General features: G+C 41.8%; 5 protein-coding genes and 1 pseudogene across 7 annotated transcripts in view; 5 read left to right on the top strand and 1 right to left on the bottom strand.

Annotated features, from left to right (window-relative positions):
• LOC311020456 (glycerophosphodiester phosphodiesterase domain-containing protein 5-like) overlaps positions 1-21,796 on the top strand; it is a gene marked incomplete at its 5' end in the record, with an annotated part of 26,559 nt that extends 4,763 nt beyond the window's left edge. Inside the window, 16 exons of the mRNA XM_084020486.1 lie at positions 11,016-11,070; positions 11,522-11,627; positions 11,962-12,065; positions 12,761-12,854; positions 13,180-13,239; positions 13,322-13,420; positions 13,603-13,696; positions 15,486-15,631; positions 15,734-15,816; positions 16,141-16,291; positions 16,394-16,612; positions 16,792-16,949; positions 17,952-18,099; positions 18,538-18,620; positions 19,123-19,202; positions 20,384-21,796. Coding sequence (XP_083876612.1) covers positions 11,016-11,070; positions 11,522-11,627; positions 11,962-12,065; positions 12,761-12,854; positions 13,180-13,239; positions 13,322-13,420; positions 13,603-13,696; positions 15,486-15,631; positions 15,734-15,816; positions 16,141-16,291; positions 16,394-16,612; positions 16,792-16,949; positions 17,952-18,099; positions 18,538-18,620; positions 19,123-19,202; positions 20,384-20,490 — 1,787 coding nt within the window. The 3' untranslated portion in view covers positions 20,491-21,796. The remainder of the gene's footprint in view (positions 1-11,015; positions 11,071-11,521; positions 11,628-11,961; positions 12,066-12,760; positions 12,855-13,179; positions 13,240-13,321; positions 13,421-13,602; positions 13,697-15,485; positions 15,632-15,733; positions 15,817-16,140; positions 16,292-16,393; positions 16,613-16,791; positions 16,950-17,951; positions 18,100-18,537; positions 18,621-19,122; positions 19,203-20,383) is intronic.
• Positions 21,797-25,657: 3,861 nt separating this feature from the next.
• myo7aa (myosin VIIAa) lies at positions 25,658-54,134 on the bottom strand. Its single transcript, XM_084018778.1, has 48 exons — positions 54,022-54,134; positions 53,734-53,886; positions 52,120-52,304; positions 51,823-51,944; positions 51,527-51,669; positions 51,082-51,195; positions 49,961-50,029; positions 49,754-49,838; positions 49,601-49,677; positions 48,680-48,799; positions 48,253-48,395; positions 47,833-48,043; positions 47,614-47,749; positions 47,351-47,457; positions 46,495-46,632; positions 45,263-45,421; positions 44,347-44,439; positions 43,049-43,143; positions 42,858-42,942; positions 42,486-42,704; positions 41,754-41,861; positions 41,441-41,650; positions 41,043-41,249; positions 40,562-40,738; positions 39,653-39,742; positions 39,399-39,526; positions 39,001-39,127; positions 38,321-38,440; positions 37,319-37,492; positions 36,403-36,630; positions 35,891-36,058; positions 35,410-35,527; positions 34,938-35,064; positions 34,538-34,707; positions 34,019-34,209; positions 33,797-33,921; positions 33,474-33,631; positions 31,705-31,858; positions 31,071-31,226; positions 30,540-30,645; positions 30,280-30,393; positions 29,881-29,968; positions 29,424-29,530; positions 28,997-29,182; positions 28,748-28,864; positions 28,377-28,460; positions 28,039-28,158; positions 25,658-27,678 (listed from the first exon to the last, which is right to left on the bottom strand). The coding sequence occupies exons 2-48, from the start codon at positions 53,842-53,844 to the stop codon at positions 27,586-27,588; spliced, it is 6,363 nt and encodes a 2,120-aa protein (XP_083874904.1). The 5' UTR covers positions 53,845-53,886; positions 54,022-54,134; the 3' UTR covers positions 25,658-27,585.
• Positions 54,135-67,979: 13,845 nt separating this feature from the next.
• Positions 67,980-71,353, top strand: eif3k (eukaryotic translation initiation factor 3, subunit K). 2 transcript variants are annotated; one of them, XM_084018850.1, is made up of 8 exons: positions 67,980-68,172; positions 68,854-68,952; positions 69,295-69,415; positions 69,827-69,901; positions 70,402-70,468; positions 70,618-70,695; positions 70,808-70,933; positions 71,222-71,353. In XM_084018850.1, the coding sequence occupies exons 1-8, from the start codon at positions 68,111-68,113 to the stop codon at positions 71,251-71,253; spliced, it is 660 nt and encodes a 219-aa protein (XP_083874976.1). In that variant the 5' UTR covers positions 67,980-68,110; the 3' UTR covers positions 71,254-71,353. The 2 variants fall into 2 exon arrangements, with proteins under 2 accessions (XP_083874976.1, XP_083874975.1); XM_084018849.1 differs by having other exon boundaries at positions 67,981-68,172; positions 69,824-69,901.
• Positions 71,354-72,738: 1,385 nt separating this feature from the next.
• Positions 72,739-93,549, top strand: LOC311020413 (calpain-9). Its single transcript, XM_084020439.1, has 20 exons — positions 72,739-73,022; positions 76,743-76,812; positions 77,173-77,291; positions 77,673-77,806; positions 78,438-78,609; positions 78,759-78,830; positions 79,018-79,109; positions 79,767-79,841; positions 80,465-80,625; positions 82,062-82,219; positions 82,545-82,753; positions 83,228-83,270; positions 86,297-86,371; positions 87,476-87,536; positions 88,023-88,087; positions 88,518-88,586; positions 89,160-89,238; positions 90,076-90,192; positions 90,650-90,708; positions 92,744-93,549. The coding sequence occupies exons 1-20, from the start codon at positions 72,780-72,782 to the stop codon at positions 92,768-92,770; spliced, it is 2,100 nt and encodes a 699-aa protein (XP_083876565.1). The 5' UTR covers positions 72,739-72,779; the 3' UTR covers positions 92,771-93,549.
• A 2,250-nt stretch (positions 93,550-95,799) lies between these two features.
• Positions 95,800-133,799, top strand: LOC311020318 (alpha-actinin-4-like; annotated as a pseudogene). Its single transcript, XR_014599302.1, has 8 exons — positions 95,800-96,205; positions 127,020-127,134; positions 127,950-128,069; positions 129,774-129,860; positions 130,875-130,962; positions 132,526-132,604; positions 132,733-132,814; positions 133,722-133,799. The product of XR_014599302.1 is annotated as an alpha-actinin-4-like (transcript).
• On the top strand, positions 131,832-143,244 carry LOC311020454 (alpha-actinin-4-like; the record flags this gene model as incomplete). Its single annotated transcript, XM_084020476.1, has 17 exons — positions 131,832-131,840; positions 132,329-132,384; positions 132,526-132,604; positions 132,733-132,814; positions 133,722-133,807; positions 136,437-136,529; positions 136,637-136,762; positions 137,106-137,210; positions 137,447-137,594; positions 137,806-137,956; positions 138,550-138,658; positions 139,259-139,399; positions 139,518-139,700; positions 140,120-140,254; positions 141,009-141,188; positions 141,498-141,644; positions 143,035-143,244. The coding sequence occupies 17 exons, from the start codon at positions 131,832-131,834 to the stop codon at positions 143,242-143,244; spliced, it is 2,040 nt and encodes a 679-aa protein (XP_083876602.1).
• Positions 143,245-144,179: the final 935 nt, after the last annotated feature.

Raw genomic sequence — 144,179 nt, 5'->3', positions numbered from 1 at the left:
TTTTATCGATCTACACTGCTTAAATAAGGGAACACTTAAATCACAGGTCAGATTTTGATAAATGATTTATTCAAGTTGTAAAATCTTTACTGATGTACATTTTAGAATATGTTAAGAACCAAACGATGTAACCACCGTCAATGGAATGTAAAAGCCATCAACCCACTGAGGTCTGGATTCAATTTGTGTAAATTTCATCACAGCAACTCATGCTGTGACTCAGTAGTGTGTTTGGCCCATGGCCCAGGGCATCATTGAATACGGACAATAACAGCAGTCAGGGTACCATTGGCTATGACACGGAGGTCTGTGGGACCCTCCAAGTATGTGCCTTCCCAGACCATCACTGACCCAACACCAAACCGGTCCTGCTGGATGATGTTAGAGGATCATGTTCTCCACGGAGTCTTTCACCCAGGTTACACTGCTCTGATGTAAATCTGAAATTGGCTATATATTTAATTGAATCTCTTTTACATCTGCCCTGAAATTAAGGTTAGAGTCTAGAATGACCCCTTGCTACACTAATTACAGTCATGAAGAAATCAGCCCTAGCTTTCCTCAGCCCCATTATCACCTTATTTCTTAATATTTGTCATCTTTAATTGGATTTATCCAATGTATTTCCATTAAGATTATCGTTTACAAATATATTTAACATGGTTTGACATATTTCCTTCTCGGCACCGACCTGCTACACAATCATATCCTAACGCTCAAGGGGGATCATTAACGCTTAATCTAATCTTATGTGCATAATCACATCCTGAAACAACAGTCGTGGAGCTCCACAGGAGCAGCAGAGAATAGGAGCCTGGTTTAATGGGCAACTCCACAAAGTCTCTGTGGATTCAAACCAGTAACAAGCGGCTCCCGTCACTGTTGAAGGAAAACCTCGTTTGCAAACGGAGGTTGTTGAAGTGCCAGTTAGCTAATGAACCGCATCGTGTTTATCAGACATTCTCAGCCAGACCGCTGCCAAGTGTTGTTATTTTTCCCTTCTTGTCCTGAGATAACTTTAGTGGGAGTGAGGCTGAGGCAATCACAGTAGAAACAGTATTTTTTATCAAATTAATAACATACAAACACACGTTACTGAAGACACACAGTGTCATTGTCAGGTACTGTCATTTATTCCACATGGGCCAATGAAATAGACACACACACACACAGCATAATGTGTCTGGCACCCTTAATAACTAACCTGGAATAGAACTGAAATATACAGTGTTTTCATTTTTTTATTAATTAATATCTACCTGTATTGTGACACATTTACGCTCTTCTTACTTTGATTTAGAGAAATGTGGATTGGTTTGTTTATTTCAAACAGAGCTACAATGTTTTGTGCTGTCATGCCCTCACCAGCTGCCAGCTTGCATTATACAGCATGCTGCCGGTGTTCATATTGTGTCCCGTACCTGGGATCAGTGCTAAAACATATTTCAATGAACACCTCCACAACGGTGTTAAAAGAAAGAGAACTCAACATTCTAGGCGCAGGCTCTACTGCAGACCAACTGCAATGGACTGTACAGGTGTAATAAAGTCTTTGGATTTCTTTGAAAAGAAAAGAAAACATGTAGACATGATGCTGTGAGACTAGGATTAAGATTGTAAAGATTACATAATCTGACCTTGCATTAGGCTCTCGGCTCCCTGGTTGCAATAAGAGAACAGTTCATGTAAATATAAAAGTAATAATAATAATAGATTTGTACTATATAAATATAAATACTATATAAATGCTAGATATTAGATAATAAATATATAAGACAATAAGCGTTCTGAGGTGGTGTCGATTTTTTTTTTTTTTGATTTCCCTTAGTGTTCTGAAAATGATGAACTAGAATATGCAAATAGTATTATCCAGTATTTATTTCATTCTGTCCCTTGTTGTGGACGATGACCTTATCTTGTATTCATATTGTGTTCTATTATATTATATAACAATTCTGCATGATGTTAAAGACCAGAGTGTGGAGCTTGCGTTCACTTGAAAATAAGATCCTGTTTCAAAAGCAATTTAGATTTGTCCTTTCAGTGAAGAGTTAAAATGATTCATATGATTGAAAAAATACATTTTGATTGACTATAAAAATAATTTCCTATTGACTTTCTGCTGACTGACTAAATAAGGGTCCGCACACTTGATGCTTGTTGTTTAAATGTGACTTTGACTTGGCTCACTGACTAAGACAAATGTAGAATAAAGCTACTAGCTAGTGAAATATTGGACTGAGAAGCAAAACCCTCTTTGTGCTGGTGGGTGGGGGTGCACAGTACAGGCGGTCTGAATATCAACACTCACCCTTTAATCCCTCCTTATAACACATGAAGTAAAGCCTTATGGGCTCCAGAAGTGTTTTAAGGGCGGCATGATGACAACCATGTTGCTTTGTTTGATGTTTGTGCATAAGAAGTATGATGGTTTTCAGGTGTGTGTGTCTGTGGATGTGAGCTTGTTTCGAGGTGCACACAGAAAGAGGCTTCCCTCCTCTCCATCTGTCGGTTTCCCTGACGATGTCACGTACCAGAGGACATCCTGGGATCAGAGCAGCTCTGCCTCCGTGTCTAACGCTGCCTCCTGCCTGCGTCATGTCGCTCCCTTGGTGCCGCAGTGGTTCAGAGCTTACAGCTGCTGGCTCACAACTTCAAGGACCGGATGGGGCTCTTCTGTTTCTTGTGCTGCGTGCTGTAGTGGTTTCTAGGCAGGGTTCCCCTTAGCTTTGGGATTGTGCACCAGCACCGTATTGTGGCTCCACCTGCCACTGCGATGATACTCAACGTTGACTGCTTTCTGTTCTACGGCGACATGCTGGAGGCCGAACCATGGAGACGTAGCTGTGCCTGCTAGCAGGAGGAGATTGTGTACAGTACATGTTGTTTTCTTGCCGTCTTGTTGTTGCGTCATGAGTTAGGAAAATGAAATATCTGAGCTTTGAAACATGGTTAGGTAATCCATCACAATGTACGCTTGTGTTCATCCTGTCTAAAGTGATTTTTGTCATTTCTTTTGTCAAGATTTGACCGAGACTATCAACATACCGTTTGCATGCTTGTGTATGACCTTTTGTGTAAATAAACTGTTTTAGCTATAACCACGGGATGTTTTACCATGTCCTTTATAAATACACACATGTATAATAATAGACAAGTGTGTTGACACCTGATCGTAGCTGACTTGGCTCACTCTCTCACAGAGAGTTGGCTGAATGAAGTGCTGTCCAGTCATGTCAAGCTGTTAACGTCCTGGCTGGCTTCCAGAGAGAAAGAGAAACACTGACAGATGGCTCGAAGATGGGAGATAGACTGAGGCTGAGAATGACGGGGTAAAAAGACCCAAAATAAAGATAGAGGAACATTAGTGTATGAAATTGCCACCTTCTCTTGTCTTCAAACTTCCTCTGCCTAATTGAAGAAATAGCCTTTTACTTTCCCCATCAGCTCAGAGTCCTGAAAGTGTGTCACCGCTCCCCTGTTCCATCCTGACTCGCCGCTGACCCACTTTGGGTCCAGACTCATACTTTTTAAAGCAGTGAAAATGAAGATTTTCATTACTATTGACAGGAAAAAGAGAAACACTCATCTGTCAGAAGTGGTGGTGCTGGTCGTGGCTCGAGAGACACTTAGTGGTAAAACACATAAAGCTTGTGTTGTATAAGCCCCTTATGAAACTGACTGCAGTGTGAAGGGACGTTTATTATTGTTATTATTATTACCTGGAACAACGGACAGAAATAACTGTCTGACATCACTTTCAGGGCTAAAATCCATACATTCAGAAGTTAATTTCAGCTATTTTATAACATTATGTAAAGGCTACGTAATTGTTGTATATCAGTGTGAGGAGGTGAGCATTAACAGATGTGGTGGTGGACCAAGGCCACGTATCTGCTTTAGGTTTAGAAAATAATGATCTCATGGGATGGGATGATCCCATTGAGAGAGGACCCAAATGTTTTGAATTCTGAAGATTATTTGATTCTGATTCAGATTGAGGAGATGTCAAACAAGCAAGTGAAATGTTGTATTCAGCATGTTGCATTTTATAATCCGTGGTTGTTTTAAAACCTTCAGGAGCCACACGTCTTATATTATCATATTTGAGTTGATTACATAAATAATAATACCTTGTTTTGAGGCATTTGTCCAGGTCTGGCAGCGATCTTCCAAGCACTCTATTGGATGATCACTACAAATACTTCATACATGTCGGACCCCAAAGGTAGCTGCCGGCTCACTTTGCCAGAAAGAGCAACTTGGACAAAGTTGCCGATATCAAAACGTGTAAAAAGTATGAGTGGCAACATTTTAGAACTGCTTGTTAAGAAAACATGGCTGCCTTCCTCGATAGGGAAGGTCTAAATACGCAGAATTACTCAAAGGAATCGATCGAGTAGACTTTTATATTCTGTGTATAGCTTCCTTCACACAGTACAATAGAGGAAGCTTGTTTGCAGCTAAAACACAATTACAGATACACACAGTTATCAACCCTTTGACTTGAATAAGAGTCCTGTGCATCATGAATGAGAATAGAAATAAAAGAGGTGACATCTTGTTAACAGTCAACCCAGACAGTCCCTTTCTATCAAGTCATGACTGAATAATACATTGAAACTTCATCGGTTTGTTTCTTCTTTTGTTTTTCTTTTGTCTCTTGTTAAACCTGAAATCCTTCCGTATGACCTTTCCACTCTCAATCTGCTTTTATCAACATTTCCTCTCTCACCTGCTTCTTTTCCTAGTTATTCCTCCCGTTTTCATTCGTCTCTTTCACAGTCATAGATTAGATGTCTGATAGCTGACATCGTTTCCCACTATCGCCTTTTAACTTAAATGTCAGTATGCGTTTAGCATTTTCGTTTTCTCTCGTTCTGCGTTTTTCTCTCTGCATCTCATTTGACCTCCTGCTGCTGTATGCTCACTCTAAAATAATTGATTCGGGTTGTGTGTGCAAGGAAAGACTCCGTGTCTTACTCTGCAGAACATGTGTGTTTTAGTGCAGAACAGCGTTTATGACTCCTGATGGTAATGTCTCACTCAGTCTCCCTTTATTACTCCATCTGGCTCTTTCTTTTTTTTATTACCCCACACATCCCTTCATCCTTCTCACAGCAGTAATAACAGATCTGATGTCATAGTAACCATGGCAGCCGTGTGATGACTCACCTGGTTGAATCTGTCTGCTCGTCGACGTCAGTCACAGACTTAAAACTAAACAGGATTAAAGTGAATAGTACAGGATACATTAGATACACTTAATTTGAATTACATAGTTAAGAAATTACGAAAAACTTAATTGTATATCCCATAATGACAGAACATTGGGCCTCATTCACCAAGTGTTCTTAGGAAGAAATTTGTTCTTAAACCCCACTTACACAAGTTTCACAAAGATTCTGGCATCCACCAATGTTTTCTTATGTGGGATTTTGGATTTTATGTGGGTAAGAACAGACCTTACGAACATTTAAGTGCATTTACGCACATTTAAGTGCAGACGAGTGTGCAAAATAATTGCTTATTGCGTTTTCTCTCTACAGTTGCATAATACTGGATTGAAATTCCAATCAGCGGTATGCGTGTACTCGCTCCAGAGCGCACAATCGGCATCTTGAAAAGACGCTGGATGTGTTTGGAGAAAGCAGGTGGCGCTCTGCTTTACAAACCGCAGAAGGTCTCTATAAATACAACGGCTGAAAATGGTTTTATTCTTGCAAAAACATTACAGCCTATAGATATGTATGATATGTATGAAAACTGTACAAATTCTCAACAAAAATGAGAATAAAATAATAAAAACCATTGAAAAACATCTTGGTTTTTGTAAAAAGAAAAGAAAAAAAAGGGACTGTGATCAGAACCCGAGTGGGGTTCTGTTATTGGACTTCTGTGCTGGTCACGGTTTGTCCATAACGAACACCATGTTCAAACATATGGGTGTCCATCAGTGCACATGGCACCAGGACACCCTAGGCCGGAGGTCAATGATCGACTTCGTGGTTGTGTCATCTGACCTCCGGCCGTATGTTTTGGACACTCGGGTGAAGAGAGGGGCGGAGCTGTCAACTGATCACCACCTGGTGGTGAGTTGGATCCGCTGGCAGGGGAGGAAGCTGGACAGACTTGGCAGACCTAAACGCGTTGTGAGGGTCTGCTGGGAACGTCTGGTGGAACCCTCTGTCAGGGAGGTCTTCAACTCCCACCTCCGGGAGAGCTTTGACCAGATCCCGAGGGAAGCTGGGGACGTTGAGTCTGAATGGACCTTGTTCTCTGCTTCCATTGTTGACGCGGCTGTTCGAAGCTGTGGCCGTAAGGTCTCCGGTGCCTGTCGTGGCGGCAATCCCCGAACCCGGTGGTGGACACCGGAAGTAAGGGATGCTGTCAAGCTGAAGAAGGAGTCCTACCGAGCCTGGTTGGCTCGGGGGACTCCCGAGGCAGCTGACGGGTACCGGCAGGCCAAGCGTGCTGCAGCACGGACGGTCGCTGAAGCAAAGGTTCGGGTCTGGGAAGAGTTCGGGGAGGCCATGGAGGAGGACTATCGGTCAGCCTCGAGGAAATTCTGGCAAAACATCTGGCGCCTTAGGAAGGGGAAGCAGCCCTCCACCAACACTGTTTACGGTGGAGGTGGGGAGCTGCTGACTTCGACTGGGGATATCGTCGGGCGGTGGAAGGAATACTTCGAGGATCTCCTCAACCCCACTGTCACGTCTCCCATTGGGGAAGCAGAGGCTGGAGACTCAGAGGCTCATCCACCCATTACCCGGGCTGAAGTCACCGAGGTAGTTAAGAAGCTCCCCGGTGGCAAGGCACCGGGGGTGGATGAGATCCGCCCTGAGTACCTCAAGTCTCTGGATGTTGTGGGGCTGTCTTGGTTGACACGTCTCTGCAACATCGCGTGGCGGTCGGGGACAGTGCCTCTGGACTGGCAGACCGGGGTGGTGGTCCCTCTATTCAAAAAGGGAGACCGGAGGGTGTGTTCCAACTATCGGGGGATCACACTTCTCAGCCTCCCCGGGAAAGTCTATTCCAGGGTGCTGGAGAGGAGAATTCGGCCGATAGTCGAACCTCGGATTCAGGAGGAACAATGCGGTTTTCGTCCTGGCCGTGGAACACTGGACCAGCTCTATACCCTCCGCAGGGTGCTCGAGGGTTCATGGGAGTTTGCCCAACCAGTCCACATGTGTTTTGTGGACTTGGAGAAGGCATTCGACTGTGTCCCTCGTGGCATTCTGTGGGAGGTACTTCGGGAGTACGGGGTCGGGGGCCCTCTGCTAAGGGCTGTTCGGTCCCTGTATGACCGGGGCAGGAGCTTGGTTCGCATTGCCGGCAGTAAGTCAGACCTGTTCCAGGTGCATGTTGGACTCCGGCAGGGCTGCCCTTTGTCACCGGTCCTGTTCATTATTTTTATGGACAGGATTTCTAGGCGCAGCCGTGGGCCGGAGGGGATCTGGTTCGGGAGCCACTGGATTTCATCCCTGCTTTTTGCGGACGATGTGGTCTTGTTGGCTCCTTCGAGCCAGGACCTCCAGCATGTCCTGGGGCGGTTTGCAGCCGAGTGTGAAGCAGCCGGGATGAGGATTAGCACCTCCAAATCTGAGGCCATGGTTCTCGACCGGAAAAAGGTGGCTTGCTCCCTCCAGGTCGGGGGGGAGTTCCTGCCTCAAGTGGAGGAGTTTAAGTATCTTGGGGTCTTGTTCACGAGTGGCTGCAGTAATGCGGTCGCTGTATCGGTCCGTCGTGGTAAAGAGAGAGCTGAGCCGAAAGGCGAAGCTCTCGGTTTACCGGTCAATCTACGTTCCTACCCTCACCTATGGTCATGAACTTTGGGTCATGACCGAAAGAATAAGATCCCGGATACAAGCGGCCGAAATGAGCTTCCTCCGGTGGCGGGGCGCTCCCTTAGAGATAGGGTGAGGAGCTCCGTCACACGGGGGGAGCTCGGAGTAGAGCCGCTGCTCCTCCACATCGAGAGGAGCCAGTTGAGGTGGCTCGGGCATCTGCATCGGATGCCCCCTGGACGCTTCCCTCGGGAGGTGTTCCAGGCATGCCCCACCGGGAGGAGACCCCGAGGAAGACCCAGGACACGCTGGAGTGACTATGTCACCCGGCTGGCCTGGGAACGTCTTGGGGTCCTCCCGGAGGAGCTGGGGGAAGTGTCTGGGGAGAGGGAAGTCTGGGCGTCCCTGCTCAGGCAGCTGCCCCCGCGACCCGGTCCCGGATAAGCGGAGGAAAATGGATGGATGGATGGATGGATGGATATGTATGATATCTTGTTTTAGTGTTATTTTATATCCACAGTTTGTTTGCTGTTCACTTCCTGTCTTTAGCTTTTCGCATTCTTTACTTCCGTCTCAACTTTTCCTCTGTGTGCCAGTTCTATGTTTGCACACGGCCACTGCTTCATGCCCCTTACATGGGCATTTGCGGGGCGTTTACATATGCTAATTAGTTAGAACTGGCACAAGCTTTCAATTTACGAAGAAGTGGGAATCATCAAGATAAGAACACAGATGCGAACATGAACATGAATTCGGTGAAGGTTTTTCTTCTGAACCTTCTTAATAACAATTTTAAGTAAAACAGATATCTACACCAATTAAAGACTCACATAAAGTTACATTAAAACACAAACATTTCCACAAATACATCAGAGCCAGTTGTTTAAATTGGATATTTCACAGGAGGACAGATTTTCTGTCAGAGCGAGGCCAGGCCTCGCTCTGAAGTGGCTGCTTGATGGAAGCAGCTGAAAGGACTGGTGAAGGCTAATGATGAAGTCAGCCTTTCTTTTAATTGCATCACTCTAGCGGTCTGAGAGATGGTATGAGGGGTGCCGGTGATTTCGGCTGCATGCTTGATGATTCCTGAGAGGTTTTCTCCAGCTTTTCTCACACACACACACGGTTCACGATAAGTTAAATAACATCACTGTTACCACTAATCTGCTTCTCTGTTTGGAAACCACACAACTTTTTATCTTATGACCGAACCAGTTCACAGTCCAGACTATTAATGATGGAGAGTGTGTTAAGCCGATAAGCTGGCGTCCTTGTTCTGAACTCAGACACACAGTAAGCAGATTTAGGGCAGCTCCCTGGGCCTGTACCACATCAGGGTCCTCTCTTTTATATATTCACACCTCCACCAAAGAGTTCATGTTTTCAGTTCGGTTTGCTTGTTTGTCAGCAGGATTATAGAAAACTCCTGGTCCACTTTCATGTAACTTGGGCCGATGAAGAACCCATTACCCTCCAGAGTGGATCAGAATCACAGATACACTCATTATTATTTCACTTTCACTTACATTGCAGGTAGGGGTTTGGCCTTGAAGGAGAGCTGAGCTCTTCCAGTGTCCTTCTAGTGTTAAATAGAATATATTTTATTGGAATATCTCTATTCATTATTCGTTGTATTTGTTGAGAAATGAGTGAAATCTTTTCACAGCTTAGTGGCATATTGAGATAGCCAAGTTGGTTTGTACATGATACAAACCGACTGTTGGTCCTTGACGGGCTGTTACACTGATTGATTGGCTGATTGATTGGCTGATTGATTGTCTGATTGATTGACCTGCTCCAATGATGATTGCTGTGTGGCTCAGGGGAACAGTGGATGTAGTGCTGTTGCCTTTTCTCAACACACTGCTGATGTTGTTGTTTGTGTTGAGCTGTTAAAGGGACATCCTGAGGAAAACAACATTTTTTGGGGGAAATATTAATGCATTATAATAAATATATTTTTTTGTGACAGAAATGAATGCTATAACATCTCAGTTTAAGCCTGAAAATATCAGTGTCATCAAAAAACATCAACATTTTACGTTTTCATTATCAATTAATCCGGTAGTTATTTTCTCAGTAAGACGATTATTTATTTGGTGTATAAAATATCAAATAATAGTAAAAAAATCCTAAACCATGTGCATTTCAGTTTACAATTAAAGCTTAGCATTTTTTTAAATGAAAATACCTTTGTCATAACTGTCACCACATATTGACTGTAGTAGATGAGACAAAAATCAGGCTGGGAATGATGAAGATTGTGAGGGACTCTAACGCAGCTGTCAGTCACTGCTGGTGAAGCTGATGAACTCAGATCAAACTGTCAAACTTTCCAGTGCTGAGCGTAGTATGAATTCAAATTGTATTACTGCATTGTTTCTCACCTTTAATTAGGAACATATTTAAGTGTAAAATCTAAAATAAGAACGTCTGCTGCAGACTGTGGGCGGCTTTGGCTCGACTGTTGGGTCACAAGCTTTCAGCTCTGATTGTTGTTGGGTTTTATTTTGGGACACAGTGGAGTCTTGCTAATTAGGGAGCATTAAAAGGTTTTACAGATGATCCGTCTCGTATACTATTGTCGACTCCAGATATAGTGACAGTTTGATGAAATATAACAAAAGTTATTTCGATGAAAGTTACCAACAGCAACTTTAAATATGTATATCAAGTATTAAAATAAATAACTGAAATGATGAATACATTGTTACAACATAATTGTTGCTGATTTTATGAGGACATGGTGTGTGTGTGTGTGTGTGTGTGTGTGTGTGTGTGTGTGTGTGTGTGTGTGTGTGTGTGTGTGTGTGTGTGTGTCATAAATCACCTGAGACACATGTTATGTAGGATCACACAACTTGTACTCACAATTATACCAGATATAGGTCAATATGTATTTCTGGGTTAGTTTAAGCAGGTCACAGTAGTAAAACCAGGGCTGGCTACACACACACACACACACACACACACGTGCTGCTGAGCTTTCCTATAAATACACTTTAAATTGATTGAAACGTTCTTCTCTCCCTCTAGGTGAAGCTGGCCAACAGTCCTGCATTTTGTTCCCTCCATCTTCTCTTCTGTCCCTCCTTCCTCCTCCTCCTTCTTCCTCCTCCTCCTCCCTCCCTCTCGCTCTCTCTCTTGCTCTCTCTCTCTCTCTGTCTCTCTCTCTCTCTCTCTGTCTGTCTGATCTGTGATGCCGGGCTGTGGGTGAGTGTTTGCCAGTGACCAGACTGAAGCTGGGGAAGCTAAAGGTGGTGCGGCGGCAGCTGCTGCAAAGGTACAGAGCAACATGACACTTTATGCCTTAATGTGATTGAGACGGGCGGATGGTCATCAGGTTTTATATGCGGTCACACTGCACTTATATTAGTCACTGTTCGTTAGAATGGACTGCAATTTGTAGTAATGTGTGGAATGACCGTCCCTAAAAAAACAGTCGTTATGTTCCTTATTGGGGTGTCAGCCTGGCGGAGAGTTTACAGTGGTGCTTTGGAGCTACTGCCTTCTATGAGGTCATTCTGCCTCAGAGCTCAGTGTATCTTATCAGGGTATTTTATCAACCCGGGAACTACATCCAAAAATGTATGGTTTTGTCAAATGTCTTTTTTTATAATACGCAACATTAAGTTATAGATGTTACATATTTTATGTGTTTTCAATAATGTGGGAATGTCTGAATGCTCTAATCAAGTAACTGATAAATACTATTTCCTAATTGACTGTATCAGGTATGAACACCAGCCGTTTGTCTCCTGTCTGGCCGGCCTCTATGGTTGCCAATGGAGACGATACCAAAGAGCCCGGGTGCAGCCAGGAGAGTGCTGCTGCAGCAAGGTAAACACACACACACACACACACACACACACACACACACACACACGGCACCGTCTTTAAGCAGTGAGTTGAGTTTGGTTGTTTTGCTGAATGTGCAGAGTATTGATTCCCCAGACGGTTTCCATCCGTCCACTCTGCTGACTCCAACAGTCAGTTACTGCTTTTCTCTGAAAAAATATCAGCACATATTTATGCTGTCAGCTTGTATCAAAATATATCGCTACCACATGCACTCTGTAATATGATCAACCTCCTCTGTGTCTACTTTGCGTAGCATCAGCGAGTTCAATTACGACTAGAAATCTACTAAAAACTATCTGTGCGTGTGTTACAGGTGGAGTGTGGCAGTTTTGGCCTCCTGATCCTCACCTTCTTCCTGAGTTTTTTATTCCTCTATTTCTGGAGTGAAGCTCAGAATGACTACATTGACTTTGACTGGTGGGTAACACTTATTTGGGTTGATTGTAGTATTATTTGTAGGGCTTTTTTAATCATCGTGATGGGGATAACCTCATTTATCCCAAGGGAAATCGCTTTGCAGTTGTTGCAAAAACAGTGGGAAAAGAATAAGATAATGTTGATGATAATGGTGCAAAAATACAAAAAGACGAGATAACACCTAAGGTCCAAATAAGGTGTAAACTAAAATATATTTACAAAATAAACAATGCCAAAATCAGGTAACAGTGTACATCATAAAATATTGTGGAGTTGCATATAGATAGAAAGATGTGTGTATACATTCTCAGCATCAAACCTGAGGTAATAGTTTAGGAGTGCAAGATTAATGCAGAATTAATCATTATAATGTCAATGATGTGGTCAGGTTGAGTTTTGTGGGACTTAAAGGGATGAGTGAATGGAGTGATGCAGGAATGTCAGCCCTTCTGCCTTTCTGCTTCCCTCGAGTCATAGTCGATGGGTTTTTTAAAGTGTGATTTTGTTCAGATGCCTGAAATGAGGTCTGTGGTGAACACAAGCTCATTGGCTTTCTGTCAAGGGAACCACGTTGGCCTACAAACACCTGTCATCCCGGCAGCACTCTATTGCTCATCCTAATAATGAATGCATGAAAGGAACAACCCATCATTCAAACTTGATTCACAACAGCTGTTGTTCTTTTGCCTCTTCAGGTTTAACTTTGGGACTCTGGGCTTCTGGTTCCCCTGGTCTCTGGTACTGCTGGTTGTTGCTGCTGCTCTCTTCACATACATCGCCCTACTATTGGTACGAACACTGGTGTGATTTCAATCCGTCCAGATGAAGCATTTCTGTTTCTGTTCTAACCAGAGATTAACAATAGTGTTACTTTATTTATTTTTTCCTCACTAAACCAGAGGACTTGAAACAATGTGTTTAGGCACCAGTACTTTGTTTGGACAAAGATCCCTCTCAGTATGAAAATAGGAATTGTGAACTCTCAAATTAATTTAAATAGTTAAAAGTGCTTTGTCAATTCACTTTCTGCTTTAAATAAAGAAGCAAATTATTTGTAGGAGACGTGAAGTAGCTTCATGCAACCGTTTTTAATGAATATCTAAACATTATTCAGGTGCTGGCAGTGTGTCTTCTCACTGAGGGTCAGAGGCTGTACCTGCACTGGAGCCACAAGGTAAGAATAATAATCATGTTGATAATAATAATAATCTCTATAAATAAGCACATTCTCACAGGCTGTCATGTGTTTTTATCAGACTGGCATCGTGGTGGCGTTGGTGTTCTCCGTCACAGCCACGGCCATCTTATCTGACCTCTGGAGCAAAGAGTGGAATACTCTCCTTCTCTCCCTGCAGGTTAGTCAAGCAGATGGGAAAGAACTTTATTAACTCATCAATCTTGACACACCAACCAATCACAGCAGAGAATTTCAGATGTTGTTGTGTTTATACTTAAACTATAATTTGTGCGTTATGTTTTTGACATTCTCAATCCCTTGTCTTTCTGTCCATCATTCTCTTCCTCGTTCCATCCCCAGGTGACAGCACCTTTCCTCCATGTGGCTGCCGTCTCACTCATGGCTATTATCTCCTGGCCAATAGCTTTGCACTTCTTCCGCATGAACAAGAAAGGTAAGCAAGCTGTTTCTCTGAGGAAGAGAGGTGGGTTTTTTGGCTCTCGAAATGTCCGGTTGCAGCATTTGTAGATATATCTAGTATATTTAATCTACATTAGAACATGTAGTTGAGTCGGGCTGCTCCCTCTGAATCGATTAGTAGATTAATGGGGCGATTAAATCAACTAATCAATTAGTCGACAAAATCGTTTGTGAGTGTTGTTCAACTAAGATTTTTTTTGGTCAAGGACAGGAAAACTGCTCTTAGTTGTGATATCCTGAAACAAGGTGAATAAGTGTTGCAATGTGCAGCAACTGCAAATATGTATGGAAACGAAACAGGGACCAGTATTCATATCCTATTTTCCATTTTTAGAGTATGTATTGTGACATAAAGTAGCTTTTAAAACCATCACTGTGTAATTTTCATTCTTTGTAAATTCTTGATTTTTGGGAACATTAAATAGAAAGAGAGACAGGAGAATAGAAATCCAATCCAAGCACAACCAACAGCAGTAACTGGAGGGAAGAAAGGACTAAAGGACCTTGTTGAGCTGACGTTGTCTGATTGCTGGTCAGGGAAGGGTTTCAGCTTTAAAAACTACAGTTGTGGCACCAGGCTGGCCGCTCGCTGGGAATAATGCTATTCTGAAGTGTAACAAAGCACTCAGCAGTGTGACACACACCTGCATGGATTATACAGCTGTAGACCTCCCTGTCATCCTTCTTTCAGTCTCTCCACTTCCTCCTAACAGAAAATCAATGTCTCATTTCCTACTCGCTCTCTTCTCTTTGTCTCTGATACTTTCTGTCTTTTTTCCATTCATTTTGGGTTTTTTTCCCCACACGTCTTCATCATTCTGACCTCCTTCCTTCTATCTGACAGTTTTTCTGCTGCCGACTGTCTTTTCCTCTCCACTGAATTGGCTTGGACCTGTATGTCTCTCTGCGTCCCTCCCCTCTCTTTGGTCTCCATGGGTACCGTCCACTGGTTGCCATGCGATTCAGCAGGCTAGAGTGATGCTGAGTCATGTCGGGGGTCTCTCCTGGCAGGAGATAAGGGAGAGAGAGATTTGCCAAAGCACAGTAATATAGCTCAACTCTGTTCTGCTGTATTGACATGAACGCCCAGCCAAGTCTGGATGGGACACTGGCTTAAGCTGGAAGTAGACCTTTTAAAGGGATAGTTCGGCTGCTGGATCCTAATGAAGTGGGGTTGTATGAGGTACTAAGGAGTATATTGTTTTTCTTCCATGCTGGTACTCCTGTCTCTGACTAATGCTGGGCTCCCGCTACAGGATTTAAAATCCTAACAGACTTTAAATCTAAATCGAGAGAGTAAAAAATACATAACCGTAACAGGGTTAAATCATCCCCATTCATCTTAACTATCTACTGTAGGTAATACACTTACTATGGATAAGTACCTCATCTATCAACCCAACTACCAACACATTCTCTCATGTTTTTGGCTAAAAATGGACCCAAAATGACTTAAAATGATATTAAACCATTTTACATTGTATCAATATTAAATAATATTGCCCATTTATGTATGTTACAATGACATTCTGCAACTGTCATGCATTAGCAGCAGCATATTTTACGTTTTTAACACTGTGATTTTGATATCCATGATTTTTCCCATGTTGATATGTTTGATAATGTTACATAAAAATAGTTGATGTATAGGGTTATTTTTTAACGTGGGGAAAACAAATCTGTGTTTTAAAAGACGGTGAGAACCAGATACATTTTCAGTGTAGTCAATGTCCATCCCAGTATCTCTGTGTTGTGTTCTTCAGTGCATCAGGTGGCCGTCCTGGGTCTCTACCTGTCCGTGCTGTTCTCTCTCTACCTGGTTCCTCTGGGAATGTACTCGCCCTGCATTAAAGAGGCAGGAACGCTGGGACCCGCCCCGACACTCATCGGACACAGAGGAGCTCCGATGGTGAGAATGAACCCATCCCTGACTGGACCTGTATTAATCCTGTTTTACTGACCATCATGTCTCTGGGTTATGGTATTTATTATTTCTGTTTCGTGTCTGTAGCTCGCTCCAGAGAATACTGTGATGTCGTTTGAGAAGGGAGTGGAATCTGGAGGAGAAGGACTGGAGACTGATGTCACCATCAGGTATTAATTGTACAGATCAGATGCTAGGTGCTAGGTGATTACCGTCAAGCTAATCCAGTTAGCCGCTGGCCCTCCCATTAGCCCGCGGCTGCTGGTTTAGCACACTATGTTACAGTCTGAAAACGGGGGGATTAGCCACCTAGCATTCCTCAGTGTGAGCGGGTTAGCTTAATGCCATCCTGCTGGAGTCCCTGGAGACACTGCTTCTTCCTGCATGTGTGTTTGTGGTCTGCGTGGTAGATACTTCCTGTGTACTTCATCTCTGAGTGCTGCCCTTTCCTCATCTGTCACAAGTGTTTTTAATATATCCACCTCTGTCTGTAGTTATGATGGCGTCCCCTTCCTGATGCACGACGCCACCCTGAAGAGAACCACCGATGTTGCTGAGGTTTTCCCAAATCGAACCCACCTCGATGCCTCCATGTTCACCTGGGCCGAGCTGCAGCAGCTGAACGCAGGCGACTGGTTCTTTTCGGTGAGGCTCGTAGTTTAAGATGATGTTTTTGTCCTCTACGAGTTCCCAGTATGACTAAGCGTCTTCTCTTCAACATCACCCTGCTACAATCATACTGTTCAGAGGGATCCATTTTGGACTGTGTCGTCCCTGTCTGAGGCAGACTACTTCCTGGCCCAGAACCAGTCCGTCCCCTCACTGGCCCAGTTTCTGGATTTGGCATCCCGTAGTGGCAGACTAGTGCTGTTTGACCTGCGCAGGCCACCGTACGGACATCCCTATAGCCAGTCATACATCAACACCACTCTGCAGGTGGTGCAGGCCCACATCAACTCCTCACAGGTAACTGTGGGTGGATGTTGGTGAAACGCTTCCACATTCGGATAAAAGCGTACAAAGAATTGTGTTATATTCCTCTGTTATTTACCCGTGTGTGTGTGTGTGTGTGTGTGTGTGTGTGTGTGTGTGTGTGTGTGTGTGTGTGTGTGTGTGTGTGTGTGTGTGTGTGTGTGTTTGTGTAGGTGCTGTGGCTGCCTTCTGAGGACAGGGATTTGATCCGGGCTGTTGATCCAGATCTGCAACAGACCTCTGGAGAAAAAGCTTCGATTCAGGAACTGACAGACGGCCACATCTCCAGACTGAACCTGCACTACAGCACCATGTCACAACAACAGTTCAGGTAAGGACACGAGCATTTAGACAAACAAGCACTATCATGGATAAAAAAAATAAATCATTTAAGGCATTTAAGCAAAACACAGCTATTGACAGATTTAAACCTAAAAAATACCCAGATGGGATTGAAATGATTTCCACCCAAATGATGTGACCTTGCACACAAGTTACAATGTGTCTCCACTGATCAACACATTGCACAGAAAAGGTTTTCTCACGCAGAAATGAGACAATACATATGCGCTAGACAAATACATGAAGTAATACCTTACACAAAAGGTACAAAAGGTACTTCTTAAACACTCTGTTTATCCTTTTTTGTATAAACGACACTCCCCAAATGATTGTTGGTGTGAAATAAGGACACATGGATGTTCATGGCAGTTGATAAATAAATACATAAGAAACATATTTTGCAGTTACAAGAGGCTGGTGAGTGGGAGGTACAGAACTTGTACAGAACCAGCAGCTGTGGGAGAACAATCTGGAAAGAACAAGGCTAGAGAGTTGGTTGAGTGACTCACACATAGACAGTTTTTCAGATACTGACCAGTATTTAATGTGGATTGGCCACGACATAATCAATCCATATTAAATACTGTTTCTTTGTCAATGTCATGGTGTTACTCAATGTTTTTACTATCAGTTACAAGGTGCCATCGCCCAGTCTGCCTTTTATTACCTTACATAAAAACGAATCACTATAAGTTCCACACAGTGAAGTTTATAGCTTTCAAATATGGATAAAAGAAAACACTATCAAGCAGCTACTCAGTGTCATAGTTAAAGTGTTATTATCAGATCATAATTTAGAAAGAAAATTAGATTACATGTTAACTAAGTGTATGGAATGTTTTCGCTTCATTGTGAAGTCGGCAGGGTAAAAGATGTTTGTAGTACTTCAGCTTTATGAGTACCGGTCCAATATAAATAAACACAATTCTACGTATGCTTTTATACAAATGTGGAAATTAATGAGTTTTACATCTCTCCTCTCTCTCTACAGTAAGTACCAGTCTGTGAACATCAGCATCAACCTGTATGTGATCAACCAGCCGTGGCTCTACACTCTGGCCTGGTGTGCTGGAGCTCAATCTGTCACCACCAACTCTGTCCACATCCTGTCCAAAATCAGCAGGCCGCTCTTCCTCATGGTGATTGGACTCTTTTGGCCCCACATTTTTCTAACTGATAAGAAGATAATTTAAATGTACATGTTCTGTTATGTATTATTCTTACTTTTCCTGCTGTTTTAGGTTTCTCCCCTGGTATCATTTGGTATCGAGATATTTAGGCAGGTTGTAATCTTAAAGTTAGGACTGTCTGTTTCTCCATGAGGACTAATAACATTACAGTACACGTATATTTTAGACATCTTAAATCTCCTCAGCAGGTATCGTGGGTGTTTTTAGTCTGTGACCTTTTGGTTGCATAAACATCCTGCGTAACTTCAAATGACTTTGATTCGGTATTTAAAGTGGTCAAGTCTTAAATCCAATCATTTCTGGACACTGAATTTAATAATGATATTCATGTTCACACTGTTTCAGCGAATGTAATCAACCCTCTCTCTTCTCCGTCCTTCTCTCCAGACTCCAGAGGAATATAGTTTGATGTGGGTTCTGACTGATGCTGTGTCGGCCTTTCTCATCGTTGCAGTTTTCATATTCCACTGGTGTGTAGACACACACACACACATGAGAACACACACTTTTTGTGTTTGGTTAACACGGTGAGTTTCTTCCTGTCAGCCAGATGAGGCTCTTCACCACAAAGGGCTGGATATTCTTTTTCATGGCCTCCTCTGTGGAGTTATTTTTACTTTATGTGTTATCATCGCATCCCCTCTTTCATCATCTGACACTCTCCTCTCCCTTTAATACTTGGGCTTTAATCCCCCCCCCCCCCCCCCCCCCCCCACCACACACACACACACACGCACACACACACACACGTCCTCATGCATGCTCAGCGTTAGCATCAAAGCGGTTACAGTGGTACATGTGGTGGTCTCAAAGCACTTTGGTAAACACAGAAACACACCTGGTTATTCTCTGATCTCTCTTTGGTGTGTGTGTGTGTGTGTGTGTGTGTGTGTGTGTGTGTGTGTGTGTGTGTGTGTGTGTATGTGTGTCTGTGTGTGTGTGTGTGTGTGTCTGTGTGTCTGTGTGTCACAGGTGGAGAGAGAGAGGCTTGCCCTTCTGGTCCGGTAGCCGTCAGACTCACGAGAACGGCCCGTACAGCAAGTTCAGGACGGGTATGTATGTCTTTCCACGCTGTTTTGTTGTAAAGATATTCGTGTAATTTACTGTCATTTGGTGTTCTCACTGATGAGGTCAGAGATTAGGTCTTAGATGTCTCTTCTTACTGCAAAAGTCATATTAACCATTAATAATTAGACAATCCATGAACATGGGGGAAAAAATGGGAAATGCTCTTTTTTGTGGACTTTCTGGGAGTTAGATGAGAACATCATTATCAATGTCATCTCTGTTGATCAGTACAGAGTACAGGGGTTATAGCTAGTTTTCCTTAAAAGAGAAAAAATAACCTCTTCAACAGGTTTGAAGTCTCAATAACGTATTATATGTATATATGTATCTAGCTTACTAACCACCAACACACCTCAACATCTTAGAGTCACATCTAAGAGTTTTATTCAGAGGAGCTGAAAACGTAATAAATGCTGCTAGCGTTGATTTATGATCTTGATCTTATACAAACAGATCCCTTAGCTAAACCTCACCCTCTGCACTGAACACACGGAGATGTGATTGATATTAATCTTGGCAAACGATCATATTTCCCAAAATGTCAGAGACATTATTATATGATGCTGTCTTTGCATGCAGTGATCTCCTACTGTGTGTTGTTTTATGTGTGTGTCAGACTCTTCGGAGGTCATCTGTGTTCGTTGGAGCCCTCTCCACTCTGACCCCCCCGTTGGAGCCCTCATCTCCCTACCCTTGGTCTTCAACCCATGACACCCCTGCATGTTGGCCCTGCATGCCTGCCCCGCATGTCGGCCCTGCATGTCGGCCCTTCAGGAACCTTGTATGAATCCTGAACCCTGCTTGAGCTGTACAACCTAATATGTTTCCTGTAGAAAACTAGCACGAAACCTTGATGAAGCACATGTGTGTGACCTAAACAACTGTGGGGATTAAGCTTCACAAGGCGACCCACAGCAAAACACTTGTACATAAACAGGCGTCACAAACTCCAAATATTGTGACGACCACAAATGACGTCCACTTGAGAACGACAGTCTATGCAGCCTGGAAATAAGTGGTTAATGCAGTGTATCTGTCTTTGCATCATTCACCACCCCCTCATGTGTCTCTCCTCCATCCTGGCCTCTATATAACCACAATGATCCGTGGCACATCAAAGTATGAACTCTAAACTGTATGACCTTTGACCCCACCCACCTTGCAGAGCTGAGTGATGTGTGGTCCATTTCCAGCGTCAATGTGCGGCCTGACCTACAGAGCACGCCCAGTTCACCCAGTAACCCTCACCTGCCCACCATCGCAGAGGAGTGAGAGAGAGCGAGGAGAAAGAGAGAGAAGAGAGAGAGATTTGCCAATAACATTAAATATTCATGAGTATATAAGCAACAATCAAATAGGATTAAAACGTTCTTGGTTGTTAATTATTAAGAGTTTAACACTGAAAAACTAGAAGTGATATGATTGGATTTGACCGACTGCTGGCAACGTATAGTTTGCTTAATTTACAACTGTCATCACCATTCTGATTCAAAGTTAGTTAAATTTGTGACGACAACTAAGAAAACCTCTGAGAAATACAGAAATATCCAGAGCTGTGGCAGGAAACTGCATTAAGAAGCTGGTTGACAAAGTGTGTTTATATGAAAGAGGAAAGATAACGGTCTTCAAATATGACACCGACATTACAGCCGTTTTATTTAGCTGATGCTTTTATCCAAAGCTATAAGTGCATTCATTCATATGGGAACCCCAAACATAGTCAAAAATCAGAACAAAGACCCAGAACAGAAGAGATAAACATGTTTAGGTAAAGTGAGAAACAGCAGACTCCCTCCTCCTCTCTCGGTCTGTGGGCCGAACTGAACTCCTGGACCAAACCTCATCCTCCAGGGGCGGAGCAAAGAGACTCTGGACACGGGCCCCGGAGCACCAGTGGCCATTTCTATATAATCATCTCATAGATGCCATTAAAAAGCCTGGGCAGTGAGGACAGTTGAACACTCGCCCAGAGGCTGACATGCTTGAGAAAACCATTCAACCCCACCAGCTGAACTCAACAACGCAAGAAGCTGAACCTCCCAAAAGAAAGAAGAAACCAATGAATATATACTGCTGTAGTAAAACATGAGTCGCTTTCACTCTTTCCGTCTCGTGCTCCTCGTTGATAAAAACCAGAACGGCATAGAGCTGGAGCGGGAGTCAATAATACAATGGACTCTATGGACTAGGAGATGCACTTTTTCATGTTTAGCTGCAGATATCAGGTGCATTAGAGCAAACCTTAAACCATGTCTTAATCTGTAATCTCTGTCTGTGAGTTGTTGGATGCGGTGTATGAACTATACACAGTTGGACTGACGGAATGAATGTAAACCCGAAGCTTGAGAAGGTATTGTTAATTACTATTTATGTTTTGTACTACAGTGAATGTATTATCAAGCAGGGCCATGGTTCTCAAAAGCATATGAGAAACGTTTTGGCTGGGAGTCATCCCAGTGTGGAAAAACAGGTTTGTGCCAAAATGTATCAGCTGCTCTAAATAAGATAAAGATGCTTTTGAGAAACCAGACCTTGTTCCTCTTTTTATCAGGCGTTGAACACCATCTGCTTTCCCCCTCAAATATACGCACACAGAACTTTCTGGAAGTATGACTACCGGTATATAGTGTCTGATTTTCTGAAGGGTTTTGCAAATTTGCTGCACAGTGTTGGAGATGAAGCAGGACGTGCTGCAATAAGTCCCATTAAAACAAACAACTATGACTTCTTTGTATAGAATCAGAATCACTTGATTCATCCAGGACAGTAAATCTACAGAAAAGAAATAACAAATAGTCCACGCAGGCATCTCTTCCAGGGAATCGGTGTGACGCGGTTCTCATCACATTTCACCTGCAGTCTGAATCCATGTGCACATGATGTTTCCCGACTAGCCTTTTATTTAGCATGTACTCTATCATCGAGTCAGCCGTTGACGTGGATAAAGACTGGACTTCTAACGTTTTGGTTTCATCATAGCTGCTTGCCTGAGGTGGTACAGAACAAATTCCTTTTGTTTTGGGATTTATTTATTTTTTCACCTCTGTGTGAGATAAGAAAAATAAATAAAACAAACATTGATTATATGATCTAGATCTAAAGTGAAGTCATTACAGTGCAGAATCACACGACTGTCTAATACTGCGAACGCAGCAAAGCAACTTAATGTCCTGTATTGTATTGTAATATGAATAAACTTGTATTTGTGTTCCTGTTGAGAATAGTCGGCTCAGAATTTTAGCTGCAATCACTAGCTGCACAGCCATATTTATTCTATTGAATATGATGTTTCCCACCCCACAGGGCTGGATTTCCTTTGGGGATGCCTTCACTTTTGAACCTTGCATGTGATGGATTCATCCAGCTTTTGTTTTTTGATGCTTTCTCAAAGTGATACTCTCACCATCTTTTTAGTAACGGACTCCTAAATGGTGTCTGTAAAGCGGTTTCCGTGGTGATTGACTTTTTTCCTGACTTTTAATTTTGGGAAATGCCGATATTGCTCTTTTAAGTCAGAGCACACAACTGTAGTTCAGTGCAGAAGAAGTGCACCTGTTTCCTCTTATGAATTCAAATAAATGTCTCAAACAGTATAATCCACCTCTCCACTGTCATATGGCTCAATTGTAGTTGATGCATTGTAGCAATAACAACATTGCATGAAAAATGTGACTGTTTGACACAGAAACAATTTGTTTAATTTAATCTCCGTTTGAAGTTAGCTATAGCTAACAAACACATTTGGTTCCTGCAACTCAGCCAAGAAGAAAATATGTTTTTGCAAACGTATCTGATGTCTTGAGAGCAGAGGTTTAAGCTAAGGTTCTGTTTTGCATTGAAATCTCTATATTTAAGTCGTCATATTACATTGTTTTCACAAAGGGGGGATCCATTAGGATAATTAAGACATTACTACAGACAAAATAAAAATATATATCTTTTGAAACAAACTGCTGATTTTTTTTCCCCCTTCTTGTTTACCTAAAAAAACTGGTATGTTATAAAATAAACATTTTCATGTGAAAGAATTCCACTCTTATCTTTAAAGAAAACAGATTTGTGTGAAGTCACACAAAATATTCAAACTGTAAAGATAAAAAGTGTCTAACTTGTGTGTTGGTGTTTGATGGAAGTGTTTTTTCCTCTCAGTGTGTTCTGAGTGACAGTGTGTGTTGTCGTCATGACGATTGTTCGCAGTGTTTCGCTGCACTGAACCGGTTTTACAGGTTTAGCTCAGATGACTGTTGATGCAGACCGTGTTAGAGTTTTGCTGATATACTATTATACTACTATACTTGCTTTTTGGACATGCTGTATTGACTTGTTTGATACCTAATATTATTTAACTGTATTAAGCATAACGACAAAGTCAATATGTCAGCATATTATTATACACTAGTGAACGATAATTTTGCAGTATCCTGGTAAAACTGATATTTGCACGAATAATACAAAAGTCATTAGATCAGCATCCAAACTGTTAAATATATTGTCAACAGGAATGACTCATTCATATATATATATAACAGTCAAGTCAAAATAAATTCAGTTAATGTTTTATATAAAAGTGAGAGCACACATTAGACTGACCATGAAAACACTACAGGCAGTCGAGATGAACGCGTTACACAGTCGCAGACCATACACAACTGGCAACAACACATTTTTGTTGCATAAGTCCACAAAGAAAGACGATGAAGTAAAAATATTGAATGAAATTGTTGGCACTGCTCAAAATACCAGTGTATTTGTCCATCATACAAACAAAACCGTGCAGTTCAATGGAGGAAGGGTTCGTTCCATCAAGTAGACACACAAGTGAAACATTAAAATAACAAACAAACAAAAACAAACCACACAACCGAGGCAGATTTCACATCGACAGGCCGGAGTTTCACCAAAACAATGACCATATAATACAACTTTTTCTTAATGAATCGATTCAAAGGAACATATTATATTCTCTGATTTGACAAACAAAAGTTCTGTCTTTTTCTAGAGCCGTTACACAATGTTTGTATGTGCATGTCTTACTACTTAATTTACAAGTCATCGCTTTTACAAAATTTTATAATAAGCGTTTATTTTTTCAAAGCTAAACACTTTATTTGCTAATGAACTTTGATGATGTACTAGTTGTGTATTGGTTAATAAGATGCTTGCTTATCTGGCCCACAAAAGGTTAAAGCGAATAATAAACCCACTCATTCCACATATTAAAGCCACAGGCTGAGTGGAGCAAAAATCTGTGAAAAAACTGTTCGTCTGTTTTTTTTTGCATCGATAGTGGAGGTAAGGCTATTGGTAGTGGGAGAGCCACTGAGTGAGTGTTATAATATTCAAAAACTTTATCTAGCTTTACAGCAGATTCTTAATTTTACTTTTAAGATTTAGCTACAATTTTGTGTGAAATCTTTTTTCTTTTACAGAACATGGTCGTAAGAAGTGTACTTTTAAAAAAAGATGGAAAATCTAGAGATCCTAGTCAAAGATGCATCTGCAAACCTCATTTATGAAGGACAATTACATTTGTAACAACAGTAAAAAAAAAAAAAAAAAACTACAGGAGTACAGCTTGACAAAAGTGTCTTGACCAGAGTTCCACTAGCTTTTTCCTGTTTTTGACTGCACCTCATAGTTTTCATCACTGGACTGGAGTATTTCACATCGCCAAAGACTGAGATGCAACTAAAAGCCCCTGAAAAAGCTGGTATGTGGACATTGAGTTAAAGGAAAAGTTCGGAATTTTGGACATAGGACCTCATTTCCAACTTACCCGAGGTGATATAGGTCGGTGGAGACCGTTTTCAACACAATTGGTCCAGTCCTTATAGTTGCACAAGTCACTGTTGCTAAACTGGTGTTGAGCTAGCGCACGTCAACGGTAACATCCAGCCTGTCACTAAAAACAGCTTTAACTGCTCCGCAGAACACCCGAGACAAATGTATTATAACGTCGGACTATCGATGTACATGTCAGTGTTGGTAGAATAATTTTAGAAATTAAACCAACCTTGCATTTTCAATGATAAAACATTTTGAGGGACTAGTTTCTCAGCAGCAGCGGAATTTTACTTTGCGTGTTAGTAGTAGTGCGTAAAAACGAAACCTAAGCGCCCTACAGTCGTGACAGCTAGTACTCGTAGCAGCGTTAAAAAAATTGTTTTAATTATTCTACCAACACTGACATGTACATCGATAGTCCGACGTCATAATACATTTGTCTCGGGTGTTCTGCGGAGCAGTTAAAGCTGTTTTTAGAGACAGGCTGGATGTTACCGTTGACGTGCGCTAGCTCAACACCAGTTTAGCAACAGTGACTTGTGCAACTATAAGGACTGGACCAATTGTGCTGAAAACGGTCTCCACCGACCTATATCACCTCGGGTAAGTTGGAAATGAGGTCCTATGTCCAAAATTCCGAACTTTTCCTTTAAGATTATTTTGTCAAACTACGGGAATGTTATAAAGCCCCATAAGAACAGCAGCTGCACTTCACAGGAATTCTGGGTAATGAAGTCTCAACACAAATGGATCAATTAAGGCATTATATGTCAAACTAAGCACAAACAGCTGATAAAATAAAACAATAAACTAAAGAGGCGTAAACATAAACCATTAAGTATTAAAAACCAAAACTCCCATATAAAACAGTCAGACACTGTATAAGGCTAGCAAAGCATAGCAAGAGAGCAATGCTGGAAGACAATTATGAATTGTGTATTTCACAAGTTAATATGGTTATTTTACCGTTTCATTCCAACATGACAGATGTTCTACTGCTCTTTCTTACACTAGACTTCAATGTTCTACTCAACAACTGCATGTAGGTCTGACACTGTCCCATAACAAAAGATACATGGAAATACTTTTAGTTTTTGGTCGAATCAAAGTAAAATCAATTGTATTAATTGAATATTAACTGCGATAAATACCAAATATATTAGATCATTTATTTAAGCAAATCATGAAAACATATTGGGATAACTTTCTGGTTTGTAGAAATTAAACCACATTCCATATGCAAATTAAGGTCATACTGATTAATAATATAGGTAACTTTAAATGTATGCTACCTGTGATTTCATAGAAGGCTTCTTTTAGAACCAGCGTGGGGAAAAGGCCAGATAAAACATATATACATGTTCAGTAGTTCAGTGAGAGCAAGAACAACCTTGCACATAAAATAAAACCGTATTCTTGCTTAGATTTTCTGCATCCCTGATGGTTAATGTGGCAATAAAAAGGCAATGCATAAAAAACAGTTTGTGCAGGTGTAGATGCATGGCTTCGGTTGGTGGCATTACTAACTTACGGCTCAACAAGTTCATCTGGGAAGCCAACTCAAAGATTGACTATAGAGTGACACTATTTCCAAAGGTTTTGATTCGGGAATGATGCCTTTTAGCAGAACATAAACTTCCCCGGACCAGGATAGGTTTGCAGCATAAGTTACCATGACGATCTAGCCAGGTTAAATGAGACGTTATAGGCTCAACATACCACCCCTCTGGTCCATTAACGCCACTTCAGTTACACTGTTTGCTTCTGAGGCCAGAGAAATATGTTTGCACTAATCCCAAACAATGTTGATGATTTAAACACTTTAAACCATCAAGAAGAAAGATCTTGTTTTCTGCTTCTGTATCTAAGATGAAACATAAACTCAACAACGTTTTGACTTTGTCAGTATTTCTAGATGCACTATAGGCAAGGAAGGAAAGTGAGTAAATGTCTACACATTTACTGAAGTGATAGGACTGTAATGTTCGTCTCACACACAAAACAAAACATGGATGGATTAATAATTTAAGATTCTCCTTAACTAAACACATGTCCATTCGGAATGAATGAATGAATCAATGAGCTTCCTAGTAACTGTAGTTCACCAGTCTCACTTGTAGTTTATTGTTTTATAAAGTCCCATGACAAACATTCAAACAGTGACCACCTGCTGCCACTAGGGGTCACTGCAACATTTACCTGTACTGTAACGAGTGTCCTCAGTTCAATCTGACTCAACCAAGGTTAAGATGGCAAGCAGGTCTGACTGTTGAGTCCTGAACCAATCCTCATAGACCAGCCTGTTGGACGGAGGGTTTGGAAGTTTTAGAGATAGTCGTCCTCACTGGACGGCTCATCCTCATCTTCCTCGTTGTTGTCGTAGTGATAGTTGCTGGGGCCTTCCCCGGGGTCGTCGCTGCTGGCAGCCGAATTCTCCGCGGAGAGCTTTGAACCTTCCGAGCTAGCAGAAGGACTGCGGCTCATCCTCCACAGCTGGTGGGCAAAGGTCCGCCCCCAGCTGCAGTGCTGGCCAATAGGGCGCAAGTGCCGGATGAGCTCAGCGGCCTCCTGCCAGTAAGAAGTTCACTTGCTGTGGCCCCGCCCGGAGCGCTGCTTGTTCATGCTGGTCAGCATCTGGCTGATGTAAGAGGTCAGCAGGTCGTCCATCTTGTAGCCCTGCAGGTGAGATGGACCGACACACACACACACACACGCACGCACACACACACACGTTCAAAATATATCTTCAGCTTAATGATGTAAGTGGACTTGTTTGTTGATAGTTGCATAATCTATGTCAACATGAGTTTCAGAGTCTCATTTATTGGCGCTGCAGCTAACATCATTTGAACAAAAATGACTGCAAAAAAAAACGTATTTAATAATCAGTTTTCCAATATTTGCCATGCTAGATTTTGTAAAGTGCACATTTCAACAGCTGGACTTCCACACTGGACTTGTGTGTGTGTGTGTGTGTGTGTGTGTGTGTGTGTGTGTGTGTGTGCGTGTGCTTGTGTGAGTGTTGCTGCCACCCACCAGCGAGGTCTCACACAGCAATTTGCTTCCTCTGACCAAGTTGCCGATGGTGATGTGAAAGTAGGTGTTCCCGCTGCTCCAGTTGGAGATCTTGGTGAAGGGGTGAGTGGTCAGGATGTCCTGCACAAATACACAGAGAGGGATAAACCTCGGTTCCCCTTCAGGGCCTCTGACTGACGAGGCATATTTGAATGGTTAATGAGTGTCATAACATAAAAATTCATCCCTGGCACCTGCAGGTGAAAATGTTTACCATGTCCACAGGCCAAACTGAACATTACAATAAATCCTTTTTGGTGGGGAAGGAACCTGCTAGTTATTTCTATCCAAACACAAACCTTCGTCTTCGGGTCGATGAGACTGACTCCATGCTTGTTGATGGCGATGAGCAGGATCTCTGGGAAGTTGGGCTCGGTGGTTTGCTAAAGACAAAGATATATGTTGTTATGATATTTAAATATCCATTGATAATCGGATAATCATTATTTATCATTTTTTACATGTATGAAATGTTTCTGTGCAAAAGTTTGTTTAATATAAGTGGGATCCATAAAAAGGATACAACTGTTGGTGGAAGTACTCAGAGTAGTAAAGTAAACAATCTAATATGAGACTGAAAAGTAAATGTACTGCATTGATTGCATCGTTAAGTCAAGTATATAATCAGAAAAAATGTAAGACAGGAAGTGACAGGCTCAGGTGCATTTACCTTAACCTCAAAGAAGGCGGAGCCAAAAGTCGGCCATTTGTAGATGATCTTTAAGAACATCAGTTTGGCTTCTTCTCTTGATTTACCGGCCTGCTTGTTGAAGAAGGCAACCACTGACTGTAATCATCACACACACACACACACACACACACACACACACACACACATACACACACTCTGTATTAATTATCTCAGTTGAAGTGAGTGTTATATTTGAACTAAACACTAAGTGTGGTCCGTTTAGTTTACCCTTTTCCAGTCATCTGGTGACATCTGACGTATGAGATCCTGGGGAACCAGCTCCCGAAGCATCTTGGGTATCGTAGGAAAATGGGATTTGTCATCCTCAAACTTGACACGGTAGATGAGTGCTGCAAGTTGGAAAACCTCTTCTCGTGAACACTTATGGTAGCCGCGCAAGTACTTAGGCAGCTCCTAATTCAAAGAGGAGAATCGGGGAGGAAATGCTGTCATTATTTACACAAGGGTACAGTTATTGTATAAATAAAATAGAAATCATAATAAAGGACATGTTAGAAGTAAATTGTCAAAAGATAATAGCAGGCAATAAAAAAACCTTGGTTGTGTCTTCTTTGTCAGGTGAAACAAAAAACAAACTGTAGGAGAGCATTGTTGTCTGTCTATAAGTTGTATTTTGTCATTACTGAAGACCGACCTGGTAGTAATGAAAGATTGAGTCGGCAAAGGAGTCCTTCCCTGGAACTGTGTTGGTCCACAACTTCTTCATGAAGAACACCTGATAGGTCAGAGAGGGAACAATTCCTACAAGGTAGAGCAGGAGGAGGGTGAATTATTATTATTAAGTATTAACTTTAAAACCCTGGCATAATATTAGCTTTCTATGTTTTTAATTGCACATTTATCCAGCCTTCTTCATATGGATGTTAAGCACACTTGTATCAACAATAAGAACTTCTGATTTAATCAAACAGTGAGTGAAGACGGCATCGATCACCCCACAGTCAGTGTATATGATTATTTGGCTGCTTATACATCATATTACCATATTAACTGCCGTGATTTCCAGGCTTTTCAGAGCATTGCAAGGGCACGCATGATTCACGGAGGTTTACTTCCACAGAAGAATAAAAGATACCACAAAAGATACCAACCTTCTTTAGCTGGTCGAGATTTCTTGATCCAGTCTGTCAAATGTCTGACAAAGTCAAAGAAGAAATCTCCCTCCGGCACGCTGATCACCTGCAGACACACACACACACACATTACCTTCCTATTACTCTTTGAGTTATTTCCTCTCACACAGGTGCATGCTATTTGGCCATTGGCTGTACTCTTTGAGGTGACGTCTTTACAGCCAAGGTAGAGCTGCCTTTGCTACTCAACTCCATGGAACATTTTTTTTCCATAACAAGACAAACGTTGGGTTGCTCCGACAAGGATTGCTTTTTAAAACTTTAAAACTTTAAGTATATGCCCGGACCGTGTCAAAACATTTTCAGTGGAGGGATTCATTTTATTCAGCTTCTGAGAAAAACGTCTTAACCTCTTACCTTGTCTGAGATCTTAACAAAGAGGCTAAAGCCTTCAGGAGACTTCAGCAGCAGTCTGGTTGAGATGTTCTGGCAGAAATCCTTGGCTTTGGTGCTGGACTCCACCTCAAACGCCTGAGGCACAAACAATCTTGATTTTCAGACAACTTTCTTAAACTTAAACTCTCATATGAGTGTGTGTGTGTGTGTGTGTGTGTGTGTGTGTGTGTGTGTGTGTGTGTGTGTGTGTGTGTGTGTGTGTGTGTGTGTGTGTGTCTTACCTCGTCCGTATCATCAGGGAAGTAAACTTTGTGGAAGATCTGGGTTGTCTTGTGTTGAATCGCCTCCACTTCCACCAGATGAGGGGGGTACTTCCTGGATCCGTTACTGTTATGACATGATAACAAAGAAACCAAAAAATGAAATCTGTCAAGTACAATATTGGCTCCAGCATAACACAGAAATACTAGTAAGTAAAGTACGAGTACAAGTACCTCAAAATGATACTTCAGTACAGTGCTTGAACAAATTTGTTACATCCCACCTGTATAGTTATGGTTAAATGGTTAGTGGACTTGTATATATAAACCTGTCTAGTCTTGGGATCACTCAAAGTGCAGAGGCTGCCATGCAAGGAGCCACCTGCTCATCGGGGTCTGAACTACATGCTCATACACTCACACTGGTGGCACAGCAATTTGGGGTTAAGCATCTTCCCCAAGAACTCTTCGACATGCGGACTGGAGGAGCTGGGGCTCCAACCTCCGCTCTTCCAATTAGTGGTGGGTGTGGTTTAATAACTATCGTTTTACCGTAGAGCCTTGTGTAGCCTCTGCATGCAGTCTCCAGACAGGGGGTGGTGTTTCTTGGACTGGAGGAAGCGCTGGATGTGCGGCAGCAGCATGTTACTGGGAGGAAACAGACCAGTACACAACCACAGCAGCTCCCAGCCTTTCTCCTCACTGTACCTGAAGAAGCACAAAACCTCGGCTCAGCTTCTGCTCAGAAATATCTGGTGGTTCTGCCTGCTGGCCGACTGCAGACACAGCGATGGCTAATGAACACCAGCCACGCTTCTGTACATTGTTTAGGCCATAAAACATCCCTTTTGCAATGTGTGTGGACTTTATAAAATAAAGTACATATCTTTCTATAAGATTTGGTATGTTCTTTGTCACTATAAATACGGGCACAGATTTAAAATTCACATACATTTTGAAAATCTTACCATGATTATCTTTCCAATTACATTTGCAATTAATGTCAAAAGAGTCATTTTAAAAAACAATAATATTAGGATATGGGTTGTGTTTCATTAAATCTCAGGAGTAGATTCATGAAAAGTGTGACCGTGGAAAAGTTTTGAGATCCAACTCTAAATTAAATTGTAAATCTTATTATTAGCATTCATATTGATTATTGTGATGATGGCTTCAGTTGACGTACTTGATGTGGTTGTCGGTGAGCTGTTTGATAATCTGACAGTAAATCTCGTCCTTCAGAGGTTCCGCCTTCAATGCTCCTTCAAAGATCTGGTCGGTCAACTCGTTGACGGAGCGCGTGCGCTTGGAAGGGTAGTCCCCCATGTACTTCATCATAGGTGGGACCAACGTTAAGGAGTAACACATGCTTAAATACAGTTTACACCTTTAAACTTAAATCTTTGAGAAATCTTAAATGTTAACATGACTGCAGCTGGAAGGCGGTTAGTGGATAGGCATTTGAACATTTGATTGGTTCAAGTGTGTGTCCGTAAACGATTCTGAAAATGAGCGGGAGAGTAAAGGGGCGGGTCTTGCTGTTGTTTGAAAGAGAGAGCACATAGTAAGTAAAGTAATGAAGTAAATAAGCTTTACATCCAGGAAGAACAATGATTGCTGCTAAGGTGAGTAAAACCGTATTTGCATATTATAAAGGTGGGTGCTTTATCTCGTTAAACTGGACGTAAATTGAGTGACGAAGTAGGAAATTTCAAATTCAGAACCCATGATCGATAGCCAATAGGGGGCCAGGGCGCGCACCGACACAGCACTGCGGGAATATCCTTCAACTCCGACCGGTATTTAAAAAATCTGATATGAATGTAAAACTGTCCACACGTTAATGGATGGATGTTGCCTCATTACTTGAGTGTGAAGGGCTAACAAAGGTTTGCATTCTCTTTATTGATACTAGTTTTCGGAGGTGATCAGTGATGATGGTATTGACCCAACTGGTATTTACCACGGTGACAGTGAACACCAACTTCTACAATGAAGCCTCAGGCAAATTTAAACTCTGTAATCTGGATTAGACTACACGTATACTTGGTGCTCATCCGCCATGGAGCTCAGATCAGGTAAATATATACTTCAGCACAAACGCTGTTGTAATGGTTTAAATGATACCAGATGAGTGGATTTAGCACCAGAACGTTCAAATTATACTGATGTCTACCAGTTATTTAGTGATTGACATGTTTCTACATATTTCTGTATAAATCCTATGGTGACATTTTCGTAAGTATAGGGAGCTCCTTGCTGGAGAGATTCTGGCTGTGGCCACTAGGTGGCAGTGTTACCCAGGCCGATCTTTTCAGACTGTCCTCCTCGAGAAAACGACCACATAGGTCGTGTGTCAAGCACCGAATTACGACCATATGTTACGTTTCAAAATAGCGCGCCCTCTAGCGGTCAAGTAAATATCGACACTCCGGTGTCTCAGACGATCGCCCCCCCCCACACGTCGACCTAAACCTAACCCCCCGCGCGTGCATCATCGGCAGAGACCGCCTCCACACGTCGACCTAACCCTAACCTTAACCACTACTATCGTTGCGGAAGAATCTCCGCAATACGCTCCCAGAGGTCGTATTCGAGTGCATGGACCAACGACAACTGTGGTCGTATGAGTTGGAGGACTTGTTGGATCTTTTACACAAGCAGTAGGTTAAGATGCTTGTGGCCAATGCCAGCAGTGGAACATTGGAAATTAAATTATACATTGCTGCTGCAATTTAAGCCATTTGATTGAATCATGTCCCTGATATTTATGGATGTGCCATACTAAATTACTGCAGTGCCATAGGTTTCCACTATTGTTTGATGTTGCAGGGGTTTGAGTTAGTTACTTAAAAATCTAGTACAATGGTTGTATGATAGAATGTATATAAGACGTAATTGTAGACTGTGGAGGAGTGACGTGTGGATCTGACCCCCAGCTGTTTTAAAGGATATCTATGAAGGACATGCAGGCGTCCTGAGCCAGCTCCTCGTGGTTGACAACCTTCTTCAGCAGCGGCTGCTTCAGCGGCTCTCTGGTGCAGCTCCACATCTTGTCTTTCCCCCGATTCTTCGTGACCATCACTCTGCTCAGGGTGTGTTTAGGAGGAGGCCTGGAAGTGGCAGGTTACATTCATGACATGTTAACATGACTGTATCAAAATTGAATTTGTAAATCTAAAATTATCAGTGAGGTCCGGAGATATCAGAAAGATCCAGAATCCCAAAAAGTAAGATGTTCAACAGATATGTTTTTATCCTAGTGTGTGTATGTGTACCTGAAATAGTCGTAAGAGAACTCCTCCAGTGTGTAGGGTTTCATCCTGTCGTCACTCTCCGGCAGGACGAGCTGTGAAACACGGACCGACTCCTGACGCTGATCTGGGGTCATGGTTACCAGCATCTGATTGGTTGGATTACATCAGATTACATTCGTTTGACAGAGCATTTTATTTAAGGTGATTAAACCTCTTAGATGTGTGGGGGGGGGGGGGTCTCACCATTATTTCTTGCTGAGGTCGGGTCATGCTGGGCAGGACATAGACGCAGTCAGCAGGGAAGTCTCCTCTCTGATTGGTTCTTTCGTTGATACCGTGCGCCCAACCAGAGTTGAGCACCTGCTCGCCAGTGTCCTGGTCCAACAGGATCAGGTCTCCCTTCAGAAAGCTCAGGAACGTGGACTCTTCCCCAGCTGTGGGATAAAAACACAGTTCGAGGTGAGATGACGAACTGGCATTTCTGCTGTAAAACTTCTGTCTACTGCATTTGATTTAGATACATCAATGAACCATCCTGCGTGTCTTTAGATTGAGGGAGAACCCCCGCTAACATGGGGAGAACATGCAAACTCCACACAGGAGGAACCTGACCCCAGATTTGAACACGGGCCCCACGAGCTCTGAGGCGACAGTGAGTCAATAAATCACAAAATTAAGTTGCCACATTTCCATTTCTAGAGCACGAGGAAACAACAGAAATAATCACAAAAGACAATTGCAGCATCAGCCTTCAGGACTTACTGGGGTTGGGGTTGTCCTGCAGTGCAACAACAAACTTCGACCTCTTCCTCAGGCCTTCCAGGAAGGTCACCACCAGGTCGCGGATGTCCTCTGCATTGTTGGAGGTGAAGGTGTACTCATCTCCTTTCATGGTTGCCAAAGTGAAACTCTGACTCTGTAACTTTCCTCCCCTGAAAGATCAACAACTCCCCCAAATTAAATAAGAAAATACGTTTTCTGATCAGCAGCATGACATAATATGTGCCTTCCAAAGCTGTTAGAGTATAAACGTTTCCTCATGTGAAACAACGTCTATTATGGCTGATGGAAATGTAGCAGGAATTGAATGAAAGAGGTATCGGATCGATACATAGGCCAAAGTGGGAACTGTTAAGTGACTTCAGCTCCCAGCATGCCTCACCTGCTGCTGGAAACGGCAGTGATTTCTGGGAAGGAAAGCTCTAGGAGGACCTGCTCCTGCTCGTCTACAAAATAAACCCCGGTCCAGTTGACAGCGACAATCAGGTCATTTTTAGGCAGACTGGGACCTGAGAGAAGAAATGTATATTTTACATAGATTACACATTTTGTATTTTTATGGCTCCCATATTTTCTAATTAGTGTGAATTGTTATTTCGTAGCCAGGTTCTGACAAAGAACTGTGTAATTGAATCCTACTTTTAACATATCCGTCCTGTCGTTCTATGATATGCTGATCACCTTCATCATTATAATTTACCTTTGGCGGTGCATAGCCACATCATAATTCAACTCAATGGAACCTCCTTTAATATTAGCTGTTAACTCTGTTATTTAGAACAGCTGTACTGTGATGCCCACCGGATGCTAAGAGCTAACGGTTACTAGCTCCCGCCCCGGGCGTAGATTCTCACCTGAGAACTTGAAGGCTTCGTAGAAGCGAGAGAAAAGCAGAGGCCACTTGTGGCGAGCGAAGTCCACCACTTCCTCCTTCACTTTCTGAGGGTCAAACCTCTTCTGGGTGTAGATGCCCTGAACAGCCCGAGAAATAAATGTTTTATTACGTGTGAAAAGACAAAATAATATTGCCATCCGATATGAATGCAAACAAACCAAGCAGATCATCTTCTGTAGACATAAATTACATAAAATGGTCACAAAATATTAAAATACTATCAGGCTTCAGGGCAAGATTGATTAATTATTTGAGTTTAGATGGAAAGCTGAATATATTGCATTAATTTTAATGTTGGAATGTGTTTAGACACTTTTATTTTGCTATAATACACCTAAGACATCTTCCATAGGTGGGTGGACAGACCATCCACAGAAACCTGACTAAAACCTGCAGATTCCCTTCTAGAGAAATTCACTGGCATTGTCAGACTTTGTCACCTTTTTGTGTGCAGCCATGATGAAGTGAGCCCATTTCTCCACCGTCCTGGAGGTGCTGACCTCTCGGTCGGGGACGTAGGAGGGGATGAGGCTCAGCAGGCGCTCCAGAAGGATTTCTGAACCGTAGTCGACGTAATACTGCTGAGAGGCCAGTTCTGCCAGGTCATCCTGGGGACATGAAGAGAAGGACAGGGGGAGTTTGTCTCAACTAGTGTTTTAAGGGTGTAAAAACCAAAAACAGGCAAGGCAAGGGGGATATAGGTAAAGAGAAGCAGGCAAGGTAAAGAAGGGTTTCTAGGCACAACTAGGCACTAAACGTATAGTGACAAAGGAGAAGGTCTTCTGCTACACTCTTAGTTAGATTCAAACAATTTAAAGGAATAATTCAACATTTTGGGAAATACTCGTATTTGTTGTCTTGCTGAGAGTTAGATGACCACTCTCAGAAAATGAATACGCTTATTTCCAAAGATATCAATCCTTTATAAAGAGCAAAACAAAGAAAAACGCACCCTGTCGCAGCGGTACTCTCCAAACTTGACGCCCCTGACGGTTTGTTGGTAGATGAGGTTGGTGGCGACCTGGTCATCGGCGGGGCAGTGCCACGGCGTGAAGATCTCCTTCCTGAAGAACAACCTCCAGGGGGCGTTTCTCTCCTGGGCTCCCTGCTCCTTCGCGTACTGTTCGCACTGCGACACGGCGTCCATCACATGGTCGTTCCCACTGCCTAAAGAGGACACCTGCAGGAGAAGACACATTTACGTCAGCTACTGTGAACATACAGTACAATGTGAACATTTAGTTTCACTATTGCTAAACATAATAATAATTTGAACTGCTATTTTGTAATCTCTGCACTTGAAACTATATTTATTTATAACCATTATTATTCCTGTATAAGAATCATTAATATAATCGTAAAGGTCTCAGTGAAGACTTTTTGTCTTGTCCTCACGTCGTCAGGCTTTTTGAGGATCAAATCTTTGTTTTAGGGTTAAGCTTAAATATTCCCTCCACATGTTTTAAGACCCATGAAAATACTTGACTTTGAATGATAATTTGTCTTATTTCAGAATCTATGAAATTGTAAATATTTTTCATTTCGAACGCGTTGAACCTAGATGTCTCCTGCTTCACTGAGAAGTCCATACTCAGTGTATCCCGTCACACTGGTGTAAGATGCATATTGAACCTTGATTGGCTCCAAACTAGTTGTGATGTCAGGTGTTAAACTCTATGAAAGAGAAACTTTCCACTTTCAGCAGATTCACGCTAAAACAAGTGCACACAAGCGTCATTCTGAACAGTGAACTCAAACAAAAACAAAAACACATTTTTGACTGGACGGGCTTTAAGGTTAGATGCAAAGGCCCTGTGTGTGTGCGTGTGTGTGTGTGTGTGTGTGTGTGTGTGTGTGTGTGTCCCCACCTTGTCAAACAGTGCGATGTAGAGTGAAAAGCCAAAGCGGTCCCGCAGGTTGATTTTGTCAGACAGGGCGTTGCAGAGCTCCTTGGCTGTGGTAGCCGAGTCTGTCAGCAGAGTCTTGGTGGTCCCGTCCATGAATGTCACCGGCAACATAATGGGCTTCTTCGACTTGGTGGCCTGGATGAGGAGTTCACAACTTTAGCTGAGTTTGTTGCCCTGTTGCTTTGAGCGATAGAATCAATTTCAAATCACTTTCCAGTCAGACAGTTTGCTGCCAACACATCACTGAGTTCTGCATCTGTCATTAGGTTTTACTGTATTTGACCCCTCTTTCCAACAGCATTGTATGTTATTTACTGTACATTTTATTCATATTAAATCAATTGTATGAGCAATTATGTCTAGTTTTCAACTTTTAAATTATGTATTTGCAGAGTGGTCAGTGTATAAGACTAATGTGAATTTAATGAGCTTTTCCATCAGACTGACCCGCCAACTGCTCATTGACTCTATTTTATATTCATTCATATTTTACACTGCATTGTAACCTTTATTCCTGTATTTTATATCTGATTTATTCTACTGTAGTGTTTTTCATTTTCTATCTTTCTTTCATTAATTAATTCAAATTAAAACTGATTTATTTTATTTTTTATTTAAATATCCTTTTCTTATGTGTTTCTCTTGCGTTTTGTCTTGTAAACTGTTACTGAAATGTGCTCTATAACTAAACATTCCTTGCTTCAATGACTAGTATACAATTCTGTACAAATGAAGTACAATTTCACATGATCTAGTTAAACTCTATCATATCAATAATATGAAGAGAAAGTGTGGTGTTTGGACATTAGTATCTGAAGCCTGCAGCGGCCATAGAAGCTTACATTGGGTTTGTTCCCATTATTAAAAACCATGAAGCCAAATTGCAACTCTCTTGTGCACATGATGCTGTTATATGCATGAGTATTTCTATTGAATCCATCTGATCTCTGTGTGTGTTTATACCTGCAGCTCCAGCCAGGAGGGAGGTTGTGTTCTGGTCCCATTGACAAAAGTGCGTCTCAGTCTCTCTTCACAGTACGGAGCGTAACCCGGCGGCCCGCTGCTGATGAAGTTCCTCAGGTACTGTAGGTAAAAAAAAAAAACCTTAACATTTGTAAATTCCTGAAGAAGCATCACGAGGGCAACGGCAGAAATTGACAGATAATGAATACAAACTGTGGGATCAGTTTATTTAGATAGTTTTTTAAGATGTCTTCCTCCTGTGTACCTCATGGATGCACTGATTGCAATTTTCTTGGCCAATCCCGATTTATTAAGAGTGACCTGCTGATTCAGATTTTTTACTTACTCCAGACTAACTTTTTTCATCGGCGTACCGACACATTTCATCTTTTACTTTTTAATTATCTTCCGAGGGGCGAGTGGAAACACGAGGGGCACAAGAAAATGAGGGGTCGGTGTAAAAATAAGGAATGGGATTGGCTCTTTTGGTTCTTCACTCACCGACACATGTATGTGGCTTTGAAGTTACTGTCTGTGACGCCGTGTGCTCATGTCAAACTATCACTATCACGTGTAAATGTGACCGGCAAACAATGAGATTGATCGGAAGCAGATCGATCAGCGCATCTCTCGTGTATTTAAATGGAAAAGATCATTAAAAAACTCCTGGATGTCCTGACCTTGAGGAACTTGTCTGAAGGGGCGAAGCAGCCGACACAGAGAGAGATGAGGATCCAGCCACGAGCGTGAGAACTCTTAGATGGGTTCTGACTCAGCTGCTTACAGATCTGACAGTAGATCTCATCTCTAACACACACACACACACACACAGGTTAGGGCATGTAGGTTAAATTAACACTACACATAATTACAAACAAGTACATAAGTGTAATCAAATGTCCACAACATGTCACATGATGATCTTAATTAGGGGCTTCATAGAAAAGAGGGTGAAGACATATGCACCACTTATCAGCTTTCTGAATCATTTCATGTCACTTCACCAGTTTTGTGTAGTTCTACTGTAAGTTTAGGAAACTACAGGCTCATAATGACTACAGTAATGATTTTTGTGTACCTCAGTCCTGGTCTCAGAATCCCGTTGCCAATGATGAAGTGAAGTTTCTCCAGGTTGGATGTTGGCCTGTCTTCCAGCATGCTGTTGCCGTGGAGACCGTGCTCACCATCGTTAAGGCGCTTAGTGACCTGAAAAGCATCAAACTGTAACTTTTTCTACCTTTGCAATGTGCCACCTCTCTCTCTCTCTCTCTCTCTCTCTCTCTCTCTCTCTCTCTCTCTCTCTCTCTCTCTCTCTCTCTCTCTCTCTCTCACCTCCTCAGTGATCTTGGATTTCTTCTTCAGGGTGAGAGACACCAGTTTGTGTCGGACACTGTTCTTCCTGTGGCTGTCAGCATGAGGCGTCTGACGGCAGAACAAGACAGGAAACAGTTCATGACTGATCAGAGATGCTCCTGCTAGCAGCACACACCATTCATTAATGTGACTCTCATTCATAAGTCCAGGACCCCAATAGAAGTCACGTAAAATTTGGTCCACATGTTCGTCAGATAAGAAAAGCTGCTAACATTTCAACATTTCATTTAACATTTAACATAAAGGAAATGGGCATTCTGAATATTATACAAACAACTGGACAAGAGGATGAGATTATAATGTATTTAAAGATTTGCCATTATCGCGTCCGATGACCCAGTTTTGGAGGGATATTATATGAGTTTTCCAAGTTTCCATTTTAAATGTCCTTAATGGGTTGCTTCTTTATATCCCAACGCATCAAATGAAGAAAAAAAGAAGATAGTTTGTAAAATAAAATGTACATTAATTCTACTTGTGTTCATAAAGTACCGATTAAAATTATTTACTCAAGTAAAAAGGTACAGGCTCTGAAATGTACTCTTAGTAAAAATATCCCTGTGAAGGACATTTCTACTGGCTGTTGTTTTGCAAGGCTAACTGAATCTTGCGTCATATTGATAAACAATAAATTAATTAATTTCAAATTAAAGCAACAAGCCTGAAGAAAGTAAAATGTTGTGAGAAAAATAAATACTCCAGTAAAGTTACTGAAACAAACTAATGTTAAAAATGAATTAAAAGCATTTATAACATTTTAGAATAGGGCCAAACCTAAAATGTACAGTAGGTGGAAGTGAATCACATGTCAGTGTTACTCCACTGATGAACTCACAGCAGCACCAGTGAATCATGAACTCTTCTTACCTCCCCCTCCCCCTGCAGCGCCTGCAGCTCTCTCTTGTAGGTCTTCTTTCCCAGCGTCTCGTAGATTTTGGTCATGACGGGGATCTTCTCACTTCCGTCGCTGATGGCCGTGTGGTATTTGGGCTCCGGCAGATCTCCCATGAACCTCAGCACCGTGATCCACACCGCCAGAGCAGCCTGGGCCGGGAAATGGAAGATACGCGTTTATTCATCGGGTTTATCAGGTGAAATTTTGGTAACACTTTCTATAAAAGTCATGCATATAATGCATCATAAGCACATTTATAACACATTATTTGGAAGAAGAATCCCAAACACTGGGGTCACATGGGCATGGAGGTATAAAGCGTTATCAATGCTGAACATTCATGATTATAAACATTTATAACGACTTTTATTAATACAGACAGACAGACAGACAGACACAGGATATATTAAACTGGTTTGACTGTAGTAGGGTCGGAGGTTAAAGGTGACCTACCAGCTGGTCTCCCTCATCGTCGTGGAACAGCAGAGGCTGTTTGAGGGGCCGTCGGACGTAGGTGTGCGTGGTCGTACCCTGGAAGTAGGTGGCAGCATACTTGGCGAACTTGTACTCCGACAAATCCTCCTCTTCATCATCTTCAGGCAAAGGAAGAGCCTCGTCCAGATCCTCCTCCTCCAGTTCCCGATGGGTCCGCTCCAGATCCTGCAGAGGAGACCATTTTTTGGATAATTTAAGACATTGTTAGATAGTTTAAGGGCATGCAGTTAGAATAAATCCTTTGCATATGTAAAAATATTTGTGTAATGTAATTATGCTGACAGTACGATTTGCGGCTCTAACATCCTAGTGAGAATTCTTAATATTTTATCTTACGTAGTTGAAGAAAAACTCACCTCAAAGCCAGCAGGGGCTTGTCCCTCCTGGCCCGGGAAAGAGGTCGTCGTCCCCAGGAAGCCAAACATTTTGTCCACCATGTCGGAGTCGTTGACAGGCTCCAAACGGGCCTTCTCCATCTGCTCTACCATCTCCTTCTTCCTCCGTACCTCCTCCTTCTCCTTCTTCTCCCGCTCGGCGTCCTCTTTGGCCAGATGAGCCAGACGCTCCTAGTAAAATAATTATATCGCATTTAGATTTAAAACAATACTGTAATAATAATAATAATAATACATTTTCGATGTCTTCAAATGTCAACATTTTTTGTTGAACCTGGTGTTTGAGTTCAGCCTCGGCCTTCGCTCTCTTCGCAGACATCTGATTCCTCAGTTTGGTCTCTTCAGCCAGACGCAACTTCTCTGCCTCCAGCCTCCGGCGGTACTGAGGAGAGAGAAAAGAGTCCACTGTTCACTGAAACAACACAGGCTCAACCCTACTGGGCTGTTTAACATCTCGGTGAAATCACATTTAAACTGTATTGAATCCAAGTGGAAAGGAATGTTTAGAGGACAGGGACAAACGGACAGATAGTGGTAACATGAAATGGGGGAATTAGTTAAGTAATTACTTGAGAACAAAAAATGTATTAAACACAACATTCAAAGTTCACCCGTCCTCCTTGGCTCAACGAGTGAGTGAGCATAAATAAAGTTTACTTTCTTACCATTTACTTAGCTAAAAGTACCAATAGACAAGTAAAAGTCCTGCATTCAAAATCTAACATCAATATAATATAATATTTTTGAAGGAGAGAGAGAGGGGAACAACATGCAGAAAGGGCCTCCGGTGGGATCCGACCCCGGGGCCGCTGCAGTGCCCTCAGTACATAGGAACCAACTCTACCAACTGAGCTGGCCCAATGTAACAGAACATCGTATTGCTGCTGTGGAAGCATGTATAAGACATTATATCCTGTTCTATCTGTCCCGATGGAGTTTGATCAAAGATCAAGTAACTATAGCTGTCAAAATGTGGTGGACTAGTAGTAGAAGTGTGTGTGTTTACCTCTCCCTTTAACCTCTTGTACAGCCGGCGAGCGATCATGCCTCTGGTGTGGGCCTGGATGGTGATGACGGCCCACAGCCGGTGTCTGAACGCCCGGCGCACCAAAAAACCTCGACAGCGTCCCTGGAAGCCTGTGATTCGCTGACGGGCTACGTGGTACGATGCACACAACTTCCTGGAACGAACCAGAGCCTGGAGGCGAGAGAAGCCCGCTCGCATCTGATAGAAAAACAAGAGAGGAAGAAAAGATTTATTTTCAACCTTTTCTGATGATAATGAATTACTTAAGCTGAGCTGAATCATGCTGATATAATCAAGATCTTTGATAGAATGTTCATCTGCTCGGGTGTAAAACACAGAGATGCTCCTCACAGCTCCATAGTTCTTCCGACAGTGATACCCTCTCCACGTCTTCTGGATCAACACCGCTGACTTCCTCATCTTTAGGAAGTTCGATCTGATGAGGAAAAATGCATTTGTCTACTTTTAATCAGTGGTTTTAGAGAGCGGGTCAGCTTCACCGAACAGATTCATGAGACTGGAATCAGCTTTTCAAGGCTCACCTGTCCTTGAACCCTCGAACCACCTTCTGGATGAGGATGACCTTGTCTGTGATGGCCTTGTCTCTCTCGATTTCCAGCAGCATGTCATGGTGATCCTACACAGAAGATAGACAACTCAAACAGTGCACTTTCTGCTCCTCCGGTTCAATAGTCTGAGAGTCTAATAGCTAACAATTATATTGTATCTACACAAAATCTGGAAGTTCTTAAAAAAACAAAACATTTTGGATTATTACTGAATCTCCAACAACTATTTTCAAAAATACAGAAATAAAGAAATTCTTGAAAAGGCCAGCTTTCCCCCGACATGCTTTAATGTGACAGCTATCCTGTTTGCTAACACGACACCTAAAAGAGCATAATCTCCCTCTATCTCTTCTTCCTGTGATCCGTCCTGATGGGGGAAGTGTGGATACTGCCCCTCCATCGCCCCCCCTGCACTTTCTACTTCCTGTTCAGCTTCCTGTCCAGCCAAGCAGTGAGGCCTGATAGAGAACTGCCTTCAATCCAGAAAAGTCAAGACATTTGACACAAACCAACGCCTGTGAGGGCATTGTTTGTATTTAAAGGCTGGTGGTGTAGAGATAGAGAAACACGGGGAGAGAGAGAGCAGTAAGAGAGCCAAACCTTAACCTTCAGGTTTAAACTAATAACCACAGATATTAAAACTACATGTTATGAGAAAACAAGAGGCCAATAATAAAACCAAATGAAAGATAAAGACGAAGCTTCAGAGTATAAAATACTGTCCGTCGTATTTGGTGTGTGAACACGTCGTCGCCCGATCAGATTATAAACAAAACCCGCTGCAGACAGACATCGCTTCAACGGGAGCCACACACACTGTGAAAACAAAGTGCTGGGCCTAAACCATCATCAGCTGATATGTTCTCTCAACCTCTGGAGAAAGAGGTGACAGTGTCACCATGGCAACCAGCACAATGGATGTGCTTTACCAGTGACCTCTGGACAATATCGGCCCTCACTGGGCAGGAAACAAAAACACACACATATTCACACACATTCACACACACATATTCACACACATTCACACACACATATTCACACACACAGATATCGATTATCGGCACTCAAGACAATAAAGATCTATCAATACAGCAAAGTAAATTTTTTTAAATGTTCTTGTGGAGGTGATTTAAATAGCAGAACTGAGGATACATACATAATAACACTGATAGATTATTGATTTTTATAAAAGATAAATACAAATGTTGCACCCACATATTGTATTGTTTCATCGTTCATTGTATCACTGCCATTCAGCAGAAGTGGAGTACCTTGAGGAAGATCTTTGTCTTCCCCATCTGCCAGTCGTCGTCTCTGCCGAGCACGGCCTCAGCGATCCTCTGACACGTTCCCCTCAGGTCCTCCTATCGGCCCAGAGATTATATGAATTAATGCACCGCTGAAAATAGTACCCAACAAAATGCACTATTTCCTCCTGTTTGTGTAAGATGACTTTAAAATGAGGAGGAGGAACCAATGGGCTTGGAGCTGAGAGTCACAGACAGGAAGTCAGTCAGTACTGAGAGACAGACTATCATGTGATGTTGGTCTTTTAGTATAGAGAATATAATTCTAATCCTGCAACATGTAGATATTTAGCACATAACGTCTAACATGGTGACCAAAACCGTCACTGATCACAAACAGGCTCAAGCCGAAGTTCTGAAGTCTGAAGTTCAACAACATTATTTCAATTTATTCAGAAGGGAAGATGACTATCTGGATGAAAATATAATTTAATTTTAATTAAATTGGCTAATAATTTGAGTCTCAGACACACTTCATACATCTAATCTAACAAACACTAACTCTAAGTTAGTGGCACAGGCACACACACACACACACACACACACACAGAGGACTTCCAAAGCAGCCGAGGGCAGCAGGAAACCTGTCAGGGTCCAAGGAAAACAGACCACTGTCAGCATTGTGGGAAAAAACTGCATGGTGACCAAACACTGTCACACATGTGGTGTCATCTGATCCGATCTGTTCCAGGCGTCAGAAAAACACACAGAACAAGCACAACTCTCTCTGTGAGACCAGCTGTTATGGTAAACTCTCCATTCAAAAACAATATCTCACTCTTGTGAAAACATGTCGACCCCTCCTTTTTTCCATCAAAACATTACTCTAATATTTGGGATAATTAAACAACAACAACACACACCTGCAGTTACACTCTACCTGTTTGTAGGCCGGTTTGACTCCAGGCATGAGCACCCGGTAGCGGTCAACAAACTCCACAAATGTGTAGCGGATAGGATATCCTGCCCGGCGGATACGAATGGTCTCCATCATACCAGAGTACCTCAGCTGACGCACACACAGCTCCCTGTCAAACAACTACAGACACAAACACTGTGACAGGAAGCGGGAGTTTACTGACCTTCAACATAAGGTGAAACCTCAGGTGTTTTCTCAAAATGGGTTTTTAACACACAGCTTAGCCTGATGAGGTTGTCTTTTGAGGAGTTTAAATTCAAGGACTTTATTTAATTCATCGAGACTTTTCTCTGCTTTGAAACCGCGTTCACCGGGCGGTTTGAGAAAAAAAACACATTTTCTGAACCTCTGGCTGAAACTTCCTTATATAACTGTATTTATGTGTTATTTTCCATCTTGCTATTGATGGACTTGGAACATCTTCACTTGTTTTGTTAAAGATAACAACTCGTAATGAATATTTAGTAATGAACAAAGTCCACAGGCGTTATTAATGAGAAAACATTCACCGTCTGATTAATCAAAGAGAAATCTCTGAAGGTTCATGCCGAAGAAAACGTATTGAAAACAGGGCAGTATTGATTTGATCTTTCATGGAGGAAAACAATAATGTAAAAACTGAAGGCATATTAAACCTTTCATGGATTCCATTTATTCTTCAACCTCATTTTAGTAATATGAAAAAAATATAATTATTGATGACCTCCCTAGTTACAAATAACTAATAAATTAAATGTCTGACTTCTTGTGCTTGAAAATAATTATTTTAATTTTCCTTTCTACTTTTACTCATGCAAACCTGATAAAAAGGAGCTTTAACACAAACATCTGTCAGATTAAGTTTAACATTTTTAAAATATGAAATGCTTTAAATGCTAATTAGCTTTAATTTACAACTACCTTTGAAATATCAATGATAACTACTTAATGTGACCCTACTCTATAGTGAAAGTGTCACTGGGCATAAACTTAACATTATACTTAATGTGTTACTTTTATTTTGTCTATCCCACATAACTCATAATTCATCTTTAACACGCTGATCTGGCTGAGAAACGTTTTGCTTGCCAGCAGCTGCAGAGTCAGTCAACTAGCAACCTAGTGGTTTCTGTTGCGCTGCTTGTCAACTCAAATCCCTGAATAGTTGTTCTCTTCTATTGTAATCTATTTGTGAACAGAGTGCAGACACTCACCATGGGCTTCTTGTATTCGTTGGGTTTGATGCAGCGAACGAAGAACGGCTGGCAGACGCTCAGAGTTCTCATCAGCAGCTCCAGAGATCTTTTGAACTGACTGCTCAGTGTGGGCGAACGCTTCCTGGTCTCCGCCCCCTTTAACGCACACACACACACACACACACACACACACACACACACACACACACACACACACGAAGTGAGACAGGGTAGAAAGTGTCATGGTCAGAAACAATGAGGACTAAATTGTCTCTTCCTGTGCTCTGACACTAACCTTTTTCCTCTTTCTGTCTCAAAATATAAAAGTTTTTGTCTGGCTGACGTTGCACATTCACAGTTAAATGCCAGTTAAAACTCAAGCGAGGGCAGCATCTATGTCAATAATTAGTCAATTAATCGATTAATCGATTAGTCAGTCAACAGAAAGTTCACCAGTTAAATAAATGTGACGATTTGTTGTTGTTTTTCTCATCTTTCTCATTGGACTTGAATAAAACAAACACTTTCCCTTTTTCCATTTTATAAACCAACATTTAATTGATTTATCTCGAAAATGATCAGATTAATCGATAATGAAATGATCGTTAGTTGCAGCCAGTGGTGGAAGGTGTATTCAGATCATTTACTTTAAGTAAGTAAGTAAAAGAACGAAGTATCAAAATTAGAAGTATTGATAATGCAGTAAAATGTTCCCTGTCAGTGCTATTATATCTACTATTATATCTAATATCTGATATTCTGATATACATATATATATATTGTGTGTGTGTGTGTGTGTGTGTGTGTGTGTGTGTGTGTGTGTGTGTGTGTGTGTGTGTGTGTGTGTGTGTGTGTGTGTGTGTGTGTGTGTTACCATAGCAACATCGGCCTGGAAGATCTGTTTGATGAATTTGTTTTTGGACGAGTGAACCAGCTGAATTATGTCACCATATAAAGTGTCTCTGTTCTTCTCCAGGAAGCCTGCAGGACACACACACACACACACACACACACACACACACACACACACACACACACACACACACACGAGTGATAATAATAAATAATGATAACATAAATCAATAGTCATAGAAGGAGACATTAAATATCGTATGCGTTCATGTAAGTGACCCTGACCTCTTGTTTCGTAGTAAACCACTCCGGCGAAGTGTTGGATGCCAAACTGGGTCTCGTGGTTGTTCTTCGGGGGGATGTAGTAGGTGTTGAGTTTGTGCTGAAAGTTCAGCTTGTTCAGCATGGTGGTGTCTGTGCCCTGCAGGACACACACAGGCAACGCTGTTTCGAGCACATCTGGACAGCGTTGGTCAGAGAATAGTGACCATGTGATCCCGTTACCTTGGGGAACTTGCTCTCCTCGTCAATGAGCGAGATGATGTTCATGGGTTTGATGGCGATCATGTCCAGAGCGTCCTGGTTGTCGGTGAACTCGATGTGCTGCCAGTTGATGTGCTCCAGGTTGTACTCCTCCTGCTCCAGCTTGAAGACGTGACGGACGAAGAACTGCTGCAGGTTCTCGTTGGCGAAGTTGATGCACAGCTGCTCAAAGCTGCCGGACGGAGACAAGAAAGAACACGTGAGAAGTAGGTGAATAGTCCTGGGACTGGACTGAATGCATTAGTCTTTATGTTTTTATGTGTGTGTGTGTGGTGTGTGTGTGTGTGTGTGTGTGTGTGTGTGTGTGTGTGTGTGTGTGTGTGTGTGTGTGTGTGTGTGTGTGTGTGTGTGTGTGTGCGTGTGTGTGTGTACATGTTATACCTGTTGACAGTGAAGTTCTCAAAGCCGAAGATGTCCAGCAGTCCGATGGATCGTCTGAGAGTTTTGGGCTGTGAGGACGCAGGCTTGTAAATGGCCGCATTGATCTTCTCCACAATCCACACAAACAGACGGCCATAAATACCCTGCAAAACACACACACACACACACACACACAAAGAGAGAGAGAGAAGCCAAGTCACCAATCAATACTTTAAAGAACCCCTGCAGACTTTCTGAACCCGAAACTCAAGAAAGTCAGGCATGGAGAAGACTTCTCGCTGGTAAATGAACTACATTCAACACATGAGTCTAAAAGAAAACTCTACGGTGCACTTTTAACTTCTGTGATGGCTCGTAATGACTAGAATGATGTGTGTGTTGATTATGTAACAAAGATGAATAAAAGATGGTTTTCAAAGTGTTGCACCTTAACGAAAGCGTCCCGTACATCCAGAGCTTGTTCCATGCTGAGTGGGGTGGAGACGGTCTCTCCTCTGGTGATCAGAGTTCGGCTGGTCAGACAGTTCATCAGATCCTTACCGTCCACCTAAACACACAAAATTAAATAAAAACATGAGACTAATGCATTCATTCCTATTCATCTTCATCTGTTTCATCTCCTTCAATCTCATATCATCTTCTAAAAGTCACGCTGAAATGAAAAAATACAATCTGTGGATTTTCTTCTCTTCTTCCTGTTATGTGTCTTAACCAGGAAAATCAGAATTCTCTGATGAGAGGATGAGGGCCGCGTGTGAATTTTGTTTTTGAGTTCTGACTTTAAAGTCAGAATTCTGAGATTAAAGTCAAAATTCTGAGAATAAAGTCAGAATTCTGAGAATAAAGTCAGAATTCTGAGAATAAAAGTCAGAATTCTGAGAATAAAGTCAGAATTCTGACTTTTAAAGTCTTTTTTTTAAGACTTTTAAAGTCAAAATTCTGAGATTAAAGTCAGAATTCTGAGAATAAAGTCAGAATTCTGACTTTTATCTCAGAATTTTGAGAATAAAGTCAGAATTCTGACTTTTATCTCAGAATTTTGAGAATAAAATCAGAATTCTGACTTTAAAGTCAGAACTCAAAAACAAAATTCACACGCGGCCCTCATCCTCTTCCGTACTTTCCCAATGTAAATCTACAGGGGAAAGTCTCTTTTTGAGCCCCATCACATGAGGGACCAGGAAGTTGTAATTCCTCCATTTGGCCACTATGTGGCTTCAAAGCCCGTCGCTCTCCCTCAGAGCTAAAGTGTCTAAACCCATAATCATACTGCAGCACATACAGATGAACCTGTCATTACACACAACAGGTGTGTGTGTGTGTGTGTGTGTGTGTGTGTGTGTGTTACCTCCAGCAGCGTAGCAGCAGTGGTGAGGTGAGGGCTGCGGACAACCTCACAGGCATCCAGGTTGTCGTAGGTACGAGCTGCAGGGTAAAAAGTCAAACTGTAACACAGTGAGAACAATGTGTGTACAAAAACTGTGTTGTCTTCTGATGTTACCTTCATATCGGAGGTTTCCCATGTGTAATATAGCAGCCAGCAGTTTAGAAATCTCCCAGTTCTCTTTATCTGTGAACATTAGTACCTGCAGGACAGAGCACAGGGAAGCTGTGAATCCTGATGGGGATGAATCAGCATTGTCTTCATCAGGTGAATACTTTAAAGAAAGTTACACCTAATGTGTCTTGTGTGTGGTTTAGTCAGTACCTTCATTGCAGAGCGGATGTTAGAGTACTCTTTCAAGTCGTCTCGGCCATCACACACTGTGCAGTTCCCCTACGCAGCAACAGAGACAGAGAGTTTGTGGTAATCTAATATTCAATATCATGAATTAGTCATGTTTGGTCCTTTTATATTTTGGTGAAAGAGCACGGTGTGACTGTAGGGTAAAATATATCCAAATCGTGGTCTCTGTTATGAAGCTCGTTAGTGTGCAGCTAACGAGCTGAGTGCTGGGATGTCCTGACTTTTAACATCTTGTTAGGAATATTACCAAATTTACAGTTTTTCCCCACATGTTTCCCAAATGTTCAGGATTTTTCTTTTCTACTGTAACATTTCAGTGTTTTTCTCAGTTATAAGTAACTAAAATATCTTTCTGAAAACATTTGCGGGCCAGAAATAGGCAATGCAGTGAGTCTTGATTCATATTCATGCAAATGTCATTAAGAGCAAGAAGAGGCACACTGTAAAAAAAATATCCTAATTAATGGAAAATAACTCAAAATGTTTTCTTTTTTTTTTAAATTGTACACAAAACTATAAAATGATGGACATTATCTGTAAATTAAATAATCAACCTTTATTTTAAGAATTATGCCAATAATAGAAAATTATTTGTACAGTAGAATTACTATAATATTTACACAGTATTGTTCTGCTTTCCTTAATTACATACAAATGTATGTAAAATGACAATACTTACCTGTAATTAAATATGTAGCTCATTATATAAAGGTTTATGTCCATACTAATAATTCAACATTGTTCTTTGTAGTTTTAAGATAAATGTTTTGATGGGGTTTTTTTTATATTTATGTGTACATTAACATTCTGTCTGTTATTCCACAACCCAAATTTAGGAAACATTTTTCATTACATCAAACATGAGTTCCTTAATTACATACACATTTATGTAAAATGACGATAATTATCTGTAATTGAATATGTAGCTCATTATATAAAGGTATATAGGCAAAAATGACAAAAAATATTTTGATTCAAGTTACCAACTGTAGCATTAAGTGACTGAAAAGGGCAGCGTCTCAACTGCTGCAACAGCCGACAGGTTGCTGCTAACACGAGGATGAAGGTGAAACTTCACTCACGATGGTCAGGTAGGTGAAGTCGGTGGCCTTGCTCAGCCCCAGTTTCTTCTTCTCCTCTGGAGTCATGCCCTTCAGCATGCAGTAGAAGATGTGGTAGTTCCTCTCGTCGTGGGCCTGCAGCAACAGAGGGAAAGGTAAGTGTTGCATTATTGCATCAAATAAAACACAACAGTCACGTTACGGCAGCAGAGACGGGCTGAGAGGTAAGAAAACAGATAAACAATAAAAACAGAGAGATTACTTTAAAAAACGTGCAATATATGCGATACTAAGACTATATAAGTCAGTTGTGCAACTATTTGTATGAAAGAAATCCAGTGCCATAGAATTATATAATTATAGGTATAAATAAGTATACATGATAACATATTTAATATAAAATGTTACATATATTCTAGATATCAAAATAAACAAATAATTTTTAGGTCTGTTTTATGAGCCGTACCTGTCGACAGACTCTGGATTTCTCCAGCAGGTATTGCTCTATCTTGGCTCCCTCTATGGCTCCTCTCTTGTTGAAGTGGATGTCAATGTATTTCCCAAAACGAGACGAGTTATCATTGCGAATTGTTTTCGCGTTGCCGAAGGCTGGAAGACAAACAATAGAAAGCAGTGATGATGTCATGTGTGTGTGTGTGAGTGTGTGTGTGTGTGTGTGTGTGTGTGTGTGTGTGTGTGTGTGTGTGTGTGTGTGTGTGTGTGTGTATGCGCGTGTGTGTGTGTGTGTGTGTGTGTTCCTACCTTCTAGTATAGGGTTGGCCTCCAGGACCTGCTGTTCTATCCAGGAGTGTTGGCCGCTGATGGCTGCCAGGAACTGAAGGATCAGTTTGGTGCTTTCTGTTTTCCCTGCTCCGGACTCACCACTAACAAGTCACACACACACACACACACACACACACACACACACACACACACAGAATATATGATGTGCAGTAGAAGGCCTGATGTGAAAGCAGACAATTGAAAGACAGCGAATGTCTCTACCAGAGAGCAAAATAATCAATCTAAAAGGTGTCAAGATAGTTCAGTCATTCGTACCTGATGATGCAACACTGGTCCCGGTTGTTCCTCTGCATGTTGAAGTAACAGTTGTCAGCAATGGCAAAGATGTGCGGCGGCATCTCGCCGATCTTCTTGTTGGTGTAGAGGCGGATCTGGTCAGCCGTGTAGATGGGCAGCAGCTGGTAAGGGTTGACGGCCACCAGGATGGAGCCGGTGTACGTCTGCACACAGACAGGAAGGGATGGGAAGGGATACAGTGATTTAGGGCATTTAAATGGCTCTGATTGTTTTGGACCGAAGCTGTTGTAGCAGCAGGGAAGAAGCTTTCAGATCCTTACACCTACAAAGACTGTACAAACCACTTTCTTTGACAGTTGGAAAGGAGCATAAACCGTACACATGTATGGTGTATTATCACCAATGCATGTTTGAGCAGCATTCTTTATGTATTTGGTCAAAGTGGATCTTTTCAATTACTTTATAAAGTGTTTACAGTTTCTAATCTTGCCATTGCAGCGTAACGTTTCAACTGTATGAGAAAATAAAACTAAATTCCTAATATTCTTTTCAGGCGAGTAAGTACTGTATTTAAGAAGATGATCTCATGTTTTATTTGAAAAATATTCAGCAAAATATTACGTAAAGTAACTACAGCTACAGATGTATTTGGTGGAGTTAAAGTACATTTACTTCTACCTGACCTTAATTTGAAAGCCTACTCAAGGGCTGCAAATGAACTCCAGACCAGTATACATTACACCTGCAACGATGATTATTTGTATTGCACATGATGTAACACATCAATACATAAAAAATAAGAGATACTGGAGATCAAATAATTCCTTTCAGCTCATTCCTGGACCAAGGACGATCTTCATATAGTGTCTGCAGTTATTTTTAAATCATGTTATTTTTGGAATGAAAATCCAATCTAATGATAAAATGATTATATGTGGCGAATGCATCAGATTCTATGCTGCAGAGTCGGGGGGGGGGGGGGGATGACAATGTGAAAGTATCAGTGTTCGCTATGAGAGAACGGACGGCCATGTTGGATTCAGAACAACATGCTATCAGGCTGGAGTGCTGAGAGGAGCAGTTCCATAAAACATGACACCTCCAAAGCTTCTACCATAAATAAAGGTTACACACTGTATCTTCTATAATACATGACTGCATTACTTACTTACTTAATTGCAGTGACTTCTGTTCCATTTTGAGGTTATGATGCAGAAACATGAATCATTCGACGACAAGCAGGGAACATACATGCAGTTTACAGATACAGTTCAATAGGAAATATACTGCGTGCAGTGCAGAGGTTGCATTAAACGCATGTATTAAGTGCATTATTTTCAGCAGAGGTTGGATCTCTCTCCAGCCATGCTGGACATGCAGCAGCTGACTTACCCTGCCACCACAGTTTGTCTTCAGAGGAGACAGGAAAGAGAGGGAATGGAGAATAGAGAATAAAGAAGCAAGAAACTGAGTTGAGAGCAGAAAGAAAGGCCAACAGCAGATGTCTGAGGTTGGATTTGTGCGATAATACTCAGAGTGTAATCCCCAGATAAAGGTTTAAAAAGCTCTCTGTATCTGGTGAGCAGGTTGTAGTAGCAGGTAGTAAACGGACAGTACTGCAGTAATACTCACATATATGAGTTTCTCTCTGTATCTGATGAGCAGGTTGCGGAGGATGCCAGCTTCGTTGAGGTCTCCCAGGCGGATCATGTCCTCCACACCATGGATGGAGGTGGGATGCATTGGCTTGATGTTGGTGGCATTCTGGGGGGATATCCAGTGCTCCTGGTGTGGTGGGAGGGGAGGACATTTGAGATTTTGGACAATCAAATCAAATCAATGTATGACATACAGTACAGGAGCAGTATAGGGGGATTTCAGACACAGTCTAGCATGCTCCCCCCACTGAATGTAGCGTACGTTGCCTTCATCATCCAGCACTTGGATCTGTCCCGAGTCACAGAGTTTGACCACTGCGCCGACCGGCACCTCAAACTCCCGACCGGTCTTTAAGTCCAACCAGACATAGTCGCCCTGCAAAGAAATCAAAAATTAAACTCCAAACCAGTATCATCATTTAGTTGAATCTCCATCAGAAAGGATCATTATTTTAAATCAAAGTTGACATAACAGATTGACGATTGGATGAAAACTCAGAACCAGAAAGGAACCGTGCCTTTATTACAGCATGCAATTTGATCAGACCCGTGATTAGAACCCATGCTTGTCTCGCCCGTTTCCACACTGCACCGAGACCCGGTTTAATGCAGTCTGGAGACATGTGACCCCCTGTAACCCCAACCAGACTGTGGGTTAAACAAGGCTTCATTTCTAGGCCTCTCTCTGACATTTACTTCCTCCGCTACGTTTATTAAAGCAGTTACATTAAGACTCGGTAAGTAAATTAATTCTAAAATAAAAAATTGTGCAGTCTGAAAAGGGTGAAATGAGACCCAGATGATCTCCTGGCCAGATCGACAGTCCAACTTGGATTAGAAGCTTCTGGAAAGGAAAAAGGCCAAAATGTGTACCAGTAAAGTGTTGAGGTGGACAGGCAGGTCATCTAATCAGACAGTTGGGAGAGGAAAGAAGGGTTAGTACGGATGGTGAATGATATTTGTTTATACTGTCAGATAGTATTATTGTACATCAATTTAATTTTCTTCCTAGTCTTGTACAAAAACATACAAAACTTAAGACACATGTTCCTAATCCTCTTTACTGCGCATTGGTTGATATATATTTTTCATCCAGATGGTGAGAAAATACAGCATTAAGTTTTGTTTGTCAGCAGGATTTAGGGGGAAAGTACCGGCTGATATTCATGAAACTTGGTGGAAGGTTATAGCACGAGCCATGAAAGAGCCCGTTACACTTCTGATATCCACATCATATTTTTCACGTATGGAAACGATTAATTAATCGGATGCTACCCTCGTATCTAAGGGATCAAGGTATCAAAACACCTCCAAGTCACTCCTGTAGCATATTCCACTTCACACCTGTCCATATGCTGAATGATCCAAACAATTCCACAAAGCTAAATGCACAGCTCCTGTTTATCAGTAGCAGAGTTAGCTGTTTGACATGCTAACATTAAAGATAAACAGCCAACCGCACTAGTACAGAAACAGTGTTTTAGACATAAATTGGCAGATTATTTTAGTGTTTAGAAAATATTGATCATAAAGATCACTATAGGAGCAGTTTAATATGCTGCAGTACTAACATAAGTTTGTGAATTTTATGTACAAACTTTTCAGATTCACCTTTCTTTAGTATCTCACTCGAGAATCATATGTATTATACTACTGGATTATAAACAAGGATGCATTAATCATCTTAATGTTGAAGCTGGTAAAGGTCGGCTGATTATAATACGAAAAAAAAAATCAGTTCATGTATCAATGGTTGATTATATTATGTTATATTAATCTGAATCTGCAAAAAAACAAGCAACTAAAGCAACTCAAATTCATGTAGAGAAGTATATATATATATAAGCTAAGCTAAGCTAACCGGCTACTGGCTGTAGAATAATATCAATCATCGCGATAAGCTCTTGGCAAGAATGAACACATTATCCAAAATGTCTAAGTATTGCTTTGAGGTACAATAGAGTTGGCTTTTGTTGCTCACAAACGTTGCCAAAAAATGTTGCCTCTGTGCCAAGGTTTGTAACACACACACACACACACACACACACACACACACACACACACACACACACACACACACAGACACACACACACACACACACACACACACACACTTAAACACTGTTTTCAGATATACAACTATGAATCATGACTCCGAACTGATTGAAAACAGAAAACCACATTCATAATTATTATTTAAAAAAATTATAATAATCTCTTTCTCTCTGACACACACACACACACACACACACACACACACACACACACACACACACACACACACACACACACACACACACACACACACACACACACACACACAGGTATCAGGCCACACAGAAATATAATTAACATTTGATGCAGAAGAAACAAGGGAACACACACATGTATCTTACACAAATCCCACTGTGTACAGACATAAAATTATGACTCATGAAACTTAAAACACACACACACACAGTTGCATACCGGCAGGAGTGTGCTGTGTTTCACCACAGTGTTGACGTTGCGTAGCAGCGCCCATTTGGCCAGATCCTTCTCATAAAGTTCCACATATTCTCGACGCTTGTACATCTTCACGTTCTCAGTACAAATTCCCACCTTCTGACAATGATATCTGATGTGAAACGTCTTCTAGTCCACATGAAGGAACATTACAAAAGGAATGTAAATTGCTCTGATGGTTCAATATTTGCTTCTTACCCACACCGGTGGGCAATGACATAAAATTAGCATAAAATCACACATCTTCATGGTTCAACAGGTTCAGTTCATCACATCTTCCAGAAAAAAACAATCCTGGTGTGTGTCATCACATCTTCCAGAAAAAAACAATCCTGGTGTGTGACCTTCGGTCCCGTCTCTCTCTAGAGTTCTAGTCCACTTTGAGGAAATTGATTTAAAAATATCTAATAAAATCCAGCCTTCCGCAGATCACTGAAGATTCAACTGCAGTAACATTTTGGAACAATCCTCCTGCTCTCTCCCTCTCTCTCTTTCTCTCTATCACACTGTCAACCCCCCCACCCCCACCATTCCTAACCTCCTCCGTAACCGATGGCAACAAGATGTGACTTCCTCTTCAGGTGTGTCCTACGTATGGTGTTGGATTTCTGGTCAGATAAATACAAACTCTTAAAGTAATGTGAACTAACAGGAGTGTGTTTCCTGACTGAGAAACAAACAAGGACAATATTAGTATTATTCATAATAATAGTAACACTTTACAATAAAGTACACAACAATGTTGTGACCGATCTGATAATTAAGGAATCGTTAATGAGTTGTACCTGAATCAAGGACTATTGTTGAGTTACAAGAGAACAGAGTGGGAGACACGTTATTGATTAATCATTAGGTAACGATTAGTCCGGGTTCGAGTCAGTTTGTGTGTTCTCCCCGTGTTAGGGCGGGTTTACCCCAGGAGCTCCGGTTTCCTCCCACAGTCCAAAGACATGCAGGTTAATTGACGACTCTGCGGGTGTTGATTGATGACCCTGTGATCGCCTGGCGACCCGACCAGGTGTAACCCTGCCTTCACCCCAGTGTCAGCTCCCTTCCCCCGATTTACCCTGAGGAATTATTAAAAACAAAACTACCTGTTCAAGTTTTTTAAAAAAAGAGATGGGTGTCGTATAGGGTAGCTTCTTATTAAGCGATTTTCCTATTAAAAAAAATGTATTGACTCATACAAAAATAATCCAAAATAATCCCTCTCAATCACTTATGAGCTACTTGAAGTGTGTGGTGGTGCCTGTATTCTCTCTTTTCTCTTCACTGTGATGTGTTCGGGACGTTTCTGTGGGTCCATCCTGTCTGTCTATCCATTAGATAAATTATATCGATAATACATTTCCCAGAGGATGAATCCCGTGACACCAGCAGGCAGTGGTGGAATGTAACTGTGACATTTGGTACACACATTCATGGTCCCCTCAGGAGAATTGTAATAATTTTAACAGCTGGACCTTAACAGCACCACAATCTTTCCTAAATTTAATTTTGTTTCCTATTTCCTATTTCGTTTTTTTGTTTTTTTAAACACCTGCACACTGAGTGAGTTGTGTGAATTGGGATGTTAGCGTGCTGCTGTTAGCATTTAGCTTTAGTTCTGTCTTTTTCCTTCTTCCTCCTCTGTGAGAAGAGAGAGAGATGGGAAGAACACGAGACGTGTGTCGCATGAGATGTGCGTTGGTGAGTGTGTGTTACACATATGTCAGTTTAATTAAGTAAATACTCCGTCTGGCAAACTGAGCTACCTGAACATAACACCGCCAAGCACCTGTCACACACAGAGAGAGAGAGAGAGAGAGAGAGAGACGAGGAGAAGAGAGAGAGAGAGAGAGAGAGAGAGAGAGAGAGAGAGAGAGAGAGAGAGAGAGAGAGAGGCTGTGTCAGAGCGGGCCAACTATCAGAAAGCACATGTTACATTATTTAACAGAGGATCTGTTTGGCGTCTCCACTTTTATATTTCTTCTTCTGTGCATCTCTTTCTCTCCTCCCATCATACACACAGCTCTCAAAGTACTGATGTGCAGATGGAGATCATGCTGATGAGTTTATGATGATCAGCTTTTATCAGTTCCAGTTAAAAAACACACATTAATGAGCAACACTGACATGTTCCTTCATTACAATCCCACATCCTACCATGCTGCTGCCACAAATACTCAGCACCAAATGTGTGCCAAATAGAAAATAAAGAATAAAACCAGCTTTATCCATTAAGACTATCTTTCTCTATTCAAACCATCCATCCAACTCACAGGCCATTAGATGCTTTTTACACAACTCATTTAAAGATCAATAAAGCCCCCAAGTCAACTAACCAGACACTGCAGCAAATGGAGACGGCCATGGTGATTCATGACTCACTGATTGTCAGAGGACACAATAAAGGTGCTTCATTTTCAGGGCTTACGGGTTTTTGGGAAGACCTCTTGCATGAAATGCATTGTTGCAAATAAATCCTCCTTGTGTCTTTTTATGATTGCTGGCCTGGTAGCTCAGAGTATCGCTAACAGAAACACTTTCAAATAGAAAGTAACAAACTCGACATGTACCTTCATTCTTCAGACACAACAAAGTAATCATTTGGATTCCTACTCTAGCTCTCCACCTTTGCTTGTATTTATAATTTTACAACAAAAGTTCAGCCCGGCATGCAGTAGTAGTTTGCAGTGTATGTGATACACAGGACAGATCCACTGGACAGACGGACGAGAGAGACGAGCCACAGTGTTGTGTGATGTAATGTCCATGCTGCCTGCGGTGGGCGGGCGTGCGCTCTCACCATCTCTTTCTTCAGGTAAATAATTCAGGCCAGACATGAGCCGGGTATTCTGTTACGCCTGCTAATGTCCCTCCTGTGTGGAAAGGTAACAAACCACACAGAGGACGGGCTGAAGACGCCGACAATGAACCACCATGGCGTCACATTTGTAGTAAAGGTCACGAGCAAATTATACAATTTCACACACGCAAATGTAACACCCATCAGCACGTGGTAGAAAAGAGTATTCATTATTTGAAAAATGAGTGTGATCACAGACTGGTTTGATGTAACTTTAACAGAGAGTCGTGATGTGTGTTCTGTCACATCAGCTCAGTCTGAACTCTCTCTAACTGCAGCTTTGTATTTCATATCGAGGTTCATTATAGTGTCTGTAAGTGAAGCTGCAGTCCACAGCTCAGTATCTGTCTGCAGGTGAGAGTCTGCCCTCTGCTGGTGTTGTTGATGACACGCCATTTAGAAAACACTTTTTTGCAGCAACAAATATTTTGTTCTTTTGAGAGTGAAACGAATTCTAAAGTAACAGCTCGACCATCATAACTCACAAACTCAGATTAATTTAATTTAACATTTAATTTATTCACACAGGACAGCTATTAAGACGATGTGATTGATAAAGGTAGTTCCAGCTCAACTCATTTGCATTTAGATTGATCATTCCGATAAGTCAAAGGTTCTCAGGGTGAGATACAGTGACAAGCTAATTCGTCACTGAATAAACTCGCCCATAAAAACACAGACAGACCAGCTCTCCCTTCTGCTTCAATGCACAATTAACATAAACATTTTGTCTCTATTCGGCCTCCACAGATGGAACAAAGCACGTAGACACAGTCAGTGAAGATAGAGATCTTTTACTCCAGTAAGATTAATACTCCAGTATAATACCATAGCAAGGTTGTTGTAGTAAATATGCAAAAGGAATTTTGTTTTTCATGATATTTAATTCTATTAAAGCTGAAAGTTGAAGTTTGTGTTGTGATGTGTTAAATAATTTGCACAAAAAAAAAAACCTGCTTTCAATTTAGTCATAAGCAACTGGAGCTGGTGTGCACTGGAGACACATATTAATACCAGGTGTGAATCATCATCAGGTTAAATCGTTTCTATATACAATCTGGATAAGAGATTCATTTTAATGCAAGGTGTGAAGGGGGTCTTTGTTTCCTTCACCAACAAAACAGACCAGACTAACAACCTCGGAGGTCAGGATTTAAAAAAACAGCACTATTGCCACCAAAGAACCTGCTGACAGCCAAGTGCATACGCCAGGGGGGGAACAAACAATTCCTTATGCAACACAATGCCAAGCAAGCACCCTTGGAGGTAAGTCTCTGTGCTTTGCTTTAGCCCCATGGCAGGAGTATCCCCAAAAACTAACATGCTTGTGTTTTATTGTGTGAGGAGCCTTGTTACACAAGATGGAATATAAAACACCAGAACTCCAATTTGACACATTTTGACAAATTTGGTATCTGTAACGCCGCATGTGTGCATGTATATAACTTGAAAACAACATTGAGACTTTTCCCTGAAGGTTTAAAATAAATAGTGACCTCCAATATGTGCAGGTTTCAAATATAAACAAATATAAACATCCATGGTTGATTCATTAGCTGTCCAACACGTTCTCACTCCCAATACTGATGCTTGGCCAGTATTGGTCACCAGGTCCAGGTCACCATCGAGCATCCGTTTTGGACGTGTCAGGACTGCTGGTCAGTTTCCCTTTGTTACATGTAGTTTTTTTAAAATAAACTTCCATCTTCAAAGGAAGTTCTAGGGAATAAAATGATAAAGTTAGATTACCATGTGATAACCAAGTGACTAATGACACCTCGTGTGACTAATGACTCAAAAATATCAAAGTTTAGAACAGGACATGTGTTCTTCCCATTCTTTCTGTGTTTCCCATTATCTTGCATGTCTAAAGCAAGTTTTCACAATTGAAATCAGCGACGTTGGTTTACCTGGACGAGCGTGCCGAATCTGTAGCTGAGAGGATGTACATTGTCCTCCCAGCCCTCCAGCAGCCAATCTGATCCCTTCCTGTTCATTTTCATTGTCATGGTTAGCACGTCTAGAGCTGCACTCCAGCTAAAACATGAATGCTTCCCTCTTGTTTCGATGTGGCGATCGGTTGATATTATTTCGTAAATTGGTGACGACAGGTCTCCCAAGCATCGTTGTTATTCACATTCTTAAAAAGATCCACAGAGACATCGCAAAATACATGAGACCTCCAGTGCAAAATATCCTTGGCTTGGTGTTCAAAAAAAAAAGAAAATCTGTCATGTTGTCAAAAAACACAAAAGTAAATATCAAATATCATCCACAGTCATCTTCTTCTTCCCCATAAAAAAACACTTTTTTTGTGTCATCCAGTGGCAGCAGAGTTTTGTTTGGACCTGTACAGTTTGGATAGAGGTCAGAGTGTGTGTGATCAACCTCCACAGAGAGGGCTGAGGGCTGTCCTCTGTGTGTGTGTTAGCTTTTTTTATTGGCTTGTCCCATTTGGGCCTCGACAGCGAGGGAACGCTGTCAGAGCTGATTAGTCGATCACAAAGCTGACAAGTTCAGCAACGCATTAACTGAGTATCAAAAACACCGACACTGAGGCCATCGCATACTCGCACACACACACACACAGCATGTGTGTGTGTGTGTTTGACTACAAAGAGCAGCGTAATGAGTAGCTGATTCTTAATGAGTGCGCTTCGCTGCAGAGGGGGCATAGTTTAGAAAAAGCTCTGTTATTTGTCATGTTGGTGTGTGTGTGTGGGTGTGTGTGTGTGTGTGTGTGTGCGCGTGTGTGCATGTGTGTGTGCGCGTGTGTGCATGTGTGTGTGTTTACCTGCTGTAGAATGACCATGGTTCTGGTTTCTGTCCTTATGATTGGACATCAGCAGTCACCTGTGGACCCTGAGAAAGAAAAGTATAATAAGAACAACGTTTCATGATATATTTTACTATACTCTATGCTAACAGCTGGTATGGCTTTATATTTTACATTAAATTGCATATCGCAACACTTAGGCATAAGAAACAGAAAAAAAAATGAACCACACACACACACACAGCGATGTGTATGAAATAGTCCAAGAAATAGTAAGCGTTGCAGGGAAATACAGAATATAAAAAGGTGCACACTGTTTTTAGTGGATGTGTGACTGATGGTGTATGATACAACACAGCAGTGCTGTATGCAGTAACAGTACTTTGGCAATATGGAAGATCAGTTCCTGTTTAACGGGACAGTGGAAATGTTGTAAGCACACTGACTTTTAAAGTTTATATTTTCATTTGTCTTATTAGCAAACAGATTCCCATTTAGCAGAAACTAAGCAGCATAAGCATTGGTGTTGTCTTGGTGTCGATCTGATCTATTTAAAGATTGATATTCTCTCTTCTTTTAGCTTTATTTCAAAGGCTAGTTGCATGCTTCATCAATGGGATGGCTATAATCAACAGCTGATCAGTGGTTAAAATGATTGATTATAGCTGCTTTAAAGAGGAAAGAAAGATTTAAAGGACCTTCATTCTACTTCTGTGTTTTGCTACTTGACATTTAATATCCAGAACCAATTAAGATACGTTTAATAGATCAAACCCACATATGACCTGTGACTGACTCCACCTCACTGATGTGTCACATGACACTTAATAAACCCGAATGTGTGTGTGTGTGTGTGTGTGTGTGTGTGTGTGTGTGTGTGTGTGTGTGTGTGTGTGTGTGTGTGTGTGTGTGTGTGTGTGTGTGTAAATTTTCAGCCTCCCTAATGAAGCTTTAGTTTGATCCTTTGACTTTCTGACACATGGCAGCCATGAAACCGCGACCTCATTAGACGTTTTGTTGGGGTTTCTCTTTGAGAAGCGGGTCATGTTTAAACCTGAGCTACAAAATAGAGTCCAGGTTTAAAGGGGTCCCCTTCCTACACTCGCACATTTCATCTGTGATCTGTAATCAGTAGTTCAGGGCATGTCAGAAGTTTTGTGAGAGGATGAGGGAATTCACTCTTTTGATTTCCCCCTGTTTTCTTCATTTCCTCTGAGGATGGTGTCCAGGGGGATCTCCCCCAGACCTGGATCAGGGCACCAGAGAGCTCCTGGACAGTCTTTGGTGATACTTGGAGGTGTTGGATGCATAATGTCCCAAAGGTGCTCGACTTGATTTAGGTCAGGGAAACGTGAGGGCCAGTCAATGGCAATTAAAGCCTTCATCATCCAGAAACGACACACTCTGGACACATGAGGCCGGGCTAGTCCTGCACCAGGGGGAACCCAGGACCCACTGCACCAGGAGGAACCTAGGGCCACTGCACCACTGTGGCAGGCAAAGCTGTTTGTACATGAGAATTAACCACAGTAAATTATTCACTCTCTCATTATCCAGCTTTTATTGGATCATTTGACCCTTGACTCCTGGCAGCCATGACAGCTGCCTTTCAAAGGGAGAACTGACTCTTTGAAAGCTAAACTCTGAATAACTAAATGCACCTGAGGGGGTTTCGCCTGACTGGAAACCTTTATAAGGTTGTTTTTAACACGCTGGAACTTCTCCCTCTCCACCGCACCAATGGCAGTGCTAATGTTTAAATGTCAGGTTTGGAGCTCGCAACCATAAAAAACTGTCCGTCTACAACACACATTAAACATTCTTTATTTCTGTAGTTCTTTGTCCATCCACACATTAAACAATGTGTCACAGATCAGAACAACACATTGGTGTTTATTGATAGTGGTGTTTGATGTTCTGTACATGTTCAATTGTTTGAGCTCTTAACAGTATATTTCTCCACCTTACAGAGACTAACAAACAGCTTGCAAATCAAGAAGATCATTTAATTTCAGCTTGAAACATCTTATCTAATATCTAATATATTATCTACTAAAAACTGAAAGAATCACCACCACAAGTACACAAATTCACATATAATGCAAGCGTGACTCTCTCTCTCTCTCTCTCTCTCTCTCTCTCTCTCTCTCACACACACACACACACACACACACACACACACACACACACACTATCAATATTTCAGAATCTAATTACCCCTGCAGAGGTCTGGGACAAAGGTGGTGTGCAGCCATGGCCTCTATATGTGTGTGTTGTCTAAACATATCAGATTTTCATACCATGTAGTTTAAGACACATTAGCAAAGGTGAGCGGCACAGTGAAAGTAAAACACAGTGCTACAGAGACAGAAGAGTTGTGAGAGAAGGAGTTAGAAGAGCAGAAAAGCAAGTAAATCAGCAAGAAGAGGAGGAAGAAGGATATGGTAGTAAAAAGCAGGAAAATAACCTCCACCTGGCCACTCACACACACACACACACACACACACACACACACACACACACACACTGGGAAAGGCAGATTGGCAGAGTAAAACCCTCTAATGGGACAGCTGTGGACGAACATCGAACCCAATTGATTAGAGTAAGTTTCTGGGGCAACACAATGAATGAAAGGTGAAGGGCTTTCACTTTGTGAAGGAGGCTTGCATGCATGACATTTCCAGTGAGGGATGCAGTTAAGATGTTGTTTTTGTATTTGTGAAATATGAGCAACTCAATATCACCAGGCCATTAAAGTCAGTTCATTTAGCTTTGATAAATTGTTGTTCTCACACAGAATCTGCTCACGTCAGACGTTGTGTTGAAATATGAATGTTGACATAATCCTCAGCTACACCCACTTCAGAAAATGATATCATAATGTATACATTAGGATAAGAGTATAAAAGCTTTGTGAGTACCCAGGGAGGAACCAGGAGTCTGAACCAACCTGCTGCTCCGTCAGATTCAGAGGGTGTAAATAAAATTAGACTTTGTTTAGGAATTTAACTTTTAAAGGTTTGCAAGTTTTGCTACATAGTGTGTTGATTACTACATTATGGTATATTGGTATTGTTGTAATTAATAGTTATTGTACCGGCCAGAGACAATACTGTTATTTGTGTGTGATATGTGCATTGCCATGCCTCTTGTACATGTTGACAAATAAAAAAGATATAATGAAAGTGCAGTTGAGCAAATCATCTGAAACAAAACTAGAATATTTCCCTAAACAATTGTTTTGTTTTTGTGCCAAATCCTAACCAAAACTAAGTGTGTACGATCAAAACGTTTTAATTATATTCACGTCATCGTCTTGTTGATAATGATGTCAGATCAGAAAACGCTTAACTGTGCTGTTCTTAGAGCAAAAACATATTTGTCATTTCATTTGGAAGACTTGTTTGGTTGTTTTCATCACTAGAATCCGTAGAGAAATAATAATGATGTATTGTCTTCTACAACCTGCCTTCAATATGTTCTTCAGACCAGCACATGTACACAACAGTGTATCTTCTAATAAACTGGACCAATAAACTACATCTGTAAATATCTTCAGCTCATTGGAAAAGGAGAATGAGACTACATCTGATTATTTCTAGAGAAGCCATCAACTTATCATCTTGTCCTATCCAATCAGAAACTCCATTCATGCGTGCACACTATATTATGTTTATATGTTCTAACATTTGGCTTGTGACCATTAATAGCACATCAACCAAAAGACCATCTTCCCTTCACACATTGTTTCATGTTCATTGCCCCCACAGTGAGACCATAAACTTCTTATTTTTCCTGGGATCTGGGTATAAAAATGATTGATTGCAGGTATTCTCTGACTGGAGGAGATGTGTAGTGTACTTTATTATTGATTCATAAATTATTAGCACTGCAGAATATGATACCTATCGAAAAAGCAAGTCATAATCTTAAAGCTACAGACTGATGACACTGCTCAACAAACCAACCTGGGAAAAAGCTCTTTATATTATTCGTATAAAATAATAGACATTTGTAGCACTAATACTATAAGAGCTGCCACTACTGTTTGATAAAGTGTTCAATCGCTGGCAGTAGTTCTGGGTGTGGTGTGTCTGTGTTTTTCTGAATTGTTGACATACATTTCTAGACAAACGTCTTGTATTTAACTTGTAACTTAAAGACCCCCCCCCCCCCCCCCACACACACACACACACACACACACACACACACACACACACACACACAGTAAGGAGATTAAAATAAAGCCAGCGTGCCTCTATAAGCCCACTGACTGACTGTTTGTCCTTACCCTTTTGTGTGATCTGAACTCTTCTGTCCTTCTTCTGTCCTTACCACAGACGTCCTCCTCAGCGGATGGAAGGATGAAGAACAGGTATAGAGAATGAGTTCAGGGTCTTTCTTCAGGAGAAGAAACCTGTTAATCCCACTGTAGAAGGAGCTGAATGTAAAATATCGACACCTTCATTTTTATCCTTGCTTCCAGCCTCAGAGCTTTTCCTCTTTGTAGCTTTATCTCCAGTGGCTTTTTTCACGCTTTGCTCTCCTCTCTTGCAGATTTTAGACTCTTTGTTTCACTCATTACTTCTACTTTTCTTCTTCTGCCCTGTCTTCTGCTTGTTTCCTCTGTTGTTCATGTGAAGGTGTGCAGAGGTATAAGGAGTGACTCCCTTCTCCTCTTCCCTCCCTCCGTCCTTGTTGTTGGGTTTAAAGGTGACACGGCAAGCTGCTCATTCACTGCCACTGATCCCTGTTACAGAGAGAGAGAGTCAGTGGGGGGTGATGAGGCTCAACAATAGAGGAGGTCGTAATTAGACACAAAAGTACACACGCACACACACTCTCACACACACACACGCCAGTGGTGGAATGCAAATAGTACATTTACTCAAAAGCAAATACTGAATACTTGTAGTTTACTTGAGTATTTCCCTTCCCAGCAACATTATACTTCTCTTCCACTACATCTCAGAGGTCAATGTTGTACTTTTTATTCCACTACATTTGCCTGACAGCTTTAGTTACTCTTCAGATTAGTTTTTCATCCTCTTCTTGTCTCACTGCCTCACACTGGAAGACAAATCCAAAAATACATAAAATACACGTCATGTTTTATTGGCTAACAATAATAAAATAAGAATGTGCACTATCCATTGGAACATCATGACACTGTAAGGAGGAGGGGTTAGGCTGGAAAATAATGTACAAGAGAGGATCTCCAACCATCAGAAGAAAGACGACTAATAACACGTTTATAATAATAATAACCTGTCTTTTAGAATTGGGATGTACAGTTTTCAGTGACTCCATACATGAAGTCCTAACTTTTCACATCACTGTAATCATATATGTCTGGTGCACCTACGTGAACAGTAATGGAGTCTTAATGGATTGTAGATGAAAAATGCTCTGTTCTGTGGGCTGCAGAATTTCTGAGCGATGGCCCACAAAGGCGGACAGAAAGCTGCAGGCTGCTCATCAGGATTTTGATAGACCTTCTGCATGCAACAATACAGTGGATCACTGAACAGGGCAAAAAAGATTGACTAGGTTAAGTAGTTATGGCATTTTAAAGCTCCGGTCTCCAACTGATTACAGGAATGACTGATATCATGCTGAGGAAGATGACTTTTTATGTATAGGCTTCAGACACATTGTCCCCAGAGGCCTTTACAATCTGTATAGACAATAAAAATTAAGAATATCCATAAACTGACATTTTTCTGCAGATTGATTATGCTTGCGCATGGACCCCCAACACATTTCATCGACAGTTATGTCTCCAAAGATTTGCAGGAATGTTTTGACTGTATCTTATACACAATTTGTCCACAATAAAGTTAAATAAATTAATTTTACATTGTTACACAGAAACTATCCAAGCAATGAATTCCTTCAACGATTGTCTTCTGGACAAACCTTTATTTACATGGAACTTGGGATGCTCTACGATTCTCTAGTACTTTAAAAAAGAAAAAAATATTTAAAGGCATCAAACTTTTTGAGAGACATGTTGGATTTCTGTTTTGTGTTGCCGTATGCAACCAAAGAATACGGCGGTCCCGCGATTGTGCAGGTCCGTACACTTTCCGGTCCGCCTGTGCATCCTTCTTTCCGGTCCGACTCTCTTCTCCCTCCGCCTCGGTGCCTTTTCTACTCTTCGGCCCACGTGCGGATTTAACTCCCTTTTCGCCCTAAAACTCACGTATACGTTTGTAGCAGATGTCGTCGCCTTTCGAGCAGATGCGGGCGAACGTGGGTAAGCTCCTGCGAGGAATCGACAGGTATGGATGGCGCTCTTAACGAATTGATAACCTGTCGAACAAGCTAACGATACCGTAGCCGGTTGGCTAATGTTTTAAGCTAACGACTGCTGAGTTAAGTCAGCGGCGGTGAGCTCATTCATAGAGGCTCCACTCGCGATTCTTCGAGGTCACGGTTTGTTATTTGTGTCTGTATGTAGCATTACGTGGTAATAAAGGAAATGAACGTTATAACGAAGAGGTGATTTGAACAGCAGCTAATGCTAGCTAGCAACAACAGTTGACCAAAGTGCTGTGCAAATATAGAGAAGACGTCAAATCAACACAGCAAAACAACAGTTAATATGTGTGGTAAAAAAAAAAAAGGAGGTCCACACACAGCAGCTGGAGATGACGAACCGTTTCCCAATAAAGAGAGCCATGCTACCAAATGATGTAATGCTTGCAGGCGGCACAGTTAAAACCCTCTTGCAACCTCCCTGTATCCTCGAGTGTCAGTGAGTGAAGAGGCGTCGGAGAAAGCAGAAGCATCATTCTGGTTATTACTCAGGATTGCTGTTTAAATGTCTGCAACGATATTGTTTTCATTTAGTGACCAACACAACGATGACAGTTAGTTGAGTGTTTTCAAATGTCCAAAACGCAGAAACGCACATTTATCCACACTTGATTATTAAACAATGCTGTTGTCTCTCCTCACAGGTACAACCCAGAAAACCTGCCAACGTTGGAACGCTACGTGGAGACACAAGCGAAAGAAAACGCCTATGACCTGGAGGCCAACCTGGCTGTCCTGAAGCTGTAAGTTACACCGGCCACTATTCAAATACAGGCAAAGAATGTCAGCTGACACGGAGACAAGTGCTGTTTAATCAGCCCATTACTTTGAGAGTTGTCTGGAGTCTCTTTTAAAACCATTGTGGGGAGTGTCAAAGGAGCCAACATGATGGGGAACTCTGTTGACTGGGGCAATAATTCGTTTTCACTTTCCACACTTTAATATATAATTAAAATTAATTTTGAGTGTTTGCCTTGTGTGAGTGTGTTTTAGTGGCATTGATAATAAAGAGTTGTGTTTAAGTTTAGCTGTATTGTCGAACCTTCACAAGGTAAAGTGATGTAACTACATCTTTCCCTCTGCAGCTACCAGTTCAACCCAGCGTACTTCCAGACTCAGGTGACATCACAGATTCTGCTGAAGGCTCTTACCAACCTGCCACACACCGACTTCACACTATGCAAGTGTATGATCGACCAGACACACGTATCCTTTTGGTGCCATTTCATTTATCTCATATTATCTGCATGTTGTAAGTCCCCATCACTAATATGTGTAAGCTAGCTTCTTTGTCAGCGGCAAATGAGTCGGCTCTTTGTCAAATGTATACAGTTTAACGGAAATACTTAAGACTATACTCAGACTCACAACACTTGCACAGAACCATGACAACTGAAATTTGAATGCATATGTGAGGTAATTGTTTTGGTCTTCAGTTTTTTTTATGTAGGACACATAAATATAAATCATGTGTGATCAGTGTGACTGCATAGGAGTAGACTTAAATAGATCCAGTGTGTGCGTGCGTGCGTGTGTGTGTGTGTGTGTGTGTGGGGGGGGGGGGGGGGGGGGGTTATTGGTTGGTCGTGGGGCATTTCCTTGACTACAGTGTCGCAGCAAGAGGAACGTCCGATCAGACAGATCCTCTACCTGGGGAACCTGCTGGAGACCTGCCACTTCCAGAGCTTCTGGGTACGACTCACACACACAATAGTGCAACACTATAACACTGCAAACACACAGAGTGACAATATTATCTGGATACATTGCATGTCGTTTCTTACGTTATTTGAAGATCATCAAGAAGAATCTGGATTGTTTGATTGATCAATAAGATATCTGAAAGAATGTAAAGGGGAAATGTTGCCAAAAACAATATTAAAGGTGCAAAATTCATAGCATCCATATGATTGAGGGATTGCCTCCACGCGGCCGTCAACATGGCTACGGATGAACAGACATCAATAGTATCAAAACTTATTTTACTGTGCTGTTTAAGTGCTGACATGTCATTATAATTATTATTGTCATCAATATTAATATTGAGACTGATCTGACTCCATACCTTTCTTGCCATCTCTCTATCCTCCTTGTTCTAAGACTGTTTTGTTCTCTTTCCCTTCTCCAAACTTAAATAAAACATAATTTGTCCTCTTGTTTTCTTTTCATCTCTTCCATGTCCTTCCTGACAGACGAGTCTTGAGGAGAACAGAGAGCTCATCGACGGCATTACTGGTTTTGAGGACTCCGTTCGCAAGTGTGAGTATCGTTAAGTTCTTACAGTAAATATGCAAAGTCTGAGGAAGTTAACAGGAAACGAGCACAACAAAACTGAAAAGTTGCGTAATAACCTTGTTTCAACATTATCAACCTTGTGTATTTTTTTTTTATCTGATTTCCCTCTTCAGTCATCTGCCATGTGGTGGGCATTACCTACCAGACTATTGAGCACCGGTTACTGGCTGAGATGCTGGGAGACCCGCTAGGTAAGAAGTCTAGAAATATGAAGACCGGCCCGAGAGCTCGATGAACCAAAATGTTTAAACCATCTTTATACAATAAAAGCTTCAAGAGCGTTGTCTCCCTCCGTTTGTCCAGACACGCAGGTGAAGGTGTGGATGAACAAGTACGGGTGGACGGAGAACGATGAAGGACAGATCTTCATCTTTAACCAGGAAGAGAGCGTCAAACCCAAGAACATCGTGGAGAAGATCGACTTTGAGAGTGAGTGCTGCCACCCAGACGGATAAATAAATGATAGCATACTAGAAACTGAGTCAAATTCGATGACAAACGCTGCAGTATATATCAAATTGACTTGTGCGGGCTCTTTGGGTGAACTAGTTCTGAATGTTACACCACTAAACGTAGACTCCATATGCAAAAAGCAGTGATGTAGCATCATTAACACTCGTGACTGTATATTTCGTGAAGATTTTTTTTTCTATGTTGATAAAGTTAAAGTCTGATATCTTTCTTTATACACATCTTCTCCCTGTTCTTCTTTTTCAGGTGTATCCAGCATCATGGCTACATCTCAGTGATGCAAACACTCATAACTCACACATTCAGCTCAACAGATTTAACCAGGTCATTTGTTTTCATAATCAATCTTTTCTCAATAAAAGTAAATTATCCCCCACAGCCTGTGTCTGTCTTTAATTCTTCATGCTGCTCTCTGAACATTCTGGAAACCTTTACATCATTTTTTTCATAAGCAAAAGGTTTTAAGACAACATGTTAATTATTTTACTTCCTTGTTTTTTCCCAAACAATATCAGGGTGTTGGCTATACACTGTTATTAAGCACATTAATAACCTGCCATGAATCAGTGCAGCCAGGCTCAAAACTGCTGCTTCTTATTGAAAACATATTTTAATTCTCAAACTAGGAGAACATATTTGGCCATTGATCATTGTAATACAAATATAATAATAATTAATAATAATAATAATAATAATAAATAAATCCACAAAAAGGTTCGGGGAACCTGGTCAGAGGTTGTCATGACTTTGAGCAAGTTTTAATGACCAAAGATAGAAACTAAAGACAAACGTCATGAAGAACACCGGTAGGAAATCCAGCAAGGAACAACAAGACAAGAAAACCAAGGCAGGAATATAGATTACAAGCTAACTATAAAAAAAAAATCAATAACTTGTTTTTTGGAACACATTTAACAATATAAAGCTGTTTTCTGGTTTATTCTGACCAGAGAACACGACTAAACATAATTGGCACAGTGAATTTCACAGGGTTGAGTTACTTAAACTCAGAGACTTGACAGTTTCGTAGTGTTTTTACACACCGTGTGTGTTGAAAATCAGCCAGCAGATGTCGCCATCGCACCGCAAAGTGGGTTGTTCGTCCGTTGCATTGAGATTCTGGGGGTGAAATGGTGTTAGTTTTTTCTCCAATGTATTTATTTTCAAGGAAAGACAGTTCTCTTCGTCCAATATTGGATTTTAAACACAGTACACAAAGCATAAAACTCAGTCATTATAAGAAGTACGCAATTTATTATACTATTACTGCTTATTACTAGGCTACTATTGCTGTTATTACTGCTGTTCCTGACAATTACATGACAGGAATGAGATTCCTGTCATGTAATTGTATCATGTTATTTATTCTGTACAAATGACACCTGTTGCACGTGTGTCCATCCTGGGAGAGGGACTCCTCTGGGAGTTCTCATGTGAGGGTCCTGGGACAGAGGAGGCAAATTAATGCTTTGGGGCTATATAAATAAAATTGAGATGATTTGAATTACTTTATATACGCTTTGAAACATGATGCGCATTATTAATCTACAATAACATGGCTACCTGAAGTTGTAAAATAAAAATACAGGCTTCGTAGGTGTAATTATAGCGTAAAAATGATCAAGTAAAACCCAGGCAAAGTACTGTAAATGTACCTTCAACTCTTCCTCCGCCACACCTCCCACTCAGGTGAGCTACCTGAGTCCCTGTCACAGAAGGGCGTGGCTTCTGTCTGTCTGTTGTCTTCTCCTGAAGGACAGAAGTCGGAAGCTCAGTTCAGAGAGTAGATAGTCGGACTGCTGTCATGAGAAAGTCGCTGAGTGTGTCGTCGGAAAGCTCCCTCCCTCCGGAGGACGATCTGGACTCGGTCTGCTCCGACGAGCTGCTCGGCTCTCAGTCCCGCCGCTGGCTGTCGGACATGACCGGGGACCTGCCTCCGGAGAGCGGGGACGTGAACACGGTGGGCCGGGACGGGCTGTTCGTGGACTACCACTTCCCCCTGGGAGAGCTGGAGATGAAGTCCGGGTTCCAGTGGAAACGACCCAAGGTAAAGAAAAGATGCAAACTTACCTTAACAGCTGTGGACGAATGTAACTTCATTTATCTCCAGGCTAGGCTTCCCTTTCATGCTACTCTGTTGGAGGCAAATGTTGTACCTTTTACTGAACTAAATACATTTTCTAACCTTGCAAATTCAAATATGTAATCAACGTATACATTATGCTGTAATGTTATAAATTAAAACACCACCTTTTTGGTCCACAGGGCAAATAAAACAGCCCCACCTTTTGTAACTGCAACACATTAGTGGATCACTAATAACCCAGTAATGTCATATATTGTATTCTGAAATGGCCCATTCTGCATGACTAGGACTTTTTATTTGTATAATTTAGATCCAATAATTTGTGCTTTTATTTTTGATCGCAGGCCCTTTACTTCTATCAGGGTATTTCTCCATTGTGGTATTGCTTATTTTAGTTTTACCGCGGTTTTATACTCAGCATCTCACATTTTCACAGTGCTGGAACAGGAGAAAATACTGCAGTACAAGTGAAAGTCATTCAGAGCATTACTAAGTTAAAGAATGATCAGCTAAATCCCCTTAAAAGTGATGATGATGCATTAAACTGTTCCCCGTCATAGCATCCAGGACTAACCAAGTCCAAAGAAGGAGTTAGATAGCGGTTAGGAGTGTGTAACCGATGGAAACCCGGCATAAATCTCGAGGCAAGATCATCGCTGCCTTGTGGCTTTCCATCCATCCCAATATGGCAAGCTGAGATGGCAGCCAAGTTCACCTTTAGTGGAGAATTTGAAAGACTTGTCACACACACATGCTCATGAGTGTCATGAGTACCTCAAATTTGTGCTTAAAGGTTGAGTAGGTCATTTGGAAAAACCAGAGATTTTGACTTTGAACGCATCGCCCAACCTACAAAGTCTTCCTTCAGACCTCTGTTCAAAGCCACTCCCCCAGAACGCCAAACGAGTGCTTGAGATCGGCAGAGTGCAATCAGGAAGTAAGTATTGACAGACAGGCAGGTCGTCCAATTATTTTTACAGTTCTGCCATGGCCACAGATGACAGTTTTTTATGTTTGTATGTCAGAGCTTTTAATTTATTTATTGCCGGTATGTTACGAGGATTTCAAGTAATATAACAGAAAGTGTTTCTGAAAAGAATCACCTACTCAACCTTTAAGTACTTAATACACCGTCTCTTCTCACAATGAGGGCAGGACTCAGTGGAAGAAGATAAAACCTGCTGGACCTTTGTTGAGTAAACATGTGGCATCAAACTAGGCTGTATTGACTCGTTATACGCCATTTGCTTTTAGGCCAATCAGTACATCTCAAAACTTGCAGATTGAAATCAAAACCTCGCTGGCGCTCAGTTCTCAAGAAATATGAATCAGACTAAGTTTCACAAAGGTTGCATTTATTGCAGAACTGTAGGTATTGATACTCCTTTACTTCTTTCATTTTCAGTAATCCCTCATTTACATTATTTTCTTAAAACAATGACAAATAAAATGAAGATCTACACAAAGGAGACACATACATTCTCTGCTAATCCAGATAACTTAATAGGAGTATGGAAATCTGGTGACTCATCTGAGTTTTGTGGGTTAGACGAGGTATGTAGTCTTTTAAATGATTGTATTAACTATAATTTCTGTGGTATTCTCTGCTTGTTGAGACAACAGAATGGCTGACGGCTCCATAGACCAGCAGCAACACTGGTTTATAAAGTGCCGTCTGGGTCGAAGCTATAAACATGATATCGTCTGAGCACACATTATCCTTTTCATTTGATCGTGGTTGTAAAGGGAGAAGATTAAGTTAGTTGCTCTACAAAGAACACACACTTTTTACACAAATTATACGATACGATACGATAGACTTTATTGATCCCACATTGGGGAAATTCACTTGTCACAGTAGCAAGAGATGTACAAGCAATAAAAAAACGACACAATAAAAACAATAAAATACTGGTATAAAAAAATAGACAGACAAAAGACAAGAGGATTTAGATTAATAAAGATATAGAGAAGCAATGGGCTATGTACATTATATACAGAAGGTTATTTACTATGAAAAGTGTGGAGAAATATTGCACGTTAGGGCTCTGTAGGGTAAAATATAAATATGAATAAAAAAATTGTATACAGGTATAATATTGCACATGATAATTGCATTGATGCTGTAGTAGTAGGTGCTAGATGGAAGAGGTAGTAGAGGTGGAATAGTGCAAAGGTATATAGACAACGGGTTATAGGTGCTACATTAGGAGTTGTGGATGTTGTACAGTCTGACAGCGGTTGGTATGAACGACCTGCGGTATCGTTCTTTTTTACACCGTGGGTGTAGCAGTCTGCTGCTGAAGGAGCTGCTTAAGGCCCCCACAGTCTCATGTAGGGGGTGAGAGGGGTTGTCCATGATTGATGTCAGCTTGGCCAACATCCTCCTCTCACCCACCTCCTCGATGGAATCCAGACGACAGTCCAAGACTGAGCCAGCCCTTCTTACCAGTCTGTCAAGTCTCTTGCTGTCCCTCTCTGAGCTTCCACAGCCCCAGCAGACCACGGCATTTAATACATTTAATTTATAGTGAAACACGGTCCGATATTTGGGTTATATTTTGCATTCGGGTGCTACTTGATACCATCTCATACGGCTTCGTTTTTTTATGAATTTATTGTAAACTAAAAATGAAAAACACTTCCTGGTGTGTCTCATCCACAGCTGGCAGGTTGCCCTTCCATCTTAACTCACTGGTGTTTGGTTACACCTGCCTGGTGTAAATGTAAATGTGTTCAGTTGTAATGACAGTGATTTCTGTCTGTACTTGTGTGTGAATGTGGTTTTCAACCAAAACAAATATTTGGCAGATATGAACACAGGCGGACGGTGCAAGAAAGTTGGATCTTTCTTTTGGTAGCAAATTTTAAGCTTGATTTTTTTTTTTAATAAAATTAATTGTGTTATTAACAAGTCATTATTTGTCATAACAGTGGAGCAGCTGTTGGCTTTTCAATTCTCAGATGTATGACATGTAAATGTATAAAAAGATAACAAGTAAAAAAATAACCCAAGACATAAAACATAAAATAATGCAAAAAGTTAAAATAAATGAAGTGGTATTTTTGAATCCAAATGATTGTATATTTAAACATGATTTCCCAACAAAACACCAAACATATTTCAGTGTTTCAGCACTGTCAAAGACCTGCATGCTCTCAATGCTCCATTACTTCAACTAAATCATCCAACAAGCACAGCAGCATTTTTAACCTGTTAACTGATCAGAAGCCTGACGGCAGTAAATACCGGCTCACAGTCCTGGAGGTCATGTGCAGGCTCAGTGATGACAGAGCAGGTCAGGTCAACCACTTTACTGCAACAGGTTTAGTACAAACACACACAGTTTATTACTGTGACTAACTCCTTCATGAAGGTTAGAATGTTTTTTATAGCTGTAACCTCTAACTTAAGAATTACACAGCTACAAAAATCATAATTATTATACACTTTGCAACTCTGCACCCATCTAATATCAAACTAGTATCAATCTTCCTGTCGAACTTTGGGTAAACTTAATAATTACCAGCCACTCCCTGTGGTGGTGCTGTTCAGAAGCTAAATCCTGTTTCATTTGTCATGATTTGACTGTTTCCGTCTCCCCTCCCATCTCTCTTGTTTCCTCCTGCTCCGCCTCCTCTCTTTGTTCAACCAATCGTCAAACTCCTTTATGTTTCCAGGAGATGTGTTCGTCGCCTCAGTTCATAGTAAATGGAGCTACGCGCCTGGACGTCCGCCAGGGAAAACTCAGTAAGTAAGGAGGTGCTGTTCACACACGATGAGTCCATTTGTGGACTCATAAAAGTATAAAGCATTCTGAAACAAGTAAAACGTAACTTCCTGTGAAGATGCAAGTTTATTCTGAAAAGTTTATGCTCACCTTGTTTACATCCTGTGTGTCCTATTTCTTACATCTTGGCCTTCTGATTCAGATTCCCCCCCTTGATGAAATATATATATATATATTCTGACTGCATGCACCATGAATGAACTGGCCAGTGAACAATCGATCATGGGAAACTGAGGGCTAGAGAGGATCCACCAGTTCATGACACTCATGAGCATGACCTTCAAACAACCTGATCTACTTGTCAAACCTCCTGTCCTCAGATGATTGCTGGTTGCTTTCCGCCATTGCGTCTCTCTCCGTGCATCGCTCCCTGCTCAAGAAGGTCATGCCTCTAGGACAGAGCTTCCATGACGGATACAACGGCTGCTTCACCTTCAGGGTAAATACCTGAATGCTGCCTCACATGCTGTTGCTTGTGCAGCACGGATGAGTCTCAAGAAGACAATATTTACAGTCCAAGTGAGACGGAGCGTCTACAGAGTTACGTCTGCATGTAGTGCCCACGCTGCAGTGACACAGAGCCAGTTGAAAATTATTTGCCCACTGATATCAAAACACACACCTCCCTTCTCAGTCGCCAAAATCATATTTGATTTGACTCCTTTTTGTCAACGCCCCTAAGTGCAGGATGACTCATCAATCATTCGAAACTGTTTTGGAACATACATGAAATTAAAATAAAGGATATCTGTAAAGTTATGGAAAGTTATGGAAAGCAGCCGACTGGCATTGTGACAACAGGAGCTCCTTCTCTCTGTAGTTCTGGCAGTACGGTCAGTGGGAGGAGGTGAGGGTAGACGACCTGTTGCTGACTCAGGACAACAATCTGATCTACCTCAGCTCTCCAGAAAGACTTGAGTTCTGGAGCTCCCTGCTGGAGAAGGCCTACGCCAAGTGAGTCCCTCTCTATCAGTGTGTGTGTGTGTGTGTGTGTGTATGTGTGTGTGTATGTGTGTGTGTGTGTGTGTGTGTGTGTGTGGATGTGTGTGTATGTGTGTGTGTGTGTATGTGTGTGTGTGTGTGTGTGTGGATGTGTGTGTGTGTGTGCGTGTGTGTGTGTGGACGCAGAATAAGATTAACCTTCCTTTGGAATGTGCGAATAATGACATTCTTTGTTTGTGGAAATAGGAAGAACTGGTTCGCTGGTAGGCACCGGCCCTCCAAATGCCTCGTTGGAAAAGGGGCATAAAGTGAGCTTATATGTCGGGTATCGAAGCATTCATTGGTCCCACATCCTCTCCATATACCGCCTCTCGCTTGCTCGTATCGTAGCATTCCAACAGTCCCGCATACTTTCTATTTCCCCTCGTCCATGTACAGTATGTCGTATGCATCAGGTTGCCATGACTCAACACCGGACCTTGTTGACCCGGCGACGTATATATTTGTTCACTCATGCCTGAGATAGGTAGATAGCATCAAGGGTCTTGTCTAAGGCCCACGTACTGTACAGTATAGCACTCTGGCTGTAACTTCAACAAAAAAGATTTGTCCTCTCTGTCCCCTTCTCTGCCTTTTGTCCCAGACTGAAAGGTGGCTACAGAGCTCTGGACATGGGCTTCCCTCACGAGGCCATGGTCGATATGACGGGTGGGGTGGCGGAGGTTTTGAACATCGCCTCGCTGCCTAGAGACCTGCCGACGTTCCTCACGCGCCTACTGGCTAAAGGAGCACTCATCAACTGTGCCAACTGCCAGGTGAGCGTTGGAGGTTCGTGTTGTTATGTCTAGTTTTATATCCCTGTAAGTAGAACGTGTTCTCATTGAAGGTTTACTTGTGTGTGATGAGTCACACGTGTAATTTCCCTTTTGTCCTGATGGTGGGTGGATGTTTTGTTCCTCTCCAGGGTCCTTTGGAGCAACGGGATGAACTGGGGATCATGTTCAGGCATGCCTACTCTCTGACTGCAGTAGAGAAGGTAACTAAAGATGCCTGTCAACATTAATGGCATGACTGAATTACCACAGATGATAATTATTTCACAAAAGAAAATAATCTTGGTAGCAGCATGCAAAGAAGCAGCATACAGATGTGAAATGAAGGCTGTGTAGGCATTCATCATGGCCTGTTCTTTCTTTCTATCTGTGTTTGTCGTCCTCTGCCAGGTGAAGACATCACATGGCACCAAGGATCTGGTACGAATCCTCAACCCCTGGGGCAACACAGAGTGGGAGGGGCCCTGGAGTGACTTGAGGGGGTTGGTACACTTTTTTCTATTTATTTTTTTGAACTGAAAATGTATTAATGAAGAAGTTAACCTACAACAGGAATCAAATTTCTCCTTGAATATCACATGAAATTGCATGTGTGCATTTGCATCCGCCTGTCTCAGTCCTTCTCATGTTCAAGTTCATCAATCTGCAACCACAACACTAGATGCCAGTAAAACCTACACACTATCCCTTTACATTTCTTTATACAGGAAATCAGAGCATTAATGTAGCAGAAAACAACTATATAGTGGAATAAGCAGCACTCTCCCTCTGTGTGTGTTGTAATCCGAGTTTCTCCTTGCTTTGTTTACATTGCCAGCCGTAATGTATAAACTGCAATGTAAACATGAAAACAGGTAGGAAGATATAATTGATCTTGTTTCTCATCTCATGCTGTTCTTTGTCACTGTGAAGTCAAATTTAAATGGTTTGACAACAAATAGAGAAGAAAACATGTGGCAACAAACGCAAAATCAGTATTGGTTTGAATTCAAATGTATTAAAAATTCATGCATATTAACTTACCATACCATAGCTTAATTTAGGTTTAAATATGTCTCAAAAAGAAAGAAAAAAACGATTTCACCTGTTAATAAAAATGTTTATTTGCATAATGATAAAAGTCTCCCATCTCCATGCAGTCCAGAGTGGAGCACCGTGAGCGCTGAGGAGCAGAAAAGGCTGGAGAGGGTCAGACGGGAGGACGGGGAGTTCTGGTGAGTTTGTGCATCCTAATGTGAAACCATGACTTTGTTATATTACTGTTAACAATCAAGTGACTGCTGGCCATTCTTTTATTACAGAAAGGGTCGGTATAACTTTTTAAATAGTTAAATTAACAGATAATAGATTGTTTAAGATGTATAATGCTGTCAAACTGCAACTTATTTTGATTTAAAACTTTATAATTAACTATTTATTTGAATCCTTGAACATTACTTGGCAACAACTCTGAAAGTAACAGCCACCAAACACAACCTTATCCTGTGTCATAGTCAGATTATTTGAACTGACAGGCTAATAAAAAGTCTAATTCCAGGTTAAGAGGAGAATATATTCATATCATGCGATCACAATATTAAACTGCTAAAATCGAAATTCAGAACAATATGGCAGCAAAAACGATCTGCTAAAGATAGTGGAGTAATATCTATGAAGTCAGAAAAGCAGAGAATGAAGTCTCTCTCTGTGTGTGTGTGTGTGTGTGTGTGTGTGTGTGTGTGTGTGTGTGTGTGTGTGTGTGTGTGTGTGTGTGTGTGTGTGTGTGTGTGTGTGTGTGTGTGTGTGTGTTATAGATACAGTGTATATCAGACAGCTCACCAGTTTGTCTCTCCCTCAGGATGTTAGTGTCAGACTTCAGACAGCACTTTGAGTTGATGGAGGTGTGTCACCTGACTGACGGTCTCAGTGAAACAGAGTCCAGCGTGCAGCCGTGGTGCTGCGTAATGCATCATGGGAACTGGGTGCCGTGCATCTCAGCAGGAGGACCTCGCCAATCGGGTATGACACGTGTCTGTGTTTTTATTGTTCTGTCTATGGAAACTTGTCTAATGAACCATAAACTCTCAAAATACGACAATTATTAACTTAACCTGTAGAGAGAAGTGGAGACTCTATAGGAGTTTAGTAGTTTTGTCTGATCTGCTCCCATTTGCAGTGTTGGATTTACTGTTCCTGCTGTTTCACATTAAAAGCCTTCCTCCATGTTCAGGAGACATAATTCCCTTTGCTTTTTGTAAGGGTTTTGTTGTGAAACATCTGCAGGAAGGACGTTTTATTAACAGTATCAACATATTGAAGTCGATCAGAAATCATAAATGACTCCGTGAGAAACGTGTTGTTTTCCTCATGAATTATTAGTGCAAATAAATCCATCCATCATCTGTAAGTGCTTATCCCTCATCAGGATCTCTTTTGTTTGAAAATGCAAAGTCTCTTGTATCTTACTTTGTGTGTAGTCAGAAGTCACCCTTCTCCTTTTTAAGCCCTGCTGAGCTCTGTTTTTGCAAAGTTAAAGATCTGTTCTGCATTAAGATCCATTAACAACAAATCAAGCCGTGGCAAGTTTATTTGAGTACCAAAGTGGTGCCACAGTCCATTTAATTTCAACACTGTAACACCGTCTTTGTGGGTGTGGTCTAATTTAACTTTCCAGTAATGAATCACTAGCCCTTTAGACTGCCTTTTTGTTGAATACGTCACACGACAGGAACACTTTTATATCACACATCAGATCTTGATGAGCGAGTTACAATTTATAAAAATCTGTGTTTTCTCTAACATTATAATAAGTGTTTGTCACTTCACCTAAGCTAAAAAGAAAAGAAAAAAACCCGTTCGAGAGTCTCTACTGTGTTTAAGTGTAATTAACGGGCACACTGCTTCATCCAGCGTCTCTTCTCTCTGTCTGTTTCACCGGTGGGCGGGGCTGAGACACAAGCATGCGCGCGCACAAACACACACACACACACACACACACACACACACACACACGTGTCATGTCGAAGACTTTTATTCTACTGGACTGTTTCTTAATTTTGATTCATCAACCACATGATTAGTCACAATTTGATGGGGAAATGCTATCAAATTGTAAAACACAGATTTTAGAAAAATGAAAACGGAAAAACACAGAATTTGGGAAAAAATAAAAGGGATTTCATCGGGTCCTAAATGAATGGCTGGATTTAAAATCATACCAAAAATCAGAGTAAAAAATTTAAATCACAGGCTGATCCAACGTTCGTTAATTTAATCATCAAGGCAGCTCATAGACCTGCACCAGGAGGAACCCAGGGTGATTCACAATCACTTGTGCTTCCTAAATGGACAGATTGATCTCCCCGAAGTTTTACTGACTTGGTGTTATACAGTGATGATGAAGTGTTGATGATAAAGTAAAGTGTACTAAGTGTGTGTGTGTGTGTGTGTTCCAGTTTTGTTCTGGCAGAACCCTCAGTTCTACTTCACTCTGTCAGAGGTGGACAGCAGCACAGCCAACTCTCACAAGACCTGCTCCTTCATTTTGGCTCTGATGCAGAAACACCAGAGGCGTAAGGGTGTTAACCTGGCTATAGCCCTGCATATCTATCCGGTACACACACACACACACACACACAGCCAGTAATACACACGATTATAAGTCATTCATTGTTTAAATTATAACATTTCTAATAAGTGACCTAAACCGAGCACAACACCAATCATAAGTAGAAGATAGTAAATGAGTAGTAACTAAGTAGTTAAGTACATTTTTGACTTAACTTTTTGACTTCTGATCTCTTATATAAAATTACGTGTGTAGTTTGGGTTCCTCGTCATGTTTCAAATGTCAATGAGTTAAGGTCGTTAAGTTTTGTCATAGAAGTGACTCAGCAGTTTGTGTATCCATGTATTATAAGTCTGTGCTATCTCTCCAGGCTCATCCTAAGAATAAATCCCTGTCGCCTGAGGACCTGAATGTGCTCAAGCCAGCCCTTTGGAGCTCCCATTACTCCTCACGCCGGGAAATTGTCCTTCGCGGCTCCCTTCCACCGGGCCACTACTTCATCATCCCCTCAACCGCCGAGCCCAACCAGCAGGGGGCGTTCCTCCTCCGGGTGCTGACAGAGCAGGGCAACGCTGCCATGTGAGTCATGGATCAATCTGTTGTCGACAGAGAACAGAGAGTTTAAAAAAATACCCATCAGACACCACCAAACTGTGTGTTTCAAGGCAAAAAGGTGAAGAGGCTAATAGCCGACCTTCAAACCTTCTGCTGAGATAAAAAAAACTCAGAGGGCTCATAATCAGAGAGTGAAGTTTGAGGTTAGGTGCTGTAGTACAGTCGCTTAAATCACTCCTCACAAAGCTCTAACTTGTTGTCTTTACTAAGCGCAAGCAGCTGCAGCTCAGAAGACAAGAACACAAAATGAGAAGATGCATGATATTTGCAGGTTTGGAGGATCTGAACTTGTGATCAGTTCAAACCAGCCATAGTTAATTGTTTAGTGCACTCCCAGTATCATTCGTGGTTATTTCCACCATGATGATAGAACTTTGTGGACTTTAGGATTTGTGAATGTAAATATGATAAATCTAATGTTGTTCTTTTTTTTTCCAGTCCAGCCCAAAAACCGCCACAAGACATCCCTTCATTGTCAGAGGTAGGAGACAAATCAGTGTTTAAATACATAGATACTCACCTGAAGTGAACAGGGCTCAAATGAAATTTAGAAATGTTTTAGGGAAGTTATTGGAAGAAAGAGGCTCACTTATACCTACGTAGCTCAGATTGTTGTTCCTTACTGTGGCTCACCAGAAACAGGGCCTGGATAGCTCAGTCGGTAGAGCATCAGACTTTTAATCTGAGGGTCCAGGGTTCAAGTCCCTGTTCAGGCGAGACAAGTTTTAAATCTCCTTGGATTTGACAGAAGCTCAGAAAACTCAGTTACAGATAGTGTTTGTTCCTCATATGTCAATGACAGTAATACGCTGTTGTCCCATGTTGTAATACACAAAGAAAATTTAAGGTAGTTATAACCCTCAGAGGCTCGGCCAACATCAATGTTTTTTTTTACTGCCTGATTTGAATTTCTTCCACAAGGAAAACTTATCTGCATGTCTTTGGACTGAGTGATGAAACTGAGGTGAAGACAAAAGAGCTTTTTAAACATCCATCCATTTTCTACCGCTTATCCTGTATTTAGGGTCGCGGGGGGGCTGGAGCCGATCCCAGCTATCATTGGGCGAAGGCAGGGTACACCCTGGATAGGTCGCCAGTCTATCGCAGGGCCGACATGTAGAGACAAACAACCATTCACACTCACATTCACACCTACGGGCAATTTAGAGTCATCAATGAACCTATCCCCATCCTGCATGTCTTTGGACTGTGGGAGGAAGCCGGAGAACCCGGAGAGAACCCACGCTCACACGGGGAGAACATGCAAACTCCACACAGAAGGAACCCGGGCCGACCTTTTTAAACATCAATATGTTATATAACTGTATCGGATTTTCATAGGTGGAGATTTGAAGAATATACAAGATCAATAAAACACTGTGATGTCACTTTGAATAAATAACAGCAGAGCCTGGATAGCTCAGTCGGTAGAGCATCAGACTTTTAATCTGAGGGTCCAGGGTTCAAGTCCCTGTTCAGGCGAGACAAGTTTTAAATCTCCTTGGATTTGACAGAACCTCAGAAAACTCAGTTACAAATAGTGTTTGTGCCTCAAATGTCAATGACAGTAATACGCTGTTGTCCCATATTGTAATGCACAAAGAAAATTTAAGGTAGTTATAACCCTCAGAGGCTCGGCCAACACCAATGTTTTTTTTTTGCTGCCTGATTTGAATGTCTTCAACAAGGAAAACTTATCTGCATGTCTTTGGACTGAGTGATGAAACTGAGGTGAAGATAAAAGAGCTTTTTAAACATCAATATGTCATATAACTGTATCGGGTTTTCATAGGTTTTGATTTGAAGAATATACAAGATCAATAAAACAGTGTGATGTCACTTTGAGTGAACGACAGCAGGGCTTGGATAGCTCAGTCGGTAGAGCATCAGTCTTTCAATCTGAGGGTCCAGGGTTCAAGCCTCTCTTCAGGTGGGACGTTTGAATACTTGTAGCAACAACAGGAAAACTCTTCACCAGCTAAACCATTACTTACAGTGCAAACTTTGCATTAAGAATAGTAATTAATATTTTCTGCTGCTACTCACTATAAAACATTGGAATGCTTCTGTCAGTTATATTTCCTTTTATACTTTTATTTGTTTGTTAAGTCCACATGTAGAGACTCGCAGACTTTGGGACGCGTTCCCACAAAGTCCTAGAGGACTTAGGGCTGTACCACTGTCAAAGCGTTGAGTGCTTGAGGGCTCTCTCGCAGAGATATAAAAAAACAAAGAGGACTGCACAGTCTGGCAGTTTAAATAAACACACAAAGATGAACATTAAAGATTTACATTAGGCTGTATTACATACCAGGTTTATTAATCAGCCATTTATTTTATTGTTGCTTATTGAAGCTGTTTTGACAAGAACTCGTGACTAGATTACAGGTAAGGCAAGAGCCTGGAAGACGTTCAAATCTGGCAGTAAAGAAACATAAAACAAGAACTACTAATTACTAAGTAATTTAATATGTTGCTGCAAAGTGCTTTCCTATTCATATTTACACCATTTCTAGCCCTTTCAGACTCTCACTTTCAATCATTTACCCAGTGACATTGGCCGAGTCTCTGAGGGTTCTTTGTGCATTGCATTATGGGACAATAGCGTATTACTGTCATTATATGTGACATCTGAGGCAAAAACACTATATGTAATAGAGTTCATTTCTGTGTCTAGCTTCAGTCAAATCCAAGGACACTTAAAAACTTGTCTCGCCTGAACAGGGACTTGAACCCTGGACCCTCAGATTAAAAGTCTGATGCTCTACCGACTGAGCTATCCAGGCTCTGCAGTTGTTAATTCAAAGTGACATCACACTGTTTTATATATCTTTTATAGTCCAAAAATCTCCACTTCTGAAAACTCAATACAGTTAAAACATTGATGTTTAAAAAGCTCTTTTGTCTTCACCCCAGTTTCCTCACTTAATCCATAGACATGATTAGTTTAACTTGTGAATGTGAGTGTGAAGGTTGGTTTTATTCTTACCTTTTTAACAGAAATTCTTCTACAACTGAACTAGCCCATGGTGTACCACAGGGTTCTATTTTAGGTCCAATTTTATTTTCTATTCATATGCTTCCACTCGGCCAGATTATCCAGCAGCATGTTTCTTTTCATTGCTATGCTGATGACACACAGATATACCTCCCACTGAGTCCCAACGACCCGAGAAGCCTGGCTGCCGCCTCAGACTGCCTCAAAGACATTAACCGCTGTATGGTCCAAAACTTTCTCCAACTAAACACTTCACAATCTGAAATAATACTGTTCAATCCACCCAACACCTTCACCAGCTTTGGTCCACTATCCGCCAACCTCAAGCCCACTGCCAGAAATTTAGGTGTCATCTTTGACAATTCACAATCATCCCACACATTAATAAAGGCATTAATATGATGGCATATAAAAAAAAACCTGCATATCTCTAAAGTTGTACAGGAGACATTTTATTGTGAGAGTAATGTCTTGTCTCTTAATTAAGGCTCTGTATGTTCTGCCTGCAGCCTTCATTTCCTCACCAGGCTGCTCTTCCTTCACCCAAATCTATCCGACAACTGTTCAAGAAGCACTGCAACAAGGTGAGATTTACTTGCACGCTGCTGCTGTTCATCTGTACGTTGAAGCTAAGTAAAACATATTTGTCAATATTTGCTTTACAGGATAACTTCAAGATTTCATTGCGTTCACTAAAAGTGCTGGTTTTTGCATCAATGACAACACGATGACATTACAGACACACACTTTTGCTTGTTATTGTGTCTAACCAAGTAATTCAAAGACCTCATCCACATGGTTGAAATCATCTCAATACTCTGCCATGCAGCTGCCATCTGCAGCATTCTCCCTCACCCCTGGACCACCAACAACTGGACCAGAACTTATCCCCATTAGTCACTTAGACACAAAAATGTGGGAAAATGAGTTCCTTTTATTGTGAAAAATGTATAGAAAATGGAATGTGTTCATCGCCGTTTTACAGCAGCTCCGTGGATCAGCCTGCAGCTTTTAACGTCATGTTTTAAAGTCATATTTCAGAGTGAAACAGGATGTGCATACTGGCGGGACGTAACGTTGGATGATATTCGATCATTCAAAAGATCAGCTCACAACCTTCTCCAGCTCTGTGCCACTAAAAGTTGCACGTTGATTGATCGATGGATGTCAAGATATTATTGTCTGAGATTGGTTGGCACAAGCTGATGTAAGCCCACGTCCTATTTTGTTTGACAGGAAGACAACAATACCTGATTTTAATAGTAAATTAAAATGTAAAGAAATTTAGTTTTTGTTATTTTTTCAGCATATATTGTTAAATAGGATCCAAAAGGGTTGAAAGGGCATTTTTAATTTTAACTTGACCTTAAACGTCATTGACTCAAGACAAGCGCGTTGTTAGTTCAAGACACCTTGGACTAATGCACTGAATCAAGACAAGCCTGCTCATGGAACTGGATGGGAACAATAGGCCCTCTATTGTTCCCATCCAGTTCAAACAATAGCAATCGTTAATGAACTGTTTTTCAGTGCTTCTTCTAAACCCCACCCATCTGCTGGTCTAAGCAGGTTAATACAAAGACTGAAGGTTACGTGCAATGAGCTGTAAGGAGCTACAGTATGTTTTCAGTGTGTTACACCGACCCTGATGTCTTGTGTTGTGATTGTTTCCTGCGTTGTGTCATCAGAAAGGCCTTTGCAAACCAGTGCATCTCCACAACCTGCTGACTGAGGCAATAAAGGGAGGAGGTCAGTGGTGTCTCTTTGTCTGCTCCCGTGGGCGGATTGTTATACATGTCTTGTTTTTATTATTATTATTTTAACAGAAATTTGTTGTAATTCCCCACCGCTGGTTGCCATGGCGATATCCAAACGTACAGGTCATTGACACTAGGTTTTGTTTGAATCCTTGAGCACATTTAGATATAAAAAAAAACTAGCTTTGTAAATATTAGTTATATTACATTATATTATATTAGTTAATTTAATCACTTGGCAGTACCTTTACATCCCACTAGATGGTGCTCTAAGGCCCACTAGTGAGAACATTTCTGTGCATTTGTATTTATGTGATGCATCGATATAACTACTGCAAATCTATGTAGCACACCTGTTTGGTTTTGTTTGGCTTCACTGTTTGTCCCAGTTATCCTCCTGCACCTCTACAGAAACATAACAATCTACCATTGTGTGCGTGTTAAAACACCCACTGGTGTTCTTATTTGTTGTGCTCAGTGTTGGCCGGCAGCGAGAAGTACTTGGCCCTGGAGCACTGCAAGAGTCTGGTGGTCCTCATGGATGTATCCTTGCAAAGTAATATTCTACCTCTGTAAAAAAAACTCTGCCATGGTATCAATATTTTAAAACATATACATGCACATATAATCTGTTGTCACTGTGCATACCTGATAGCAAATCTTGGTGACTGAATAACAGAAACACCTCCCTGGATGTGCGCTGGGTCTACCCAATAAACTGCTAACTAAGTGTACTGGCTCAGTCTTTCAGAATTGTTGCTGTTGATTAATTTACTTATTTTTACTTATAGTATGTTGTTATTATTTAATTACTTATTTATTTTTTACATTATTATTATTATTTCTATTATTATCCGTGTAGATATTGAATTAACTTATCAATATTATTTATTTATTTTGTATTTATTTATGTCAGTGTTGAGGATGGTTGGTGTTTGTCTGGTTCACTTCCTTGACCTCAGTGCTTCTTCAGAACCAAGGCAACGCTCGGCTGAACTGGCTGGAGTTCCAGAGTCTGTGGGACAAGATCAGGAGGTGGACGGTAAGATGTGACACAGCGTAACAAGAACAGTACTGTCAACACAATGGTTGCCCTGGGAGATACCTGTGAATGGAGATGTTACTGCATTAATTCACTTGTTGTCCAGACCAAAATAAGAGAATCATCATAGCTAAGATTATGATGTGCCTGAAAAATAATATAGATCTTTAGATCGGTGATAAAAACTACTTAGTTGTACTACTACTAACTTTCTATTTATGTGTATTTGTACCTCTGTGAACCTTTCAGACCATATACCACTGTGTACCAAAACCACATTTCCCAAGTTGTCATTCACTCCTTCCTGTTTCCCCGGCTCATACACGGTTTTTGAATGGGCTTTTGGTTAGCAGGTCTGGGGTTAACACCAAGGAAGGAATGTTTATGCTTTGTTATACAACTAAAATACTGAATGACAGAAATATTTCAAATATTGCAGCATATCTTTTTGTTTAATCATAAAGCAAGCAGCACAAAATCCTCTTCTACAGAAATATTCCCATTATTGAGCATTATGTATTGAGTGAAACAAACATGAAATCAGTGTATTATATCAGTTTTTCATGATTTCAGGATATCTTCTTGGTGTTTGACAAGAACAAAACAATGCACCTGGAGTATAAAGAGGTTTCCCCCGCTCTGAATGCAGCAGGTAGGACTGAAGAAACGCAGCCACATACATGCATTTATCAGTTCATGTGTAATTATTAAAAAGTGTTTAATGTTCAGGCTCCACTTCTGTCAAGAACAAAACACCTGACCAGCAGGGGGAGCCAAACTACCTCTCTTTACCTCCCCTTATCTCTGCATTAGAACAATAATACATTCACAAACATGGAAGACACACTTTATATTTATTCTGACTACATTCAACTGGATCATCACATATATCATTAATGTATTAAATCAAGAATATATCTCAAGTCATAATAGTTGAAAATACAGTTCTGATGTGTGTTTACAGACATTAATAACATTATTAATAACATAATTAACCCAGATTTAATTGTTTTTTCTTCAGTCATCTACTTTTAGTGATGGCATGTATCTACCATTTATTCAAGTACTATTACTATTAGTATTTAAGTACAGTGTTGAGGTACCTATATTTTACTTGAGTATTTCCATTTTATGCTACTAAATTTAGTCACAATATCAGTTATTCAGTTCAGTTACTCAAAAAATCACAATTTTTACAGGTTTAATTAATAAACTGTAACTATATGAAGTATCCACTAGCTACAACATTCATAGTAATGTTAGGCTATAGTAGTAATAATCCGATAATATAGTATGTGATATGGTAGCATTATCAGGACTATTACTTTGGCTACTTTAAGTACTTTTACTTGAATAAAAGCTCTGAATACTTCTTCCACTGCGTCCTGTACACACATGGATTTTTACGTGTTAATGTTTGTCTCTGCACCTGTTGAACAAAGTGATTTATTCTGACCTTGATTGTGTGTCTGCCCTGCCTCTGCTCCAGGCATCGTCGTGGATGATTTGATAATGCAGCTGGTTGGACTGAGATACACGGAGCCGGACGTGACCATCAGCTACCCTGGCTTCCTGTACCTGCTGATGAAACTGGAGAGCATGATCCGTAAGGGAGGGACATGGGGAAGGAGTGAGGGCAGGCAAATGTTGCCTGGAGATTGGAGGAAGAAGAAGAAGAAGGCAGCAGAGAGGAGAGATGTTTTCAGCCCGGAAGTTAGAACAGAAACAGCAGAGATGATGTCTGATGAGGAGAAAGCAGGAAACAATGCAGAGCAGGAATAGCATTATCTTCTAATTAAAGAGTTGGCAGGGGCTTTGCAACAGATTATTATATATTCTACTATGCAAATGTGGTATTTTTCATATTCTAACCAGCACACTAAACAACAAGACAAGCTGAAAAACATTGTTGTATTAAAAAAGTTAACAACTAGTAGTTTTAGGTTAATTTTTGTCCAAAACAGAACTGGAAGACGCCCGACACACCTGCTACTAGTATAAAATACATTTGTCATCACAGTTTAAATGTTTCTCAATGATTCACTGTTTTTTGTCTTTTGCAGACAAATTTCAAGCGTACGACGTGGCGGGAAAAGGAAGCATAACTGTGAGCTTCAGACAGGTATGAACATTATATGGATACAACAACACTGACTCCTTCCTCTTCATCTGCTTTAGATACGTTGAAGAGAGAATTTAATGATAAACATTAATAGAGGTAGCAGGTGTGACTTTTTACATGAATTACTTTAATATCTACATCTCAGTTCTTTATTAAACATGTCAAACATGAAAATAGAGTACATACACACTACTGTTGAAAAGTTGCTGTAATGTTGATGCTTCTCTTCTGTCCTGCAATAATAATTATTTTAACAGAGATAAAAACATAAAATGATTAGTTGATGCCCCACAGTGTTATATGACAGGAGAGAATACTGTTGAACTGGGATGTTGAATGTTTTCCAGTCCAGAAAAGTGTCTGTGACCTTCGATCATTATTGAACCACAATGGTGCAAATGGCCTCTAAATATTGAGTTAGTCCACGGCGGTCTACTCAGACTAAATATTTTCACATTTCAATAAACAGAGCATTGCTTTCACATAGATGTTGTGCTACATTCCTGCTAATGTACGAATCTAAATTAGACTGGTCCTCCTTCACAGAGCATCTCCGAGAAGCAAAATCAAATTGTACCCAGAAGGAAGTAAACAGTTTGATTAATTGTGGGCCAAACTCAGGATTAATATTTGATTAATTGTGCATCAACAGTGGTTAGGCTGAAGAGGTTTAAATTGGGATTTGCCGGTCCATAGTATGATCAGCTGGGTTAGGGTTAGGGTTACACTAACCTGATATCCCAGTAGATTAACCCTAGACTAACCTGATATCCAAGTAGACTAACCTATCCCAGTAGACTAACCTGATATCCCAGAAGATTAACCCTAGACTAACCTGATATCCCAGTAGATTAACCCTAGACTAACCTGATATCCCAGTTGATTAACCCTAGACTAACCTGATATCCCAGTAGATTAACCCTAGACTAACCTGATATCCCAGTAGACTAACCTGATATCACAGTAGACTCATCATAAACAAACCTGATATCCCAGTAGATTAACCCTAGACTAACCTGATATCCCAGTAGTCTAACCCTAGACTAACCTATCCCAGTAGACTAACCTGATATCCCAGTAGATTCACCCTAGACTAACCTGATATCCCAGTAGACTAACCTGATATCCCAGTAGATTAACCCTAGACGAACCTGATATCCCAGTAGTCTAATCCTAGACTAACCTATCCCAGTAGACTAACCTGATATCCCAGTAGATTAACCCTAGACTAACCTGATATCCCAGTAGATTAACCCTAGACTAACCTGATATCCCAGTAGACTCACCCTAGACTAACCTGATATCCCAGTAGACTAACCTGATATCCCAGTAGATTAACCTGATATCCCAGTAGTCTAACCCTAGACTAACCTATCCCAGTAGACTAACCTGATATCCCAGTTGATTAACCCTAGACTAACCTGATATCCCAGTTGATTAACCCTAGACTAACCTGATATCCCAGTAGACTAACCTGATATCCCAGTAGATTAACCTGATATCCCAGTAGATTAACCCTAGACTAACCTGATATCCCAGTAGATTAACCCTAGACTAACCTGATATCCCAGTAGATTAACCCTAGACTAACCTGATATCCCAGTAGACTAACCTGATATCCCAGTAGATTAACCTGATATCCCAGTAGATTAACCCTAGACTAACCTGATATCCCAGTAGACTTACTTTATATCCCAGTAGATTAACCCTAGACTAACCTGATATCCCAGTAGATTAACCCTAGACTAACCTGATATCCCAGTAGTCTAACCCTAGACTAACCTGATATCCCAGTAGACTCACCTAGACTAAGCTGATATCCCAGTAGACTTACCTGATATCCCAACAGACTAACCCTAGACCAACAATACGTTTCTATTGTGAAGTTTGAAGAAGAGCTTTGCTAAAGCAACACACGTTTGTTCTTCATGTACTGAAGTCCCTGCTCATAACTATTTGTTGTGTAGATATTAATGTTGGTCATTAAATCAGGTGAGGTTCAACTAAATGTTTTCTGTTCTCTGATTGGTTCTAGTGGCTCCAAATGACCATGTACAACTGACCTGGTCCACTAGACCAGACGGATTCATCAGGATTTGCTTTTCATCTCTCTTTTCTGATTTTCTCACATGAATTTAATTTGTTTTATTTTTCAGATGTTTAAAAGTGGATTATAGTTTGCCGTATAGTTTGATAGATACATGTAGCAAAATAAAACGTCCTATCACATTTTCATGTTATATGTTGTTATCATAGAGTCAAACAATAACAATGGAAAGATCTTTTAAAACTTTCTTCAGCCAAAGAAACATCCAGGATCAAAGGTGACGTAAAGGTGACGTAAATCATTCACTGTGTTGGTGACACTTCAGCAAAGGTCAGCGCAATGATTTAATGAATGAAACTTTAAGATGTTGCCTCCTGCCCCCTCGAGATGTCTAAAATCCCCCCATAAAACATTTGACTAATAATTTTGAACCTGGCTTTAACCAATGTTCAGATGTCTGTGCTGGAAATGAATTCAAATTAGCACATATTTCAAAAGATAATGCCTCATTTTCATACTCAAACATAACGTTTGATAAAACATGTAATACAAAAAATAATCGTCTTAATGTGAGTAACCAACTGGGTAAATTGCATGGTGATATCTATTAAATATCTATTATTAATAGTGTCTCCCTTTATGACACATTATCGTGTTTAGGATTTTTATTCCAACAAGTGTCTCATTTATCATTTAGTTGACTAATCATTTCATTATTTTAAACTACCTGAATCTGACTGGATGGATTTCATGTACATGATTGTAAACATTGTATATAAAGTGTTTTTTAACTCCTTCTTTCCATTTGGCCTTTAATTCAGCATCATGCTGCATGAATTAATAAAAAAGGAAGGATGAAACAAGTCTGTGAGGTCCTTCTTCTTCAGGCCGTTTCTAGCAGCACCATATTCTCAGGTGGAGCGGCTTTTCCTCATAAAGACACAATTAATGAGGTAGAATCATATAAGAGGACCCGTTCCAGTGTTCCAAAGTTTGTTAAAAGACATGTGGTTCTCATAGGACAGCGAAGCTACAAACAGATGAGGATTTTATAGAATATGATGCAATGATGTAGATTAAAGTAGCCAAGAGTATATACTGGAGTTAAAACGTGCAACATACACATGAATGCAGCATTCATCCAGAAACATCATGTAACAATAAAACACTGACAGGGAACATTTTACTGCATTATCAACAATTTTACATTAAATAAGTACATTTTGCTGATAATACTCACATACTTTTACTTGAAAAAGGTTTCAATGCAGGACTTTTACTTGTGGTGGAGTATTTTCACAGTGTGGTATTAGTACTTTTTTATGTAAGGGTAAAGTGATACTTCCGCCACAAGTCTGTCATGAAAAAGGAAACTGTCACAGATATTTACAGGCTCTCTCACACCATGAGTACAAATTTGATGTACTTGTACTTCACTTTAGTAAGTTATTTTCACACCACTGTACACTTCTTCTCCACTGTAATTCACAAGGAAATATTGTACTTTTTATTTCACTAACAAATTATTTGACATATTCTACAGTGTGAGATTAATTATTATTATTATTAATATATATAGCTGATAAAGCTGATAAATATAATTGGAAATTATAATTGGAAATATTGTTGTTGAAAAGATTATGTAAGAATGTGTAGCATACAAAAACAGAACTCAGTGATGTTGTGCCTCTGCATTCCTATTGCCACCTCCTGTATAAACACCACCAGCTACATTTAGGACTCAATTTGTCTTTGTTCAGATCCCTCGTTAAAGAAAAATCCAAACTGTCCATTCATAAGTGGCCCCTGCCTGCTAATGAGCCCAGACTGACCAATCACAGAGCTAGTACTTGTAGAAGAGCTGCACTAAATGGCATCATGTGACAGCATCAAAGCTGAGTCCTGCTACGGTCTACACGCTGCCCTGGGCCGCAGTGACACTAATGGACCAGGACGGCCTGAGCATGACCTACTTCTGTAGGTGGCTTCTGCAGGCGGGACAGACAGTCACCCCCTGTAATGGATGATAGCTCAGGCTTCTCTGTTTTATGAGTGTCAGTCCTCTGGGTCAGCGGCTCTCAAACAGTTTGAATCATGACCCCTTGAGGGTTCACCGGCTGCACGAATTAACCTCTAAAGAATGATGTCCACTTTTCAGCTTTTTTATTTTTTACCTTGTCAGAGGAGGCCAAGATGCTTTTTCATATACCTCTGGGATTGTGGCGTTCTAGTGGACAATTTTATTTTGTTTCTTGTACATTTTACTCCGCTTTTTATTTTACTTTTGCAGTTTCAATATTTCAGATTTATGTCGTTTCATTGTTTGACAAGCTCATGTTCAAATGTGGTATGAATATTCATGAACTGTCTGAGCCTATAGAAGCTACTGGAGAAAGGTGTGTCAAACCGCACACAAACACACAGATTCACAGTGCATCATAGGCGAACCTCCCTTCAAAATAAAATACCATAACTTCGGGGTAGGATTTGGAAAATAACAAAATTACACAAGAAATACCAAATTCACTCACTTTCAAATTGATAATAAAGTTTGAAAATGCGAATGTTATTATAAAAGATTTGGGAGTATTCAATAATTAATGACAGCAATTTGCTTTTGTTTCTATGTTTTTTGGAAGAAATCAGATTGCGATTTATTGCAATGTAGATTTTCACATACAAAGAATTTGTTTTTGTGTATTGGTGCATAACATTAAAATAAATGAAAACAAATAATTATTACACATAAATATAGAAGGAAAACACAATAAAAATGTGAAAACTATTCTAAAATGTGAAATATATCAAGGATTAAAAATGAAAAGCTGTGCAGTCTTTGTAGAAATAGGCCTGTATAAGAATTATTTTTAATAAGAGAGAAGAAAAAACGCATCATGGGTGAAACAAACAAACAAACGAGACTTCACCTGTGCACATGCACGTGACTTATTTTGAAAGGCTGCACCGGACGCGCGGCTCGTGAGCGCGTGCGACTTGTTGGTTGGCGCTTCAGCCTGTAGGAGCGGCCGGTTCCTCCCAGCAGCCTCGCAGTTCAGAGGGAAAGCTTTTCTTCTCACAGCAGCAGCGGGGATTTTCTGACTACACGCGCCGGATATTCATCACATTAAAAAACACGCTCACGACTGAAAGCGACGAAAGAAGATTCAAGAAAAGGAAGAAGAAGGAAGACACTCCCCTGGGTCGTGTATCCCTCCACGTCCCACCTCCCTCATCGAGGCCGTCGGTCCTTCTTTTTTTCCTTTTTATTTTTTATTTGTGTACGTTGTCCAATCTCCGTGGCGCACTCAGGTCGGTTGAGCTGACATGGTAGATTATCACGCTGCTAATAATCAATCCTCGGCCGGAGGAGTGCAGGTCTACATGGAGCAAGAGAATGACTGGGACCGGGACCTGCTGCTGGACCCGGCCTGGGAGAAACAGCAGAGGAAGGTAAGACGACCAAAGTCGGGCCCATCTGGGCCGAGTCGAGCCGGGCTGAGAGGAGGCGGCGGCGGGCAGAAAGAAAATGGCAGTGGAGGGATGGGATGGGATGGGGAGTGGAGGTCAGAGACCGAGAACGGGCCTCAGTTTTGCTCTACAAACCCCGCAGCTACTCCCAGTGCCCCACTTCATACCAACCATTTCCTCCTCCCAGCCTAGCGCTCCTCTTAGCCCGTCTCCTCAACGCCAAAGTGCTTCAATTCCCTCCGATTTAACCCTCATTTCTTCTCCTCTAATTCGCCGCTGTGCATGAAAAGTAGTGTAGCTTGCTCTGACATTAGCGTGCTGCTTTCACTCTTTCACAAAATGTAGTTGTCCCCTCAGCGAGCGGAAACGGGGCGCCACATTGTTGCAAAAAGCCAAATTGTGATTGTGCAGACATTTGCGGCTTTTAAATCGCCAGAGAGACGGTGTATTTCTGAAGGGGTCGGTGCGTTATCAAGGAGTCCTGTCCCACTTGGCAGGCTGGATGAAGGCCGATAAGAGTGACTGAGGCGAGTTTCAGCTGCTGGAAGAGCCGACCGATACGAGGCTGCTCAAAGCCGATGTGAAGATAATATCTCTGGAGCTGCCGTAGTTCATTATTATCCACCACTTAATCATTCTTAACCGAGAGGAGTTAGTTAGTGATTCTTGGCAGTGATTTCCCAGCTGGGTTACAATCCTCACATAGTTTGCAGGTTTTCAAAGAGGATTTGAAGATTTAAGCGGTCATGAATCCAAAAACATGACTAAACAAGACAACAATGTATTTTAAACAACAACTAATAGCAATGATGAGCTGCATGTATGATGATCACACCCATTGAATATGGAGTGCCAGTCACACCTATGTTCATATTGTGTATGAATTGGAGAACATACCAACATGCACACGTGTAAAATGATTGCAGTATATGTTGTTGTATTTTTATTTATAGGGAAAAGACTAATTAGAGATGAGGTCCACATATTAGCTACGGCTAGAAGTCCTACATACATAGCATCGGCTGTACTAAAATAGAACAATGCCTACATGCGTTGTCCCTGTGAAAAAAAATGATAAAATAAAAACTACCATATTCTTCCCACAGCCCTGGGACATGAACATTTCTGTAGCCACACTCCGCTCACAGCACAGAACTGACCGCCCACTAGCTGTGCTGCAGATTTTAGCTCCAGTAATATTCTGCAGAGCTACACCAAATAGCATGAACCCACTTGGTTGGTACAGTATTGTACATGGGGGCCTGTTCTTTGGCGTCATACTATCAGCTATACTACTCTTCATCACTCTAACCAGGAAATCCTTACACAGCATTGTACCTTGTTATTTGTCTAAGAGAAGCAGCACCTACTCCTACTCTACTCTCCCTCCCCCGTCTTCATCAGCTCTGCATCTCCTCCTCCTGCTCCTCCTCCTCCTTTGGAAACTTTCCCTGAGGATGGCGATTTAAAAACTGTCCACTAATATTCACGAGACGAAGGTCGCTGTGCTGAATGATCATGTCCTGGAATATTGACCCATTGAAGCTCATGCAAAATGGAAATACACATCGATGATGAAACTGGTCATTCGTGACTAGATGGACTCATAATATGACACTAAACCTTTATCATCAGGGAGTGGAGAGGAAGTTTGCTGAAGGATTATTTGACGAATGATTGCTTAACAGTGTGGAATGATTTGAGGGGGAGTATTTTTATGCTAACCACCCTACTTCATTTACTTACTAGCCAGATGACTGGCATACTTTCTAGTGGTGTGACAGCATGCCGCACATTGAATCGTGCATTTTTATTAGGCCGCTCAGCATTTCAGCCGTCAACGTCTGACATTCCTTCAGTTGATTACCATCAGACCTAGCGAGTCCAGGCCTTCGCTGGTGCCTCGTGGTGGTTAGATGACCGTGAGGACTCTCCGCACATGTAGTCAAAGTTTCTTCAAAAGGCAAACCTAACCCGCTAATCATTAACAGAGTGAGGCCTGTTGTGCAAACCTGCAGTCGTCGGTGGAGGCTGATAGACCGGTGTTTGCTTGATTGGGGACAGTACAGGCTGGGCTACGGGGACATGTCCCCCTGCCAAGCCTGAGCTGCAGAGTAACCAAGGGCAAATTCCTGCGGTGTATTCACGCTCACTGTGCCAGTTATTGCGCAAAAGTGAGCAAATGCCTCCCACAGGAATATCGAGAGCGAAGTGGAAAGAGTGTGGGAATGGATTTGGCCTTGTAGTGTGTGTGAGGGGTGATTCGGTGAGGTCAAAACCAGGAGCGGTTTGTCGGATGCAGAGTTTTCCGTCATGCTGACTCTTCAAATTGTTGAGTAATACAAGAGGGGAAAAAGACAGCCAGGGGTTTTTTTTTTTGTCATTTTGCCCTTTTTGGGGTGCATGGGAGAGACAGAAAAAGCCTGAGTGAGGAGACAAATAGCTGGCATGTGGCACAATTTAACCCAGACCACTGGAGGTGCGTAGGTCACCCCTCCGCTAACGGAGCCACGAGACACCCCGAAGACTAGGACTGTATCTGCTTGTGTAAAAAAAAAAATACTACATGCACATACCTCATCTCTCTTGTATCTGTTGTATCTCTCTTCAGTAAAAATAAATACACTATTTGACTAAAGAGACATTTGGCAGCCGCTTAATTAGCTCCATTTTAATAAAATCCCATCCTGCAGATCAGAGATTGACTCTGTAAAAGAGCTTGTGTTTGGAGTCTCGTGGGATGTGGATATTTCAGGGACTTGTACAGTGCGAGTCTGTGTTTCCTTGGCAGAAGCAGAAGTTTGTCCTCGCAGTGTGTTTCCAGTGGTACATTGAGCGACATTTCTCAACACCCCAGAGTACCTGGCCTGAGCCCAGTCCAGTCCAGTGAACTGTGCAGTTTGTTACTGGCGGAGCTCCTCGCCTCACAAACATGTTATTAAGGCTTTCTCGCTGCTCTCGCAGGCTGAAGCATGTCAAGGTATGCAGTGACGCCACTAGAGGTTTGATTGTAACTCTCGGCCTGGTGGCAGGCGGTGCATGCAAATCCAGCTCCTCAGCGACAGTTAGGCTGCACATATTTCTCATGACATGAGGCAGGGCGAAAGTACAGCGAGGTGGGCGGATGAGCTAACAAGGAAAGCAGTTAAACACACAAGCTAGAGGGCCTGTAGCCGTCAGAGTTACTGGTGATTGATGGTTCTTATTTGTCAGGGTGGTGCACTTTTGAAATCGCCTTAATGTCCCACTGCTGCCCTCAGATGCAGTCTTGTTCGGTTGGTTCACAAAAAAATCTAACTTTTGATCATAAACCCCCCAGGATGTGTTTCCAAAAACAAAAGAGACATTTCATCCTGGATTCACACCAGAGCTCTAATGTTTTTCTTCCCATCCTCTAGCTCGTGTTAGGAGTAGCACTGAACATTTCCTCTCCATAAATCAGCAGTGTTACGGAGGCAGAATCCGTTGTGGTCATTGCCTCTGAGGTTTATCTGTCTTTATTTTCCTATACTGTCAGCCTGTGTGCACAGACGTGATTTAGAGTTGTAACTGATGCAAAGATGGGGAGATGACTTAATTTAAACGCACCTGAAGTTGTTTCTCTCACACAAGAAGCAATCACTTGTTTATTCCAGCTTTTCCAGTGTAGATGTGTCTCCCCCCTCCCTCACAAAGCAAGCAGCATTCATTTGCCTCCCCTGACACACCCCACGCACTGGACTTGCAACACAAAACACACACACACACTGAATTTTTTTTTTACATTTTCCCATCACTTCCAAGGTGGGCAGCCGGACACAATGTTAGTTTGTTCTTTTGTCACCCACTTTCGCATGCTTTCTGTGTGACTTGCTGGCAGGCAGGCAGGCAGAGCCGGTTCAGACGGCCCGGGTTGGCTCAGGACGAGCCGTGACTGACGTTTGGTCGGGAGGAACAATGCATCCTGCCGTTACTACACTGGCTAAGATCTGGCTGCATGATAAGCTGCCAGGCTACTTTTCTTCCTCCCTGCCTGCCTGCCTGCCTTCCTGTTTCAAAACATTTAAAAGAATGAAGGCAGCTGGAAATCGGTGACTAAATAGCTGGCTAAACAATAGACTCAACAATAGAGTTTTTAGAGTTAAAGGAGCAGGAGCGTTAATTGGTTGTCTGTCTTTGTGTGTGTGTGTGTGTGTGTGTGTGATTGGCTGAGTCAGAGGACCAACCTGGCTGGGGCTTGGCAGACACGAGAGCTGCTGTCATTGAGGTCTTTAGTTAATTCTGTTCTCTGTGGTTTAATCCTGATCACATACTGATGTGTACGAGGATCATCTTCTACTCCCTGTACTGGATATGAAGCTGAAATTAGATGTTTTTGTTGATTTGTGGTAATTCAGATGTAATTTTCAGTGGCATTACAAGAATAAAATTTAATCTTGTGCAAATATTGTTGTCTAATAAAAGTGGAAACTTGAATTGAAGTTAACACAGCAATTTTCATTGGAATTGTAGTAATGGTGTTGTTAAAGCAATTAGTCCATGGGCAGAACATTTTTAACAACCCGCATTCCAAACTTTAATGTTTGAAGCTTCTCAGATGTGGGCTTTGCTGATTTTCTCTGTTTTAATATCACTATAAATTGTATATGCTTTGGGGTTTGGAGTGACTGGCAGTGAAAACAAACCATCAATTGTTAAAGCAGAGTCCAGTTGCATGTTCATGAGGCTCTTCCTGCTTCACAAGAATTAAAATTAGATAATGGAAGTGCGGCCCTTTGGTCATTCCCGGAGTGCCAGCTGATTCCAGGTCAGCTGTGGGAAAGCCCTCCGCCTCAGCTGACCGCGATCCAAAATCAGCTTGTGGACCTAAACAACGGACCAGTCAGTGAAGCAGACAGCCATCCAGAGGACAGAGCAGAGAGGAATGTAACCCCTCTGTCTTTCTCTCTGTTCTGCCATTGGTGGCGACGAGGGAGCAAACAGGGGGAAACATTCCTTTGGTGGCCCATTATAGGCCAGTGGGAGGGGGCTTTTTACTAAAGGGGGGCGGGGTGTCCTGTTTTTTTGCCTGTCACAAGGGTAAAAAAAAAAAGAAGAAAAAAGAGTTGGGGTTTTGCAGGATTGCAGATGTGGTCTGTTTGGTGAAGAGGAGTGGGAGAATCCTCCCCCAGGGCAGCGGATGCTTGTAGGGGGGGAGGGGGGGTTACGACGTGGCGCCAATCATTGCTCCAAATATTTGTTTGCAGAAATACTTTCAGGCACCACCACCCTGTGAATGATTGCACTTTGGAACCGCTCTCTTTGTTTCTTAAGGAGTCCAGCACGCTGAGCAGCAAACTGAAACACAATCCAATCGGAGGAGGGATCGTGGTGCAGCGCGTAGCCCCGGGGCTGCTGTTGACATTGGTCGGATGTAGGCCTGTGTGTCGAGGTGGTGGAGCTCAGTGCGTTTTTCTTTTTCAAAGAGATTTCTTTCCGGTCTGTTTCTCTCCCACTCTTTTGTGCAAGGAAGGCGTTGTGTTTCGGGAGCAGAGAGGACGACTTTGGGGCATCTGAATGTCGTAGAAGCCATGAATTCAGTCTATGGCTGACATTACCTCCTCAGCTCTCTCTGTCTCTCTCTCTCTCTCGCTTCCTTTCTTGCTTCCTTTCTTGCTTCCTTTCTTTTTTTCTCATACTAATTGTGGCTGTGTTGTTCACAAGCTTAGTTCTTGGCCATTGTGCATAGTTATGAGGATTAGTAAATGGCATTTCCCACTGATGAATAGAAATTGGCAACAGTGGGGATGAAGAATTTCCTTTTGGCTGGCGGCCAAGATGTTTGTTGATGGTTTCATCTTGAAGTTCAGACTCTCCTTCTTCTTCTTCTTCGTCTGTCCTCTCAGTCGTCGACAAAGAGATTGAAAGGAATATGCAAACTTTATTTTCAAGTAAGCTCTATGAGCTAGCATTTCTCCTGACCTCAGCACGTTTGATCTGAAACCCACTACTAGATTTGCATAACTTCACACTGAATAGTAAAATGTTTGGTTGGACAGAACAAGCTAAATAAAGACCTGAGGAGTTACCTTTTTCAGGTTAAACAAATAATGGAAACTGTCATCTGATGAAAATCAGCAGTGATAATTCTGGAAGCGTTAATTTAACGGAGAGGCATGTTATTTTAATTTATTCTTGGTGTTAAGTGACTGGAATGTGGTGACGGTGAAGGTGAGGTCGAGCTCATTGTTTTACAGACTCATGTCAGAGGCTTATGCTTAGAGCTGGTTAAGAACGTCACAGGAACCGATCGGTTCCAAAATTCTGAAAACTGACAGCATCTAACATGTGAACAACTCGCCACGGACACGTCCAGTTAACTTTCACTCTTAGCAGGGTGGGGGGCAGCACAGTCCTGCAGAGCTAATGGCTAACGTTAACCATTACGTTTCATATGGTGCCTCCAGGCTTTATTCACTAAAAATGTGTATTAGGCAAAGATACATTATAGTGTTATCGTTCAAATGTAATCTTATAGAATTTTGATTTTGGCGAGCAACTACAGTGGGAGATGTTTTCGCAGCAATGAATGAAAAAAAGTATAATTATTGTTGTGGTATTTGACTGATATTGTTATCGACTCTTCTTCTTTTCTGACTTCCCTCCTGGGAGCTGCTGGTCACATTTGTATATTTCAGCAGAGAAATGGTGACTGTGGGTGAACGTGTGTGTGCAGACTCTGTGTTTGAGGCGGTGTTGTCCGTAGGAAAGCAGCACCAGGAGAAAAGGGTGTGTGTGGTTGAAGGGTGGGGGCACCGTCACATTATGGGTCTTGGGGGAGGAATGTGAGCAGAGTCGCATAGCTGTGGGTTTGTCTGCCTGTGGCTGCACAGTTAAACACAGACCTCACCTACGGCACGGTGTTGTGTTTAAATGTTTATTGTTTCTGCTCTGTGGTCCGTTTAGCAGGGAAATACACATTGAAAACAATAGAATATTGAAAAAGCTGAAGTTCAACTTTTTCTTCTAGCAACTTCCTCATAAACAAACGCCTCGGTAGAGTTTATAACGAAGGATTACATTAACCTCACCTCACCCCGACTGTTTGCAGGCGTGTAATTGAGCTGCACTCATAATGCTAAAGAATAAAGAACATCATGCCTTCACTGCTGAAGTTTCCAAATCTCTGCATGTTGTGTTTCAGAGACAGTAAGAATACTTTGCCTGCAAATCTCAATCATATTGAGTTGTTTCAGTCATATATTCAAAGTAACTTGTGACAATAAGGTCTGAAATACACAAAAATATGATGCATCGCCTTTCAAAAAAAGGCAGAGATGTAGATTCAACCTTCATTTCATTGAAGGTAGCGTTCACAGAAGTGCCCGTTGGGCTGCAGCCTCTGCCGGCGCTCTGTATTTTTGGAAACACCACTTCAGAGCTCTGCTGTCATCCGGCACCTGAGAGAGAGAGAGAGAGAGAGAGAGAGAGTAAAAATTCAATACATCTAAGATCAGAAGAATAAAACGAGAACAAAACCGTTCTCACAGTTGCTTTTTAAAACTGTCCTCAACAGTTAATGCAGCGTTGTTTCCGACACTGCACGCCATAGATAGATGTGCGTCGCCTACACCTTCAACACAGTTCATATCAGCGTCTTTATAAAAGACACATGTGGTTGTTGGGGAGTTACCGCATGCCTTTTTTTCAGGTGCTGCGCTCATGAGAAATGAGAAGATTTATTCTTATCTTATTGGTGTTATTTCCTTTTTGCAAGGTATTGCAGAGCTAAATGTACTTTTAGTTTGAAAGCTTCCTTACATTGAAGGACTTAAAGAGACATTTGTCATCACAATGTGAATAAGAAACTTTATTTTTTGTGAACCCAGTTAAATACTTTAAAATACTATACTTATTTGAAGGGGAACATCACTGTTTACCAGAGTACCAAAGCCTGAAAACAGTTTTTCAGTGGCTCTGGAGGATATTTGCATTATGGGAAATGTAGGATCCAGTGATTTTGAAGCTTGACACATTCAGGGAGGAAAAGTCAGGATATTTTGTTACCTCTGCTGCTTTAACTATTCCAGTTTATCTATCGAGAACCAAATCACAGTGTGTGTGTGGTTATTTTAAGTGCAGGTGTCACATTTAACAAATATGCTTAACTTATATTTCGGTGTGGAACCAATCTGGTCTCATGAAGCCTCTGTGTGCACAGTAAACATGTATTGTTCACGCAGTCTGATGTTGTCCTTAATCTGGTCAGCCTCTGTGGGCCGTCGTCTCTGTTCAGCAAACATCTGTCAGAGTGGGAGAGACCAGCAGCACCCAGAGATTACTTCCATCCCAGCTCAGATGACCAGATTAGATCCAGATCTGACACACATCTGTCATGAATAGAAAGGTGTGGAACGATACATGCGGCATGATTTTCCGGGTTGGTGGAGAATGAAGAGATGTCTGAAGATTCCGAGTCCTACAGGTCATGGTTATCTTTAAAAGTTCTTCACACCTGAACATGCCTCTTGGATTAGAGGCAAATGTCTTCAAAAACCTAAAGCAAGTCCAACCTTTCAAAGATAAGCAATGAATGGGAGATGTGTTAACAAGTCTTGTTGACTTGCTACGCCAAAGTATTGCTCTGTCTTTTATGACCTGTTTAATCCCAGCAAATAAATGTGTTGGCCTCTTGAACTGAAAAGGAAGTAACACCTCTGTGAGGAGAATGAATGTGTGATCAAAAGATTTAACCAGGAAAGAGTTGACATTGAATTATGCAGTGCTTTATATATCGTTTTTTTCTTTCTTCGGTGCATCCTGAGGCAGATCAGTATCCATAAAGCAGACGACGTTCTTCAATATTGTTCTGTAGAATGAAGCTTGGTGGATATCTGCAGGCACGGCCACACCTAGACAGGTTATTCTCCCTCTGGGAGGGCGTGTGGGTGAGAGAGGGAGAGCGCAGCAAACAGGCCATGCTAGTCTGATAATAAAGAAGAAGGAGCTGCGATGCCGAGGCCTCATGCTACATGTGGGATACGCTGCAGATATCTGGAGGGGATGTTGGCTGGATCAGGGCGTTAGCACCGTAGCTGCTGCATGACACACTGGACGTGCTGCAGCCAGGCAAACGATCAGACCAGCGTTAAACCGGCGCCTGATTATCTTCTTATCGTCACCTGGAAACATGACAATCATAGCATTGCATTTTTGGTTTAAGTTCAGTTTAAGTTCAGTCGGTTTTAACCAGCAATTGTGATTTTATTCGATAACTGTTGTATATTGTTTCTAAAAAGTGCTTATCAGATTGTCTGGATGTACTGTGCTACTGGCTTGTTATGCAGTCAATGCCAGTGGTGGATTTCCAAACATTCTCTTGGTTCGCGTTTTATATCAACGCACCACACTGGCGGTAAGCCCCTGTCACATGCACGTCTTCATCCAATCAGCAGACTGTGGTCGTTTAACAACCCTTACTGCATTTTTTTAACTGATTTGGATGCAGTCAGCACAGTGAAATGTCTGTATCACCGTGCACAGGATGTTCAGACATCTCTATCTGCTTCACAATAAAAGCCTTATAATGTTTGGCTGTTTAGAGCTTTAATTGTGAAGCATTAGGGTTAGTTTTTTTAAATTTCAAAGACGTGAGAAATTCATTTATTATAGCTTCTAACAGAACATATGTTTGATAAGGACACATTTTTATATAATTGCTAACTGTCAGTGTCTGCAAACTATTTCTATTTTTTATTTTTTTTTTGTGGAGATTTGACTTAACAGCATTGACAGTGAACTGAGCTCGATTGTCACGAGGCTTCTGGGATCTGTAGGCTAGTGTTTCCCCCGTAGATCACGGCTTTTAAAGCGTAACACTGGTGAAGATGTGGCAAACAGACCACGATTCAAACTAAGTGTGTGTTTGTTTCCTCTGCGGCTGTCTCTGATATCCTCCTGTTGTATTATTGAACAGTCTTCAAACTGGGGCAAAGAGGTGAAGAGTGAAGGCCCACTGGGACACACACATACAGCAGACACAATGGATAGGGTGCATTAAACACAGGCGCGCACACACACACACACTACAACGGCTTTCCATAAAATATACAGACACAATGGATCTACTGAAAAGATAAAATGTACGGTGATGTGCTTTTGCTTTAAATGGCTGCAGGATGCCAAAGTGACATCTGGTATTTAAACGGAACACCTTTAAATAGCTTGTTGATCTTCAACATCTTAATTTTGTCAATGAGAGCACAAGAAGATCCAGAATTTTAAACTTGTGAAGTTAAAAATGGTGAGTGTTTGTACACCTGATGCAGAAACGTTCCACTGGAGCCTGAGCTGGTTTCAGGGCACAGAACAGCAGCATTAAATATTTACTGAGTGCCTGGCCGTCAGGTTCATCTGCTCTCATTTACAGCGAGGGCGCTCTCCTCACCACATAATCCCACGCAGCACTCTACCTCTCCACATGTATTCCTTCCTCCCTCAGCCTTCTGTCTTTATGAGTCGTTTAAGACAGAAGAAGATAACCGGAGAGTGTGTTGCTTTTTTAAGGACCTGGCCGGTTTGTTTCTGGCTGCTGGTGTTGCAACTGTTTTCCTTTGTGATTTAGCAGTTCAGCTCTGGGGCTTCTATCTGTACATTTCTGGTCATGCATCTCCAGGACCAGCCTGGGGCCTGTTCAGAACTTCAATCATATTGTTTTGTCTCTGATAGTTTACAGGAGATCCCTCAGCGACCACAAGCCCCGAGCTTTTACAAAGACACATTGAATGGACGACGGGGTCTAGTTTTCCGATACAAAGTTGAGCTCATACAATACAATTGTGTATTGCTGTTGAAGGCTGTTCTGTTGGAATTTTAACTGTTATGAATAATAACTTACAGAAAAATAGCTTGCAATAATTAACCAGCTTCTACCTTTTCTTCCCCTCTCACACACAGCATGCAACTCATTTTTCGGTCCAAAATAATCCACCTTTTTATCAACCGAAAAATGTAATAATTTCCAGTTTTTATGTCACAAAATATTAAGCTTCGATTCATTTTTGTTGTCGTGTAGCTTTTCCCTGCAGTGTAAAGAACACAAAGGGAGACATGCAATCCAACGTTTGAAGCTTATTTTAAAAATCTCAGAAGAATGTAAAAAAAAAAAGACCCTAATTGGCATATTTGAAAGTGTTGTATCTCTTTTTTTGGATGATCCTCGATTATTCTGCAGAGAAATCATGGCACGGGCAGACAAATGTGTTTTTTGGGGGGGATATAGAGCCTGCTAGTGTAAGGCTACATTGAGCACAGAGCTTGAGACGGATGGATGCTAAGCACTTACTGCAGGTTCTCTGCCATTTTATGCAGCTGAAAAGGCGATCCAAACACCCTTGATGCTGCAGATGATGATGATGATGATCCTGCTGGTTTGAAATGAAAACAGACTTCACTTCAGTATTTCCTGCTGTCAGAATGGGGTATTGAAAATCTTCTCAGGAGTTGATTATATTGGTTTTCATGGTTCAGGAGGTGGTGTTGGATGGAAACTCAGGAGGTGGTGCTGGAGGAAGACTGCAGTGGTGCCTTCATCCCCTTGGGAGTCGTAGTAGTGGAAGAAAGAGGAAGGAAGGCTCTGTGGTTTCTGCGGTTTTCTACTCTATCCTGTTTAAAATATAAAGTCACCACACACAAACAGACAGACAGACAGACAGATGTGTGTTTGTGTGTGTGTCACCCCCGGCCTCAATGGACCAGATGGGTGGCCGAGAAAGTAGGGAATGTCTGCAGATCGGCCCTACTGTATATTGAATAAACTCACGGAACAAGGAATCATCTGTCACAGTGTTGTGAATAATGCATTTCACACAGTTGTCTTTATGCAAATGTTTTATTATCACAGATGCAGACAGAAACGTGTACCCCAGTGGCAATACCAGAAACAAAAGGTGCTGAGCAGGAGAGTTGTTTTAAACTTGAATAAATACTGTAGTTAAACTGTATTATTGTTTATTAGCTTTTACAAACTGGTATTGGATCAATACTTGACTCTAACCTTTTCCACTGTTAAAGTCTGTCCAGCTCTTCAAAGTCAGAGTTGAAAGTCATCCAGGTCTCTGCTCTGATGCTGGTCTTTATGTGGGTCAGGGAAGTCCTCTCTGCCCTCGCCCCATCGGCCACGAGCCTACTATCCTGTCTGATCCAATCAAAGCTGGCCTGCAGGGGATTATCTAGCTACCGTTTCGCCGTTAACAAAGACTCCTCTGTTGGCCCTCTTCTGACTCACGGCACTGGAGGGAGTTTACGCGGACCCTGGTACCCTGTTTCGCTTCAGAGCAGCACAGTTTTGTCTTTGGCATGCGTGCACAAGCTCAGCGCTCTGGTTTTGACACCACTGCTGTGGGGACATGACGGCTCGTTTCTGCAGCGTGAGAATGGCGCTGCAGTGTTTCCTGCTGAGCTCGTTGCCGCAGTATGAGGCCGGGTTTGTGCTAATGTGCTCTCTTAACACTTTACTGCTTTTGATGTTTTTTTTCATGCACACATTGACAACTGCAACGGTGCTGGTTTCCAGCTCCGCTTTGTTATCATAAAAGTATTTGCTTTGTCTTCTTGTTTGTCACAGTGTAGTCAGACAGGAGTGTGTGAGATCTAGTTTGGAGGAGGAGGAGGAGGAGGAGAAGAGAGGGAGAGGATGAGAGGCTGGAGAATAAAACAAGTGGAGATTAAACGGATCCAGAGTTGGACTGGTTCATACTACAGACACCAGCTGCTGAGATGCATAAACCTAAAAATAAGATGCTGTAGTCTTGGGTTGCCTAGCAACAGCCCTGAAGCAGGGTTGTGGTACTAATACTGTACTATGCTGCATGACCAAACTCTGTATAAGGATTTCCTTGATGAGACTTATTATTGATAATCATGAAGAAGAACAACAAATTTGCGTCGCCCTCAAAAGATGCGTTGTATTAAAAGTCTTCACACATACTTTCAAGGAATGAATAAGGAAGATAAAAGGTTTGCAATAAATATCAGCAATTATGAGCAATATGAAGTACAGTACAAAAACGATCAAATAAGTGTGTGCAGTACATCACTCATGTCAGACTGAGGGGAGGAATATAATATAGAGATATGTAGATCTGTGAAGTGGAGGAAACCAGGTCAATGTTGAGATTTGAGACAACCGAGGTGTGAGCAGGCAAGAGAATGGTCATTATTTCAATATCTGCCTCCTCTTGTGTTAAAACACCTCTTACATGCAATACTCTACTTTACTTATGGCCATCAAAGTGCAAACAACTAATGCAATAAATCCCTATTTTGATCCAATCTTTTCTTGCGGTCATCCTTGAGGACAGTTTTAAAATATCCCGACGGTTTCTAAATTGAATATACGTACTGAGACTGGTTAATTGTAGTTGTCCAGTCGTCCGTTGATTGAATACAGATTGACAGAAAGTGGTTGAGAGGATTAGACTGTCACTGATTCACCGTCTACACATGGATTGCTCCACATAAAGGGATTGTAATGTTCTGGAGCTATGAACCCACATAGCTCCAGAAGTGTGTGTGTGTGTGTGTTTGACTAGTGGGAGTCCTAAGTTGTTACTTTTAAGACGTTTAATTGATTATACTTTCATTTTAAGGTTTTGAGTGCAAGACTGTTACTTGTAGAGTATTTTCACAGTGATGTAAGTACTTCTGCCTCTGCCTATAAGAGATTGTTTACGTCCTAAATCTAATCTCTTTAATTTTCACAGTGATTGTTTGGACACAAGAAGCATTCTTTAGATTTGATCTGGGTCTCTAGATAACTGAAGGGCTTTCAACACCATTTGACCTTTTAATAGACTAAACAATTGGCCTGTTACAGAACAAACACACCGGTTTCCTTCTTTTACAACACAGTTGAAAAAAAAAAAAAACCCAAAGTGACCGGCTTGTAATGCTGAATGCCACTCTCAACCTTCCTGTCTGTGTGATGCGACCACTCAGCGGCTGATTAATGTCCAGGTTTGCTTTGGCTTTTGACTGTGTGTGTCAGACAGGCGTAGGACCAGTGAGTCATGAAGCCGTAAAGGGCAGGGTGAGCTCAGGAATGTGTGACAGAGCTGGACTGTGTGTGTGTGTGTGTGTGATCAACAAGCGGAAACTCAGAGGAACAAACAACGTTCCTCCTCCTTGTACCAGGTCTGGACCCTCTCTGCTCCTTTTTTTACGAGGTCTCCTCCCTCCTCTCCGCATGACTCGCAGCACCAGGAAGTCCTTGAAAAGTCTGGAAACAGTTTGCCTGATCTAGATTGAACACCTTATCTCCTGAAGTTTTTGAGATCCGACTTTACCTGCCAATGACTGGTCCGTTTAGCCGCATATCTCCCAAATCCTAAAATTCCCATTTCCGCAAAATCAATCTTGCTTTAAAGTATTTGGATATATATATATATATATATATATATATATATATATATATATATATATATATATATATATATATATATTTCCCACCTACATGTCCACATCCTGATTACATGGCTCAGTGACCAGGCTCATTTAACAGCCTGATCATCTTGAAAATCTCAGATGGTGACAGCATTTTAACCAAGACTTCATGTCTCGTTAATTTCCACATCAGCGCTCAGCTTGATTTCTTCATTGTGAGTTTTAAATTCAAGCTACACAAAAAAAGATTTTTGACCTCCTGGAAACTGCAGAAACTCCCACACAGGGAATTGCAGGAACAGAGCATGCGTACCTGAGGATACTTGTTAACACACAGTGTTTGACCTGAGTCTCTTGTACATTGGCAGGAAGTTGGGAGGGGGGCGGGGGTTGTTGCACAGCAGCAGCAGCTCTCTTTACCTCTTCACTTAACCTGACCTGTCGCTTCCTGTGTCTCTGTACGGCCATCTTTCTGCTCGTCTGTGCCTCTTATGCGTTTCTCTCCAGTTGAGGGGGCAAGACGGTGCGCGTGTGTGTGTTGTGTGTGTGTGTGTGTGTGTCATGTTTCACATTCCTGCACACACACAGACACACACACACACACACAGACACACACACACACACACACACACACACACACACACACACACAATGGACATGCAGGTGACTTTAAAGGATCTGCAGTGTCAACCAGAAAGTGTGTGTGTCTTTTTGTCAGTTCATCTAATTCAAAATTCTGTGTGTGTGTGTGTGTGTGTGTGTGTGTGTGTGTGTGTGTGTGTGTGTGTGTGTGTGTGTGTGTGTGTGTGTGTGTGTGTGTGTGTGTGTGTGTGTGTGTGTGTGTGTGTGTGTGTGTGTGTCAGCGGGAGTTGCATCTTGTTGCCTTCTTACCTCACCACTGTCGCCGTGACAGGCAGTTAAATGCATTACCATATAAGGTAAAAGTGCGCGAGGCGGGTGGAAAGGAGGAGGGGCAGGAAGAGCCTGTTACCGTGACAATGCTGTCTGCTGCCGGGCAACTGGGCCGGCCTGAAACTCCCGTTTGGCCACATTTTTTACATACACACACACACACACACACACACACACACACAGAGCCCCCTGTTTTCTCACACATCTTATTCTCTACGTTTGCTTTAGTTCCGAAAATATTTTTGTCTCGTCTTTTGGTCTCTTAGTTGTCTGTCTCGCTCTGAGGTGTGTGTGTGTACGTGTACGTTTTGGTACACAAACTCCAGTTTTGGTGGGAATGTGAAGTATGGAGAATAGCTGTTGAACTGTCATGTTTCGCATAGCACACACACACACACACAGAGAGAGAGAGATTACACTCTTAAAACAAGCAACCCTGCTTATTTGTTCACACTCAGCATGCATTGTTTCTACCATTTGTCCTTTCTGTTCTCCCTCCTCTTTCTCTCTTTCTCTCTCCCCCCTTTCCTCCCGGTTGGTCCACACTATCAGTACAGAGGTCCACCTACGGTGACCTTGGTTTTGTAACATGATTGTCAGCCGTGTGTGTGGTTGTAGCCGCCAGAGAGGAAGATGAAATGATGCTGCCAGCACGTTTTTGGCTCATGTCTCTGGTGTGTATTTTCCCCCCTTAATGATTTAAAATAACCCAGCAGCAGTGAGTAACTCTGGTTGTGGAGTTGAGCACTTACTCATTCGATCCATCATGGCGTTTACTCACACAAAGGCAGACACAGTCGCTCTATAGAGCCAGGAAAGTTTCTCCATGTGTCTGTGAAGGCAGTGAAAGAGCAACAGATCTGCTACAGCTTTATTTCTATTTGTTTTACACATTAATTAGATGACATTTTTTTTAAAGAAAAGGTTCCAAAATGCCCCTCTGAGGTAGAACGAGAAGTTCAGATCTCCCACACTTGTGAACTAACAAAAATAACTTCTGTTTCGTGACCAATAACTTCCTCTAACGGGCTTCAGACGGTTTCAGATGGTTTTTTTATCAGTCCACTTACAAAAGCACTCTGAGCTCTGTGGTGTGAAGAACCACTGTGTGAAGAAACACTTCTCTTCAAATGTTAACCACCATTGCTTACTTAAACATGTCCTCTTATTTCATTTGATGGACATCCCAGTAGTGTCACAGAGCCAGAGTAGATTTGATGAATTACGTAGGAATGTTAAGTTTTATTTTTTATTAAATCTCCATGTTACATTTCCAGGCATTGCCATGGCTACCAAATTGTGCACAATTTCAGAACCTATTGAGCACCGCAAGCCTCTCATTATTTAAGAGAATATTAATTCCTTCAGTTTCAATAAGGCTTTCACTTGCCCCAAAAAACATTAACACTCTCAAATGTAATGTGTTCTTCCTTGGCCTTTTCTACACCCTTCCACTAAGTTCTATGAAAAGCAGGCCAGTCGTTTGTCTGTCTTGGCATAAAAATACATTCACACAATGCAGAATTCAGGTGTATCTTCAGGGACAATGACACCTATATTAAAAACATAAAAATTGTGTTGCATTTTGCATTCAGTTGGTCGATAGTTCCATAGTCTTCCCTGTCAAAGAAGACTGTTTTTATAACACATAATGAATAAATAAATCATCCTATTAGTCGTCCAATGTCAGCTGGGATCGGCTCTGGACGAAGGCAGGGTCCACCAACAAGATGGTGAAAAATAGTCCATGAAGGAATATGTTCCTTTTCAGCAGTGACATGCTGATGAATGAGAGCACGGTGTGTTTGTGTGACGAGCTGCTGGTGTCGTGCTTTCATGGTGCTGATGAGCGGTTCATGCTGTTGCCTCAGCCAACGTGTCATCCACCTCCATCATCATCATCAGTGTTATAATAGGGGGCATGCTAGTTGTTACGCAACACAATTATATGTACCAGCACACAGACACACCCAGCGTTAAGGGATACTCTCTTAACCCACACACACAGTCAGTCAGTGAATCACCACGTTTCCAGAAATACACAGACGACAGGGAATTAACTCATCAGCTTTGTATATATATATATATTTAAAAAATGGATTCTCCTAATTTAATTTGTGGAATATTTCTGATGCTCTTAGACTTACTTGACAGGATCAGCAGGTTGGTTCACGTGGCTGTTACCAGGTGATGGTTTGGAGTCCCGCAGTCTGGGATCTGTCTCCAGCGCGCCACACACACACACACACACACACACACACACACACACACACACACACACACACACACACACTGAGGGCAGGTGTCTCATCCATCCTCGTATGTGCTTAGTTTCTCTGCTCTCAAACACACAAACATCAGATTTGAGGGTCACTTTATTTGTCTGTTGATTTTGTCGGTTGTTGTGGACGAAAGCGATGGTGTTTCTGAGCACCACAGTCCTGGTTCTGGTTCTCCGGTGGCTCCCTTCCCTCCAGTGGGCCCAGCCTTACGACCTGGGCCTCGTGCAGCATGGTGCCAGTGTTGGCTCCCAGCTGAAAGCGGCAGAGAAGCCTGATCCAGGTCTCTCCATGGTGGGTTGTTCGAGCCAACCTTCTCTCTGATCTGGTCTTGTTTACTTGTGTATGTCATGTAGTGGCATGTAGTTTCATTACCCCTCAAAGTTCTTTGTAGTGACTTTAACCATTTTCTTTTTTTCTAATCATTATTTTGGTGACATCAGTCTGGTTCATCGCCATATTCTGTACTTCACACTCACACTGACTGGACAACTGAAAAGCTGGCACCAGAGTCCGTTTGGCATCCAGACAACCCAACGCTTTGTAACAGAACGGGGTTCGGTGGAGCGACTCTGTTTCCTCCTGTCTAAACTGAACAACAACAGAACCGCAGAACTGTCGCGGAGCTCTGGAAAGATTCAGCCAGCGGTTTTAATAAAAGGCTGACACAAACAGCTGACGCTTCGCCCTGCCAGCTGCTATCTGGCCTGCCAAACCCCTGATTAGGACTGTGTAAAAACACACACACAGAAGTGGATGTGGAGTAATAATAATGACCTCAGCTCATTCAGTGATTGCAGAGCTCTGGTTTTGAAATGGGAGGTCGAGCTGAGGAAAGAAGGGGAACACCACTCAGGCTACCGGGGGTTCTGGCTGCCCAGAACCGTATGAAAACTAAATGACCCACTTTCTTACGTTGCGGTGGTGAGGCAAACGTTAACTGCCTCAAGGTCAGAAGAGACGTTTGTGTTAAAGAGTCACAGGTCTCTCTATTGACTTGTGATAATTTAACTTGAATGGCAGCCAGCTCAACACTTCTTCAGGAGCAACACGTTGTTAATAATGTGACGGCATTAAGATTCTGCTTATGACTCAGACATGGAGTCAACCGCCACGTCCCAGAACCGGTAAAAACCAGGCCAAAAGAGGGTGCAAGCAAGTCATGTGCTAGTGTGACTGACTCGGAAAGTTGGTAGCAGCAGTGGAAAAAGCCCTGTTGACACGCGTAACCAGAATCAATCACATACTATATAATGAGCACCAAAAGATCCGCTGGTAAGGAGCATGGGAGCTGGCTATCATGGTATAATCCGGGGACTGTATATTTTCTGCTCCATCATGTGGAACGAGCAATTGGAGCATTTTTATTTAAGAGATTTAAGCAGTTACTACAAACGTGATTGATGGATCAATAACGGTGAATTTCAGTCCTTAACTTTAACGTTTGCTGCCGTTGATGCCAAGCCAGCATGAATATAATCTCAACCTTTCTGTGCAGGTGTGAAGTCCTGAAAGTAGACACACTTTCTGCAGTTAGCAGCACCTTCCTCCCCTCTAACCTCACTCAACTTTCTACATGAGTCACCGCCATTATGTGAATCATCACAGCGCAGCAGGCCGTTACAAACTTCCTGTGCACTTTCCTCGTTGAGCCCATTGTCAACGTCCCGTTGGACATCAATCCTGAGGATCTTCACATGGCTGATTTTACAAGTTTCCTCAGGGGTTAATGTTTTACATCTTGTACAGTTGGATTCATTCGCCGCATTCCTGGGGAATTAACGTGGACATCCTCCCGCCCCCGCTGTTTCCTGTACTGTGCCTCTAAAGGCAGGAAGTGGATTAGTTGGCTGCTGATTGGCTGAGGAGACGTGATGGTGTGATATGAGAGAAACAGACTTAAGGAAAACCCTAATGCCAAGTAGTTCTGACTTTGAGCTGATCTCCTCTGTCTTTTTTCTTTATGCTACAGTAAAACTTGATCCACCTCTTATGTGGCATCATATAGAACTGTGTCATTACATTTGTGGGTGAGGACGAAAGACAGATGGAAGGTTTAAGGGCGGTGAGAGAAAAAGTGAATACCTTGCTTGTTTAATTCCTTCATATCAGCCAAGAAAAGAAACCCATCTTAGAAATGCTCCTTATGGTATTAGAAGTACCAAAGTATCCTCCCACACGTTAAAGCTTATAGTTGATAGTTGAAGTTCTTCCTTAATCATTTTCACTTTATAGACTTATACTATGATATAGGGACATGACCTTGATCATGACCATAATATCTTTTATCGCAATATGTCATCAAACAAAGAGTTATTGTGACGGGCCTGATCCTCACTCTTGATGGTTTGATGTTGAAATTAACTTACAAGCTGCGATAGTATTTGTATCTTTTATATGAATTATCAAACTTAATAAACAACAAGCAAAGTTGAGCTAAAAGAAACATCTTGAGTTAATGTTTAGTAAGAGTTTAACACTCAAACACATGTGATTGGCCACATAAGTTAACAGCCCATGAATTATCACCAATTGAACCGGGCCCTGCACATTTCACCACAAATACAGAAATCTGTCAAAACTATAATTCTTGGGTTTTCATGTAGAACCGTGGAACTTATAGTAAGAAGTTAAAGATGAACATTTTAAAGAGGTTTTCCCTCGTACTGTAAAAGCAGAGGAATGTGTAATGAGTTCAGAATGATTTGTTTATGTGATCTACACGAAGGACCCACTTTAATACCCTTTAGTCAAGAATCTGAGCGATGCCGTGTTCTAAAAACACTTCCTGTGATACTCGCAGAGCAGTGATTTTGTGCAGAAGGAAACGTTTCCTGCTCCGAGGGGATTTAACCGTTTCTGGACTCCACAAGCGCCAACGTTGATCATATCGAGAAGGAGCTGAAGAGGAAGAAGTGAGAGGAGGAGAGATGAAGATGTTCTAGACGGGGAGTCAGAGTGAGGAAGAACATAGCTGGCATTCCTGACATCTCTGTCATGTTGATCCACCAACTCTACAACTCACTCTTCTTCCTTCACTCCTGCCAACTTCTCGCCAACTGAAGGGGGCGGAGCCAGAGCGTTGAGACGACACAGACTGATTTGATTTGTCTGTGGCAACTTGGCAAGAGTTGATAAATGACCCAGACGGGGAAACATCATTCACATCTGGAAAGTAATAATCCACGACATTTGCATGCAGATCAATCAGTTTTGCTTCTCTGTGGACTCAAACACACAATAGTACTTTAGTGTGTATTTAGTCCCATAAACCTTTTTATATTGTCTCTACTCCCTCCACCCCTTGATGAGGAGAAGACCCCGTTCTGGATCCAAGATCAAAGACTAATAACTCGTCTTGGATCCACCCCCTTCCCTTGTTGCCTCGCTTCCCTTCATTTAATCCCACAATGAGTCCCAGTGTCTCATCAAAGCTTCCTCCTGAAGCCATGTTTCCATTCACACATTTTTATTCACATTTTGCAGCAGAAGAGCTGCATGGAAACGGCAAAAGGTGGTTTTTGTCCTTGTCTGGAATGAGTTGTTGATGTGATGGAAACTTTGCTGAGTAAATTCTGATGTAAGGAACATTTGAGTCACATGAATAATCATCCGTTTCTTCTGTCGGCGTCATCATCCAGGATATATATTTATAGTGCCTTTGTCCCTGGACAGCATGAGACATGCTAATACTAGCCCACATGAAAGAACAATCAAAACGTGTCCACTTGAAGCAAATTCCTGAACACCTCTGTCCATCTATTAGATGGTTAGATGACCAAGCCGACTACTCCTTCTCCGTATAGCACCAACTTCTGACCAAACCACGCAGTAGCAGAGTTTATTCGCTCCAAAGAAGTTGATTGAAACTCACCTAATTCACATTTCTTTGTTTCATTTCAAAGGTTTGCTTAAAACTTGCCAGACAGTTGAACGGAAACTCGGCTACAAAGTAATTTATCAGAACAAACAGAAAATTATTCTTGAGTCTTGAATTTTTATGTAATATTTGTCTTTGCTTTGATTTTTCACACTAAACATGGAGGCTATGGGTGGTATTTGCTCTTCCAGACTCCTCCTGCTTATTGCTTCACAGCAAGTTGCACTGATTAGGAAGGAAGTGCGATTTCTTAAATGTGGTCTCTTAGAGCCAGAGAGATCACACATACTTTGGAGGATTATTACCGTTAATCTCCAGGAGATTTCTTGTGCCCAAAGTCTTGTCCATGAGTGAAGTACATGTGGTGAATCGGCGTAATGAACAGTACTTCTATTCACCCAAAATACAAATCATGAACGTTTCTCTTTTGAGCCCACAACCTCATTTTAAATAGAATTGACAGTAAGAACCTCAACAAAAAATCAGCAGAATGATTTAAAATAGTCTTTTAGTGAGACACCAAACTTTGTGCTCAGTCACTCTGTGGATAAGAGCGTTGGCGGAAAGCCTCCACAGTAAAAGCAGTGGATGAAGAAATGAACGTGTGTCTTTGTGGTGGACAGTGTCAACACGCAGTAATGCAACAGTGGAGCAACTTGTCCCAAAGTCCCCCGCAGTTTTATTGACACACAGCAGGACGACGTGGCCTCATATAATGTTGAAATATCCAAACCCAGGTTGACTTTTTATTCTTGTGTTTCGGGCAGACAAACCGTTTCTACATGAAAGTAGTCAGCTGGTGGTACTTCAGTAAAAGTACTAATACCACACTGTAAACTCTTACAATTAAGAGTCCTGCTTGTTACTTTAGTGAAAGTAAGTCAGTATAAAAAGAAAAAAACACACTTGAACAGGATGCTGTAGTTACATTCTACTCCTGGTATTATGATAGAAGTGACTTAGTGGCTCAAGTTAAACCCACTGCACATAAAATACCTGGATGGTTCAACTTCCACAATAAAATAATTCACAATATGAGAGAAGAAACAGTTTTATCCTTTTACCATGCAACAGGCATACACAAATATATTTACTCTGTTAATGTTAATATTAATAATTTGTTGGTATCACATAGTCGTCTGTCTTTTTTCTTAGTGCAAGGACACCGATCCTAAAATAGGACCCGGGCTCTTTGTCGGTGGCGGTGCAATCTGACCCCTGGACGGACTCTTTGAGCAACAAAGACAGGAAGAGGCATAAATAAATGAACAAATAAGCACATCGCTTGACACATTACCCCTCCTCCTCGTCCTCCTCCTCACTTCCTCTCTTGTCTCTCCACCTTTAGGTCTCCTCTCATTAAACGGTAGCAAATCACTAAAAGACACCAGACAGCTGCTGATTAGTTTGGTCTGTGGCAGGCAAACCGTCACATTCACAAGAAAGATGGGTTTTTTTTAAGAAGTTTCAACAGCAAATAATAGAGTTCCTCTTTGCTTTTCAACAATAAGAGGTGTAAGACATGTCCATATATAGACTAAGATGATGTGTGTGTCTCGTTTCCTCCTCCGGTAGCAGTGATCTCAGGCTCAGAGAGTCTCATTAGGTGATCTTATGGCTGTTGGTTGCAAAAAACAGTTTATTTATTCTTCTCTTCAGTCATCATATGATGTTGTGCTTGTTTCTAATCATTCCTCCTTCTCCAGTCTCCACCTTTCATCTCACCAAATTATTTTCTTCTTAACTTCTTCTCCCACGTTCTCCAGCTGTGATCCCTCATCAACCCTCCTCCAGTGCTTCAGTCACTTTGTGATTATGTACTTAAAGTCAACATGAAAAGAAAAAGGCCTTTTAACCCCTTTACATCCACACACCCTTCATATTGTGCAGCGATTTAATAATATATGCAAAATGAATAATAAATACATTTCCACATATTTTTGAATTCAAATTTAATCAACTTTTTTCCTAAATAAATATCAGTTGTACAACCAACTTTGAACAATAACATTGTGACATTCATCCATCAGCCAGTATGCACCTTTTAGTGATATGGGAGGTGTGTGTATTTAAATCTCTCTAAAGAAAACCCATTTTACTGCCAGACTGTCAGTCTGCCCCACCACGGTTCCCTCCAGGAATCCTGGTGGACCCGATGGCAGCGATTACGAGCATTAAGCATCGGTCTTCTTTCCTTCTGTAAGTTGTATTGAGACTTTAGTATTTCACTGAGACTGTTTCATAACCAGTTAAAAGTTCCTTACAGTAATGATTGATCATGTTTCTCCTCTCTCTTCTTCCTCTTTCCCACATTCATCATGTTTCCACTCTTTTCTCCTCCTCCTCTTGATCATCTCCTGGCTTCCTCTCCTCCTGTCTCCCCCCCCCCCTCTGCATTTCCTCTCCTCTCCTTAATCCTCCCTTTCCTTTGTTTCTGTACGCTGATATATTGAGGCCGCTCCGGAGATCTGTATGTCTGTGTGGATGCAGTCTGTGAATGAATCTGAAGGGCCGAAGAAGAAGAAGAAGACAGCCATTACACGTTTGTCAACTCCCTCTGGGAGGTGTGCTCCAGTGAAAGAGTGTGTCCCCCCACGTTAGCAAGCTCTGCTTTACTACCTGTCAGCACATGAAGCAGCGTGTGTGTGCGTGCGTGCGTGCATGCGTGCGTGCGTGTGTGTGTGCTCACCTGTCCAGACTTGAGAGGATAATGAGACCAGAACAACCTGTGCAGCAGAGCTCCGCTTCCTCTTTCTTATGATGAGCAGCACTCTGGTGACTTCTAGTATTTTGGACAAGATCATGTTGGCCAGCTTTTCTTCTCTCTCTAGATCCACAACACTTGGCTGTGGTCCACTATTCAGGCTAATGTTTATCATTTCACTGTGTGCGTGTGTGTGTGTGTGCGTGTGTGTGTCTGTCTGCATGTTTTTGACAAAGTCGCAAACCTCAAACAGCTGTTCCCTCGTTTACCTGGAGGCTGTTTCTTCCGTCTCCGTCCCTCAGATGTCACACTGATGCACTGTGGGCCCTCCTGGGTCCCACCGTGGCCCCTGGGGGACGGTGTTGTGTTCCTGCACTGTGACTCCGGATCGTTGCTGCTACTGCTCCACGGTAGCAGGCCTGCATATCCAGTTACAGCCCCTGCTATATGAACAGGCTGCATGGAACCCGAGTGCACTGGAATCTAGCGTGCAGCTCACTATTCTCTAGATTTACATTCCAGCTCAGCGTGTTTGTAAAAACTAGTTGTCATCATGTTTAGGAGTCTGAGGAATCCCTGTGTTTGTCTTGTGGTTTGCTTGACTTTAATGGAGTACAGTTGTGACTCGCACACATTTGGAGTTGAGTGTAGCTTTTGGTAATTGAAGGCAGCAAAAGATATGTTTGTGTAAAAAGTACATTTCAGCCAAAGGCCCGTTATTAAGTCTGGCTTGCTGTCCTGTGTGGACATGCAGATCCTGTGAATGTATGTGTCGATGCATTTGGACCGAGTCTGCCTGTGTTTTCAGGCACAGAGACCAACCTGTCTTCTGCAGCGTTTGCAGCAAGACAGTGTGTGACAATAGTGAGCAGTGCTGCTGTGTTGCGCGCCACAGCCCTTTTTTAATTGCCATGCCTCTAAGAATAGGCAGCCTTGTGTCAGGCCAGACCAGACCAGTTGCTGAGCCTCATTCACAGGGCCAGGCCAGCATGGTTTTGGCCCAGCTCAGTCCTGTTCAGCCAGTCCAGTCTACTATGGCTCTGTTCCATGAGGTTGTACCTCCTGCCAGCAGGTCCCATAAAATGTCTTTAACCACCGGCACAAATCTGCTCTTTGGTGCAACATCTTACTGCGTGCTGTCGTTTTACATTTGCTGTTTCATGCTCTGACCATGTGTCGTGCCAGGCCCAGGCTGCACGGTCACATAACAGCATATTATGGTTTTTGCTCCTAATCTGTTTACATAGCAAATGAAAATGAATATCCCACTAATATTCCCGTTTGAATGCAGCTGTGCATACTCTGATTTCCACCTGCAGATTTGTGTACAACGCACACAGCGGAGTGTGAGCGTGTATCGCAAACACGGGTTTAGAAGCATGGTTGTATACGTGTCCAAAGAATGCTCCTAAAACCTGAATAATATCAGCATATCCCACATGTTTTAAATCGAAAAATACTCAGTCTAAGTCCTGATTCAGGATATTGTCATTTACAAAATAACAGTGGAATATTAGTGTGCATGTAAACGTAGTGAGTGTTGGGTGTTCTGATGTGTCTGGGAATCGGCAGCAATTTCAGTGCCTTGCATATTAACACGTATTGTTCCTGAGTCACTTCCTTACTTCCCCATGTCATTTTGGCTCTTCCCCTTTTCAACATTATTATGACATGAATTGTGGATGCTTAGTTTAAAAATGAAGGTTTTTACCAGAAGCACAGTGTGGAGAACAAAAGATGCTGCCGCATGAATTCAACCCACACTCTCAAAAGGTGGTAATGGTTGGTGTAACAGCACAAGGACAGCGATGCAGATAAAAAAAAAGAGGGTTATAAAACTATAATTATATAAATAGATTTTGTTTTTTTAAACCACAGTAGAGCATATAGAGACAAGAATTGGCAGAAGAAAAGTATTTTTTTAATGACACAAGTAAGGAGGCAAGAGTGTGAGTCAGCTGCCACAGAAACAACAGACTGTAAGTGTGCAAAGGTTCTTGAAAGAGTGAGCTCATCATTGTTGGAAAGAGACAAAAGGGTGTGTGATCTAGAAAACACACGTCCTGCTGACGACATGCAGAGAATGCGAGGAACGTGAACAATGACATTATGTTCAACCTGCTCAGTCTTCCCGGGTGTAGCAACATGCGTTGAGAAATTGGGTGTGGGAATAATTGGTGTGTGTGTGCTTGAAATAGAGGCGTGAGTTATACAAAGATATGATAGGTGTGTGTAGTCGGAGATAAATTCTCTTAAGCACATTCCTGTTGAAGGAGTGGAGTGTGTGAGTGAGAGAGACAGACCATAAAAAGGCAGATGACTAAATTATTGCCGAGTTCATCTCTTTGAAACAAGTGATATCTATCTGAACCTTGACCTTTGACCCTGTAGGCAGAGTTGGAGACCAGAGTTGAAAGACTGTTGGAGGGTCACGCTGACACCGGTACATACGCACATATACACATGTTTGTGCGAGTGTGAGATCAAAAAGCTGACCCCGATAGACCCCGTCGGGCTCCCTCTGTGTTCCACCCATGCAGCAGTAAAGCGATGAGGAGACTGTTGTATATCTGACATGGAAGGAGGAGACATGTTGGACAACATAACCACTCTCCAGGACACAAACAACAAAGATGTCTGAAGTAGGGCTGCTCGATTTAGGCAAAAATCACAATCACCATTATTCTGGTCAGAAGGCGGGACAATAACGGGTTTCATCTCCATTATCTTGTTAACGTAATTGTTGAAAGCCAAGATCATAATTGAAAATCAATGAATTGAACAGCCCTAGTCTAAAGTTCCCTCATCTCACACTGTGTGCCCCATAATGTTTCTTTGATTAAACTTTTCAGTTAGATTCAATAGACAATGAAAAATTAAAGGAACCGGTCACTTCGACTCCTGGTTGCTAAAGCGATGCATTTTACAAATGGAGACCCCTGAAGCATAAGCGGCTAATGATTTCTACCTTCTTCTTTTTTTCTGTTGATGATTGTCAAAGATTCAAGACTCCTTCTCATCCTGTAACACAAACTGATGCTGCAACAGAGAAACTCTCCACAAACAAACCGAGGCGTTTGGGATGTTTGTGTACAAGAAATAACCTCTAAATAAACTCCCAACAAGCATGAGTTCACTTTCCTCCATATTTAATCCAATTCCAGGGTTTCCTGGTATTAAAGTTCAACACATATTTAGTCTTCATGAGCTGCAGATGTGTAAAATCACCAAAAGCCGCTTTGAAACATCAACGTGTTGACATGACGAGCCCTGGTTGATGCAGCAGTAAAAACGGAGAGGATGTTCTTCTTATGCAGTAGATGCTAGAGGATAAGAGCACAGTGTAAAGTGTAAACCTTCTTAACACTCCCGTCCAGCTTTGCTGTGTCCCAAGCAGCCGTCGGCTTGTTATCTGTGTCCTCGGCTCAGGAATCCTCTCATGTGATCTGATCTGTGGAGCCAACAGAGAGCAGCCACACGGGCAGCTTTAACAGGCTTCACTGGCACTCATCCTGTTTCAGTCGGTTCACTTTCAGTTCAGCTAGTCCAGCAAGCAGGAGGAAAACTGGAACTCTTCTGCCATGATCAGATGCTTAAGCTTAAAGATATTATTTTAAACTTAAATATATGCATATACACACACACGCACACACACTGCCCCTAAAACCACTTTCACCCTCCCTCCGCTGCTCAACACTCACTCATCAAGTTGACTTCTGAGACTGGGAGATGGAATAGACACCAGACGATGTCTCCAATGGAGCAACAATGATGTGAAACCTATAAAAAAAAACATATGAACTCAAGTTTAACAGGCTTCCATCACCAAGTGTTTGTACAAGAGAGAATAAAGGTCAGTCCACGTTGCATGTGAGCCAACTTGGCTGAGCCATCACATGATAAGTTTGTCACATTGGAACCTGATGCTGACAGCAAAGCGGTGAGCTATAGGCGTCAACTTCCTGTTTTGAGAAATCCTGCAGCAGCATTGTAGAAGCTGCTTTCTTGTGTCCACTCGGTGTGGTTGTGTCTGGTCCCTGAGGGACATCAGGCAGCCAGAGGCCTGCTACGTTTCCCCACAATAGAAAAGGCTTTTCCCTCCTAGTTGTCACAGACCCTGAATAGCCTGTGATTTTTCTCCAGCTCAGTGCAGGTCTCGACCTGTTTGTGTTTTACTCCCCTCGTCACCACTCCCATACTTTTACTGAAGCTGCTCTCTGAAGCACTTCACCATCTTAAACTCGCTCCCCAACATGCAGGAACCCTAGTAAATGGCCATACTGAGTATCTACCATAGACATTATGTGGGAGTAGACCGGGCATTGCCATTCAAATCAAGATGGTCAGAGTGCTGGCCATGTGTGGTGTATCATCTTTGCCATTGTGATTGCTGTAGTGGGCCACTTACGTACAAAGTAAACTGACTTGAGGCAAGTCAGAGAGTCATTGAGGTGAGGTTTTGTAAGTGATAACTAATGTCTGACTTTTTATTTTGGTCATGTACGCCATAACACAGCTCAGCAATAGAAACATTATAGAATAATGTTTTATGATGGTCACAAGCTTTTGTTGCAGTTGACCGTGTGCTGAGATGAGTGTTAAAATCAGAGATGGTGATGAATGATGCCTCACTGTGATTGGGTGTCAAGCTAAGGGGGAACTTCCTGTCATTGCCGTGCCACTTCCTTTCTTTTAACGGTGTGTGTGTGTGTGTGTGGCAGAGAGGGCATTGTCTTTCTGCTCTCCCCTTCCTGCCTGCTAACTTTGTCTGTTTGTTTATGTGAAATGTATCTCCCTTCCTCCCTCCTCGGTGTGTGGAGGTAGGAAGATGGAGAGAGAGAATTGTGTGTGTGTGTGTGTGTGTGTGTGTGTTGGGGGGGTTTGTATTGGGCGGTCTGGGGGTTTGTATTGGGAGGTCTGGGGGCGGGTCACACAGTGAGGGAGGGAGAGCAGGCTGCAAGAGACTACAGGCGGCTGAAGGGTGCTATTATCCACCAGGCTCAATGGGTGCTTTGTGCCGGTGGCCACAGTGGGCCGGTGGGGAGAGGGGCAGGGCAGCGAGCAGCTCCCTGTCATAATGTTTTTGAACACAAAGCACAGGGGAGAGGCAGAAAAAGAGAAAAGAGGAGGTGTAAGGGGTCAACAGATACTCAACGGTAGTGTTGCATGGTATACAGGTATAAGACAAGTATCCCGATACCCTGCTTTTAAAACGTATGATAAGGATAATACATCATTCAAACTAAAATAATATTTTTAATCAATAAAAATACAATCTTATCATTTGAATTGTCTGTTTTTATGCAGATAACCACCATAGATGACTAACAAAGTAAAAGGATGATATTATGACTGTTTAGACTGACTTTAATAGTCAGGAGCAGTGTATACCAGCTGCTATCACGAATCGAAAACTATCTGTATCATCCGGTATGCTCAGTATCGGTTTCAGTAGCAAAAAACTGTGATCGGTGCAAGTTGTATTAGCTCTCTTTTTTTAAAGAGAACAAATACACGCATCCATAAACCAATACCATGACCCCATCCGAATCGGTCTTGTGTTTCATTGTTTTCTTACTTTTAAGCTGAGTCCACGTTCCTTCTCTCACCTTCTCCTGCTTCCTTTTCCTCTTCCCTTCACATCATCACTCTTAAAGCTGTTAGGTTTCAGCTGCGATACATTAATGTTGATTAAAAAGCCAACACAAGGATCCCTGTAATCAACTTAACAGCTTTTCATATGATGGACTCTCCACCTTCAACGTGTAATTCTGTCTCTTGGCTTTTTAAGGCACTTTCCCCTGAATCGTGTACCAAGTCAGAGAAAAGTGCATTGACACAATGATTGACGATGAGCCATAACAGAGATTTTTAACGGAGTGGCGTGACGGAGCTCCCCACAGTCCTGTGCCTACTTCAGTGCCACGGACTCCTTCACAATAAAATGATTGAAAACACATTTGTGAAGAATGTTGGCGAACCAGAAGCACAAAAACATGGACTCCAACCAGCTATTGATGTGTGAGATTTATGCTGCTTGTGTCTTATCCCAGATGTGTGTGTTAGTGATTTGGTCCACCATCCTGATATTTAATTACAGCTTATCGCAGATGTTCACTGGGAATTCTGCAGATAGTAGAGGGATCTATATGTAAGGTTGGCAGTGTCCCTTTAACATGTTGGGCGGGACAGGAGGGTGTTTTCGTTTTCTGGTTTATATAGAGCTTGTGTGAAAAGAACGTGAGGAAAAGTGAGGGCTAATGGATAAATATAAAGATGAAAAGTAGTAAAATGTGTTTACTCCATTCACCTAAAGTGTGCATTGTTTTATTCATCGTTTTATCTTTGTGACACATCATTTAAATTGTTCTTTGAAATGACTAGCAGTGCGGTATTTCCAAACTATAGGTATTGTGTTATAACATCTGTCTCCTCCCCTTCTCTTCTGCTACTTCCTGTCTTATCAAAAGCAACCCGCTGACCTCCCTTCCTGCCCATTGAATTTCATTTTCTTTGATTCTTGATTCAAAATTGTTTGTTGTGATAAAAGCTATAAAAAAACAACAAAAAAAAACATCAATGCCCAGCCTGAATAACCCCTGTTTGTGCTCTCTCGTTCAGACGTTCACGGCGTGGTGTAACTCCCACCTGAGGAAGTCCGGCACGCAGATCGACAACATCGAGGAGGACTTCAGGGATGGGCTCAAACTCATGCTGCTGCTGGAGGTCATATCAGGTAACCCATCTGATGCCCCTCAGTAGGGAAGCTTTTAATTCCACTTAAAAGCCATCCAGCTAATGCACGCGCACACACACACACACACACACACACACACACACACACAGCCTTTTAGTAATAACTACACTACACAGGCTTATACATTGCCAATGCCATTATCGGCAATGTGGTTGTTTTACTTCCTGTCCACTAGAGGGCGTTCCAAAAACATTACCAATAAATATGTTGAATAACCAACAGGTGACAGCTTTCTAGATAAGTAATAAATAACAAAGTAAAACCTTCTTTATTCTTCATCAGGCTTCATGTGTCAAAAGCATCTGTTTATGCGGGTAAGCCAAGGCGAGGAGGGCGAGATTTGCTAACATTAGAAAACATTTCTAAAAAAAAAAATTTGAATACTAATTTCAGCATTTGAATAGTACAGATTTTTTTTTAACTATTCAAATTATATTAAATTACCGAAGTTCATTCCACGACAGCCCTACTGTCTAGCCTCCGTGGTGCTAACGTAGCAGCTTGGAGACTCATGATAACAAGTTATGAACAACTTCTTCACGTCCACTTCAGTTTTTGCTGCTGTAACTTAAACTGTCGTTCTGCTGAGTCTGTGGACTCACTCCCTTTTTGTTTGTTTCCTGTGTGTGTGTGTGTGTGTGTGTGTGTGTGTGTGTGTGTGTGTGTGTGTGTGTGTGTGTGTGTGTGTGTGTGTGTGTGTGTGTGTGTGTGTGTGTGTGTGTGTGTGTGTGCGTGTGTGTGCGTGCGTGTGCGTGTGCGTGTGCGTGTGCGTGTGCGCGTGTGCGTGCGTGCAGGCGAGCGGTTACCCAAGCCTGAGCGAGGCAAGATGAGGGTCCACAAGATCAACAACGTTAACAAAGCTCTGGACTTCATTGCCAGCAAAGGAGTGAAACTGGTCTCCATCGGAGCAGAGGGTAAGCATAACATAAAAAAAAAACAAAATAGATGCACATTACACCAAACGCATCCAACTAATGTGCTAACACATAATGGATGAACTTAAAACTCTTCCTTGCGAGTCCTCAGACGTCACTGTGGAAACTCGTCATTAGCTTTGGCTTAGTTTCAAACTGGGAGGTTAGTTTAAAACCCACAGCACCAGTAAATGACCTTTGGACATGGATGGATCACTGAACAGGGCCCCTGTTTAAAAATACGCTTAACATTTTCGGTTGGAAAGTCACAGATCCTGCTCTTATTTTCCTGATCCTTCTTTTATTTTGCTTCTGACCAGTCTTTTAATAGAGTATCTACTAATCCAGTATTTATTGTTGTTTATTTTATCCTCCATATAACAGCTGCACTGCATACTTGGACCAAAGCACATTTAATTCAGCTCTGTCTCTTTAAGAACACACAACCTGCATCTCTGCCTTCAATGGTTTCCTTTCCTTATTTCAGACCAAACATAACACATTCCCATCACTCACTGTGTCCTCACTTTGGGGGCATTTAGTTGATGGTTTTAAGGAGATTAAGAGAACTTGTAAATATACTTCAATCATTTTGCACATCAGACTCTCCCCCGATCCTGCTGATTGAAGACACAGGTCAACAGGTCAACTATATCACACTGCTGTGCGAGTGCATGTGTGTGCATGTGTGTGTCAGCTGGGGGAGCGTGACCTTTCTCCTACTTTATCACGACAACGTGACATTCCTTCTGCATGACACAGCTGACACTGATGACCATTAGACTGTATATTGCCCCAAAAATTGTGACCACACACACACACACACACACTCTGTACGTTGTCACCACACACACACACACACACACACACACACACACACACACACACACACACACACACACACACTCTGTACGTTGTCACCACACACACCCACACACTCTTTCTGGCCTTTTATGAAAGCAGCCCACTAAAGGTCATCTACTGGAGAAATGCAGACATAGAGGATGGAAGAGGAAAACATTGAGGGATGGTGGTGACGCAGCAGGAGAGGACGACGTCCCACAGAAATAGTTTAAATGGATACACTTTCACTCCCATTTTATCTTCTGGGATTTCAGTCTGAAACGAATATTTCACCAACAAAATGACCACCAAATCAAACACGGAGAAAATCCTTCATGAATGGAAGTGAATGAGGGCCAAACTATCAATACATCAGTTAACAAACTCTCAAACTCCTGCAGTATAATCCAAGTGTCATTGATTTAGTCGTAGGCTCATTACTTCCCAAACATGCACCTTCCCTAAAACCTTGCTATGTAAACCTCGTCTGGATGAGCAGCGTGTCTGCACAGGCTTAACACTCTTTATGCTGAATAATATTTGAACGTTTCAGTGCACCAGACTGTAAACACTTTCACTGCTAAATTAATTTGTTCAAGTCGTGAGATGATGTTCTTTTTAAAAATAAAAAAAATGGCAAAAAATCAGTCTACAGGATACACGTTAACCTTTTCAGTGTGTGTCTCCTGTACGACGGATTAGACCTGAAATCAGCTGTGTGTCTGTGTGTTTATTATTAATTATTATTAAATGAGAGAGCAGATGCAAGGTTGTAAAAACAGCAGTGACAGACGGTGAATCGAGACACGACAAAAGAAATGTGCTGATTGATGGAGACGTCTTGTTGTTCTTGTCGTGTAGAAATCGTGGATGGAAATGCCAAGATGACACTGGGAATGATCTGGACCATCATCCTCCGCTTCGCCATCCAGGACATCTCCGTAGAAGGTACCACTTTCTGTGGCTTTAATTTGCATAAACACATTAAAAACCAGCAGCAGAGAAGTGCCTTGCTGAAGGGCACCATGGCTTGACTCCCAGCCAGGTTTCAGGATTAATTGGCCACGCACATGTAAATTGTGGGAGTGGAAGTAACGAGGCTAGAGATGCATCAACACGCATCCATACTACTATTATTATTATTATGTCACAAATGTTCTTCATTTGTTTTTGTTTATCTCTAGAGTTATGAGGTAAATAATAGTTTACTTGCTTATACAATGAAAATTTGTTGCAAACTTTAAGCATGAATGTTTTTATGCAGTACTGTTGCATACAAAGTCATGCAAAGACGCAAATAGACACGAATAGAGTTGAAATATATAAACTGTGACAGAAATAAACACAAAAGGACCTCTGGTCAACCTGGCTGCGTAATGTGAGGCGTACGTCTGCCTTGTGGTTGGTGTGAGCCGGCTTCAGTGTCCAACCTAAAACCCAAGGACACTGACTTTCAACCGATACCATCAACAAATCCTCCTTCATGTTCTGACCATCAACCAACCAATTGATTGTGCGATCATTCCATCATTAAATGTTCATAAAGCCAAAGCTGGGAGTAGAATGGATTCTCCTTGATGAATGTCGTGCGGAGGATCAGTACTCCTCAGTCAGAGCGGTGATGAATCTGTGGTGGCTAATTTAAAACCGTCTGTGTTGAATTAACTCTGGTGGGTGTGGGCCACTAGAAAGGAAATTTGAATCATATTTTTCATCCTCCACAGTAGTGACCGACATGTTTCTGATGTTTGTTCAAGCACATGCAGTAAACAACAACATGAAGCTGTTTATATTTAGCAAAATCGTAAACAGGCGGCGGTATTTTTCTCTCTGCTGCTTGAGAACCTTAACAGAATAAAATAAGCACTTCATTAAATTTAATGAAGAGACATTTCTTGAATGTGTTCACGGACTAATCCAGACCTCCTTTTCTCCTTCTCTCCTTCTTCCTCCTCATTGCAGAGACCTCCGCCAAGGAGGGTCTTCTTTTGTGGTGCCAGAGGAAGACCGCTCCCTACAAGAATGTCAACGTGCAGAACTTCCACATTAGGTATAAACACACACACACAGGCACACACACACAGACATATATATATACACATATATATATATATACACACACACATACTTACATTTTGGACTGAGCACACTTTATTTGAGGGTTATTAGTGTAATTCAGATTCTTCCATCATCTAGTTCTGGATTTTAAGGTTAGAAATCCTTTTAGGTTGTCATAGAACGATAAAAGTCAGTTATAAAATGTTGCATTAATGAAGCTATGTATGATTAATGAACAAACTTCCAGAATCTAGTTTTGTGAGTTTGGTGGATGTTAGCGCTGCTGAAGTGGAGATTTCTGTATCTGAGTCTGAGAAAACATGCAGTTAGAGAAATCGCCCTTTAAAGATATGGATTGTAAAATTTCACAAATTTAGAAGACACTACAGATGAAGAGGGCAAAATAAATATATGAATGACCACTTCTCCAGTTGATTACCGACATTAAAACAATTATTTTTTTATTATTTTTATTTTGGTATTACTATATCTTAAAACGTTTAAATATGTAAAAGAGGCATTCTCTTAATAAACAAAACAATTTGTCATGGAGCCGCATGAGTCAACTTAGTGGTATGTGAGTGAATAAGCATGTATGTATTGATAGACTCACCATAAGCTAACACTGTTAATTGCTGAATAAAAACTCACTGCCAGACATGAACCTTGATAATTGTGTAGAAAGACCGCCCCCTGTTGGAGAAAGTGGAACATGTTTCACTGCTCTGAAGAAGCCACTTAAACCATCGTGTCAGAAACATGTAATGCGCACATATTTCAAATATAAAAAAGCAATAAAATATATGTAGGACTCCAAAGCTGTCAAAAGTAACTAGTATACAGTTACTTGTCCATGTGTACATGTACTGTGTACAGTACATAAGATCATTGTACCAATGTGTTTCAGCCCTTATTTTGATCCAAGGTCAAAAATGAATTTCACACATAACAGACCTCTTTCACAGCCGCCATTTCGACACGTCATTGCAGAGTCAACACAGTTGTAATTAATAACTAATTAATTATGGCCCCGTTCCATTTAGGTGGGCTGGGACCCTGCTATTATGCCTGCTGCTTCAGTGGAATGGCTGTGGCACACTAAATAGACCTAATTCAATGCCCTCATGCAAATGAGAACAGCCTTTGTGACCCGTGATTTATGATCGTCGTGTTTCTGTCGTTGCCGCTACTCTGCCCTTGAATCGGCAGCGGAGCTCGTCGGTGAGAGAATCCCTCTGATTGGCCGTTTCGGTTTAAGCGTTTCAGAAGAGAAACATTAGAGGGAAGTGAGAGAAGGAGTAACGTTAAGAGGGCACACACTTCTCAGATACCATCTTCATCTCATCTGATCGTTCCAGGACACAAATAATAGTGGTTTACAATTCAGACCACCGCCACCTGCTGGTGTGGAGAGGTATACCTCTCACACGCAGGGTGCAACTTTTTGGCCCAACACGGGTGTTGTCAGTTCAGTCGGCCTTTGTCACCGATGTGAGTTTGGTGTTGGATGTTTTCTGCTCTGCCTTACACTCGACACATCTGTTCTCTGTAACAGCTGGAAGGACGGCCTCGCCTTCAACGCTCTGATCCACAGACACAGACCGGATCTCATCGACTACGACAGCCTCAGAAAGGTAGACACACACACACACCGACGCTGCTGTTAGAGATGTTAAAGATTAAACCCTGTCTTTAGGTAAAATTTAAAAAAATGTGTTAATAATAAATAAGATAGTTATGACGCTGCAATTTGTTGTTTTAGGACGACCCAGTGACCAATCTGAACAACGCCTTTGAAGTGGCTGAGAAGCACCTGGACATCCCCAAGATGTTGGACGCTGAAGGTATGTCTGACCTTCACAGAGGAACGGCTGTAAATGATTCTGCGTTGATGTTGTGTACTGGAATCCACTGCAAACTGTTCACATACACACAACGCGCTGACTGTAATGAGAGTGGGCAGTAGTCTGATCAAGCTGAATCACTAGTATTGTATTTAAGTACTCGTATTACAGTTTTTGTTTGAGACATTATGCTTCAAAGCAGCTTGATTGTGTCCAGTCAGATGTCTGTGAGGACGACGACATATCTGAATCATCCGTCATGCTTTTAGTTTGTAGAAAGGCCCTTTTTATATATGGATGTTATTTAGATTTGTACGTGGAGAAGAAAACGCTGTACGATGGTTCAACCTGACTGAAGAAGAAAATCAACAGATTTATCGACATTGAAAGTAATCATTATTTGCAGCCCTCGTCTACGTTACTTTAACTGCAACCCCACTTCCCTCTAAAAGGTGATGAGCAAGCCGTCAACGAAGTGTGTAATAGCCGATCAGATCAGAGTGCAGTTGGGCTCGTTCCATTACAGTCACAGTGTTGATGTGCATGAAAATGTGGCTGTGAGCTCTAAATCCACTGTTATATGTGAGTCCGTCATCGTCGGGAGCGACAGAGCCTCGTCCCATCACCTCCTTCTCCTCCAGTGCATCTGTCTGAATGTGTCTTCATGTATGAGGGAGTAATGATATACGTTTCCTTGCAGAACTTCATTCCTGTTGTTCTTAAATATCCCAGTTCCCTAAATAACTATCCTCCCCTTGTACTCGTGTTTATCGTCCTGTCTGGCTGTTAACAGCTACAGCTGCGTGTGCGTGTGTGTGTGTGTGTGTGTGTGTGTGTGTGTGTGTGTAATCACATGTCCTCTGTCTTGCTGTATATGTGTCTTCATAACCACGGTCTCCCCTTGTAGACATTGTGAACACTGCTCGTCCAGATGAGAAAGCCATAATGACTTATGTGTCCAGTTTCTACCATGCCTTCTCTGGAGCACAGAAGGTACCCCCTGACCTTTGACCTTTAACTCCTCCCCGTTACTAACGAGGTGCTGCTTCCTGTCCAGCATGGCGTCACTCTCTCTCTCTCGACAGCGCTGCTCAGCCCCGAGCCTCGACAAGGACACTGGATTTGTTGGGACACAAACACACAAACTTAGAAAGCAGCGAACATTTTCTTTTTGACTGAATCGCTGACTTTGAACCGTGAACAACAGGGTTTGTTTGGCCGTTCAGATTATTTACATTATATCAGACTTTTACACGCAAACACAGGAATTAACATGTGGACTTTAGAAAAAGTCTCAGCATGTGATTTTTATGTTTATTCTTCCCTCCTCCTCCTCCTCCTCCCATCTCCCCTCTTCCTCCTCCCATCTCCCCTCTTCCTCCCCCTCCTCCCCTTCCTCCTCCTCCTCCTCCTCCTCCCATCTCCCCTCCTCCTCCCATCTCCCCTCTTCCTCCCCCTCCTCCCCTTCCTCCCCCTCCTCCTCCCATCTCCCCCCCCTCTTCCTCGCCCTCCCTCCTCCCCCCATCTCCCCTCCTCCTCCTCTTCCTGAAGGCCTTTGATAGGAAGCCCGTTGATGCGTGTCTTGTTTTGCTCTCATTGCTCTAATTAATTTCCTGGCTCGTTCAGGACTTGTTTGTGAGCCTCTGCAGTCTCAGGAGACGCCCGAGAATGTGAAGTTGTTCAAATGATTTCCCTTTTTGAAATATTAACATGAAGTCAGAAAATGTGTATCCGAGCAAACTTCAGACATTTAGAGATGAACTCTTAAATCTCCAGACTTACTGCTTTTGAAGCAACATACTATATTTTCCTACATCGCACAAATCGTAGTTTTTTCAATTAGTTGACTTGGGCATTTTAGGAATGATAAGAACTGAATTGTGTCAAAAGCATTTTGTTCCGTGTAAAAAAAAATTCAATATCAAAGTAAACTTAAAAGCATTATCTGTTGAATTAGTAGTTTGATATTAATACACAGGAATTTAATCAAATCTGAAGTTTGATGTCAGTTATATATCTGAGATTCCTTAACTTTGAAACCAAAGGTTAAACTAATGACTCAGTTTGGTTTGTAAAATGTAAAAGAAAAAGTATATCTAATAAAAAGTTATTTCTCTAAATGAGCTGTTTAAAACAAAAGATTTAAGGCCTTCACATGACGAATACACAAGAACGGAATGACCCGACGCAGATGTAATGAGCTTGTGTGTTTGTGTCCCAACCTTGACCTTGTGACTCCAGTGTCCTTCAGCTCTCTTCAAGAGGACACTCCTCATCCCCCCCTGACATCCCTCCTTGCTGCCGGGGAGGGAGGGGGGGCTGTGGACCTCCGGAGGGAGCCACTCTCTCTTCCCAACCCTTGCTCTCAAATCCTGCAGGGAGCGAGGACCATGTAGCTTTGGGTGGCATTGGCTTCACTCTGTCTCTCTCTCTCTCTTTCTGTTTACCTTTCTTCGCCGACCTCTCTCTTTCCTGCTGGCTGCTGGGTGATGCGTAGACATCGTGGGTACGCTGAGGCCGGATGAGAAGGCCATAATGACCTATGTATCCTGCTTCTATCACGCCTTCTCTGGTGCACAGAAGGTGAGCTTCTCACGCTTCGGACTCTCCTCGACACTTGAGTGCAGCAACAGAAAAGCAGCGGGGTTTCCATCAGTCATGACGTGACTTTCATGGGGTCAAATCACAGGAATACACTGAACATTTATTAGGAGGTGCTTAACATTTTTCCTCATTTGATACAAGTCAGGCAGCAGATTAGGAGCATGATGGGAACTCTGACAACAACAACAACGACAAACGCTTTCTGATGCTTCTGTTTCGGTTTCTTTGGACATCGACCGTGTTTCCCCAAAATGTCTTTACTTGATGGTCTGTAATAATCTCTAGCTGTATTTCTCTGTATTAAACAATGACAAACAGACCTGTTTAGGTTCATTACAGTGGGAAACACTGGCCGATGTCCCTCCAGTTTCTCTTCAGCTATTAACACTCCTCAACTCTCAATGTTGTTTTATTCTGTGATATTTTATAAATATGGCACATATTAGTTTAGACTTGGAAGGAAACCATTTAAACGATGTTAGCCATGTACGATGGAAGAGATGAAATGTTTATTGTGCAGCTTTAGTCAACATGTCACAGTCTGTGTACCGTTTGTTTTGTTCCAGTGGTACGTTAGTGTATTTTCCTGCTGATGTGGACTTCAGCGCTCCATGAACCTGTAACTAGATGTATGGATTAACTCCCGAGTTGTGACGGGAGACGCATGGAGCTTTAAGACACACAGATTGATTTTTGGCACATTCTAACTAACCACCAACAGCTGGAGCATGTTTTTATTGGTCAAATGAATTTGGCTTTTATTGATTGATGTGTTTAGATGCACTTTTTTTTACTAATGTGTGATCTTATTGTTAGATTTATTATTACTATTCACTGCTCGTGTGTTGAGTGTGTTCTCACAAATCTGAATAATTATACTGCTGGTAATAAAAGCCCAGTAGTAGTTTTAAAGTGCAGTAGACACTTATTGTCCGTTTGTTTTAGTGACTTTTAACACGTAGCAACATTGTTTTATCCAATCACTGCGAGCGCTACTCATCACTCTGTTTCCTGATAGGCTGAGACAGCCGCGAATCGTATCTGCAAAGTGCTGGCTGTCAACCAGGAGAACGAGCAAATGATGGAGGACTACGAGAAGCTGGCCAGTAAGGTGAGAACAAAACACATTATATACGCAGGTCGAGCTCTGTTTACTTTCTGCAAAGAAGTGTCGGACCCCGATCGTGTTTCCTGACCGTCTTCCTTTCCCGCCTCCAGCTGCTGGAGTGGATCCGTCGCACCATCCCCTGGCTGGAGGACCGAACCCAGGAGAAGACCGTTAATGACATGCAGGCGAAACAGGAGGACTTCAGAGACTACCGCTGTGTCCACAAACCACCCAAGGTACAGAATACTGCTCTCTGCGCCCACAAATTAGGGCGAAAATATGTGAGAATAGGTTTAATTTTAATGTTAATGGATCATATTTATATCCACGGCCAAAGAACGAAAGTATTCCATTTACACAGCTGCTTTTTTCAAGTGGTTACTCATGAGATTTATATTTTTGGATCCGACAAAAACGGTCTTGCTACATCAGAGAAAAGGTCCACACCATCCAATCAAGTAAAATATTTTGTCCAAAACACATTGTTTTATCAATAAATAAACTGGTAGGAGGTTAAGATGTGTTTTGTTTCCTCTGCTGAATGCGTGTCCACTAACGCTGTGAGCCTCCTGTTTTCAGGTCCAAGAGAAATGCCAGCTGGAGATCAGCTTCAACACCCTGCAGACTAAACTGAGACTCAGTAACAGACCTGCCTTCATGCCATCAGAGGGACGCATGGTGTCTGTATGTATGCAGACATTGTTTCTATAACCCATCTGTTTGATAAGAGTCCGTATCTGAAGACATTTGAATGTTATTGTTTGTTTGAGAAAATTCCAAATAAATCGATATGCTAATGATAAAGAATCTTATCATTTCATTAATTAAGAAAACTATTTAACCGCATGTGAAAGAAACAAGTGCCGTACTGTACTTTGAAGTGGTGGAGTAGTGTCAGTAACTCTGCCATTTGTGGTCAGGACATTAATGGAGCATGGCACACTCTGGAGGGAGCAGAAAAGGGCTACGAGGAGTGGATCCTCAGCGAGATCAGACGTCTGGAGAGACTGGAGCACTTGGCTGAGAAGTTCCACCAGAAAGCTGCCATTCATGAATCCTGGACCGATGGTACGTTTATAGTTTTATGTCCATGCTGGGAGAACCAAACTGAGGAATCACCTCTCTGGGATCAAATTAGAGCTTTTGTCTAATCTTGATCTAAGTGGAGTTGATAATCAAATAAAAAAATGACAGCGTTGATCTTTATTTAACATTAAATGAACACTTGGAGCATTTCAAGAGACTCACAGGTTAAGTGGATACATTTATGTTTATGCAGGTAAGGAGGCCATGCTGACCCAGAAAGACTACGAGACCTCCACCTTGTCAGAAGTCAAGGCGTTGCTACGGAAACATGAGGCCTTTGAGAGCGACCTGGCAGCCCATCAGGACAGAGTGGAGCAGATCGCCGCCATCGCACAGGAACTCAAGTAAGGAAGCAGTATGGACCTGTCGGGTCACAGTGTTTAGAGCTGCAGGGACCGTACGTTTGTAGGCCAGGTTAGCGTTGTACTGGTTCCCTCCACTAAAAGCCAATAGGATTGTCGCCTAAAACGGCTTAAATCCACAAACCAGTGGGAGGCGTCAACGTGATTGGGTCCACTTCTTATATACATTCAGCTAGATACTATTCACCAGTGAACACTGCTTATGACTTTTGAAGAGTGAATGCTATTGCCAGAAGTAAAATATCTAACGTTGGGCTACAAAGAAACTACATCACAGTCACATGACTTCACATCGCAAGCACTAAACCAAAGGTGGACAAGTGTTCTACTGGTTTAGTAGCCACCTTTTTTAAGACACAGGAAATCTTAAAAAATTAGTATTAACTGACGTATTTTATGTCATACAACAAAATGTTAAATCTTTTGGGAACCACAGATTATTTCAGGCATCGTTCTAAAAACCCATTGACCTTTAACACGAGGAAACAGGAAGTACAGAGATCTATACTTCCTCTACTACAGTACTGAATCATGTATCCATGTATAAGTCAAGTGTCTGCTCTAACTCTCCTCAGCGAGCTGGACTACTACGACTCTGCCAGCGTCAACGCTCGCTGTCAGAAGATCTGTGATCAGTGGGACAGCTTGGGATCCCTCACCCAGAGCCGCAAAGAGTCTCTGGAGGTATGACTCACCCATCGGTCTGTGTGTGTGATGCTGTTGATGAGATAATGTTCCTCACATGGTTGACTCTTGCAACATCATGGGACTCTGATTCATTTCTCACTGATGCAGTCAAGTGGGTTTTTTCTGATTTGTCTAAAAAACGTCTAACCAAGATGTTTGAAGTGGTGTTGCTTTGTGAATCCGAACTGCTTAATGTTAGTGTATAGATGAATTGAATCTACAGGTGCATTCAGTAAGTTATTAGTGTATTAGAGTGGTATCTGTGTGAGCTTTCATAGCTGCAGTGAGATCTTGACCTTGTGGAGTAGAGCTCGGTCGCTCTAAGCTTTCAGATCAGACGGCTTTACATTTAGATTCAAACCATTTTATTCAGCTGGTGTTAAATACGTTTGTATGGAATATACATTTTGAAACCCAAGTCTGTCTTTTTGTTTTGTTAGAGTTGAAAAACATCAAAGTAAAGAATCCAAAATCTGGTCTTGTGTGGAGTGTATAAACATGCACAATGTCCCTAATGCCTAATTAATAAGTATTAATATCCACACATTTACATTGTTAAACATGCTTCTTCACTTCTCGCTGTTGCCTTGCCAACAGAGGACAGAGAAGCAGCTGGAGTCGATAGATGAGCTTTACCTGGAGTACGCCAAGAGAGCGGCGCCCTTCAACAACTGGATGGAGGGAGCCATGGAGGACCTGCAGGACATGTTCATAGTCCACAATATTGAGGAGATCCAGGTAACTGCAAACTGGTCCAGATAGGTGCAACATAAAATATTGCTTCAAATGTTCTTTAGCAACTAGATTTTTGTTGCCGTTGCTGTCTGGAGGTAAATCCCTTTTTCCCCTTCCTCAGGGTCTCATCACGGCCCACGAGCAGTTCAAGTCCACCCTGGCGGAGGCCAACAAGGAGCGGGAGGCCATCCAGGCCATCCAGGCTGAGGTGCAGAAGATCGCCCAGAGCAACGGCATCAAGCTGAGTGGCTCCAACCCCTACACCACCATCACACCTGAGAGCATCGACAGCAAATGGGAAAAGGTAGGCTGCAGCCTGAGCTTTCTGCAAGGGTAAACCTGGAAAAGTCATGCAATTTCCAGGCCAGAGAAGTTCTGTAAAAATCAGAGTCTTGGAAATGTTTTGGTAAAAATATAATTATTGATTAGAATAAGTGTTTTCTTCTTCCTCCTAAATCCATCTAACTTATTGTGTACTTGATGCATTATAAATCATAAAGAGAGCAGCTCTCTCAGATTCTGATGTTTTGTTAAAGAGGTTCTACTGATGATTAGTTGATGATTTGTATAGAGCAACATATGCTAAGATAACAGCAGCGAGCCAAAGATGATGTCATTAGCTGATGATGTAAGACTTTCTCCAGCTGCTGCTTGGTGTGGAGGTGCAGCTACAGGTGCTTTCCGCTCCAGCTCTGAGTGTTTCCAATGTGTGTGTCTTTGCAGGCGATGGACATGGTGCCGCTGCGTGATAACGCCCTGCAGGATGAGCTGAACAAGCAGAACTCCAACGACACTCTGAGAGCCAAGTTCGCCACCCAGGCCAACGCCGTCGGCGCCTACATACAGGCCAAGATGGAGGTAATGGATTAGCCCACGCAGCGGTTCCTCTCTGCACAGCTGTGTGCAGTTTGTCACACTTTATCGTACAACAGTGAGCTCATAGAGAACGAGTCGACGGGGTTTAGGTGCTCAGGTGAATGTTCACAACCGCGCTGACAGTTGGAAGGGGGCTTTTTACTCATTTACTCATTATGTTTATTCATGGTGGCTAGTTTTTGGATTCATGCTGCACACACACTTATACATTTAACTTTTATGTAGTTGTTTTCAAACATCCTCTGGTGCACATTCATAGTTTTTCAGCTTGTCAGTGTGTGACTTTTCCCTGATAAACAGGTCATTTAAAATGTAAAAAGTGTTATCCCACAATAATACACCTCATGCACTCCTTGAAGTTCACACGTATGCGTTTGCACAATCTTATGGGAGTGCACAAAGGGGCTTATAGTCCTGTCTCTACCATTACTCATCATAACATGCAGCTGACTTGCAGTCTAATAAGGCGTATATTCGGTTATTAATCAAAAACCATAAATATGCACATCAGAAGCATTAAATCATCTGTCAGTCACAGGATTTCATTTCTTCCCATGGTGCAGGATGATATCATGTTTACTCCTCTCGGTTTGTTTGTAAAAAGAACCAGAACTAAAATGTATAACTTTTATTCTGAATGGAGTCTGCTGCATGAGAGCTCCATGTGATGGAAATCTATAAACTGTGCATCCGTAGGGTTAACTGGAGAGTAAACGGGGTGTTTTTGTGCTGGCAGGAAATTGGCAGGATATCCATTGAAATGAACGGCACTCTGGAGGACCAGCTGACCAGCCTGAAGGACTACCAGACCACCATCATGTCTTACATGCCCGAAATTAACACGCTCGAGGGCTACCATCAGCTCATCCAGGAGGCCCTCATCTTCGACAATCAATACACTTCCTACACAATGGAGGTAACACACGCACACACACACACACACACACTTAAAACCTTCATGAATGGATCACCATCACAGTGAAACAGGCAGTCACACTGAACTGCTGCCTGCAAAGTGTGTTTACCCTTCGACCAGACTGACGAATGACCAGAAACCTCCTGGTGGAAATGCTGCATTGGTGTCTTTTTTCTTCTTCAGAGTACTAATAAAGCCCATGAAAGGAGCTTGTTTGTGTAAAATCCCCTCTGCCCTAAGTGTGCAAGTCCAAAGAGAGGAACGGTGTGGATGGCAGTGTGTAACATCTCCCCGTCTCCCTTCCTGCAGCACCTCCGTGTGGGCTGGGAGCAGCTGCTGACCACCATCGCCAGAACTATCAACGAGGTGGAGAACCAGATCCTGACGCGTGATGCCAAGGGCATCAGCCAGGAGCAGCTCTACGAGTACCGCGCCTCCTTCAACCACTTTGACAAGGTCAGGGGCCCGAACTCTAGGGCCACAGCTTATTTATTCTACCCGTTTGGTGCCTTTTCTACTCCCTATATCACAATGTTAACACGGCCGTCAGGAGTGTCAGTACTTGAGTTGGGAGCTAAGAATCATTTTTATATATATATATATATATATATATATATATATATATATATATTAGACCTTCTTTATTATTATTATTATTTATGGAATTTATGGTAGTTGTGTTGTACTACTGTGCATTATTTGCCGGATTTTGCTATAACATGACTGAATAAATGTTACAAGGGGGTGAGAGAGGAGCCAAGCGCGTGACTAATCATCCAGATGTTCTACACAGGCGGCCGGCACATGTCGGGAACATGTTGGTTTCAGGTGTTGGCTTTTATTTCCGCTGAGAGTGCAGAGTGAGGAAATGATGCAGGCATCCCATCAAAGATCCAGAAAAAGACTTAATTGTATTAGTTAAAGGGATATTTTGGGTGCTTTGAAGTGTGGTTGTATGAGTTATGTCTCCATAGTCTACACTCCGACTGCAGATATGTACCTCATACAACCCCACTTCAAACAATCACAACTATCCCAATTAAGGCCAATTAAAATGGAGTGCCTTCCTCCGCTGGTCATGAGACTTATACTCTGATAGGAAGTAATCTCATCCTCATGCTGATGGCTGTCAGGACACGTTATTTGGAAGTTTGCTTGAAGATACAGAAGTGTTGCACCACCAAACGTCTCTGTGTCAAAGCAGATAGTTTATAGATCTTTGACGGTTATGAGGATGTGAAGGACACCACGATCATTCACCATCTCACACCGCTGTGTGTGTCTGTAACTTTGTGTGTGTCACTGATTCATGCTACCGTCCGACACTCCCCCATCACATCACACCAGTGTGTCTGTACACACACGTGTTCGTTTACGTCCCGACCCCGGAACCTGAATGAGCCAGAATCTAAACTTGACACAAGAAAGCCACCGTTGCGATGATAACCTCTTTGAATTCTGACTCCTCTGTTGTGTGCTGAGATAGTTGGTAGTTTTTTTACAAACCTGCATGTGGAGCCTGATTCCATGTTTGTATTATCCTACTGTATGCTTTTAACACCTTTTAATGTTTGCAGAGTGAATTTTTAATGTGGCTGTGAATTAATTTTAATGGATATTCATAAAGGAATCTGTGTTGACTGACTTATGTGTCTGCACGGTCCGGTCCTGACTGCTTGTTGAGTTGTGTGTGTCGACATCATCTAAACATCCATGAATGTCTGTCTGTCCCTCCATCCTCCATCCCCTCATCTCCTCCTTGCATGCTGTGGATCTCATGGTCACCATCCGCCACCATCCCTGTGTTGCGATCGCTTCATCCTCATGACTGTTTGGCTGATCTCAGGACCACAGCGGGGCCCTGATGGCCGAGGAGTTCAAGGCCTGTTTGATCAGTCTGGGCTACGATGTGGAGAACGACAAGCAGGTAGGAAAGAGGGAAAGAGTAGGTGTTTGTCGGGTCTCCAAGCAGGAGAGCAGAGTGGAGATCACTGCCAGTCAATCTGAAAGAGGGCTAAAACTATTGATTATCTTCACTTTTGTCATCGACCGTTAAAAGGCACAATAAGTCCTGGAAAAACACACTGAAGGAAAAAGTGAATAATGGGGGATAATAATAATAATAATAATAATAATAATAATAATAATAATAATAATAATAATAATGAAAGGTAATGATCGTAGTAATAATAATAGTGTTAATAAACAGAAACAGAAGAGGGGAGGGGGAAAAAAGTCAAGATGATAACGGTATAAACAAAATAATGATCAAAATATCAATACGATAAACAGAGATAGAAACAAATAGTAGTAATAATATCAATAACAAATATATATATATATATATATATATATATATATATATATATATATAAATAATAATTTCTTATTTTAATCTGCTGTAACACAGCTGTAACCACAAGTTGAAGCGTTTATTTAGACTTGAACTCTACTGAGAAGACAGTTTTCCTCCAGTGTTTCTGATCAGCAGCTGAGAAGTACTCCGTGTGTCTCTAACAGTTAATTCTGTTAGCTGTTCCCCAACACACTGTCTGGGTGCAGAGTGGCGGCAAGTGGTCGCCAATGCACTCAGCTGTGTTATGATCAGCGGCCTCTACCGGCTAAGGGCCGGTTAAGAGGCGTGAGGAGTCGGTAGACGGTCGATGGCCGTTTCAAACAGGCAATAAAAGGTGTTTTGAGAAAATGTGACGTCTTTGAGGATGCAGCCATAACCGGGCACTTAAATATTTTGCAATTTAAAAAAAAAAAGAAAAAAGAAAGATAGGATTACAAATTTTCCAATGAAAAAACACAAGGATGTTAAACAAACACAAACTGGTCAGTGATCAGTCAGCGCTCCTGCTCTGAGGCTCCTCAGAAGCTCTGACAGGGTTCATGTCCATCAGCATGGAGGGCAGAGACATGTTGCGTCCCTGTTTGTCCACCGGGGGTCTCTGTTGCTTTGTGCCGCTTCAGCTCGACCAGGCTCCC

This window comes from Eutrigla gurnardus (genome assembly GCF_963514095.1).
Source record: "Eutrigla gurnardus genome assembly, chromosome: 10".
NCBI lineage: Eukaryota > Metazoa > Chordata > Actinopteri > Perciformes > Triglidae > Eutrigla > Eutrigla gurnardus.
The sequence above is the reverse complement of the archived record's forward strand: the minus strand, read 5'-3'. Positions and strand labels throughout refer to the sequence as shown.

Excerpts from the sequence above, each read along its gene's own strand:
- myo7aa (XM_084018778.1), bottom strand. The coding sequence starts at position 53,844 with ATGCATCCCACCTCCATCCATGGTGTGGAGGACATGATCCGCCTGGGA. Across the intron at positions 48,396-48,679 it reads TACGGGACGCTTTCGTTAAG|GGTATTTATGGCCGTCTGTT; the intron begins GTGCAACACTTT and ends TGTGTTTTGCAG. Across the intron at positions 42,943-43,048 it reads GTTCGAGGGTTCAAGGACAG|ATCGAACTTCCTAAAGATGA; the intron begins GTGAGCCTTGAA and ends TTTCCTCATCAG.
- eif3k (XM_084018849.1), top strand. The coding sequence starts at position 68,111 with ATGTCGTCGCCTTTCGAGCAGATGCGGGCGAACGTGGGTAAGCTCCTG. Across the intron at positions 68,953-69,294 it reads AACCTGGCTGTCCTGAAGCT|CTACCAGTTCAACCCAGCGT; the intron begins GTAAGTTACACC and ends TTCCCTCTGCAG. Across the intron at positions 70,469-70,617 it reads TGAGGACTCCGTTCGCAAGT|TCATCTGCCATGTGGTGGGC; the intron begins GTGAGTATCGTT and ends TTCCCTCTTCAG.
- LOC311020413 (XM_084020439.1), top strand. The coding sequence starts at position 72,780 with ATGAGAAAGTCGCTGAGTGTGTCGTCGGAAAGCTCCCTCCCTCCGGAG. Across the intron at positions 76,813-77,172 it reads CGTCCGCCAGGGAAAACTCA|ATGATTGCTGGTTGCTTTCC; the intron begins GTAAGTAAGGAG and ends TCCTGTCCTCAG. Across the intron at positions 80,626-82,061 it reads AGGAGGACCTCGCCAATCGG|TTTTGTTCTGGCAGAACCCT; the intron begins GTATGACACGTG and ends TGTGTGTTCCAG.